Source organism: Aptenodytes patagonicus, chromosome 14 (assembly GCF_965638725.1).
Source record: "Aptenodytes patagonicus chromosome 14, bAptPat1.pri.cur, whole genome shotgun sequence".
Taxonomy (NCBI): Eukaryota; Metazoa; Chordata; class Aves; order Sphenisciformes; family Spheniscidae; genus Aptenodytes; species Aptenodytes patagonicus.
This window is the reverse complement of record NC_134962.1, coordinates 3,876,411-4,019,436: the sequence shown is the minus strand read 5'-3', so window position 1 is coordinate 4,019,436 and position 143,026 is coordinate 3,876,411. Positions and strand designations below refer to the sequence as shown.

Below are 143,026 nucleotides of genomic sequence, written 5' to 3'. Positions count from 1 at the left end.
AAGGCTTGCACAGAGGAGAGATTTTCTTCTGCTTAAGCAGGGGCCTGCAAAGAAAGCCCTAGACTGCAGTCCTGCTGTCCCCAGGAAGGCTGGCACCACCCCACCCACAGGACTGTGACAGCAGGGGAGACTTAAGGAGTTCCTTTGTAAGCTGCAGCTGACAGCAGCAGAGTACTATCATTGCTCCAAACTTGGGCTCACTCCTTGTGCTGGCTCCCTCCATCCCAGCTGTCCACCCAACCCTTAATTTTCCTTTTGCAATGCTCCTTTCACTGCCAGGACTGAGGATTTATAGGTCCCAGAGAGAACGACTCAGTGCCCCAATCCTCCCTACTTCTCACTCTTGCTCTTATTTCTAGGAGTATGATTAATTTCCCTGAGTGGGATCAGGGGCAGAGCGCCTGCAAGAGAGGAAGACTTGCAAGATCAAGAGTTCTCATCTATTTAAAACTTTTTGGAAATGCACAAAATAATTTCCTTTGACAAGATGATCTCAGAATTGAGATCCCCCTATTTCTGTCCAGCACACCAAGCTCCCAAGACTCCTGCTATAGATGTGAGAGAAGGCAATTGCAATATCAGAGACAGAGAAGGTTAGGGTGACAACATGCACTGTGATGTTTCCTCCTCAGTTACATGAAGGGGGATGCTAGTAGCTGTCCAAGCATTTGAGCTGAAAGACTGAGCACAGCTCAGCGAGCACTGCGTAGCTCCTAGAAGGTAACCACTGAGCTATATCTTATTGCGGCTACAAGATCACTTGGTTCTCCACACCTGCCTGTGGGCTTTCATCTCCAAGTGGGACATGAGCCATAACCATATCCTCTGCAGGGATTAGCCCCAGCCAGCTAAGGCCTTGCTTTCCTGCTGAAAACAAAAGGTCACAGAAGTTTTGGATCTCCTTCCTACAGTTCAAGGTGCACAAGAAAGGGCTGCTGCAAGTCTGCAGCTGTGGTTCCTGCAGACATACCTGGCTTAGCTCTGAAACAAGCAGCACCAGATTCGCTAACAGAACGGCTGCTGCAGGGCAGAGCTCCTTTCAGGCTGCAATATTTGCCTGATCGGCTGGCAAAAACTAGGATACCTGCACTGCATGGGGTACTCGAACCTCCTGGTGCCTGCCCTGGACTCTGATCAGCATAGCCTATTCCTGAAAAACGGCTTCTTTAAGAAGGAAAAAATACATATAGCAGCACAATCTCTCCTGGCACTAGGGACTCACGGTTTGGTTTTGTGCTGCACTAAGTTGCACACGAATGAGCTTTTAAGAGTCAATTTATAGGAGATACAGGAAAACATATTATTGCCCACTCTTAGCTATTCACCAGTACCAGCTGACTCACCCTCTAAAAGCACACTGCAGTCTGTGTGCGCTGTGGTAACAGCGATATTTATGCCTTTCATTAGTGTTTGTCCCTTGTGTGTGGCACAAGTGAGTTTTCACACCTGTGTCCGCCATAGATAAGAATTAACCATGGTTTGGGCTCCATATCAGGAAAAGGCTTTACATATTTCCATTGTCACAGCCATTAATCTGAAATCTAAATTACTTCCTATTTGGGAAAGCATCTACGTTTTTTCCATGCAGATTATTCCTACAGTAGCTTAATAGGAACAGCTAGCTATTTTGTGCTTAAAAATAATTCCCCCCAGTAGGAAGAGATAGCAAATAGGAAAATAGGTGCTTTCTCCAAAATAGAAGAGCTATGAGTGTGTTTCTAGCATCACAGAGAAAGATGGTGCCACAGCCAAGAACCTAGGCTACGGCTGAGGCTCAAATCCCTTCTCTACTAGATTCCTACATGACCTTGGACACATCACTTAACTTTCTCTTTGCCTCTCTTCATCAACTCAAAATGAAAAGTAGCAGCAGTCATGGGTTATGATGAGAATAAAAGCTGTGAGATGCTCAACCATCAAATGTAGGTGCATTTTTAAGTTTGTAAAAAATGGATATAACAGCTAAGCCCTGCTTGATTTTGTAGGTCCAATAAACTCCAGTGAAAATCCCACACATTCTGCACAGCCTCTCCAGTTCACCTTCCAGGAGATTAAACAGCAAGCACAAAAGCTGTCAGGTTTGTCAGGATTTACACAATTCAGAAACACCAACAGTCCCTAAACTCAGCTCCAAGGGCTGATGAATGGAAAAGCCATCACCAGCTCTCATACACAAGGCAGCCCGAGAGATTCTCCGAGGCTACGAGCTCAGGAAGTTCCGGCAGGATGCTACAGCAGCCTCTCTACAAACTGCCCTGCTAAGCTGGAGAATTTCTGTTCATCCCAGAGGACGAGCTGGTGTGCAGAATGGCTGCATCCCTGGAGGTCAGAAACCCTTGTTTAGATGCATGGGGAAGCACTTTGGGATCCCTCAGTGCAAAATTTTGAGTGCGGTTTTCCAGCCGTAACACTTCAAATAAGGTAGCTGGAAACGTAACAGAGAGTAGTCCTGGGTTCGTTCTTTGACTGCTGGTTTTCAGCATGAGATTTTCCTCCCTTGCAATAACCTCCAATTTCCTCAGCACTTTAAGGAAGGTTTGTATTGTGCATAACCTTTGTACAGTCATCCAGATAACCAAAGAAATCTTAAACTCAGAATGGCTGGTTTGCTGGGATAGATCCTGTTACTGCTTTTAAATACTTTGCATTAATATCAAGGATAATATTTTAAATAAAGAAAAAAGAAACCTCATAACCACAGCTGGGCTATTTGTGGGAGATTTCTCCTCAGTTTTCAAAGATCCTTGAAAAACTGGCAAGGAAACCAAAAGCTATTTTACTTTCTTTAGGAACACTAAAGGGAAAAAGGTACTTTGCAGATTAGGAGATTAAAATTACAAATACACTGTCTGGTAATTTTATGGTAATTGAAGTCATTAACTTGATTGTATACTGCCATTTCAGTTGGTTTGGGCTTTTAGAATTTTATTTAAAGGAGCCATATTATTAAAGAGCTTCAGATGTGGAATTACTGCTGAAAGGTATCCACTCTGGATTGATCCATAGCTCTGAACTTTTAAGGACTCCCAAGATGAAAGCCATTTGGAAACCCCTTATGTGATTTATGCATATAGTGCCTGACATCCTCATCTTCATGCTAGGGGATTTATTCCTTCCCTAATGAGGTGAAGGTCAGGCATGCCATGCTCGTTCTGGAAATGGAGAGGGTATGGGCGTGTGCCCATTGGCATTCTTGCCTTGAGCTCTGCACTTCAAGCATGAGGTATGAATAAAGGAATTTAATTAGTTCTTGCCTGCTTCTATTAAACCGCTCTAGAGGGAGGGATGCAGAGACAGTGTAATAAAGAGGGTATGTGATTTGCATGCTAATAAAGGCACATACACTTTCTCTGGACAAGCCTTGACTTGAAACCAAGATTAGAACTTGCACTAAACCCAACTTTGTTCCAAAGTGAGTCTGCCACACACAGCAGTACGAGTTTCACAGGGTTTTAAAGTTAATTACAATCTATTCTGCTTTTGCTGTTTAGTGTCCCTCTGGCTGTTCCCTGGCCTGCAGCTCACTGAAAAAGCAGATTAAGTGCTTTGGGGTGTTTATCAAATCCTTATTATTACAGGCACTCGCTGGCTTTGGGAGGGGAAGCATCAGATTCTCTTTTGCTATTTGTTGATCGTGTTTAGGGCTGGAGAGAATGGAGGAGACCTGCTACCCACACAGGAGGGACCGAGGCCGTGGTTTGACAACATGTTGTCTTTGGCAGCAGTGTTGACCTAATCTGTTTCAGCCCTCCTTCCCCTTCTGGTTGTGCCAACAGAACCGTTTGTGGAACTAGGCTGTGAACCAGAATAGGGAACTGACCCAGGTATAAAAAGGGGTGTAAACAATTTTTTTACAGGTTTTTTTTTTTTTTTTTTTAATGCTATCTTAAGCCATTTAAGAAATAGCCCTCCCTGTGAGACTGCACAAGTCAGACATCTGGAGGCACAACTATTTCTGTACGAGGCTGTTAACACAGGTAAGCACTAGAAGTTGTTGAAAGGGACATCCAGCTCTTGCTGATTTAAAACAGCAATTCCTAATATTAAGAGCAATGATGTATAGCGAAGTGGAGTGTCGCTAGGCCAGAACTGAAAGTGATCCATCCGTTTTGCAGGAGAGAAAGATAGGTCAATGCACTTATAGCAGAGTTTTTAATTCTTGGAGCATGCATAAATTGTGCTGTTTCAGCTAGCGTTACAGATCTTGTTAGGGCAAAATCCCAAATGTTTTGCTGAAGTAGTCTCCAGCCAAATCCAGATTTGCAATAGGGATAGCACAGTTAGTCAGGAAAGATAAATCAGCTGTAGTCATCAGCAGCAAAAGAGAAAAAACAAAAATATTTTAAATGCTTATCTGGGTGCTGAATTAAGTCCTTGATTTTCATGAGTTGCCTACATGGTCTTGGAAGAATTGCTTGTCTGCACCCCAGTTTCCCAGCTGTAAGTCAGATACAATAGCACTGCAGGCACAGCAGATGAGCTGCTAGACACTGAGGTAAAACACTCCCCTAGCATAACTGAAAAAAAAGACTCACATAACAGCACATGGCATCAGCAGAGGACAGGCAGCTTGTACCCACTGCAAGGACAAGATGGCAATGGGATCTCCTGACAGGAGTTTCGAAGCACAGCCATGTTCTCAGGGAGAGATCTGGGTGGTCTCCAATGCAGCTTGCACTGGTAATTTGCAATAAAACACCATCTTGGCAACATACCACAAACACCTTCCTACTAAATGAAAGCCCAACTTTGTCCCTGGAGCATACTGTTCAACCTGACACAGCTGCTCTGAACACGGTCCAAAGGCCCTGCAGAGGGTGGGAGGCACATGGGAAAACCCTGCAGAAGTGTAGGTGAAACAACCTCCTCATTTCCCCCAAATCCCTCAGCTTACAGCCCAGGCATGGCTTCTGCACTGGCGGTTTAACCACACCACAATTGCTTGACGGGTTCATTCGCAGCAGATCCTCCCTGCCCCGCTGAACCGCCTGCACCAGCTGGACTTGGGACCTTCACCCCCCCGCCCCATCCCATCCCTAAGGATGGGAACATCTCTCTTGTTGAACTGCATCCAAAGCCTCCCCAAAGTGGAGCTCTGTGAAATGACAAGCTTGGTGAACTGCTGCTGGCGATTCGCCCAGGACCCCCATCGAGCTCAGCGGTTTACACCCAGGGAACAGGAAGCAGGAGCCAGTCAGAGGTTTAGCTCTTCTGTTTTACCGCCTGCTGTGCATTAGCAATCAATCATTAACCTCCTCCAATCTATCATGAACCTCCGAATACACTATTACAGGTGGATCTCAAGACCAAAAATATCCTAACTCACAGGTGTGGGTAAAGACTAATTTGAATACATTTCCCCCTCCTCCAAATTACATTACTATCACCAATTAGCAGAAACTTATTTCAAATACAGTAAATCCCCCATATGTGCAATGGGCTGGATTTTTCAAAGGCTGCAGCTGTCATAACCTAGTTCCCAACTATTCAGTTTTTGGGAAGATCCACCTTCCCATTTTTTAACCCCAGAGTATTTCACAAGGTGTACTAAAGGAACAAGATTTTTTTGAGAGGTGTGACTTGCAATCCAAATTTGTACACTGTAAAATGGTTACGTTTTAAGGTAAACCATGAACTTCTGAAACTCAGACATGCTACAGCAGACACTCAAGATCAATAGCTGTGTTTAGCAGTGCTGCCCTGCATGCAGAAGATTAGAATAGGATCCCACATGAATACACTGAAATGTATAGAATGACAGAGGGTTGCTGTTCGGCCATATAACATTGACGCTTCACCATCAGACTCCTTCCCTGAAAACATCACAGCACTATCTGAGCCAGCAGTAAATCCCCAAATTCTTTGACAAGTACATACATCCTGTTACCCCGGTTTACAACTGCAGAAATTAAGGCAAACAACAGTCATGTCATTTACACAAGGTCACAGTGAGTCCATGCTAGGTTTCTTTAAAAATAGTTGAAAATCCTCCACGAACATCTCCACTGCCTCCAGACAGCAAGTTTGAAAGGAGATGAGCTGGGGAATAGCACAAGCTCCACCAAAGAAAAGGAATCCCTGCAGAATTCCTCAGGAATGCAGAAAAACCTTACTCTTCCCAATATTTTTTCTACTCTCTTGGTGATTGCTAATCTTTATGGAGTTTACATTCCATCTATCATTTTTATAACCAGAGATCAGAAAGGGATTACGACCGGGGGCTGCAAGCTATTCACACAGGGACCCTGTTTATCTAAGCAAAGAGAGCCGCTCTTCTACTTTAACCATTTATATGGTGGCAGAAACATTACTGTCTGGGACACGTGCAAAGCTAATTTGCTGTCCTACACCAATAATTTAGGCGGTGCCATTTATATCAGCAGAAGCATCTCTAAATACACAGCAGTCACAAATAACAAGCACGCACCCCAAGCAGATTGTCATTTTTTCACCCAGTTTACATCCAGCTTTTTTTGAAATCAGTATCAATAACTACATCCCTTCTCCCACACAGCCGGGAGCGCGCTGGGAGCTGGAAGTGCTCTGACGATAGAGCGCTGTGACCCGAAGACCTCTGGCAGGCATAATTTAGAAAAGTCACAGCGCCGATCTAAATTCATACTAAAGGTCAAATCATCCCCTGGGGGCTCGCTGGGGCCAAAGCCTACAAGAACTGGGCTGCCCAAACTGACCAGAAAGTAACTGAAGTCCAGCCCATGCTGCTGGATTTAGTGCATCTCAATCACCAATGCCTACTCCCTTGGATGAAAAGGATGGTTTTTTAAGACGCGGCTGCCACCTTTTAATGGTAACAAACAATGATGTTTGAAAGGGTTCCTTTGATCCTCAGCAAACATTACAGCCCTGATATCAGAAATACTGTAGCTTTTGTTTTGAAGCACACCCGCCTTCCACTTCCCTTTGAGCCGGATGGTTAAAAGAAAAAAGTTAAAACCAAAAACCAAAAAAACCAGGAGCAAGACCTTAAAAAAAAAGGCAATAAAATAGCTGTAAATATTCAGTGGCTAAGAAATGAAATTGATTCCTTGATGCACGACAGCATCTTCTTAAATATCAGGAAGAACAGCATCTGCTCTAATCTAGAAACTTATATGTAATAAGAACAAAGCAACCGATGAAGGGAAGGAAAAGGGACCTCAAGAGACTTTTTGGAGTAGGAAGGTGTTCCAGGTTACGGCAAAAAGGGAGAGTCAGGGATTTAATGCTTGTAAGGTCATATTGCAGACTTTCTGGGGAGTGGATTCTCCCCTAGTATTTGCTTGTAGAGTGCCCCGATACCTTTGAAGTACTATATAAATTATACAATAACCAAGAAGAGTGGGACTTACTGGCCTGATAGGCCTTTACCCTGGTTTAAAGACCACTCCCTCTATACAGATACTCGCATGTTACTTCAAAAAAAGCTGGCATCCACTCATTTTTCCTACCAGGTGTGTTTTTCATCTCCTGCCTAGCTATTGTCTCTGCTAGCATATTGCAGCTCATATCCTCAGCTAACACAAAGCCTGTACAGCCCACCGTCACTCTGATGGGCTGGATAGCAGCTGTCCTGCCTGTGCACAGCCGGGGAATGGGCACGGGACTCTTGTGCTTTGCTGTAAGATAAGTCACACAGACTAAGCTGCTATAACATCTGGAAACTAGCATTAAAAAGAAAATCTGAACATGCACGCTCAGGTCTTTAGTTGATGGGGAGAGGAAGAGTTACTTCAAAACAAAACCCGACAGCCCCAACCTTTAGACAGGAGCTGTCTGCTTGCAGTAAGTCAGGTCTGGGAGGTGCTCTGCATCCCAGAAAGGTGACCAGCAATCTTCTGAAGCAGCTCTCAACCACCCTCAGCATAAGCAAATCCAGCGCTAGGGATCCCTTCCCAAAAATGAATCTTCTGTGGGTTTGGGTTCAGCTAATGCCAGGACTCCCCGGGGCAGAGATGGGCTGTGCTGCTGCTCACTGTAACGGGAGAGTGCCCCTTTGGCTACAACACACCCCTCCAACAGAGGAGCCGAGGCTTTCCAGGGCACTCTCCTGACGCTCCCTGCTCCCACCCCTGCAGGTATGAGCGCCCACTGAAATCCACAGCCCCTCCCCACCTCCCCCGCAGCCTATTGTTGCATTTGCAGTCAAAAGCAAGCCTTGGGGACAACCGCAGACAGCTCTGGGAGGCAAAGGTTACAGGTGTGCCCGCGCTCCCTCCTGGGTGAACCAATGTCGGCAAAATGATCTCCAGGCCCTGCGGTGACAGCTTGACGAATGACATGCCACATCAAGGCTGGCAGCTTCTTTGCCTGGGAGGAGCAGAGAGGTTCATGAGCATATTTCTCCTCTGAAATCATTCCCCTGCCTGACTGCCATTTCTAGCCCCTGTAGCTGACTTTTTCCCTAATAAACTGTTTTAAAGATAAAAGGTACCAGGAGAAGATCCCCTCCTTGAGCTGAAGACAGTCAGCACTCCAGGGATCTCCATGCTTCATGGCTGGTGGTTTTCCCAGTCACCTCCTGGCACAACAAGGCGGCTGTGGCAAAGGGGATGACTGCCACAGGGGACCTGGCACCATCTTCTCACCCCTTTCACAGCTGTGCAACATGGAGAGATAGGACAGATCCTCATCCCACAGGTCACTCCTGGTTCTTCAGAGCACTGTAGTTAGTGGGTATCTGCTTTATCTTCTTCCCAGCTTGGACACTGGCTCTTTTTAGCTCTGAAAAGAAGCCTCAGGAGCTGTTCTGGAGGCTGGTGACTATCCTTCATTTCCAGAACCGACAGGAGCAGAAATCACTGAAGCACAAGCCATTAACTCCAGTCATTCTCTTACTTCAGGCAAAGCAGAAAGATGCTGCATTATTAAAATGTAACCTTTCAGAGTCCCTTTCTGCTATAGACGGAGGCCCTCTAATGTTAGCAGAAGACTCCCCAGCCACACCAGCAGCTATGGATCAAACCCAGAGATCTGTTCTTCAGCCCATACTGCAGCTCTATCAGTGTCGGATCCTGCCCCGAGTGTAGTGCAATGCCAGCACAACACAAGTACCGCACAGCACCACCATGCAGCCTAACACTTCCTCACCTCAGCTCCCCTGCTCAGTAAAAAAATTGCAGAAAAAGCCAAGTCCATGTAGAAAAATACCTTTTTTTTTTAAAACTGAAGATGTAAAATAAGCGAGACTGCAGAATTCTTTTTACTAATGGGAAGTAGACAGGGCAAGAAACACCAAGAAAGAGCGTACACACCTGAAGCTACAGGCGTCACTCAGTCGGCTGCACTGTAGCATGGACACCAAACGGATGGGAAAGTACAGCCTGCAGCTCTCCGCCACATCCAGGAAGGGCCAAGGCCCATCCCCCTCTGTTTTGGCAGTTTCAAGTGACATATCCGACCATGGCTCATAAATCTCAGCTAACCAGGGCATTTCCTTAGGCCCCAGTATCTTTGTTTAATCACTTTCTCTAGACCATGCTAACTTTCCAGATCTTGCATGCAATAGCTCAGCAGTTCCAGCAAGTGACATGAACGAACGCGCTGGGCCAATATACCACCCCCACGGCTCGGGCTGCTGCTGCCTTCGCTCACGCGCAGGAACAGGCATCTGCAACCACCCTGAGAGCTTTGGTAGGGCTGTTTCACAGCAGTGCCCCACACCAAGAGCTGGCCTGGACAAAGGTTTACTGTTAGATATGTCCGTTTGTGCGATTTAACATGCACCATCTACCACGCTGACAAAGATTAAATGAGTCATCCTTTAGCAAGTGTTCAGCTGGCCAAACTCAATCTCGTGGGGATCTTTGACTGTAACTCAAGCTACTTAAATCTGTTCTACATTAGACTCCCGTCAGCCAAAATGGCTTAATTTAAAACTTATGTTGGTGTATAATTGCACCTTTCAAAGCAGACTCTGTAAAACCCAAAGGTGCTTGAAAACCCAATGCGGTACAAATGACTTTTCATGAAAGCCTCCTAAATATGTAAGCCAAGCAGTCTGCTCTTCTGAGAAAGCAGGAATCTGACTCAAAATGCACCTTGGTTAGATCATGTCTCTGTCTGATACTGATCCATGGGAAAAAGTTGGTATTAATACAAGACACAGTAGCAAAGAGTTTAAATTGTCCATGTCTGGGGACTGTTCTTTGAGTTTTCAGTGAATGCCTGCTATTAAAATCCTTGTGCTGTAAATAGTCCAAAATCAACTATAATTTTAGCCTGTGACTCAAGCAGAATTTAAAAAATATTTTAAAAGCAAAACAAAAGATGCTTCACTTTCATTTCTGAGTTACAAACCAGCTGAGTTTGGACTGGGGGAGGGGACACTAGTTCACCCACAGAAATAACAAGTGAGACAGTGGGTTATATTTCACAGAGTTTTAAACATATTGGCCACGAAACTCCAGGGAATACAATGTCCCATGCATCCTGGCATTTTCCATCACTGGAAGACTCTAGCCTAACATTTAAAAATTAGAGTTTGGTATTTGCATGGGATAATAGTTTAATCTTTTTAAAAATGAAACTGCCTGGCTGGCAGTGGTGGTGAGGATTAGGTATTAAGATGCATTTTTATAAACGGGGACAATCAGTCAGAGCTGTCGGGATGGCTTTCGTTAGGATTACCAAAGTGATATCCAGAAGTGAAGGTGTTCATAGGAAACCAGATGCCAAATGCAGCAGTGTTTTGCATCGCAGCAATTAGCAAACAGGTGAAGACTCATTACAGAAGTGACTCACCATGTACATACATGGACACGCACATATTCGCAAACAGAAAAAAAACCTCACAAAATATACTGTCCTGATGACACTTTCAGAAAGCATCTAATATAGATCTCACACTTGTCCTAATCCCACTGGCAACCCAACCCGTGCTGAATATTTACACCAGCATAAACCCATTAAAAATGATGCCCTGTGTGTTAATGAACACCACGCTATGAAGTGATGAGCTACTTCTACATGCAAAGGACTTATATTTGGGAAATAAACTGCACAGGCAGTTGTACCACGTTTGCCTCTACACTTGCTCCTCCCTTGAGCAAATGTGCTTGGAAGGGGCTGTGCCGTGGGCAGCAATCTCAGCTAAGACACAGCCATACCAGGATGAAGTGGAGAAGCTTTTGGACTCTACTGAATGGTGTCTCCTAGACCAGTTCCTGAAGCTGGCATGAATTCCTACGGGCATCTCTCCATTCAGTTCAGACATCACACTTGTCCGAGCACAAGTTAATCTTTCAGAACACTTGGAAAAAAAACCCACCACAGCTGGTGCAAAAAGGATATTCCCACTTGCCTCCATACCAAACACTGCAGCAAAAACATAGAAACACATGAATGGGCTGAAGTCAGCGTACGCAGGCAGTCACTGTCTGTCATCAGCAGAGCAAATGGCCCCTACACTTAAGAGCACAGGGTCTGTCTGGTTTTGGCGTCATTCATTTCTAATGGCTGCTGCCGTGTAATATACAGATGCTGTAGGTGAAATTAAACCTGGAACACCATGACAATATATCATTTTTATCCCAATCACTGATGTGAAAGGTATGCTCATGCTGGAATGCGACAATTTAAGTGTTGCTCCTGTCAATCTTCAAAAGCATTTGCAGTCAAATTGAGCTGCCCAAACTACTTTATTCCATTTGAAAAATTATGAGTAATAAAAACAGTGTTAGATGATGAGCAGAGGAGACAGGTGGTGCTGAAACAAATTAGCATGTAAAGTCCTGGGGACTCATCTGTATCTCCTCATCCTGCAAGAAGCTGATCCTTGTAATATTTTGATATATGCGGCCTTGGTTCAGAACAGAGGCAAGTGGGAACAGTAGGAAAAAAGTGGTGTTTGAGCAAGTCTATGTCTAAACAATGGGAAACACTGAGGTGGTGGCAGGGAAGAGAACAGTTTTTGTACAGGAGAACCTGATCCCTGGGGGGCTTCCCCAATGGGTGACGTGCAGAGCCTCTCCTCCATGGCTGCGGTAGCTGAGCAATTCCCGTTACACAGGCAAGTGACTTTTCCTTCCCTCACCATTGCCCCAATTAGCCTGGGTGATGCAAGCAGCAGAGAGCACACTGTATTCACAGCCATATACGCTCCTATCCCCACACACCCTTTTTCCACATGGGAAGCCGGAGGGAGGCCAAACAAAGGGATTTTTCAAATTTCAAGAATGTACTGTTAGTACCACAGCTACAAACAGGATAAAAGCAGGAGCCAGCCTCTCTCTCCACTCAAAAAACACTACTGCAGAGGCACTGCCTGTGCCAGTACAGTTGCACATCCTTTATCTTTGCAAACAGTGTCCTCAGCTCCGCATTCAGCCTGTTACATCTAACACAGAATTTAGTTAATCATATACAGCAAGAACACAGCCCTCTTTGTCAGAGTCCTGCAAGCGTAAAAGACTATTCAGGCAATGGGTGGGCATCACTTGAAATTATGACACTAATGAGGGTCAAACACTCCTTGTTTCCCTTCCATTAGTCACATCGAGCCTGTGTAACACAGCGGAAAACCTGTATCTGCCCACCTCCACGCACTGAGCAGGCCAGTGCCCATAGAGGGGTCTCTACTAATGCCGGGGCTGGTCTCCAGACATGGGCAGGCTGGAAGCAGTGGCGTGTGGATGAGCACATGGTGGCTACAGCTCTCTTCCCCAGCAAGGGACACCTGCGCATGGTGCAGAGGAGGCTAGGAGAGGGCTACAGGCCCATCAGTCACTTCCAGTATATTTGTCTTGGAAGGTAACTTAACGCATCTGTCGCCAATGCTATGAGACCGGCTGTCACTGAAGCTTGTGCCTTGGGCATACAAAAGTCTGTATACGCCTGTGCTTGGCAGCATCCCTCCAGCACAGAGGAGATGGAGCAATTTGGATTCTTACCACAGGCTGTCATGCAAACTGCAGTAAGTTACCTCATCCCTCGCCTTCCCACTGTATATGTGGCCTCCCTGCTTTTGGGATGGGGCTTGAATGCTTCAGTAACATAAATTGGGGTTTGATGTAAACTCCACCAACCTCCTCTCAACCAACTACATCATGACATCTCAGCTCCTTAGCTCAATCTCTGAACTCTGTTCAGTTGGGACTGAACCTCAAAACAGCCAAAACTGCTCCACAGATGCACCTCACACCCACTTGTGTTCAACCACAAAGCGCATGGGGAAAGCCCAAGTCATGATTGCCTGAGGTAAGCCCAAAGTGGACATAGTGACCAAAAAGTTCTGTTCCCTACACTCCCATAATGGTGTTTTCAAAATCAAAAATTAGGAATGAGCTTATGTTGTCTTGGGCTGGTAAATGGCCACAGGCTGCCCTGTGTGGGCCGACCTACTGTCATCCCAGGACCTACAACAGCCAGAAGAAATGCGTGTGGGCAGAATTCCTGAGTCCACAACTGGCCTCAAAAATCAGATAATATCATGGGAAAACACAGGGACGACCCCTGGGGGAAGCAATCCTGTATTCCCAACAGCCTTCTTGAGAGCGACTCTAGAGTTGTCACTGCATGTAATGCCATTAGTTTCTGTAACTGCAGTAAATGCCTAGTTGTTTGAGAACTGACTACGAAACACACTGCCTAGATCTGAGCAATTAAAAAAACCCAAAAAAGTATATTCTACCAGCCAACTGTTTATCAAGGGTATTTAGCACAGCATGCAACTAATAGAAAAGCTTTAGCTTTTCAGAACAAGCCATTCTCTCTGCTCCGTTTATTGGAAAGAATCGGAGTACCTAACGGGACGTGAGCACGATTCATTCCCGTCGGTACCACCCATACCGTGGGCTGCGATGAAAATGCCACAGGTCTGGGTACGTGCTCTTTGGTGTGCTCCCAAGGGAAAAAGTGGACTGACCTCCTTTTAAGAATCGGGCAAGATTCCCATTATGGAGAGAATTCCCTTGGTAGGTTTGTACTACGCTGTTACCATAGTTGGCTTTATGTCATCTCTGACTCCCCTGATCTGCAGAGGAAAGTATTTGATGGTCTGGAAGAGGGCAGTGCTGAGCCCTACCATTTCTGGGGGATCTCACACTCCTCTGGCACTGGAAGCTCTCCAGGGAGATAATGCTGTCACTGAGCGATGAGCCCACTAGGACTGCTGACACAGCATTTCTTTTCAAATGTAAACAGTTGTTCATGGTCCAAGAAAGCATTTCACACTGCCCAGCCCAAACATTTAAAAATCCCCCCTCCTCTCCCTGAGTCCTGTTTAAGAATCTCAATTTAATTTTCATTAAGTTAATGAACTCTGGTGTTTTTCATCGGCCTTTTGGTTTCTGGACCATCTTTGGGGTGTCCTTCAAGTTTTTCTCTACAGACTTCACGAGTAGAAATGCAGTTTTTAAAAAAAATGCAAGCAGAAAAGGAAGCTGCAAGTAAAACATCTGATATTGCAAGACATGATAAAATCACAGGAGCTGGCGGAACTGGCAGACTGCCCTCTCCTCCTCCATCCATGGCCTGTGTCCCTTTGTGAATTGGCCTTTGTTTGCTACAGATTCACTCTAGTGTTTCTCACACCAGAAATTAAGCCTTATTTTATCCAAACCTGGCTCAGAGGGCCTTTGGCTCCTAGCCAGAACATACATAGCATTTCTTTTTATTTGCTCTTCCTTTCTCAGTCTCTCTCCCTTCAGGGTCCTGTTATTATTTAAAAAAAAAAATCCTGGATTTTACTGATTGAAGCGCTTACTTTCATGTTGACACATTTGTTTTGTACTGCCTTTGGGGTCATAAGGAAGTACAAATTGGATTTAAAGGGAGCTGGGAGAAAGCTGAGGAGAAAAAAGGGGTATTATCAAGCATTCCTTTGGTACTGACACACAGGCACTGATATTAGCCTGGTGATGATTCAGGACTGGGGAGGGAAATGGTATTTGGATAAAATGAGATGGCCTGTGATGTGCCTGCAATGGGCTGAGGGAACACACTGTTATCAGCAGGGCCATGCCAAAGGACGTGCTGTGAGTGTGGTGGGACATCAGGTTCTGTCACAGCTGCTGCTGGGCTGGACGCAGGCAGCACGCCTGGGAACAGGCATCCGAGATAGGGTACATCGCAGTCCAGTGACTCAGACGGGTCTGCGTTTCCTGAGCCCACCACAATACATGCTGCCATTTCCCTTAGTGCCACAGCTTTAAAATTACAGGGAAAATAGCACCCAACAAGCTGGTCTCAGCACAAGCCTTGCATTCCAGAAGGGAGACAGATGTCTGACACCAGGGACAGTTACTCCAGACCATGCCTCTGCCAGATGTAGTTGCCTGCATCTGGCACACATGTGCAGCCAGTCTGGGCCAGACTTCTTGTCCTACCTAGATGTGTCCATGCTGCAAGCTGCTTCCCACAGGGCTGCTCCTCTCCTGCTGCAGAACGTTGGTTTCTTGGCTTCGGTCCCAGCGAACTTCTAGGCTGCTGCTGCTGCTGCACACCACCACCTTCCCAGAGGCAGGCACAGAGTCCTTTGCTGTTTTGCTGCTGCACTAAGAGTTAAGAAAACATCAGGTGAGGAATCTCTAAATGGAGACTGTCTGAGCAAAGCTAAACCTGCCCTCTCAGCTGGGTATAAATTGTAAGTGGCTTCACAGTGGGATGGAAATTTGCATCTGAGAGCCAACGAGTGCTGCCCCTCTTCCAAGTGTGGAGGTCTGAGATCAGAGACCTTTCTGGTGCACAGCTCATAGATGCTGCCACCTTCCTAATTCCCAAGGTTTGGGGAACGCAGTGCCAGTGGAGTCATGAGCATCCCAGAAGTCACTTACTGTCCCCTGCACACTCACTCTGTGCAAGCATCTGTGCTCCTCAGGGATGCCAGCACCTTGCTCTGACTCTGGCCTGTCTTCCTAGCTCTGGGTGCTCTCAGAAACCCCAAGACACAGGGTGAAATCTCTGAGGGGGGAGAATAACCAGAATCAAATGGGGAAATATTAGAGGATTGTAGGACAAGAAAGGTTTTCTTGAAGACTTACAGGTCTTCCTTCCCATCCTCCTCTTATCTGCTCAGTTCCTTCTTCATATCTAGTTACCATTTCCACCTTCAAGTTCTCTTTCCTGATCCTAGAGATCTGACTGTGTGCAGCCTGCTTCCAACAGATAACTAGCTCCTACCTAACCCTAACTTAGCCCATTTCCTTCCTTCTCTCCTGCCTGTGAGATGAGACCTTGTGCAATTGTCTGGTTGCTCCCCCCCTAAGGGCTGGCTGTACCACCTTGCCTTTGTCTGATAAGACCTAGACCCTGTAAGCATTTGCTGAAAAGCATGGAAAAAATAGCTCCATCTACAAAGACCTCAACCAGACCAGAGAACGGTATCTTTATCCAAATCTGGAGTCACTTTTCTTTTTAAATCAATTTAAGCTGAAATAAGATCCATTCCTCCCTTGTTCCCTCTTCAAAAATCAGCTGTAATCACAGGGCACTCTCAGTCTCGCAAAGGCTGGAGACCAGAATGCACCTCTGACACGAGTACTGGGAAATTTATCACAGGAGATTACACCCAGGGAGGGTGCTCATGTGATTAGGATTTAACAGCCAATTAAATAACACTGACATTTCTAACAAAGAAGCTGGGATTAAGGAAGGACTCCAAAATGACTCCTTTTCCTTCCCGACTCTGATGCAAACCTTGGGAATCTCCCTGTTATTAACTCAGATGTTCAATTAAAGCCAACTTGAACAAATAAAATTGCTTCTGAAATTTCACTACAATGGGAATCAGACGGTCAGGTCTGCCCTTGAGGCAGGCAGGCAGTTAGGAAGGCGTGCATAGGAAACTGTCCTGTGTCTTGGACTTTATCAAAAGGATTCCAGCCATGTGTTTAGTGCAAGTGATTACGCTGTTGCTGCTCAGGTCATTTCTAATGAGCAGACAGGGAAGTACTACTTCTTTTCAAGATTAACCACTACCAGACAGTGCAGATGAATGCAGTGCTGCTTGTTAGAAAGTATACAATCAGCTGTGATTGCCCACGCATTTACAAAGAACATGTGGCAGTGCAGCGTTTACATTCAGTGCTCTGACTATCTGGGCCCCGCTATACATAGCGTATAAATACACAAAAACTCTCCCTTCCCAATCTCTTCCAGCAGGCAGCAGTACCTCCCTCCAGATCTCAGTGTGGCTTTCCTTGAGATTTCCCCCAAGTCATGACCACTGAGCACCTCTCAGTCTTGTCAGCTGCTCGCTCCTTCCTCACACACTCCTCCTGCCTGAATGTGCTCCTGCATTTATCCTGCTTTATCCCTCCTTACAAGCAGGGCAGGCCAGGCATGGGGAATCAACAGACCTACTCCACATGCTCAGCAGATCTCCCGTTCTGGTGGCATCAGCTCCGGTTTCATGGCTTCCCTGCTCTTTATCTAACTACCAAGCCACTCTGTCTCTCTTCACATCTCACCTCTTGTTTTCTGTTTTGGTCCATTTCCCCTCCCTTCTTGGCCATGAGAGAGGGTTGCATCCAGCTGTAAAACATCTCATTCACCTAGCGCAATGCATTTCAAAACAGTGCAGGAAGAAATGCATATCACTGTACTGTCTCTTCCGTACTGTGTGAGGCTGTATTGGGATGGTTTTTAAAGCAACGCCACAGGCTCAGCATTTAGGTAAGCAGCTCGTTTCAGGACAGTAACAAGAGCTTGCTGCCCAACCTGTATTCACCTTTCACTAAACACAAAACATTTCCATCTGCTCCTTTCTTTCAATGACTTTTTACAATAGTTGAAAAAAAAAGATGTTTGTGTCACTATTTTCTTATTTTATCAATTTCTTCCCCAAAACGCTGCTCCCCAGAGCTGTTCTTTGGGAATACTACTTTGCACTGTGTCACCCCTGGTGCCAGAGCTGTTACAGCTGGGTCTCAGTGTACAGCTACTATTCTACTTAGGTACCAACAGCCTATTTAGAAGTTACCTGGCTATATAGAAGGACACAGCTTTTGTGACCTGAGTTTCCTCACCACAGAAGTCAGGGAGGCGATATTACACACTTGTGAAGGTGGCCAAGATGCTGAACCTTTTTGTATGGCAGAAGAAACAACCTTCCCCTCTCCATACCCCCACTTACACTGCAGGCTGCCATAGAGATTTGATGCATCTGCTTGATTGACACCAAGTCCCACAGGTTCATACCTCTCTCTCCACTTTGTGGGTGAGTCCAGAGTCTTGTTTTATAGGTTCATCCAAAATGTCAGTTATTCCCAGCATCCTGTTCTGGACAATTCATCCCAGCAGTGTATGACATGGTGTTTTCCTAAAAGAGTATTTTATGAGGTCACTTCATCATCTAGTCCTTGTTCTGCAAGGTCATTCAAAAGTCATGATAGTGGAGGCAAAATCCCCTTATGCTCTTTTTGGCGTATTGGAAACTACAGAACTGTTTGCTGGAAGAGACAAAATGTGGCTGAAATAAATCCACAGATTTTCCCCTAATAGAGTTGCTAGAATAATAGCAAGGTCATGACTCCCTCTCGCTCCTAATAATTGTTGTGGCACATCCCTAAAAGGGATGGCTGACCACAATACAAATACTTTTTTTTTCATGTAACAGGAAGGAGGTGTTGAGAAATCACTTGGAGCATGGGAGTCAGCCTAACACTGTACTTGGGACCAACTACTTCGCAGGGATGCTCATCTTCTCACATCTACATCATTCTTTAACAGCAAATCCATAGTTTTCCATAACAAAGCTGTGGGGGTTTTTTCCAAACAGTAAATGTAAATTTTCTCCCAAAGGTCTGCCTCATTTTTATTAAGCCATAGTACCTCAAAACAAATGCTTGAGGCAAAACCAGAGTTAAGATACATAGATTACCATGGTGTGGTCTCATGTCTTTCTCCTCAAGTAATCTTCATCTGCCAAGATGCAGGGTAGCTCTGCAACTGCAGTGATGACACCAAAAGGGTGACAGTGACGCAGTGAAGGTGTTGCTATCAGTGTGTTCATGCTTCAAGAAGCATGGGGCCATTAGGTGTCTAATTACAAGTCCCAGGAGAGACACTGGCACTGCATCTTAATGAAGACTTTTCATATTCCAACAGACGCTTCGGATTAGAAAATCAGATTCCAAAGTCAACGTTTAAACAACCTCCATACTTCTGGCATGTTGTTTTTGCCAATATATGTTGTTTTACTCATTAGTGCATTTTCCAGCTACCCGAGTGACAGCCAAACAGTAATTTGGGGCTGTTTATTGGAACAGTAACATGTTCTGCTCCTTCTCCCTAAGGCCACACAGACACTCAGAACTAGCACCCCCACAGACATTTTCCAGGAAGTAGTGACTTTTGGGAACCTGAAAGATAGAATGGAAGTCATTGATCAGAACAAGCAGCTGTAGATCCCTTGAGGCGACACACAATGCAGAACGGGATGCTGCCTGACACTCTGTTTAAATCGGGTGGATTTATGAGCTTCTCTGATAACAACCGTTATCTGGAGCTAGAATCAGTTACCGCCCCCTTTGCTGGAATTTCTCTTGGTTTGTTCTGTTCCCAGCTCTGAGCACTTCTGGAGAGTGTTCCACGTAGCTTTGTCTTTTGCAAATTCATCAAGATGGGAATCTAAGTCTAATGGTATCCTGAGAATTTGCATCAAAGGCTCCATTGACCTCAGAGATCCAAGAAGTCTTTAAAGTGGGCCAGAGCAGTAGGAGCAAACACGGCAGCTACAACTGTGTGCCTTGGAGTAGCGGTGGATTGTACAATGATCAGTCCTTTGCGCCATTCCTGACTCCTGGGTCCCAGCTACCGATAAAAGAAATGGGTGACTGAGAACAGGCTCCCCATGAGCACTGCTTTTTGCATTTTGGAGTCTCCAAATACCAGAGGCATTATCTCAAGCTGCAGAGCGTTGTAAATCAGAGTCACTCTTTCCAGCAGTCAACTTTGATGTCACCCTCCCTCTCATTACCCACCCCCTAAAGGAAGAAAAAACGTTCAAACGGTCCTACCCCCATAAATGGTACTGGATTCAAAAAGAGAAAAAAGATACCTGGATTATTTTATTTGCATGTCCAGAAAATGGGTGGTGTAAAATTTCCCTGTTGAATAGAGGATAAAACCAGGGGTTAAAATAGTAAATTAGGACACCTGCCTCTGGCTCAACTCTACTGAGTTTACTGCAGATCTTCTTTAAAGTATATATTCCTTGTAAAACTGTTATTTAAAGAACTGTGCCACCTCACATTGCATTTTCTGAGCACTCCTCAAATTGATTCAAAGCTTCCTACTTTTTTCACCACATTCATTTTAGAGATGGGTAAATTCTAGTATAGGATGTAGCAGTCATCAGGTCTTGCTCAAAACAAACGTCACTGTCAGAAGCAGAAACTAGGTCTCCTGAGCCTTGGCCCCAGTGCTCTAGTTTTTCTGAATGCCTGTGATGCACACTTCATGGGAAGCATGCCAGGAGCAGCTCTCTGCTCAGCAGAAACAAACAGCACTTTTTTTTCTTTCTTTCTTTCTTTTTTTTTAAAGGCACTGAAATCAATGAGGGTTGAGTAACAGAACAGACATGAGCCACAAGAGATCTGATGAAGTGACATAGTTTGAGATTTTTACATAACTGCATGGAAAGCTGTTATACATATATGTGTATGAGACTTTCCTGAATATTTAAAGTTTTCACGGAATTAAGACTTACGGCAGTGAGTCAGCACTGGTTCCAACTGAGGCAAGGATTAACTCTGCTGTCAGGATAGTCTCAAACCAGCTTGAAAAAGAAAACCCACAGAGATAGGTGACAAACAATACATTTCGGAAAATAAAAAAATCTGCATCTAGGGCCTTAAGACCAAACCAGGTCTGATATCAACCATGCAGTAGCCAAGATCAGAAGTGAACACTGGCCGCAGTGTCGCTGGCAGGCAGGTACACTGCCACCTGTCCCACACCTGCAAAGCCTCCCGTTCCCTAGACAAGTGCAGCATTTGCGAGAAGGTCAGAAAAATCTTATAAAATTGCCTCCCTTTACCCTGAAAGGGTTTGTGCCTAACGTGGTCCCACTTGTATCACTCGGCAAGAAGGTGACTGCTGAGACATCAATTCCCTCCGTGATCAAAAGACCCAAAGCTTGGCGCCATTATCTTCCACTCGAGGATGCAGGCCCTCCAAAGGCAGTGCTGTGTCAAGATGTGCTGGGTTTTCAGAAATATGAGCTCTGTGCTACAATGATCAAGCTCCCTCTCAGGTAATATACTTTGCAGCCTGAAAGCTGCTTCCTTAATCTGCCTTTTGTAGTTCACGTTTTAATCAGCACCATCTGGGATTAGCTTCCTTTTATTTACTTATTTTTGGGTACAGGCAGTCTTAGATCCTCAGATTTCGGTCAGCCTGCCTGGAAACTCTTCCAAGTTTGAGATTACCAGCTGATGTACTGAACTCTTGGATGATGGTTCCAGGCACTTCAGAGCAGACACAAGACAGCAGCAAAAGTGACCCATCAGCAGACACTGAACTTAACTGCAGCATCAAATTTTTAAGGTTGTTATTTCCTCAGCACAGCCAGCTTGTGGGCTGTACAGTCACAGATCCAGCTTGTGCGCTTGGCTGAGTGATCCGGCACAAATGACCCCATTTTCCCAGGAATGCAGAGGGAGTTTGCTGTGAGCATGGCTCCATTGGCCAGAACAGAAATCAGGCGTGTAAATCCCTTTCTTTTAGCCTCAAACTAGTCAAAGGGAGAATTAAATCCCCAGCCTTTCTAGCCCTTGTAGAGGAAAGAACTGAATGAACCAGGGACAAGCTGCAAGCAATGATCTCTGCCACCTCCCCAGTGCACTACCCAATTTATTTTGAAGTGCTATTTTTATTCAGCCTCAGACATTTGAAACACTTTGCCTAGAGCATGAACTATCACATTTCCCGGCTCAATGAGCAACCCAAATAGAGTTGTGCTAAACACTTTATGAAAACGCTGTTTTGTGAAATAAAACACGCAGTATCTTCGCATTTTTGCTCAACCTTACTTACCTGACAGGCACTGCAACTCATGAGAGTGGGCAACAGTCTGAGTAACTTCACACCACGACGCCAGTGCATTGTCTTTTGGTATGCATCGATAGATGGATCAAGGTGCTTCTCAGGACTCTGGTGCCCTATGAAAGCAGTGAAAAGATTGTTGCATTTACAGCCAGATAAGCAACAGCTTAATTTTGATGTATGTGGCCTGTCCTAGCGCACAGCTTACAGTCGTCTCATCAAAATGCAAAGCTGACTTTTACTTCCATCCCTTTCAATCCCCAATCGACACCCAGCAAGCCTGGCCTCCCTGCACAAGGATCATCCTCCATCCTCTCAGAAGAACATCTGCTGTGGGTTAACAGGTAATATATGTACAGCTCTGGGACTCCCCAGATCTGTATTTTAATCCTGGCACTATCAGATGTCTGACAGATGGCCATACCTCACTTGCCGAGTGCCATCGCTTTCCCAGGTGCGCAACATGGATGAATATACATATGTCCCCACAAAACTGGTGGAGATCTGCCGCAGGAGAAGCGCAACACAAAAATGAGGCGTTGCTGAAGCCCATCACCAGTTGTGGCACCAAATGCTTTTATTTTAACTACCTTTTGATCGGGACGAGAGTTGTGGCGGGTGTGGGTGCCCATGCGTCGGCAGGAGGGCCTCTGTGAGGAGAAGCAGGGCTGCCTCATGCCGGATGCAGCCGGTTCCGGCCGGCTCCAGCCGCCCCACCACAGGGCACAGCTGAGCCCCTCAGCAATGCTGGGGGCATGGCTGGGAAAACGTGTGTAAGAACGGGCAAAATGGGTGAGGTAAAAAAAATAAATTGAGAGAGACAGCCCTGCGAGCACTGCGGCCGGGGAAGGACGGGGAGCTCCAGGCACCAGAGCGGGCGTTCCCCTGAAGCTGAGCCTAGGAAAAGGGCGCGGTAGGGGTTTCTCACCATCCAACTCCGTTTTAGTGGCAGCCGGCCATGGTCAACCCACCACAGGACTGCAAAAATCAGCTAACGTTCTGCTCCCAAACTGAGGGTCCCGAAGCCTCAGCGGAAGAGGCATGTATCTGCTTTTCTTCACAGTCACAGTCCAGTAGAAAGAAACCACGGAACAGGATTTATTAACAGACTAAAGCTCGGGTATGTACAATGCATTATAATATGCTTGGTTCAGCCTGGACACATTTGTTTTACTCGCTATCAGCTATCTAAGAATAGATGTTAAAATAATACCTTTTTCATCATAATACATTAAAAGAAATCCCACATTTACCTTATTAATTGTTCTTAATTCTTTAAATCTCAGTACCTGCAGTTCCTACTGAGGATTTAGTCAAGGAGAACTCCTGTCCGATGTTAAACAATAGTGTATTTCCCAGCAGGAAAAAAATGCCATATTAGTTTTCTACGTTTTTTCCCTGGCTGATTAGTCCAACGTACGTATGGGGAAGCTGCCTCCCCTGGGATGCCTCAACGCAAATGGTCATGAATGAATTAACTGAAATCAAAACCTCCCTTAACCTGTTCAAAGTAATATTTGCAGCAGAGGGGTTTTTATCTCTGTGTATCACTAAGAGTGACAGCAACTCAACAAAACAGGAGATGGGAATAGACAGCTCTCACTAACATCCAACTGAAAAACAAAACTGCTGCCAAGTCTAGTGTAACAGTTTAGCTCAGTCCTCTAGGTAGGCTTTCAGCAGCCTCCAGCATCCCTGCATGCTTTAGGAAAACAAACTATATCCCTCGCAAGCTGTCCCAGCTTCCTTTCTGTAGGGAGCACTAGTGGGACAGCCTCTGCTCCACACTCTCCTTGGGAGCTTGAGCCAGGAAGCAGAGAGCAGCAGTAAGGGATATACACGAAGGCGAAAGACACTCTTGGCCTTTTTTATTTCTCTTCTGAGTCACAGTGCTCCTTTCTGCAGTGAAGCACAAGCAATGCCAGGGAAGCACGTTGCCTCTTGTCTTCTCCCAGCCTTGGCAGCGTTTTGCCTGTTTGGCACCTTGCAAGCAAGGGTGATGTTAGCAAAGCTGCTAATTCTGTGCCCCCAGCAACAGAAGATGCAGTGGCCTCCTAACCCTGGACCTCTGATCACAACACGCTTACAGCTGAGGTTGACTAAAGCAGCTTTTCAACACCATGTAGTTCATTAAAAGGATGTCAAGGCTTAAAAGAAAAATCAGTATTATGAGACATCTACAAGCTCCTACCAAAAAAACAGGTGTTTTAAGGAGTAGATAGGCTCTTGTCTGAGCAGCAAAATTTTGGCTAAAGACACTAAAATAGCCCCAGTTAAATCAGATGTCTTTAGGATGCCACTGCCAAGTCCTTGTAAGTAACAGAAAAGAATTTCACCACTTGGTGCAATGTAACCATGTAAGGGCAACTCTGTCCATCTTGTACAGTACAAGTACAGTTCATTCCCTTTCATGGCTCTAGAAGATCTGAACTATTCCTGTCCCAGGAAAACAAAGAACATTTGACATCACAATACTAGAAAATGCAACTCAAAATTGACTTTTAAAGGGACACATGTCTTCCCTTGTTAGGATTCTGCATAAATTTTTGTAAGACCTCATGTCCTATGCAGTCTCGCTGGTGAAGATGGTGTGAACTTCAGGAAGCCTTTGGCACAGCACTAATCCATTTCCAATTGAACTAGGTTTTAGGATATGGCACCATAACATTTCATAAGCTTATTTTGACAAGAAATTAATGAAAAAGTAATTTGTTTCAATTTTTTAAAATTCTGAAAAATAAACAGCAACAATCAGCATTACAAAGCAAAGAAAGTTTTAAATTACAACATAATTCTTAAATACTTAATCAATACAGAAGTGTAAATTTGGTATAGCTGTATGCTAACGGAGTTTTATTGCTTAAAAAGACATCTGAGAGACCTCAAGTTCATCTTGAACTTTTAAGCTGCTGGTTCACTTTGCCTTATGGAGGAATTCCACTGAAATCCCCAGAGTCCCAAGGGATTAGAAGCAAGTCAACAATATTTAAACTCTTTGGTAAACTAGGCTTTTATCAGCAGTAAACAGTTACTGGTTTAATTTAAAGTTCTACCCTAATGCCAAGGCAGAAGCAGCTAATTTAAGATATGTCAGAAAGAAACATCAAGTCCAATTAAAACTTATCTCCTTTTACTGTGTACAAAGGAAAGTAATGAGGATTGGACATAAGCCAAGCCAAAATCTCTCCAGTTTGGAGACTGTATTTGTCTTTCCAGAAAGTGTTTTCAGAGATTTATCTGCTGGAAAAATGAATTATTTCCAGGAGAATCATGACTAACAGTCCTCGTCCCCGTCCCCCCCCCCTTTTTTTTTAATGCATCTTTCATGGTTGACTTAGATGTCAGAAGAAAATAGCTCAAAAATAAAAGTGTGGGTTCTTTTTTTTTTTTCCCCCTGCTTGTGGTATTTAAAAGGTATCTCTCTTGCATGCTTTCTGTATTATGAAGTTCAACATGAATTCAACATAAAGCCTTTTTTTGGTCTTTTTAGCTGAATTCCCCCTTACTTGAAATATCCAGAAGTTTATCTTCTAAAAGGTCTATCAGCTTGGAGGAGAACTAGTAAATTCAAGCATTATCAGTGGGAAGACTGATAGGGCTGTTAGCCCTTTTTAGCATAGCTATAAACTAAAACATCTTTGGTTGCACATTCTGTCTATCAGAATATAATATCATTATATCTATATATAATATCATTATAGCTATACAGTGGCTTACACTTGAAATCCTAATTCACTTTATGATTTGAAAAACAGCCGATTCAAATTAAAAAACCACATCACACTGCAACTACACATTAACATGGCCTGATTCGCTATGCTTAGATTCAATAGATATCCGTGGTGTCAAGACAGGATCTTCCAAAGAAATATGCTGCATTGTGACATGTCTGAGAAGTAAGAAAAATACAGATAAGGAGAAAGATACTACACTTGGGTAGTCCAGCCATCCTCCTTCTTAGTTCAGAGGCGATAGCATCCCTATTCCAGGCTCTCCTGAGAGAAGCCTGAGGCTTAAGTTTCCCACACCCACATGCATCCACAGTAACTTGCAAAGAAGTCAGAAATAAGCCACGTGGTAACCAGCTCTACATGGAGACAGCTTACAGCATAAACAGGAAAGCATCACCAAAACAGTTTCTATCACTTGAGAAAACTTTGAGAGGGGGCATATGCAGAGATTTGAGTAAAGACAACTGCAAAGATTGTCCTAGAGATGATCACACAGGAGCAAACACGGTGTGCTCTGGATATAACCTCTCTCAGTAATTCTTGAGAATGTGCTGATCAGAACGCGTGATTTGAAGGACAGTCTGCGTATAGTTGTAGATATTATGAAATTGGTAAAATGCGGCCGACAATGGAAGTTTTCAGTACTAGTCACATCACGCTGGCATATTTTAAAACTACCAAAAACATAGATGACGTTCTATTTAAGTGATAAGCACCAGCTGACAAATAAACCTGCTGTGTGCAAACAAAATCTACCAACACAAAAGCAGCACCTGGAAGAAAGGATATAGCCTTTTCTTGTACCCCTCCTGCAAAACAAAAATCTGAGGGACGTTATACCACTAGAAAGGACACCATGCTTTTAAGTCCTTGTGGAATTATAGCCAAAGTAAGTCAGAAATCTCTTTTTCCAATAGAGGTGCCAATAATTTTAACTGGGCACTTTAAGACACAAAAGTATGAAGCGTCTGCTCTTCTCCAAACACCTATTCTTTCCCCTTTCTCATACCCGTACCTTAGTGCCAGCAGTTGCTTCTAGCTTAGCACTTCCTGCAATTCCGTTTCTCAATTTCTGCCCAGTATAGGAAAATAAAGATTGTGGAAAGCTTTTGCAATTTAATACAGTGCTTAACGCTGTTATGACGTAACAAAGTCGTAATACTGCCGAAAGCACTGTGGCCTAGTAGAATGACACGCGAGATCCCAAAGGTTCATTAGTAGCATTCATAGCACCTTGAGCATAGCACTTTCCAAATGCAATACCAAAGCCGAATGTGAAGAGCTGATCAAAGAAAGAAGAAAAAAAAAAAGCCATAAAACAACAATTTCTGGCATGTTTTGGCATACAAGGTGGGAGCAAATTCAGAGGTGTCGGAACACAGTACTGCAAGGTCAGGACGATTGTAGATCCAGTATCTGAAGTTAATGCCTGACAGTAACTCAGCAAAGCTTGTGGTTTGAGTATCAGTGTGGTCTGAGCCAACAAATAGTATTTTTCTTTCACAATAACTGCTTCAGAAGCTTTACGTTATCAGAAAACCAACCGGTTCACATTAAAACTAAACACCTGAAGTACAACAGGTAAAACCTTGAAGCAACTCTTTGACTACATTATAAAAACTTGTGTGTGTTACGTCAGAAGCGTGAAGTGATGGCAATCAGCCAGAGACAGGGAACTGACAGATAAGAGAGGCAATGTCAGCAGATGTAGTATCATTCGAACTGCTTGCATCCTCCCTCGATTCCGCTAGTAAGATAGCTAAAAAAAACCACATCAGCAGGTAGAAAGTCTACCTAGCCCTTAAAGGGCTATTAAGTAATTTATTAAAATATTGCCAAATCTCCTTAATTTCCCTGCTTTTCAGCATCAAGGTCTTACATAAGAGTAAAAAGGTAAAACTTTTAAAAGTCTCTCTCACATGGCAATCAATCTGCTAGCATGCCAAGAAGTATTTCTGATAAGACAGTTTTCCATGAATTCCAGTTTTAATAATTCACTTAAAGAATGCGCGTCAATGGCACACTCAAGTATTGTGAGCCTCTATCAGCACAAAACCCACTAAACTTTGATATCATAACCAAAAGAATCCCCTTGGTTTTTCCAGTGAAAAAGCAGCAAGCTGAATTAAGTTGCTACATTGCAAAATGTTCCATTACAGATCAAAAAAGGAGTTGAGCTACAATCGCAAAACTTACTAAATCTGGAAAAGAAAGATGATAGTGAACCAAGAGTGAAGTGGAAATTCCTGATTTTCAACTCTGGCACTGCTTTACAAGCAGATTTGTTTTAAGAATTCACAATCAGAATCTGTATATCTTTTGAAGACACATATTTCTAAGTCTTTTAAGACTAGCTATAATAAATCCACCAATGTTTATGACTTGAACAAAAGACACAGCACAATATAGGTTCGAATTGTTTATTTTACATCAGATGTTCCATACCAGAGTTTCTTCAGTTAGAAGTTCCTAGAAGAAAATGAAACAAACATTGTTACAAACCAGTTTGCTTCAACAGTTCGAGTAAATATTTTTGACTAACTGTGTAATCATCCTATAAACACAGCGTATACATTTTCATCCTAAAAGTTGGATTTGGGTATAGAAGTTACCCCTGCAAGAGTTAGAGGATAAGATAAACATACGTACTTGGAAACAATTCCATCATTTTTTGCCAGACGCAGAATGGAGTCATCTGATTCACCCTTTAAAAGAATAAAAGATGATTCTGAAGTGACCAAATAACTGCTGATACACATTAAAAAGAGAGGCAGCTGCAGCATTTAATGCTGGTAATGAAATGCACACCATTTTCCAGATCACTACATTTTATATACACAGATTAGCGTTTTCAAAACAAGCTGTTAAATTATTTGTCATCCTTTAGAATAAGAAGTAGTTTTAGCTTGATAAAATATACACTTGCATTAACAAGATATATTTCTGGGTAAGCAGACTTCTGAGGAACTCTAGGAACCTTCACACCATGTTTAACAAATTTAAGTCATGGTAGTATCATATTTAATAATCATAAACAGATAAAAGCCAGGTATTAGTAGCTTGGCACATTCTTAAAAGAAAAAAAATCCACTTGCATCCTTCAGCGATTAAAAAAAAATTAACCCCCCGCCCCCCCATACGTAATTCTACAAACCAAAGGATTGAGGAAAAAAACAGAAGAAACTGATTCTTGCAAGTGAATTTGTTCATGTCTTCACTGTGTCTTCATTATCCCCACAAAAGCTCTCCCTCTAGAATGAGCTGAAGGCACATTGCGTTTTCAGGGCAAAACATAAATATATAACATTACTAATCAATATAAAAAGAAGCACAATCATTTTGTAGCTCAAGAAAATACTTACCATTCTACGAATTGCTCCACAAATGGCATACGTTTTGAACTGGCCATTTACTCTGCCTGTTACCTTGTCAACCTGTAATTACAAGTAAGTTACTCCATAGAGATTCTTACAAAACTTTATGCTCTTACATCACACTTGCCTAGCACTCAAAGATAAAAATTGCTTGTGAAATTTTGCAAATATTTTTCAGCAAACTACAAAAACCCAAGGCAAATACTGAAGTTAGAAAGACAACTATAGAATATCTTTTCACAGCAAATTTATAGTTAATTACATAATGCAGCTATAAAATTTAATGGATCACACAGCATAACAAGAACACAATACAAAATGGTAGCTAAAAGAAGAAAATGCTAGAGTTCTAAAAAAATGAAAAAGTTCAATGTAAAGTTTACTTGAGGATTTTACTGCCTTTGTTATTTTTTCATGTTTCTTTTAATTAAGGCCAGTATTATGGAAAATTGAAGTGAAGGGGGGAAGGGGACAGTCTTGTTGCACAGGTAGAAAAATGCCCAAGTTGAGACACACAAATTGTCTCACTTCCTCCAGTTGCTAAGAAATTTAACAGGAAAAAAGACTGAACAATATAAATCATGAAATTAAACAGCGTAGTGAACCCTGTAATACCATGTGAGTTTGTTTTTGAGTTCTGCTAATCTCTGATCCTTTGAAAGCAAGAAGTAGGGATCACTGAAGGAATGAAACGCAGAGAACAAGAAAAGTATTTGCCTTAACATTTACAGGAAATCGCAAACAGAGCATTTTTAAAAACGATTTCTTAAGTCAGACAGATAACACAAGAGACTCAGTTGTTTAAAAATATAGGAATGTAGTCTTGTGGTCTCCCATTCAAGAATAAATCAAGCTATATAGCTCATAAGCTATAGGAACATTGTGTCCACAGAATTCCTGCAAGGTGAGTACCAATAAACAAATGGGAAAAAACCCCACGCTAAAAGGAGTTTAAATTAACTGGAGCCCACGTGCATTAACTGGGTTCCTGCAGGAGTCAAGGTCTACTGTGGTTTTCTCAGCATATATGTTAAGCTTGGAGGGATTCGCAGTAACGCTACCTTGAGAAGACGAAATTAAACTTAGACAAGAACAAATTCCTTATGTTACAGAAAGAAAACTAAAGGTACAATACCAAGTCAATACAAATAACCAGCATGCCTCAGGAAAAATTCTAAGCATACAATACCCCCAACAGGAGCAATCTCATTTGTCACCTATCAAGAGCAGCAGTGTCAAGTATTAACAGAAATTATTCAAGCAGAACATGGAAGATGGCATTTTAGTTAAGCAAAGTAGAACAGAAAGAGAGTTCTGCTCTGGAAACTGTATCTTTCTTAAAGTTTGGACAAACTAGAAAAAGCACAGAGAAGATCAACAGGAATAAAAAGTTAAAAACCAGGGTGCACAAGGACAGACTGAAGAATGGTACTTTCTTACAGACAGGTGAAGGTAGAAGGGGTAAGAATCTCCCAGAAACAAGCATTTCTTCTCCTTCCTTCCTTCAGGACAAGGAATTCCCTAATTTATAACTCTAAATATCTAGAGTTAGGAAGTTGTGTTTAGTCAAACAGTTAAGCACTGGAACAGACTGTACAGAGCTTTGTGAAATCCCCTCTAATGAATATTTTCCAACAGGCTGAAAAATAACCAGGGGTGACATAGTAATATACTTGGATGTTTGAAAGCCCTCAAGCTCTGCCCTTATACGGTCTCTAGTGAATTATTTGGAGACGCATCACAAGCTGTTATATTCCTTAACTTCTATCAAAAGTGTAAAGGTGTAGCTCGTCACATACTTCTGTTATGAAACTTACCTCAGAAATATTTATCTGAATAGAAGCATGATCCTTAGCACCAATTATTCGGTTGCTAGCAGAGCTAAGGAATAAAATAACAAGATATATTTAAACAAAAGGAAACAGACAGTGACAATGAAAAAAAACTATTAAAGCCAAATCTACATGCAAATTAAAGCTGCACAAAAAGTTTAGACAATAACAGTTTCTCAGAAAATTAAAATGCAGTTTTAAGTACATTTAAAGGAGACTTTCACTTGGTAGCGTCATGCTAAGTTGCCAACTATCCCTTCACTTTGGTTTTTGTATGCCCAGTTCACCCCTATACAGTGCACGCAGCAGCACAGGCCTTCAAAACACACAGAGTATCAAGTTTTTCTTTTCTAAAGTGCAAAAAATACAGCAATCAAGGTAATTCATGAGAATGCAGCTTCTATGCCTTTTTCATTGGGAGCCATTACAGCTATCAAAAGGCATTTAGGTTGCCGACCCTCAGAAATCACAGGTTGTAAAAAACATTTGACTTAAACCTAGTAAAATGCATACAAATGGTTTATTTTTTAGTGATTTTTTTTTTTAATACACACATTTACAAAAAGCTTCTCACTGTCCATTTACGATAATCTCAAAATCGTACTTGAGATGTGCTACCCAGGCAACACGCGTTTACTTAACGGGTTCACTACGAGAGCTCGTAGCGCAGAAACACCGGCGCACTGCAAACACGCGTCTGCTTCCGAACTGAACCACACAAGGGCTGTCACTGCCGCTGAAGGCTGGCAGTCATGCAACAGCAGATGCACAGTATTCCCTTCAACTGTAGTCTTTGCTTCACATATTTTACATAAGATATTTAAAAATACAAAAACAGAGACAAAAAGGATTTTTTTTTTTTTTTTCCCTCCACAGATATTCGCTACTACAAAAGGCCCCTGCTTTTGCATAGACGGTACCGGCCTCTGGCCCGGTTCACTGCCAAGGGCCCAGCTCCTCGGGGCAACGCGCTGCAGACCCGCCATCCCCACCGGCACCCCCGCCGCCGAAGGGACCCGCTCACCATTTCCGAGGGACGTAGAGGTCCACAAACTCCCCGGCGTCGTTCTGCATCTCGTTCGGCTGGCGGCTGAGGCACGGGCACCAAGCGGTAATACCTAGAAGAGGCAAGGCCGGGCTGACGGGCCGTCCCCGCAAGGCCTGGCTGGCGCAGAGCGCTACGCCCGGTCCCTACAGCCGACCAGCCCCGCGGGGAGCGGGCCCGGCCCGGCCCGGCCCGGCCCGGAGCGCGCCGCCCCCTCCCCCGGCCTCGTGGCAGCCCAGAAACCGAGGAAAGAGCACCCCCCCGCCGCCCCGGGCGCTCCCTCCGCAGCAGCGGCGCGACCCCGCTCCTACCTCGCGTGCGCCGCGGCGGAAAGGAAGGGACGGGCGCGGAAGCGGAAAGACGCCAGAGAGCGAGCGGAGTGCTTCCGGCCTGGCGGCGCGACGTCACCAGCGCGGGCGCGCGGCCGTTAAACGTCAGTTAAACGGTCGCCATGAGGCGCCGCCTTCCCCGCCCCACGCCCCCACTCCGCCGAGGCGGCCCCGGGAGAAGGGCTCCAGCGCCGCCGCCGCTCGGCCTTCCTCCCGCCGGCTGGGGGGGGGGGAATCATGGGGCGGGGGGGCCCACCCCCCACCCCCCGGGGCCGCCCTTCGTTGAGTGAGGGTGATGGCGCCATGAGCCTGAGGGGCCCGACCGCCCCGGGAGCAACCCTGAGGGAAAGGGAAGGACCATTGCGAAACAAGACGAGCAGTTACAAAACACGTATCAAAACAGTTTTTATTTCACAGCATCTTGATTTCACAAGTTCATGGGGGGGGGAATGGAACAGGCTACAACTCAGACTTTTAAATAATGGAGTAAGACAAAAACATAACAGTACTGTTTACATAAAAATGTACAGCCTCTTATCAAAAGAGCTCTCTGCGCTGAATCAACCCAGCAGCATCTTTACGCGGTTCCCAGAGCCAGACCGCCCCTCCGCATAAACCAGCGCTTCTCCGCAAAGCGAGAGGAGCCGGGCTGCGAAAATGTAAAGCCGGCAGATCCATGTATTATTTTGGGGTCCCACTTTCAGTTTATTAATTGGTAACGTAGTAATAGTCCTTTGCCACATGGTGGCAGCTTTTAGGTGAAAAGATAAATATTCCCACACAGGACCGCAAGCTACGCTCTAGAAATAGAAAAATCAACGCATACACACACACACACACACGCAGTACCGTATCTCTGCAGAAGGACTGTTTCTGCACAGATACCGCAACAGAGGTACCAATGTACAAGCTGCAGACTACGCCTCTGGACGGCGTCGGCCCCGAAGCCACGCTCTACCAGAGACACGGGCGCAGCGTTTGCTCCACCGCGTCGTTTCTGGCCTGTGCTCCAAACAGCTTTTGAGCTCAAGAACACTGCATGTGCCCAAGCCAACATTTAGAGTAACCTTTAGACACCATTCTGTAATTTAATGCTCCTTTATCCTAATTTGTTCTTCTAAAAGAGAAAACAAAAGCTTGCCTCTTCATGACGTGAAACCATAACTTCTAGGAGTGTAACGCCAGCCCAAATGCCCACTGCAACTAGACAAACTTCCACTGAATAGAGACCCCAAAGTGCTGCGAACCAAAGTGCCTTTTCTTCCTTAGATGGTGAGAAAGGAAAGTGAAAGTGAATTTTGTTACAGAAAACTCTTTATACGCTAAACAGAAAGAAGTTCCCAGAGAAGGACATTTTCTGACTTCATTCATACTAACCGAAGCGTTCTGCTGTTTCTGGAGATACCGTGTGAGAAACTTTTCGCTCAGTTCTACCTCTTTCCCCTAATGACTTTAGGAAGTGGTGGACCACTTCAGTTGTCTTCACCACTGTTTGCTAATTTGAAGGCTCGTTATACACTAGATGTTCAGTACATCACTATTTCTTGCATGCAAGGACAGTTATAGTCAGTAGAAAGTTTAACTAGTAGGCAATTTTTTAAACCTTTTGGAAGGTAACTGGCAAGCTTATCGTCTAACATTAGCTACCATCTCACTTATGGAGACTGGAAAGTCCTGTGTTAGAGAGAAGTCACAAGCATATTAAATTTTACACAAATAACTTGAAGCTACATACAGTTGAACACAGTTACAAAAGATTTGATAGTCACTGTAATTATTATATATGAAAAATACATTTCAAGCCCTACTTAAAGAGGAAGGGGCTCCAGTAAAGTCTGCTGCAATTCTAATGAAGCCAAATTAGCTTCAGACGAAACACAGCTGAATAGCAAAGACTCAGCTTTGTTGTTGCCTACAACCAACACTTAATACAAGGAACAGGAATTTACATTACTTTACACATTAGATAGCAGGTCCCTTACCTCAGGACGAGGTCTAGTATTTCATTTAGGAGGCAAACTTAAATTACAAATTTCTCAGTCATAATAGCCAAGCATCAGTTTTGTTCCTTGCAAGTGGACACAGCTACTTGTATCATAATATTGCTTCAGAAAATAAACCCAAGAGCCAATATCACGGAAGGTTCCACATATAATCAGAGTTCATTCCCAACCTGGACATTTTAAAAATAAATGAAGGAATAGCCAATGGTCAGAGAAGTTATTTAACCTCTGCGTAAGCATCAGAGCGCTGCCGGCCACCAGCCGTTAAGCGGCTGTTCGGATGTGCAACAAATGCCAGTTTTATGAGGACCATCACAGTGATGCAACGCTTGGAAGAACGGAGTAAAAAAAGTAGCTTTTAAATATTGAGCATGCTTTGTTTCATTGGCTTGGTTTGGCAGCAGTAGCTCTACTGACTTAAGTACTTGCTCAGAACACGCAAGACCATATATAATACAGTCATACTAAAAAGGTGCTTATTTCAGGCTATGGAACACAAAAATCATAAGTGATACCTTTGACAGCAAATTGCTCTTAGTCAAGTGCTCATCTTCCACTGAAGAGTGAATTAGGATGGCAATCGCTTTGCTGCAGCTACTTTGTTCAACACATGATATTTCATGACAGATTTTTCAAACGATCTTTCCTTTTTAAATAAACTGTATATTTTTAAGGTATTAATAGTGAACTAAATTGGAATGGAGTAATTTCAATCTTGCTACTTATAGATCTATAGTATAGTAGAGAATAGATGCCCTGTGTATTATTAGTGCAGATATACTGGATTTGTTTTCCTTATATGCAAGGCCAATGCAGGTAAAGAATAAATGGCTATACAAATTCAGGATTCCCCACTAAATAACATAACTAACTTAAAAAGCACTGGTACCAGACCAGCCAGTTTTAGGCACATCTTTAAAAAAATAAAGTATGCATTTCATTAATGTAAAAATGCAAGAAGATTCTTAGAAACATCTGAACTTTATGGTGCACTGGAATGGAAGTGATGCTTCCTTTAGTTTCAAGGAATAAAATAAAGGCTAAAAAAAAAAAGAAACAATACCATAGTATTCTTCACAGGGAAGAACAGTTTTAGTAAAACCGAAAAGATAAATAAGGAATAATAAGCAGCCATGACAGCTGACTGGTGAATATTTGTGCTTTAAATGTCCAAAAGAAAATAAAGTTCAGTAACTCTTCTCGTACCATCCCCCAGGCTTGGCATACGTGTCCATAATGCACACCTCAACAGTTTAATAACGCACTGCAGACTTCAAAACTAGCTGCAGCCATGGCAGGATGCACACAGCGGCACAGAAAGACCAGTGGCAACTTCACCAGCAGCGTTCAGTGATGCGATCCCCAGCACCACGGGATGTCAGCTGGAACGTAGCTTTGGTTAAGACTGTTGTGTGAGCCGTCTGTAATGAGGTAAAACTTGGTTTTCGGGAAGATAGAGAGCCAGTTCCAAAGCTACAAGGACGGTGAATTCAAAACCAATGAGATCTCTTCTGTTGAATCTGAATCGCTCTTCTAGTTTCTATGACAATAATTGGGAAAAAAAAAAAAGAGAGGGGGAGAAAGAATCAGTTAATCCACAAGATACCAACGCACTGTTATATTAAGTCAGCATAAAACAGGAGTCAGTGATGCATTGGCCAGAGCTCTACCTACAGAATCAAAGAAGTGTTGCCAGGGATCAGACAAGTAAACCAGCTTATCAGCTCAGCTGTGACACCCACACAACAGTTACATATGTTTACCTGAGAAACAGTAAGTGCAAAAATAACCTCACTGTAGGATCAGTAGGACATTAGACTGCACCAGTCAGGTAGTTTTAAAGAATTAAACCCCCCCCCAAAACATCAAGGAAGAGCCCTAATGAGGCATAAGACTGACTGAAAGAGCTGGTCTTCAATGCAAGCATGCGCTGCTGAAAGTCTTGGCTTTAATCTGTGTCTTGTTCTATGAGCTAGAGAGAAGGTTTTGACAACACCTGAAACAAGTCTCATAGTACTTACGTCTATAAGGTGTTTAACTTCATGTTTCCTGAGATCACTGCTGATCTTGGCTGCAAGCAGAACACAAGCACCAGCACACAGTTTGCGGTTCTGTTTGTTGAGTTTGCCTTGGAGGACAAGCTTCTCAAAGTAAACATAAGCCATGGAGACAGTAACCGGCTCCAGACTGCACTCTTCACTCAGGTTCCGCATCTCTCTCTTTAAACTGGGAATAGGAAAAAAGGCACCCTCTCAAACACGGCAGCTTTTATGAAATGCTCTAGAAACACTGCAGCATGAGAACTCAGAAGAACATACGGGCAAGACTCCTATTTGGAAAACCATGGCGAGTATTATCCTAGACTGAAGAAGCCCAGCTGGCAGCAAGCTGGAGCTGATACACAAACTGATTTACCGTGGCTGACGACATCTACCATGGAAGATCAGTTCCACATCTGCCCATAAACACCAGGGGCTTAGCTGTCCCACTGACACACAGGCTATTGCTGTATGGGTCCCTCTGGACTCCCGAACTGGTTGGTGATTCATATCATAAGACTGAACCACCCTGACCTACAGAACACCACATCAAAGCCGTGTGGATCACAGCAGTTGCTGCGTAGGGACCTGCCTACTACACACCTCGCGGAAGAATCAAGTCTGTGGGGGAAGGCAGACTGGTTTACACACTTCCCACAATGGCTGGCCCTTCACTTCAGCATACAGGCAGACTTTACGGTGGATGCTGCCTCTCATGGCTGCCATCCATGCTACACCTGCAAGAAGATACCTGTGCAAGCACACTACTCAAAACAGCTACAAAGAGGAGTATGCAGGATGCTGGCAGAACACACTCTGACTGAGCAAGCCTTCCACTCAGTCGAGAGTTACACATAGCTCTGGTGATTCAGCAGAATCATGTTTAAGCCAGCTATTTCAGAAGGCCCCAACTGCATTAATTACCGTGTAATACCAGCAAGATTACAGCTCTCGGAGGGTGCAACAGTGCATCTCACCAACGAGCAGCCAGGTGCATTTCCTGGAAGATGAGGAATTCTGTGTGGCATAGTCCTGCCTTCATGAGATGCTCTTTAACGAGACTCCCCAGACCTAACACTCTTTATCCTAGAATCTTGTTGGAGTCCATGATCATCAGTGAGTCTGGTAATCGAAAGGCAAAAATAGCCAGAGGGTCCAGAAAGACAATCCAGTTAGAGTGGGATTGCACTACAGCCAAACAATCAGGTTACAGGTATTTGTTTCAAGGCTAATGCTGCTTCACTGTTAACTGGCTATGAGTGTTAGTACACCACAGTTGGTGAAACAAAACCCTTTTAGGCTGAACTATGACAAGTAACTGTTACCCTTTCCCAGCATCCTAAACATTCCTGTACAGGGCTGTCATCCTACAGTCAGCTCAACTGGCAACAAAAGATTAGTGTTCAATCATATATACTATTAATAGATCTAGTATTTGCTCCATACAAGTGGAAGATAAAAGCAGCCTTGTACAGCATAGAAGATGTTCTCATTATTCAACGCTTGTTTCTTACCTCCTAATTTTGCTCAGCGTCAACTTGATATGAGGAAACTTCTCCCTAAAGGTTTCATTCATATCCTTTTTAAGGTCCGAGGGTTTCACGTATTCTATGACTGTAGTCTGAAACACAGGAAGCAAAATTTATCATTTCTCTTGTGAACAGTACTGACAGCCAAACTCATCTTCCAAAGACACTAATGCAAAGACAAACTTGGGTTTTATTATTCACAATTTAACATTTCTATAGTGCCCTAAGCAATAGACCATGTTGAATCTCAACCACAGGCAAAATCTTAAAAAACTAGTAAGCAAATGGTTACAAGAAGCAAATGACAACATGGAGATACATGTCAGGTTGGTCCTCAACAAGCTGAGCGTACAAACCCAACTATTTGTATTTTTCCTAATCAATTCGCAGAAAGCCACAACTTTCTCCTCCTAGAGGAAGCTCTTTATAGGAGGATCTTCCAGGCACTCACTCACTTCTCTGTTCAGGTGTGCCAGTCACTCACCATGTAAGAGGCAAAGATGAGAACACGTTTATGTTTTCCACAGGGCCATTGAGGATCATCCAGAAGATTTGGATCATACTCTGCAGCTTCCCCAGCTTCACTGCCTGAGTGGAATGAGGAAAGCACAACACTGGGTCACAAGATACAGAGTTTTAAATTTCCTGTTTCCTCTTTAAAAAAGTTTTCTACCAGCAAACATTAAAATTGTTGGCAGACCCCATAGTACAGGCAAACTGCAGCTACAGTCACCTGTTTCCATTCCATGAATGTCAGTCAGATATTAGAATTATTAAAAAACCCACACAAGCTCTCTCTCCAGCATGTGCCTGACACACCATTTTAGACTTAGTGCAAACTAACAGTTTGTCATCCACAAATATGCACAGAAAACAACTGCACAAGACTGAACTCTTTTGCCTATACTCTTACCTAGCAGACAGCAGAGCTGTCAGGTTTGTTCTTTTACACAAGAGAAGGGATTCTTGTCACAAACTCTTTGGCTTATGCATTGTTACTGTGCTAGAAGGCAAGGAGGACCACCTGTACCCATGTACACCAGATGTGAAGTTTTATATTACTCAACAAGAAACATTTCCAAGGAAGCGGCTTTGCGCTCCTTGAATTGCATAAACAGAACTAGCCCAGATATACAGAGGACATAAGGAATGTGTGCAAGTCTCAGTCTTAAGGCTCATCGTTTATACTTCATTAACAAGCCTTCTTTGCTAGGCTGTGCTGAAAACAGTCTCCTTCCAGCTGCAGCACATCCTTCCTAATAATGCACTTCACCATTTGCAATTATTTCAGACAAATATATTCCTTTTATGTTCTTCTGCTGTGTGCACAAGGGGTGACAAAGCTGACAGCTGTCCTTACCGATGTCTGCTCCTGCTGGTATCATCTTTGCTGTCACAGGTTTATATCTTGATCCAGGAAGACTCCGTGAAGCACTAGCTCGACATGAGGGAACAGCACTATGGCTGTCGGCTTTGCGAACAACTAGGGCATTGGTCGGATACAAGAATTTTGCATAGGACACAACCTTAAAGAAGAGAAAGTTGTAGTAGTTATAGGGGAAAATTTATGGAAAAGCTTATTTCCAGACATCTAGGATTTTCCAGCTCAGAGAGTCCCCTGGAGTTTTACTTGGGAGTGGGGACCTTGAAACTGTGGGACAGGAGGAAAGGGAAAAGTTGGATGAGGAACGCCTTGCTTCCACGACTTCAGTATGGAAGCGCTGTAGAAGATTTGGTGGGGTGGCAAAGAAAAGGGGAGAATCACATCAGTAAAATTCTGGCAGCATATAAATTTAACTAGAGAGGTATAAATTTTGCCCATATTTCTATCAAAGCGTCACTCACATGTTGCCTGAGATACCAGAGCCAAATAAATTCTCCAGAAATGGAGGCAGAACCGATCACGGGCTTCAACAGCCTCCTCAGAAGCAGCTTTATCACAAGCCAAACATTTTAAACCTCAAGGATCAAAACAAACTTCCACTGCTCTCAATTTATGCAGTGCTTTGCCATCCATAAAGTGATTTGCCCCAGCATGAAATGGTCCCAGGGTGAAAGCAGCCAGCTTACCCACCCGCTGTCCCGGGCTCCAGTCAGTGGTTTGGTCATTGGCATTACAGATCAACAGATGAAAAAAAAAGAAAAAAATTCTTTACCTTGCCATCAGCACCCAGCTCTACTCCTTCCAGTCCAAGCACCATCTCAGTGGAGACTGAAACTCCCCCAGAAGGATGTCGTTGCTTCTGTCCTTCCATTTTTAGATCACTAAATGCAGATAAGAAAATGCACTACTGGAAAATGCAGCATAAGTCCAGCTTCCTCTATGGTAAACATGAGGTCCATCCACTAGCTACAGCCAACACCACCAGGTCAGAGTTCTATGAGAGCAGTGCAATCCCTCAATCCCATCTCCAAGAAAGCATTCATTTTTAAGTACTCTTTTCAAAATGTAGAGATGTTCATTAACTGAAGAATCAGATTTCATATCATTTTAACTCAAATCTGTAACAATATACCTAGCAAATGTAAACTTTTTTAAATATGGTCTTTCTGCATAAGACCCTACCATTCGTTAACACACTAATGCTCAAACACTTAACAGTAAACATGATTTATATTACTAGTTTTCCAGGATTAGAAACTTGCCTTTCAATTGCAATTTGCCAACCGCTGCGCACATAAACTCAAATTAAGAATTAAGGCTGCTAGCAGAACTCTGCTTCAGCAACGCAGCATGCAGCTTTGTCACCTATATTCCAATGCGAAAAAGCAGCTTTCAGTTAAAGAACTGCATTGCCAGCTTACAAACAAGCAGAACGACACAGTGCTCAGAACTGCTCTAAAATAGCTCCAGTGACCTTGCTTTTCTATGCAGTGGGAGAATATTTTCCCATCAACTATTTTTATGGCAAGTGTATTTGCATACAATACAATTCCCACCACTAAACATCCGTTTCCTTTGTCCATAAGTTATGTACAGGACACAAGTGACAACACAATTGTTTTGCCAGAAGTGGATTAGAATAAAATTAGTATTTTCTATGGTATACTTGTAGATGACAGACCTTCACAGAATCAACTTAGACTTCACAAGGGACTGAGCAAAGCTACAGGGAAATCCAGTTAGCAGGTCTGGCTTCTCATAAGTGATCATATTGACAGCTCTATACAAAAATGTAGTACAAACACTAAAAGCAGTTTCAATCAGTCTAAACTGTTCCTGTTTTTCTTAGACTGCAAATAGTGACATTCAGGGCTTAGAGCTGAAAAACAGAAGAGCATCTTAAACTTATTTAGACGTAACTTCACTATAAAACCTTGAAGGTTTCCAGTAAAGGTGGCAGCATCTTTCCCTGATGCTCTGTATGCTTTTTTGCCGACACAATTGTTTGTTGCACTACAGACAGTTGATTTCTGACCACTTTAGGAGCATAGGAAATCCTACACAGCAACAAATCACATCATCTCTTCAAAGTTGGTTTCAGGGATTTCACAGGACTGGAGTGCTTTAAAATGTGAATAAACACATGAAGAAAAGTCTACCTTTTCCACTATTTTTCTCTTGGAGTTTGAATGAACACTTTGACACTGTGGCAATGTCTGATTTTACTGCTCTGATAGCAAGGTCTAGTCCTTACACATAAACGGTAAGTTAAGTAAGTTCACCTGCTTCAAAACAGGAGACCTACACCAACCATACTCATTTAAAAAGATCTTTTGCAAACAATAGACCAGACATTTCACAAAGCAGTTAAAGATGACTCACCTGATCCGTAAACTCTCCCCATAAGGTAGGATAGAAAAAGCCACACACAGTGTTCGTTTAGCACAGATTAACACTATCCTGTAAGTGGATGGGAAGAGGTCAGGATAAGAATTAAGATTCGGAAGTTACAAAGCAGCTTTTTATGGAACATGAACACAGAACTCCTCTTAAATTGCTCTGTAAGTTACACAGATACTGCTATGGATTTTATATTTTCAGAAAGCAGCACAAAAGCAGAGGTTTCATTCTGACCCTGTAGGTCCTTAGAGCCAAGTTCTGTATCAAACCCCAGTGTTCAGTACCTGCCATCACCTTGGGAGCTCCTCAAAGCAGATACTTGTCTTTAAATATATATCTATATTTATGTAATTTTTACATAAACCGTGTGAAAAGATGTAGATAATATTTTACATTTAGATGAAGTCTCACACCTCTATTAATAACAAATATGAACGCAGCACCCCCTTTCTCTTCTGCCTGGCAACTATGAGCCAAGAATTCGGCTAAACCAAGCCATTCTCCTTACATCCTCCTCAGCTCCAATCTCTCTGTGTGCTGGAGATAAGGGTGTTAGAAGAGAATGATTTAACCTCCTCAAAGCAGGATGGCAGAACCATCAGAATATTGCTGCAGATGTAGCAGATATGAGCACCTACTGCCTTTAATAGAAGTGTGTATAAAATTAACAAGACCCCAAGGACATCACCTTATTCGCATTGACATTAAATGGCCAATTGCATTGAACTAGAGTCTACTGCTGAGCACATCCTATTTCACCTGGGAACAGGAGGCACCTTGATCTCCAGAAGTTACCTGCTGTTCTTGGTGTCATATTGCCTCATGTTCTTGATGAAGTGCATCTTCTTCAAACTTTTGTGTCTTGGAGACCCAGATATATGCCTGGTTCTGCAATTATAAAAAAAACAACACCACCTGTTAAGTGCTCTGAAAAAGAATCATGCCAGTTTTATGATCAGATGGCAGCACTAGCATGCAGGACCTCAGATATTGGCGTGGAAGAGGGTGGAGGGAGGAGAGGACTGCATGCAACGAGTTGAGATTAATGCTGCTTTTGAAAAAAGTACCTTCGTACACTGGCATATTCCACTATGTCTTCTAAAAAGTCTAGAGAGCAGCGCTGGGAGATAAAACGCCTTCTGTAAAATGTACAACACCACGAAGAGTGAACAATATTAGTTCATGGCCTCTGAGTTTATGAACTGCAACAGATCTATGAGCTCTTAGGACAAGTGGCAGGGTTTTTTGGATTTTTTTTTGTTGGAAGAGTGCTTAATTAAGAGTTTCAAGTTCCTAAAAAGGCCAAGAACTTGTCTCCCCCTCCAGGACCCTTGAAGTACATATTTATACCAGCTTCATTTACAAGAGCATTTGTATCTTCAATACATAAGAACACCTACCTGTAAGTTAAACACCGAAAAAGCTTCCAAATAATAATTTAAAATCTTACAAGAAATATTGCGAAAAGCCCCCCCCTCATCAAGGCAAGGGAGTAAGTAATTTTATATCAATCTATGGACAGATACAGGTATATCTGTATAATGACCAAATATCTGCATGTATTCTCGATTCAGAACACAGTCATCTCCAGCTGCAGGAGTTGGCAGACTGAGAGTCTATGATGGTAGCTCAATAAAATTGACAGATCTCTCCGGAAAACAATAGAGAGGGCTATTAGGGGAAGCAAAGAGTATTCGGTACCCATCTGAAATCCCAGAATGGAAGATGCAAGGACAATAATAGTAGGAATCATGTGAGTTAGTGGAACAGTAATAGGATATTACATTTAAGCAAAAAAATAGACCTCGCCAAAGTAAGATACATTACTGTTGTCAAAGTCAAGACATTCTTTGTTGGTAGAGATTTACAAATGAATTGTGAAGTTATGACTGCAATTGCCATAGGAACTATACACTCAGATACAACTGCCACCAGCAAACCACTGACACTACAACTATCAGATTCCATATTTTCTGCTTTTGTTTAAGCATACGTTGTGCTGCATTTTTAGCACACGCTACATGCATTCAAGTCCAAGGTTTTCTTCCAAAGTGACACAGTAACTCAACTAATGGACAACACCACCATGGAAGTTACCGTAGAAGCAGCACACCAGACAAAAGCGGCACGACTCCAGTTTGACAAGATCTACTTTTGGAAAAAATTCAAACTTTAAGCTGCATCAGAGCTCTGGCACCCATGAGCGGCCAAACTGCTCAGACAGACCAAGGCCAGGCTCTCATGCCTGGAAGTTAACATCCAACACCAAAGCAAAAAGCATGGCACCTTGGGGTGGGGGGGAAAGAGGTCAAGAAAAATGGGATTTATTATTGCTAAAAGCTACAGAAAATTTTTTACACAGCAAAGCCATTTACTGCTCCAGTTGATTCAAGTTAAAGATCAGAAAAAGCTACTTGGGATTTAAGTCTGGTCTTGAAGCCCAGCACTTCAGGATTTTCAAACAGCCTGACAAGCTGCTAGTCCCAGACTTTGCCTTTCGTCCTCTCCAGCCTGAGCCGGGTAAGAAACCAAACCACACTATTTTGTTGCTACAGAATAAATACATCAGAGTTCTGGACACAAACAAAATATGGCTGCTTTTTCTTAAGAACGGTGTCTAGAAATGCAAATTGTTTGAGTAACAAGACAGGTGCTTTCACCTCTTTTCCCCCTTCTTGCAAGTTATTTCTTCTCTTCTGAGCTACTTGGAGCTACTGCCAGAGCTGCCTGCCAAAAACCGTGCCAGCGAGACGTGGCAGTTTCACTCCACATGGTACATCGCTGTTACAGGCAGCGTCACCGACGCACAGGACTCGATATAAAATTACGGATTTCCACAACAAGCAGATTACCAGTGACTGGAGCATTTGCCCCTCTTGCTTCGATCTATACCAGGAACACGAAAAACAGCACTTTAGAAAACATGGTGTTCTGGTATTCTTCCTTATACACTGACATAAACGTTACTTAAAACTGCTGATTTGCAGGCAAGCCTCTGCAATAAGGTCTCTAAAGTTATTCCTGTAGTTGTACACACCAACAATTATCTAAAGGTTTTGCAAAATGACACTTCAGTCTGAGTATTCCTCATTCTTCACCACAAGTTCAAGAGAAACAATTTACCGTTTTCTTCTGTGTCTTCAAGTACATAAAGAGAATGAATGCCAAAGTCTGCTTACAGTCTCCTTAATGAAATATAATTAGTGCCCTTTTCCAGTGAATTTGTAATAATTTATACCCCCATATAAAGCTTTATTTTTTCCCCTAGAAGGAAATTGTTTTCAGATTCTCAGCAGCACTGCTCAGGCATTCTTAAAAGAAAAAAAAGACCACAACTCAAACAGGTAGGAGGATGAAAAATTAGCATCCCTTTCTGTAAACACAAGAGAGGTAAATCCTCCCACAGGACTAACACCTTCAGTATTGCTGGAGACTGCCTCCTACAAATCAACAGCTATTAAGGGTGCTACTGAAGAACATTCATGGTACAGCTTCAATGCTCTTCACCAGCACTTCATTTTTAAAATTTTTTTTTTTTTTTTTTTGCTTTTCAGTGAGCACTGCACAGGAAAGTTTAACGCATTCACATACACACGGTTCTCCAGTCTACTTTGGCATCTATCCTGCAATAAAAGAACCCTTCATGAAATGCAGAGACCAATCTCAAACCTCCTGGCATGAATGCAGTTGGTAACGTCCCCAGTCTTCCTCCCCTCCCGGGGTAGACCTGGCTGGATGCAGACAAAGACACCATGTGTGGTGAGCAAAGGGCAAACGCAGCTAACGCCAATGACAATAAGCACTAGTACAAAAAAAGCACGTGGTTCTGTAAAAGGATGCTGGTGTAAGTAACTGGACGGATTGGGAGAGCCACGGCTAGACCCTCACCGGTAACTCCACAGTGCTGTAGGTGCAGCTGCCGTCAGGGTCAACGAGGGTGTGCTCACCACCATGGCGGAGACCCAGCCGGAGCGTTACACCTTCTGAACACCGCCTCGTTTTCTCAGCAACAGGGATAAGAGTGACAAACACCTGAACCCGCTGCTCTGTAAGAGCATATCTGGAAGTAAAAACCTGCTGCAGTGAAGGGAAGATCCTGCCCCTTGACTCAAAACCACAATGACTCATCCCCACTCCGCCAACAGGAAACTTCATTTTTAGCTACGCTTGTAAATAATATTTTGTCCTCAAGTGAAGCTGTCACCTTGGAAGAATCCCAGATGCTAAGCAAGACACTCTCCCTCAAATCTCAAAACAGGGTGTACGTAAAGAGGTCTCACTAATCCAGTTAGAGTACCTGAAACAGTTTGTATGCTCAAGCCAACGTTTTACAGCAACACAGCTCCCTCACTGCGGTCCGAGAGAGACTTGCTAGACTCCTCAGTGCCACTGATGTGGTAATTAGGTAGTGCAGTACTTGGAGTATGCTGCAAAATTTAACACTTTGAGTAGTCTGCACTTATTTTTATACACACACACACACGTATTTCTTTTAGTTTGAGTGCTCTTCTCATGCAGCCAATCCACACTTCAACAATAGGCAGCACAGGATCACTTCAGCGGCTGCTAGCTTCGATGAAAAAAAAAACCATTGAGTCACATATCCTGTGCTAAGCAGCTTCACTAGGATAACACTTCTTGCTTGTGGTCTGATCCACTGGAACTCAAAGGATTTTAAGTAGCTTACACAGAATGTTGCCAAATGCAACCTGAATACTAAAACAGAATACCAACATCTACACATGCGTTGCAAGTTACCTTACGCACACCCTTACTGACATGCTACCTGACAATTAGAAATCGAAGTATCCAATATTAAAATGTTAATGAGTTCTGTGGAGCAGCCTGTAATTTCAAGAGTATCCTAAAGAAACTTCAAACATGCCTGTTTGCCAGTACCAGCTATTTCCTTGACAAGCCATAGAGGGTTTGCTTGTTTGTACGTCCTTGGCCAGGAGCTCACTTTTGGGTGCTTCACCCCTACTATTTCAGGAGCCAATAAAGCAGGACCCTCCCAGAACATTAAAAACAGCAACTGTGTTTACACAGCCAGTGCCTCCGAGGGGACCCACCAAGAGAAAACACACGCAGCACATGCTCAAAGATAAGGGGCTATCAAGCAGAGGAATTCTGGATTACGCCTTGGCTTCTTATCTCCATGTGCACACACAGATGCACACAATCCAACACCGCTGCCGAATCCCTGATGAGCTCAACATGCACTTAAAAAAAGCCCACAAAAAAAATCTTGTGTTCAGATAAAAAAAACAACAAATTATGTTGCATTTTGACTCCCACCCTGGGAAGCAATAGCCAGCCCACACATTTATCCTTTCTGATGGATTTCCCACTGAGGAAACCCAACTTCTGAGTGGTTCCAGCTTCCGAGTTGTCCTCTTCTGGTCCTGCCAGTGCCCCACCAAGTGCTGGCAGAGAAACTCCCCGCAGAGGGCGAGCAACAATGGACAAGCTGCATGCAGGATCCCCAGCCCCGAAGCTGACACAGCTCTTAAGTGTTCCCAGCAGAACAGGACAGCTAAGAACAATCTATGTATAGCACCGGTAATCCCTATGTGTCCCATCTTACAAATTGAAAGGAAAAAGCTGGTTAAGTCACAGCTCCAGATAAACGAACAGTGACCTTTCCGATGGCTTGCCAAGAGTATCTTCCCCTTCCCACTCACGGGCTGGGCTACCTGCAGACACCCAAGAGGACAAGGGTAAAGTTTCAGGATGTTGCTGTGGTTGGAAGTGTCCGAGTTGACCATTCTTTAGCAGATATTATAGTTGAATGCAAGAGATACTAACCCTGTGCTATCAGACGTGGCTTCAGGCACAGGCAAGCCTCTTCCACACCTGCTCCTGGGCCACTGTGTCCTCTAAGGGACAGTGGGGCAGCCCTTCGGGCCCCGTGTCCCTGCTCAGCACTCCCAGGCTCTGCGACAGCCCTCATGAACCTCATTTTAACTTCTAATATCGGTCTTTAAATTGCAGTGGCCAATGATCTTACTTAAGCCACTGCGTGCAGCTGCCATTTGGCCACTTTGAAGCTTTTCTCTGTTTTACGCTTCTGGTTCCTGCAGTTCTGCTACAGCAGGTGAATGGACTGGCTCGTCTCGCTCCTTCCTGAAGGGTTACGTCAGAAGTTTCTACAAATCTTACGGGGATTCTCCTCCCATCCCAATTAACCCCCACCTCTCACACGGACAGGTTTGCACTCTGAGCCAACCACACAGCCAGAGTTCAGTCGGCATTCAGCTATTTTCACCAACGCAGCCCCTTCAGTTCCGTCTTCTGCTGTGACTTCTTACCCTCATCACTTCCAGGATCGCCAAGCCCCGCGACACAAGCATTCAAAGATGCTGCAAAAGCCAGACAGTAACATGATTTGAGACCTCCTCCAGCCAAAGGGACCGGTGGGGCAGATCTGTTTCAGATGGAGTCACATCCATTACCCTTCTGCTGGGGGAAGGATGCCGCACTATGTGCCCATGCAGGCACACACCCCCCAGGCACTGGGCTAAAATTAGCAGCAAGGCTTATACTCTCTGTTGCTCTTTAGCCATACGTACTGCTAATAGATGGGTGGAATGGGGAAGGTCAAGGATTTTTAATTACTGTGTAAAATTAGGGCCTAACAGAATTTGGTTTCCTATTTCTCACTTGAAAAGGTTTTATTTTAATATGGATGTCCCTTTGTAAGGTCCTTTACAGGCCTTATAACCACAGCTGTCAAGGGACTGAGTTATTAATATAACAAGGACAAAAATCATTTATTGTTTTTTGGAAGCACTAGCTTAGTAACAACTGTCAAAGGTAATTTGCACAAGAATCCAGATCCCAAATCCTGTTTACAATAGGAAGACATACCTGTCAGATTTGTTTTGCCAAGATATATTCTAAAGATTAAGCTGTATCATTTTCCTTCCTTACGGGCGAGCCAACAACCTGATATGAACTGTGCTTCCGTTTGACTAGGTAAAATACTGGCATCAAGGGATTAAGACAGTTCCAGTTTTTAAGCGTAATTTTTCACAACTGCCATTACTTACGCAGCCCAGGAGACATTTACTGTTTTCAGGCTTGCATTTCAGAGTGTGCGGGTGTGAGCATCCCCATTCTCGTACCAGTGCTCCGTGCCTTACCACCCTCTGTGCTTACATTAAGCTGCTGTTTCCTGCTCAAAAGCAGATTGAGTACAGCTCACCAGTAGCAACAAGTTCTCAGTAATTAAAGCCAAAAGAAGTCAGAGACCACATTTATACTGAATCACTTTCAAAACCACATATTTGGCGAAATAAATTACTTTAATGAAGAATCTACACCATGAAGTGCCCAGCACGGAGCAAGCCATTTTTATGGACAGATGAACATCAGCTCTGATGTTCAATGAGAGGCAGCGGCAGAGAAGACACCCTGCGTAACCGACAGTAAGCATACAGCTAAGTGCTCCTCTTTACAAAGTCAGCTACTCACTGTTTTATGGCACCACAAACGTGCAGTTTGGGTTGCAGGCCACTGTCCCAGGACCTTGTTCTGACATTCATTTAAGTATCAGACTGCTAGAGAATAAACACAAGTCTCACAGCAGGGCTAGTTTAAGTTATTCCTCCTGTAATCTTCATTTTAAAGAGTAAACCCAAATTAGCCACGTGAGCATGGAAAGTACTTTTATGCTTCAGAGTGGGTCCCTCTGCGAGACCTCAGGATGAGGGGGGAGGCCCAATTCCTTCACCTTTGTGTTCTTATTCAAGGTTTGTTTGCAAAACTGAAGGGGCACCAGGGGCTTTCCTGCTGGTCCCAAACAGCCAAGAGAAAATCTTGCACTCCTCAAAACACCAGTAAAGCCACATGCAAGGCAAAGAATGTGTCATGCAGCCTATGGGACAGGCAAGAAGGAACAAAAATGAAGTATAATTTGAATGATGGTGGAGGCAGAGTAAGTGGGAAGCTCACTAAGCCTGGAGAGTTTTAAATACTAACAAGGAAAGAAATTAGATACTCTTCACAGCAGCTGCTACTTCACTGCTGATTCACAACCACATATGATTAAGACCTAATGCTTTGTATTCATTGTGTTTCATAAATCACATTGTTTTGGTGCTAAGAGTGTTTGGACAATCCAAGGATAAAATCATGCCTTCCAGTAAGTATTATGAAAGCCATCTGTTGCAACAGAACCACCAAGCCAGATGCAAGGTTTGCCGTGCCCAGAGCCCACTTCTAAAGCCCACTCCTGAAATCCCTGCTGCTTCTCACAACGCAAACTGCATGTGCTGGCCAGGACACAACCAGTAACTGTACTTCTCCAAATTTCCACCAGTCTCTGGAGGCGTTCCTAGCTCACCAACCTGCTTCCCTCTGTGCTTTGCGCTCTGCTCATTAAGCATTGAACCGCTGACCAAAACAGGCAAGTGAAATGCGAAGTGTGTCTTGGTAACACTGTGGGCATTATGTGAGAAATATTCATGCACTTCCCTGAGACATGATGCTGTCATTTCATCATGTGTCTTGTTAAAATAAAAGCCTTCAGCACAATAAAACTCCCAAGTTAAAAAAAAAAAGAAAAGAAAAAAAGAGGGAAGCTTTTAACTGGGAAGGAGAAGAAAATTCAAAACAGGTGACTGGAGGAAACCCAGTCAAAGAAAATTTAGAGAGGTCTCCCAGTGTTTTTATGGGCACTTGGTTCTTGTCACTGCAATGTCTGTCATTCCCTCCAACCCCCAATCAAGAGGTTGTAGCCTCACCAGGGCAAAATTTTATGCTTAAATTGCAGCAACCACAACAGAGCAAGTGCAAGTCTGTCCATGCTGTAGAGCAAGGAGCTTTGACTGGCAGCAGTTCAGCCTGTGCTGTGGCTGGCTAGCAAACGAAATGGCTACCCAGCTCTGAGGCAGGTCTGCAGGCTACGCTGAGCTCGGGTACCACCACGCTGAGCGAGAGCTGGCACAAGAGGAGTGCTCCCTGGAGAAGGTGGCTGCACAGAGTCAGGGTGCTCAGAGCTCCCAGGGGAAGGGCTGCCGGGATCACGGCCTCAGGCAGTGGGGTCAGCTGGCAGCAAGCTTTTAGTTTTAAAGACTCGATACAACTCACGAATCAGAGGGCTATCTCGTGAAACACTTTTGCTTCACTTGCACTTACAAGACCAGTTAAAGGTTCTTCATTTAACAACTTTTTCAGAGGTTAGACTATAATAATTTATAGTAAATTATATGTACAACAGCTATAAACCAAAGGTTAGAAGTTTAAAGCTCTGCATTTGAAGAGCTAGCGTGACAGAGTGGCTTTAGCTGAGCACCCTCCATCTGCAGTCACCTGCTTTATCAACAATACCTTGTGCTCACTAAACAATCCACATTTCATTATGCTTGTGTGCACATCAGATTATGCATTTTTAAACTCAAACCAGAACCAGAAGACTTCACAACAATCTTCAAAAGAAGGCTCAAAAGCATCTTCAAGTTCGCTCAGCCTGACAGCCTTGCAGCTTTAACTGGTTGACAGATGGAAAAAGGAAGAACACAGGACAGCTGAAGTTAAGTCTTCAAGATTTACTATAACACACATACTGTAGGAAATAAAAAATATTTAATAGAGAGTTTTGTGAGAGTTACTTCCCCTCCCTCCACCTTCCCCCCCCCAACCCAAACCAACCATACCCAAACGCAGAGCAGAAGAGCTCATCTGTAGCTCAGAACTGCTCTCTAAAACTGAAAGCAAATATCCTTCCTTCCCTGCCTCATCCCACAGCTCATAGTAAATTGCAAAAAACTGAGAACCACCACTAGTAACTCTTCTGAACTGGTTCGGTCATGGTGCCAAGAGCACACAACAGCCCCAATGAAGCAGCTTCACCCACAGCTAGGCGAGATAGCTGTCCGGTTGGTCGGCAAAGCAAATGCAAGTTTGGGCAGCCCACGTCTCTGCAATTATCAAGAAGGACTTTGGGGCTATGCAAAGTTATGGTAAGGAGCCCTGACAACCTAAACATGTCCTTCTCACCGACACCCAGAGCACTCAGCATACAGCTGCTGCTCAACACGAGCTTTGGAAGCTCGGAGTGCTCAGACTCAAAAGGAGGCACTTGTTCACCAGCTGAGATCTGGGGGGAGGAAAGCAAGGAGGAGAAAGGAGATAACTATTTTAGACTGTGAATCAAAGAAACAACATTTTAAGGCAGTACATCAAGATCCTGCAGACTTCAGAGTCAAGAGTTACATTTGAAAATAATGGTCCAATAAAGCTTGTATTATTTTTCCTGACTCGAAGGAAGCTTGTAAAGTAAATCTTGCAAGTAAAACATTAGAAAACAGCCACAAACGCTGTGCTGCTACATAAGGTTTTGGCAGTACATTCAAGTCCACAGCAGAGGAGCACCAGGGTAAGGAAGCTCTGGCCATAACACTCCTACAGGACTTGCTTACTGGAGGTCTGAAATGGGGCCCCACCAACTCCTCCCCAAAGTTAAGCTATTCAGCTTTTCCCATTTCCTTTGGCAGCGTTTTTCCTCTCGGCTGATGACTCATTGACTTGAAGAAGCAAGACAACATGATGCTGACCACCCTCACTGCCTCCTGCAGAGTGGAACCACGAGCTGGCAGCAAGGGAAAAGGAAAGGTGGAAATGTCGTTTCCCTTCCCTGCAGCATCCCGAAACCCGGCTACTGGGGCTCCTCCACAATTGCTTTGAAAAGCTACATAATCCGCCTGCAGGTGAAATCAACTGCAAGTACAGTTAATTCTGTACAGACTCCTTCTGTGGAGACCAAAGTTACTTTAAAAGCCCCTAGACTCTTTTAAACGAAGAGGCTGAATAACCTGGTGTTAAGTGTCTAGGATTGTTTGACCCAGACCCATTTGCAGAGGTACGCAGGATAGAAGGATGGGGATCTTCTGATCTCCAAGTTTCCTGCTAGGCATACAACTTAGTATTTCTGATTCTGGTTAATATACCTGGCAGGGAATGGCAGATAACAAATATCACAGGCAGCTATAAATTAAAAACATTTAATATTGGACACATGCAATTCACCTGCAGCTGCAAATATGGAAGTTGTTGAAGCAAACTGTGCTTGCCGAGGAGGAGACTGCAGCCTTAACATTTCAGCTGACTTTTAAATAAAGTTCAGGTTTAGAATATGTCCATTTTCAGCCCCGAGCAGCATGTCCCAGTCTACTGTTCATGCCTGAAAAGGTCAAAGCTCGCAGACTCTGACATATCTTGCTGCTTCCTGAAAAGCACCATGTGAGCTCAGGTTATTCCAAATAAGGCTTAGAAATTAAAACTAAGACTTTTAAACATTGTATTTCATCCATCTCAACAAAATCTATCAGCAGCGGGTTGGGTTATTTTTTTAGTATTTATATTTCTCGAAGTGAAAACAGCAGCTAAGCTGACAGTAGGATAGAACAACACATTAACCATCATAAGCATAAAAGCCTGACCAAGCATTTCTGCCATTCCACCCAAGGAACTAATTTGATCACACCTATGTCAGCAATCCAGCATCCAGTTAACACTTAAAAGCAGAGTTGGTCCAAAGTGCTGCTGTTATCAACTATTGTTTAAACTCCCGCCCTTAAAATGACCTAAATAAGTTCAGTCATTTCTGATTTATCAGCAACCATGAACATTCAGTTCAGCTCCCCGACCACTGAACACCAAGGACATGAAAGCATGAGTTGCAAATAATTTAGTTTCCATGTTTATTCTTAGGCCCAGCAAAATGCAGCGAATATATGGCAAAGCCAGCCGCTTTACATGTCACTATACTGAAACCTCAGAAGCACAACAAGCATTGATTCAGGGCTGTTGTTCATGCTTTCATAACCTGGCTATTTTCAGGGCCCTCTGTTATCTGTGTTTCCCCAGAAAGCTCTGCCAGTTTCAGACCCAGCTGCAGAAATTCATTAAAAATGTGTGAATGCCAATTTGTTCGCTGTTTGCTGCCTCCCTCCGCTGCTTTTTGTGAGGCTTGTTCTTTGAAAGAACAAAAGAACAGAGCAAGATGGAAAAGGAGAAGGGAGGAGGGATGGCAAGCAGATTAAGCAAGCTGGTAAATTACAATGCTGTGTTATAAGATCCTGTAAACAGAAGATTCCTTAGGAAAACACAAATGGAAAGTTAAAGTCATTAAGTTTCTAATGCTCAACCAGCAGCACAATGAAACCAAGCATCCAGACTGAACGGTGCCTCCGAGGGAGCGTGCTCCACTGAAGTTTCCATCCTAAAGGACCTGACAGTTACTGAGCAACTCGAAGAAACTCCATGTTACATCAGCTGAGCAGATCACTTATTCCTTGGGCTGTACTGAAGATCCTGCCTGTTGCTAATAAATAACCACCAGCTCTAGCAGAGGTGCCGTCACAACCTGCCCTGAGCTACACCAGCTGGTCTCATCAGCTTCTTGCAACTTCTCAATCAAGTCAAACAAGATCAAGTTTTGTAATAAAACTCTACGCAATGAAACTGCCAGTTGTAGATAAAGTGATCTCCACAGATCAGGGCAAGCCCCAGCACGATGAAATCCCCGGGAACGGCACAGGACTGCAGTGGCACCGGTCACCGAACATGGACAGAGTGAATCTGGAGACCCTTCAGCCTGTGCTCCTGGTGCATTTAAGGGAGGCTCCACTGAGGGCAATTCAAAGCAGCTCTTGACAGTGACTAAAAAAGGACTCTGAGGAGAGCAGCTGCCTTAAGTGGGCACCAAAGATTAGATGTCCAGAGTCACAGCGCAGATTCCACCTCTCCCTTCCCTCTGATGACTTCATATGCCTGTATATTTGCATGATGCACACAGTTAACCTATCTAGAGTAGCAACATTACTGCACAGCAAAACAATACCCAGATTCCCGAGTCCCAGTAAAAGGAAACCCATTTTGTGATTGTTTGTTGATTTCTGAATCTTATTTTGCAAACAGCATGCCACACACAGAAGGGGAAGCAGCATAACCACCACTGTCCTGCACGAAAGAAAGTCCCTGAATCACTCCTCGTGTATTTGCAACAAGAGAAGACGCTGCTGTTCTGCAGGGATGAAGGGATGCTCTGCCACAGAGCAAACCATGGAACCGTCCAGCGAAAAAATAGTGCTCCAAGTCCCTCACCCTGCAAGTCGCAGGTGAAATTATTATTACAGAGGGATGGTCCATTTCAACCCCTCCTGTGCCCAACATGACTGGGAGTAGATATGTTGGGTCTAACACATCGCCACAGGCAGCGTAAAACTGTCCTGTCAGCAGATGTGTGTATCTCCATGTAAAGATGTGGATCTTCGGCCTGATAGTTTCAGCGGATGTTCTCCACTCAACTCTTTTCTTCTTTAAAGACAAAAAAATAGATGAATTCTCACTCCAAATCACCCTCATAAGTAGTATACAAAATGATTAATGCAATACAATATACCCTTTCAGCCATCCCTTCCAAGCTGAAAAATCATGGCCTGTTTTGTCATTACTCACACAGAAGCCCTTTCATTCTTCCAAGTACCCTCCTCGCACATCTCTCTACCGTTTATTTCTGATTTATCATTGTTTTCAGGTGGATCGATTAGAATTACAACAGTGGAACATAACATCATCTAAAATCAGATGCCAAGGAAAGAGGCAGGAAGGACATCAAATGAGAAGATCCCAGGAATACGTATTAGAGTGTTTTCTTAGCGTCCTCTTGACTTGGCATGGGAAGGATTGAAGGATTGAACCATTTACATGAACTCCAGCGGTCCAGAACTCAGTACGCACAGGCACACCAAATGTCACACCCACTGAGGTAACTGTGCTTGTAAAGCTCCTGTTGCAAAACTTGCCCTCAAGAGCTTTACCTACAATATTAAAGCAACGAAAATGAATAGCACAGCACCTAGTGCGCCGGCTTTTGCGGACCAGGAGTGCTAGGAAGGAGCTATGCCACAGCAACACCCTTACTTCAGGCTTCCCTCCACAACAAACTGAATACAACACTGCAACCTGTGCATACAGGACATCCATCTAGCAGGCCCAGCTTCAATTTCTCCAAGAAGTGAGGAAAGAAGGGTCCCTTCCACTACAAGGAGGAAAGCAATGAGTGGTAAATGACAGGTCAAGAAGGGAAAAAATCAGGAGGGACAGCACACAAGAGGACCCCCACACCTCACAAACAGCTACGTTTCTTTACATTCACTCAAACCTCCAAGCAGCCGTTTCCTGGGGATCAAGAGGACACCTCCATTGTGAGATGTACACTGAAAGGGAACACCCATCAACTGCATTAGCAAAGCTCCCCGGCTTTAAAGCACAGACAACATCTCTATTTCAGCTCACTAACAAAGCTCTGGAAGCCACTATAAAGACCATGGAGACTTAAAGCCTTTGATACTGCTTTGCCTATCTGCGGGCTCAGAGGGCCAGCTCACTTTACAATGCTGTTTATGCAAGAAATGGCCTGAAAAAGAGTTCCTTCAGAACTTAAATCCCCAAGATCTGAGCAAGAGCCCTGACTAGAAAACCAACACTTTCAGGCTGATAGAAGTCCCTTAGAAATGCAATGGTAATCCTGCACCGAAGGCCAGAACATCCTCCCCTGAGGCTGACTCAAAGTTCCCAGCACACAAGCATTTATTAATATACAGAGTTACTGCATAGACAAGCAGCAGAGCTTAGGAGAAGGCACTACATCAGCAGTGTGGCCGTTGCACGGAGGAAGAGTCCTACCCAGCAATGACTCTGTCGGCTTCATCTGGCAACAGAAAAATGCAAAAACTGGGCTAGGGAAAAGCAGCAGGCAGGGTTCAGGATACCGCAGAACTGCAGCCAGAGACTCAGCGAGTGAAATACTCTGCAAATCCCCCTCACCAGACAATCCCGCAAGCTGGGGCATCCTCCGCACAGGCAGCCGTACATCCCCAGGGCTGAGCCGAACACCCAGCGCTTCCAGAGGCAGCGGCCAGGGCAGGGCAGAGCGGGCAGCGCTCTCCGGCTGCCTGCGAGGCTGAATGCCCTCCCCAGCCCCCGGGACACCTCCGGCGGGGCTGCCCCGGGGCAGGCGCTCCCTCCCGGGGCGAGGCGACAGCGGGGCCGGCGCCGCCTCCCACGGCCGCTCTCCCCGGAGGCGGCCGTTTCCCATGCTCCGCTCTCCCACCCCCCGGGGTCGCCGGCCGACCGAAGGCTCTGGGAAAGTCCGGCTCTTCCCAGGGCCCCGGGGGGTCCCGCCGCTTCCCACGCCCCGCGGGGTCAGGGCGGCCCCGCCGCCGGCGGGGGTGTGTGGTGTGCGGGCTGGCCCGGCGTCCCCCGTCCCCTCACTCACCTCTGCCGCTGCGCCTCCAGCGCGAAGCCGCCGCCCGCCGCGCTCTGCGTGGGGCTCAGCAGCCCCGGGGCGCCCGGCTTGGAGGGCGCCAGCATCCCCGGCAGGGCGGGCGGCGCCGGGGGCGGCGGGCAGAGCGGGCCGCCCAGCAGCAGCTGCGGCAGGAAGATGCCCCCGCGGGGGGGGTCCGCCTCCCCCTTGGCTCCGGCCGTAGCGGCGAGGGGGAGGGCGCCGGGCAGCAGCAGGGCGGGAGGCGGCGGGCCGGCGGGCGGCGAGGACAGCAGGCGCGGGGGGGCTCCGGCCGGCTCCGCCGCCGCCTCCTCCCCCTCGCCCGGGCCGGCGGGCGGCGGCGGCGGTTTCTCGGCGGGCGGGCAGGGCGGTCGGCCGTCCAGGGAGATGTTGTTGAGGAAGAAAAGGGCGGCCTGCCGCCGCCGGGAGTCGCCCCGCTTCCGCGGCGGCGGCTGCTCGCGGGGCGGGCGGGGAGGCGGGGAGCCGCACGCCGTAGCCGCGGCCATTCTCCGAATGAGCCGCGACCGCCTCGGCCGCCCGGGCGGGGCGGCTGGGAGAGCAGCGCGGCCGGCAGCTCGCACGCTCATTGGATGCGTCGCGCCGGAATGTAAATGAATCCGGCAGCGGCCCCGCGCTCATTGGCTCGGCTTCTCATCACGGGTAGCCCCGCCCTCCCCTCGCCGGCCGGTGGGGCTCTGCCGGGTCCTAGCGCCGGCGCGCAACGGCTCCGTCGGCCCAGGCAGCTCGGTGGTGCCGCCGCCGGGCGGGCAAGGGCTGCCTCGGCAGCCGGGCTGGCCGCGGCCCGGCACACCCCCTCCCTGGCCCTCACCCCGGGGCCGTCACGCAGGCAGCCCCTTCCTCCCTCAGGTACTCCCCTACCACAGCCACAAGCCCACCGTGTCCCCACCCAACCACCCACCACGTCCCCACGCAAACACCCACCGTGTCCCCGTGCAAACACCCACCGTCTCCCCATGCGAACACCTGCCGTGTCCCCTTTGTATGATTTTTTTAAAACTTCTCTTCCTCCCATCTCCCCACCCAAACCCCCAGTGACTCTGGTGGTTGCCCGTTCCCAAGGTCTCCTGGCCTTCCTGCAGGCAGGGAGGACACATCTGCCAACACCATCGGCAGGCGGCTGTGCGCATCAGACCGCTCCTACAAAAGCAGATGAAGGCGGTTGCTCCTCTTGCTCCAGCCCGGCAGCCTGGGACCCGGCCCTCCGGCTTGCGGGCCTGGGGTGGACCCCAACCTGCCGGCCCTGAGGGCGTGGATCCCTGTGCATGGCATGGATACCCGCGTAAGGCCCTGAGACTCACCGGCAGCCCCCAAAACCCTTGCAGAGGGATGAATCCCCAACGCCTCCTGGCCCCTGAAGCAAAGCTGAGGCAGTGCTGATCGTGGGCCGTATATGGGCAAGGCAGACCCAGATCTGGGAGAGCATAAGCTTAGTATTTATCTCTACAAAGTGACTCAAGGCATTTCTGCGCAGCACGCCGCTTCCTGGACTGGTGTGTTTATACTGCACGGAATAAACATACCCCTTAGGCACTTGAACCAATGTCTGCCACATCCCGGGATGTTGATGGCTTGCCAAGTAAGAAAGCTCTGCCCTTTCCACCGTTCTCAGAGAATGTTGATGTGCACTGGCGATGTCTGTGCCACTGGGCCTGGCAGAGGAGGTTTGGGAGCTTTGCTGGGCGTGATGAAGCCTCTGGTGCTGTGAACAGCAGGGTGTGGGTGCTGGTGGCCTCTGTGTTCCTCTGAAACCGAAATGGCCCTTGCAGACTCCCATGCTTCCCGCCTCACGTGCTCCGAAGCAGCTTGTGCACCCAAGCGGGATTTTGCCCATAGACATGGACATATCAGACCAAATTTGCCATTAGCGAGGGACTACTGAGATGTTTACAATTAAGCAGGTATTAATGTATTTGCAACACTGGACCCTTAGAATGGTAAATGCTTTTGCCAAATATGTTTAAAGAAGCTACAAGACAACTCTTAATATTGCTTGCAGTTTACACCAGCAATCAAACTGATGTCTGATGATATGGCCTGAAATATGGGCACTGAATAGAAGATAGATTTTGAAACTGTCCTATAAAACACATACAGGTTCTGCGTCTTTTCATATGGATGTTTCATAAGATCCTTTTTTGTATACTGTTGCAAGTGGGACATCAACACTTGTTTTATAGTATTAATAGCACTTAATAATAATAATAGGATTAGGATAGGAAACATAAGACAATGTTTTCTTGTAGGCTTCCATTAAAAAGCCTACAGTGAAATATAAACTCTCCCCTTAAAATCCCAAGAACATCCTCAGTATCTTATGCTATCCAACATAGGTCAGATTTTGAGCCTAAATTATTTGGCAGAATGATCTCATATCACAGCTGCGGAAAAAATTTGGGATAAAAAGGAATTAAAATCCTTCCTGCTGGCAAGCTCATCAACTAAGCCAAGGGATAAATGGGCATGGAATTCTAGCTAGGCTTGCTGCAAACAATTCTCTAGAACCCAAGATTGGATTTTAAAAAATAATTTTTTTTTTCATTCTTTCCTTGTAAAAACATCTGTAGGATGTAAATCGTCCCACTGAGTCAGCGGCAGGATGAAGCAGAAAAGAAGCCAGCCTCCATAGCTTAGTGGGTTGCTAACTTCAAAGCTGAATTTAGCGGTTTGAATGTTGCTGCTTTTAATGCTGGGGAGCTTTCATCTATGTCTGACAAGCGAACTAGCTCACAGTGTGTGAGTACAGCGGGCATGTTGCTGTGTTTCAAGGAGTCTGCCGCTAAAACAGATGGTTGGCACATCAGCATCATTTCCACAAATGGCAGCGACTGGGTACAACCCCGAGCAACCCTTTCTCCCTGTTATCCTGCAACGAGGGAATCCCTGCAGTGAGAGGACGGAGGGAGCCCGAGCTCCGTTTTGACTGGAGATGCTCCTAAGTCATACACAGGGATGCTGTTTTGGAGAAAGGCTGGACTCATCACGGTGCTGCTGCACAGCAGCTTCAAGTCCTGGGCTAAAGCACTCCCCAATCTTAACTGCTGCAACCCCCCCGGACAAACGGGAAGGCAGGTAGTTTGGCATTTACAACAAAGTTATTGCACAGATGTACAGCGTTACTCTGAATCTTCAGTACTCAACAACTCATGCTCATTTTGTTCCTGGAGCTCCTGCCCTACCTTAAAGGACGCCCTGGGCTGTGTGGATACATGTCAGAGCAGTCAGGGGTTGCTGGAATAAGTAGCTGGTCTGGAGTGGGCCAAGTCCGCAAGACCTCTTTCCAATATTATGTGGGGAATAGAGTCACCAGTCACCAGGATTTTTCTACATGCAAAACCTGCAGGATTTGGTCTAAGCATCTGATATGAGACAGCATTTTAAAGTACATATGTGGGCTGGGTGTTATATTTTTCCAAAATCATGGCCCAAAATCAAGCAAAGATAAACAGGTCATGAATATATTTAGGCTGGGAACCAGAAGAACAGCCTTCTAGTTGGAGGAACTGCTAGTATTAAGATAAGGCACCAGAAATTTCTGTACACATTTTTCCAGCTTAAGCGGGGTGTGGATGGGGATCCAAGAGACCTCACTGGGGACCAGGGTGGCCTCTGGAAGCCTGGGAGGATGGTGAGTAAGTACAACGTGCATCCAGAGCTTACTGTCCCCTCTCTCCTCCTGCATCCCAAACCCGCAAGCCGGGTTTGACTCAAACTGTTGGCCTCACCAGTACAAACCTGCAATGGTTGTAATCTGCCTCCAGTCGGTTCCAGTTGGGAGTCCTGGTTTCTCTTGGCCACTGCTGAAGCAGAGTGGCCGTGTCCCGTGGATTCCTGGATTCCCGAGTGCTCACCTGCGGCGGGGGACACAATCCTCTGCTCTCGCAGAGATTTCCAGTTACAGCAAAGTAACATGCTGAGCCCCAGGAGACGAACGCTGCCAACAGACCTCTGTGCTGATAACTGCGTTCCTTGGAAAATGACTCAGGCTCTCCTACGTGACAAGAAATATTTAAAAAACATGGAGCTGATTGATTTAATCATATAGCTCTGCACTCGGGAGGGCCGTGTGCTCGTGTAATGAAAAATGTATGTGGTATTTACATGAGGATTTGTGAATGAATGAATCAAACCCTCTCCCCTGAACCATGTGGCTCTGCACTACATGCCGTTATTAATAGATCAATAAATTTCATGGGAGTATCTTGTAAAATGTGTTTTCTGGAGAGGTCCCACTGGAGATCAGCACATCTAGCAGTGAGTTTGGTAAGAGCAGGGTGTGCAGCACAGCCCTGCCAGAGAAGGAAGAGCAGAAAGCCGTGATGCCCAAGGGATGCGGGAGGAACATGCCTTTTGGCTCAAAAATTCCTACAATAAACTTTGCTCGAGAGAAAGGAGCAAAGGAACTCCCCAGATCTCTCCCTTCCAAGAACCACCACTGCATGCTGGACTTGCTAAACCTATCCACGACTTCACAGCCTCCTTTCAAAAGTGTAAAGCCTTGTCCTTATGCTCCGTTCTGAACGCCTGAGTTGTCCCTGTCCCCTCCGAGGGGCTCTGCAGCGCATTGCTGCATGCAAGGCTGCCTGGGTGCGTGCTGCCTTTTTCACACGTGCAGGGGGCATCTGACCTTGGGAATGACCTACACAAAACGCCCAGCCCACTTAAATCCCCAAAATGGGACTTAAGCAAGACTTCAGTAATGCCTGGAATGAGTTTTCCTATGGTGAACTGAAGAGTGAAGCTGTTTCCAAAGCCAGCACTATAAATAGGCATTACTTACTGATCAGACCTCGGTTAAAAGGATTTCACTACAGAGAAGATGTTGTTCAGTCTCATGAAAAGGGCATGAATTAAGCCACCTTCAAAATATCTATTGCCGTAGAGGCAATACCACCACAGAAGATGGTGAGGGGGAAGAATCTGATGTGCATTTCTCTATTTTTCGTGCTTTTGGTTCCTGCATTGCAGCCAGCTGTGTCCCCAGCACAGTTCCCTTTTTCTTTGAGCTCGTTGAACTTCCTACTTTCCTGCACAGCACCGTCTCTGTTACACGTGCAAGAGAGGAACCTTTGTGTAGTGGCAATTTTTTTTTTTTCCGAGATGGAGATTTATACTCACGGCTAGACTTGCACAAACTTATTTCTTACGAAATTTTACAAATCAAGTGTAGAGAGTAGCTGGGTGTAGTGGGAGGCTGATGCACAGGGAGGACCGGGGGGGTCTGCAAGCTGAGAGCCGCGATCTGTGCTGTGAGAATGATTCAGCATGTACAGATGCTTAAGGATCAGGAAGCAAAAGAGTTGCGATGGTCTGTTATCGGAATTGTTTTGCATGACAGGCAATAAGGGAACCAGTCGTTGCTATTTTGGATGGACTAAAAGTGAACAGAAATGCTTACACCGTTGCTCTTTCAGATTTGTGTGCGATTTCAAATCCAGCCCCTGACCGGAGCAAACCCAAGCTGTGCTCTGAACCCGTTCCTCTGGGAAACCAGTTCACCGGCCCAGACGTCCTACTTACATCGCGTCACTGATGATATCTGAGCTATAATTTGAACAAAACAAACATGAGCTGCCAGTCTCCCAGAAGGACTGATCTCTTCATGGGACAGCTTCTCTTCTGCTTTATTGCTCTGTGGGTTGTAACTCTAAGGGTAATTTCAGTGGCTTTTTGGAGATCGTTGTGTAAAGCAGTCCTTGTGCTGAACAGAAATGTGGCAACAAAAATGGTTTAACTCTGCAAAAATCATAGATCGCTGGGTCTGGTACACATATGCCCCTGAGAGTCATTAGCCAAACTCCAGTGAAGTTATTAAATGGCTGCCGTGCTCTCAGGGAAGGCAGGATCAGCCCGTCGGGCTGAACGCTGCCCAGTGCGGTTCTGCAAACACGTTACCTTGAGCAGAACTGAACCTGCGTACGGAAAACCTCTGGGAAGCTCCGGGGGTCCTTGCAGGTCTCAGATTTCTTCCTTACAGCAGAATAGTTCAAGTCTGAGGCTGCCTGCATATCATCAAATCAATACATGCATTTATCTGTCAAGAATGACTCGAACAAGAGACTGACAGGCATAATTACAAGAATTAATGGACTTCAGCAATTATCCGTGTTTCTGCAATGTGGTGGTGGGGTAACAGCAAGCCAGGGGCTGGGTAGGAGCAGAGTTTCCAGGGCTGGATCAAGTACAGCGTATAAAGTTTATTCCACTTCAGCAACTTGCTCAGAGGAGCACTTCGCTCAGAGCTGACAAAACTATTTTTTGTTTTTCTAGTTATGGGATTGCCCTAACTATGAAATATGTGTCCCTGCCAGCCCCTCAAACACATCCTGCATGGAGATACGGGGCATCAGCTGAAAATGCTGTTGGAAAAAGGCAAGAAGCAACATAAAAGAAAATAAAAGTCCAATAAATGAAGGTGAAATCTGTTGTGGTCTTGTGCAATGAGAGAAAAAAAAATCTCTTTGTAGAAAAAAAGGAAATGGAGGAGTTCATTATTTTTGGCAGGACTTCTGCACATTTTGCTTATCAAGGGTTCGTCACAGGGAGGGGATTATTTTATAGTCTCATAGAAGTTCCCTCCCTTCTTCAGTTCTCCCGATCCCAGGCTGCCTCCCTGCAGTCTGAGGGGCCTCTTTACAGGATTACATTTCCACTTCTTTTTTTTTTCTGGATGGGGTATTTTTAAAAGACAGATTTATGCAGTTCACCATGCGTGTTCAGTGCTGCTCTGGGTATTGCTGCTCCTGCAGGTCAGTCCGAGCAAGGGACAGGCGCAGTGCTGGCTGGCTGGGACCGAAAGGGGAAGGCATCAGTCGTGGCCCTGATCCACTTTCCACGGCCATGACCCGATGAATGTTTTGAGCTGGGATGAATCAGCCCTGCAGCCCTGCACCCCCCTTGCCCGTCCCCTCCTTGTGCCAGCTCCTGTGCGCTGTGTCCACATCACAGCACTGACCGGACACGGGGCATCTCCAGCGCAGCTGGTGCTGGGGATGGAGGTGCCGCTTTCTCTGTTAGACCCGTTACCACCTGGATGTTTCAAGCATTTCTGAGCACAGACCTCCAGGACATTGATTCCCGGAATATCTATTGCCAGCGGGTAACTCACAAGCTGGGGCTTTGCTCCTCGGCGCAGAGCACGACTAAAGGGTTGAGCCCAAAGGAGCTTCTCCTGCTGAGCACAGCTTCTACTGCATGGTTTTTTTGGGGGGGAAGCGGTTGCCACAGCAGTGAGATACAAGTTCCTGCTGTGACTCCAACCTGTCAACCCTCGCTCTGTTTTTCGGGGTCTGGCCTGGTGTTAATCAGAAGCTGCTGAGAGATGTGATTGAATGTGAGGAGGAAAAACCCATCAGCAAGGAACATGATCTCTGGCAAAGGGCTACAGTCCACCTGGGACACGGTGAAGGTAGGAGCGCGTTAACCCACATGCTCTGCACAACATTTATCACCCCCGGTGCTCTGCCGAGGTTATTTGGAGACTTGTCCTTCCACAGCCAGCCCGCTGCTAATGAAGATACCCCGTGGCATCCAACGAGCGCTGCAAAACTGCGGAGATGGGAGGAAGATGGGAGCCGTCTAAATAATTTTTCAGCTTGGGAAGTTTAGCTGCTCTGAAATATTCTGGCAGCAACCGCCCCCGCGGGACCCCCCCGCCTTCCCTGCATGCCCCCGCGCCCTCCCTGCTCCTTCCCTGGGGCCGGAGCTGGCAGGGTCCCTCTGGTCCCCTTTCCCTGCCTCCACAGCCGTCAGCCGCCCAGCCCGGGGCAGACCCTGCGGTTCCCCCCCCCCCGGGGGCCGAACCGCATCCCCTCCCCTCCCCGTCCCCGGGAGCGGCCCCGGCCCGGCCCGGCGCTGCCCAGCAGGCGGCACTGCCCACCCGCGGCACCGGCCGGACCCGCCACCCGCAACCGCTCCCGCGTGGCTCAGCCCCTCTCCCTCGGAAAAAACATCCTCCTCCCCGGCCGGGTGCGGGGCTGAGCCCGGGGCTGAGCCCGGCTCCTCCGAGCCCTGCAGCTGCCCCGGGCAAGGCTGAGCCCGGCTCCCCGCCCCCCGCTCCCACGCAGCTGGGGCTTTTTGGGGTGTTTTTTTTTTGCTGCCCGCTTGCTCTGGGGAGGTGGGAACGCGCCGTGGGGTGTGCAGAAAGGATGCTCTTGACAGACTGGGCGCTTGGCTTGCTGCGCTTCGCCCTTCCTTCTTGTGAACGGGCAAACAAAACCACGTTTAAACAAAATAGAAGTTAATTTGGGGGGGGGGGGCAGCGGTTGCCACAGCAGTGCAAGTGAGATACAAGTTCCTGCTGCGACTCCAACCTGTCAACCCTCGCTCTGTTTTTCGGGGTCTGGCCTGGTGTTAATCAGAAGCTGCTGAGAGATGTGATTGAATGTGAGGAGGAAAAACCCATCAGCAAGGGACATGATGGTTTTTCCTTTACCTGCGGGTAAAGGAAATGGCGGTGCACCAGACGGGGCAGGTGCGGTCTCTGGCACTTCTCTGGTGTCCCTCCGTTTCGTCCCTGTTCTCCGCACGTGCACTAGGAACAACCCAGCCTGGTCTCTGGTGCAATGTTGTGGCTGCAGGGATGCTCACTGCAGCCCTTCTCATCCCGCCCCCGGCTAGAGTGCCCTGTCACTTTATGCTGAAGGAAAACTTGCCCATGCTTAACACATCAGAAAAAAATGTTTAAGAACAGTTTATCCATGTGAAAACAAGCTCCCAGCAATCCTGCCAAGATCAATGTGAACTGCTGAGCTGGTGCTCTGCTGTGAGCCACAGCTGGGTCTCACACACCTGCCTTTTCCAGGCATGCAGGACACCTTGGGGAGAGGGAGCAAACAAGCCCTCCCTTCCCATGCTCTTCTCCCTGCCCTCTCCAGGGACATGTCCCACCTGCCTGCCCACGTGCTTGCTCCTCACCTAACTAGAAAAGAAAACCACGGGCTTTCTCCAGGTCAAACAAGATCCACACATGTATGAAACCTGGGGAGGGATTTAATCAATGCAGGTTTGTGCATGGGGCCCTGCGATGTTCAGCTTGGTCACCACCCTTAGGCCAGCCACCGGGACATCGTACATGGGGAGCGGCGTATGGGTAGTCCGTTCTCCTTGCATGAAATCCCAGGGAGGAACATGGTCCTGATCCAGGGTGAGTGCTGCAAAGAGGGCGTCTCCTCTTCCTAGCGCCAGTCTGAGGGTCTGCTCTGGCGCAGGGCTGGGGGTCACTGAAAGCGCTGCTCCACCAGCAGTGACCTGGCTGCTCCAGGTATCACCTGCATGGCTCTTCCTTGCCTAGCCTCTCCTGGGGCACCGAGTGAGGTTTTTCAGGGTGCTCTACTCATTAATGAGTTCTTATGAATTCCCCACTGCCTGGCCCAGCATGGCAGGAGGAGTCACTCTCCCAGCGTGGGAGGGATGCTGAGGTCTCTGAGCTCTCTCCTTTGGTCTGCATCATCTGTGTCGCTTCTCATCCTGCCCTGCTGTTAGCTCTCCTCAGAGGTATTGTTGTGGGAAGTGGAGCAGTTCTCCGGTTCCTTCGTGATCCCCGCTGAGCACTGCTCCACTTTGACTTTCTTTCTTCCTCTCATTGACTTCTTAGCTCCTGTAAACAGCAAGATGACCGCAGGAGTTAACCACAGAGCAATGGATTTACACGTATGAGGTCAGCGTGGCCTCATCCCAAAATAGGGACAGCACAGGAGAAAGCAAAGCTCAGCAAAGGAAAGATGAAGAGAAACCCCTCTCACATGTAAGATGCACGGGTACCTGGGGGAGGCTGTTGTGACCCTGGAAACAGAAACGACATGTGAAGCAGAAATAGGCAGAGAACCGTCCTGGTGCAGGAGTGTACCTGAGAGGGTACCCAGACCAGCGGGATACATTTCTTGGATTTCTCCCCCTCCCAGTGTGGTACATGGCACACACCACATGCTGAGAGAAGGGTTATGCCTCTCCATCACCCCATTCCTGCCACAACTGCATCCAGCCCTCACTCAGGACATCCCCATCCAGTTCCGGAGGGTCGGATGGTGTCTGCCCTGGGGAGCGCAGGGCAGCTTCCTCCCCATTGCTCGGAGCAGCTGGTTTTGTAGAGCAAATCCTCTTCTCACTCAGCTGCAGCGGTGTCCTCTGAGTGAGCAGGCACCTCTGAAAGCCGGGCGCAGAGCAAGGGGCAGCGCTTGCTTGTTAAACAAGCTCCCTTCATGCTTAAGCAACAGCCCTCTCTACATTTGTAATTGGGTCAACATCTCCCTGTCTTTACCGACAGTACAAAGGGGGTTATAGTAGCGGGGTATTTCTGACAGAGCACTTTTTAAGACTTGACAGGCACACTGCCTTATCCTTGCCCTTATCAGGAACAGTTTTCTGCTTATTCACCTGTAGGAAACACGGGTACAACACATTCCTCTGTCAGCAGGGAAAACTTCCACAGCCGCTCTGGAAGATCAACAGAGTTGGCAGAAACCTTTCTCTGAATGTCAATAACTCACCCCTGGGAATTTGGCCTTCTCCAATCACCACCTCCCTGACCGGCTAAGCAAACATGAGGGACTCAGCCCTGTTAGCTTAGGTGCTTGGGAGTGCTCTCCTGGCCACCCTGCCCAGGCTCCCCTGGCTATCCATTAGCAGGGGCTCCTCTGGCTGGAGACACAACCGTTGCCAAAACACGGCGCAGCATTGTCTTATCGCAGGGAAACAAAAGACTCCACTGTATCACCTTGGGCAAACATTTGTTTGTAGCGTGGCATGCACTCGGCGGAGGAGCACCCTCCTCTCTGCTGCAGGGAAGGCAGCTGGTACCCTCCAGCGTTTCTCACAGGAGCCCCTCGCGCAGCAGCAGAAGTTGCAGCCCTGAGTTGATGCCATGAGGAAATCCTCCTCCCTACCTTTTGTCCAGGGATCCTGTCCTCTTTTTCTCTTCTTCTGCAGCGCATGAGCTTTGTCTTTGGTGCAAAAATATTTCCCATCAGCCTGGGCTTCTTGTAGGATATCATCTTCATATGGGGCAGCCACCTACACCAATGAGAAGAGCAGTCAGTCCACAAACTACCCTGGCTTTCCCAGGGAGCTGATGGCCCGGCTGCATTGCCGGGGACCTTTGTGACCATTGCTATGGAGTGGTGACAAATGTTGTTGTTCATAAACCCTCTTGACTAGCTGGAAAGAGTGATACCTCTATCCCTCAGCAACAAATTGGGTAACAGTGTGGGAATGGGGTCTTGCACCTCATGTAGGAAGAGCCATCACCTTCTGGAGTGAGCTCGGGCAGGGACAACCCATCTTAGACCTCTTGGACCCGACAGCCTAAGCTAATGGGCTGAGGAGAGCAAACCAACCTCACTGTCCGTCGTGTCTGGCTCATCGGATTCCTGCTTCCCAGACTCAGCATCATCGTCATCTAAGGAAACACAAAAGGAAGGGTTTTTTGGCTGGCAGGAGGCCCAACAAGCTCATGAGCAGATGCAGAGCCACCAGCCCAGGCTCTGAGAGCCATCGAGGCAGAAAACAGACTCAGCAATAAACTGTGTTGCAAAGCAGAGGCACTGCGAGCTACATGGCTTGAAATGAACGTTTATGGGAGATCCAACATGATTCTGTTGGGGAACCAGCTCCCAGTAAAGCTGTATCCATAGGACTTTGCTGCCCCAAGGTCGCAAGCGCTGCCCCGAAGTCTGTGACCACGTGGAGGTTGGGAAGCTGAGGCGTATTTAAAACCCCAGACTGCACCTTCCCGTTTGAGACCCAGGTGGGAAGAAGCGTGTCTGGGTAAAGAGGCCAAAATGGACAATCCTCAAGTTTGCTGCTGGTGCCGGTCGGTGGCTCTCGGCAGGGAACGTGTGCCGAGGAGCAGAGGAAAGAAAGACAGGGGAGCTGCTTCCCTGCCCAGCAAAAGGATTTTGCTGCACACAGGCCCCGAGGCTACACAACCCCAGACACGTACCTGCACGCACCAGACACGCACCTGACCTTTGCACAGAGTGAAGCTGCCCGGGCCAGGGACTGAGCCTTGCTGGCGGTGGCATCATCACCCTGTCTGCACCCACAGCAGCACACCCGTGCTGGCTGTGGAGGGGCAGAAAGGGCTGGGGACAGAGCTGTGCCCCTTCCAAGGGGCAGGGGCATTCCAGGACCTCAATACCTTGCTCCTGACACCCAGGTCTAGCCGGGGTGGGACTGTCGGCAGGGCAGCCTCCCTTGCTGACCTGGCCCAGGTGGGAGAGCAGACAGTGCTGCTTTCAGGCACTCCTAGAGCCCCTGTAGTCTGTTCCCATCCTCACTTTATCCTTCTGCGGGTTAAGGTTCACCAGAAAGTGCAGAAGTATTCGTGTATTGTTTCCTGAGCTTTGTGTCAACCTTAAGGTGAGAACTGAAGAAAGTCCTGTATTCCCACACCCAGAAGGTAATCAGCTGAAATTCTTCTGCTATGATGGTATCTCCTTAGCATGTAAATCACAGAGGACTCCCTCTTTTTTTTTTTTTCCACCGTGCAAAATCCTGCTCCGGAGAGTGTTCCCAAACCGCTCTGACACGCCCAGACCAACTAATCCAGGCGAGCTCAACTTTCTGGCCAAGCCAGTAAGGCTGGTACCGAGCAGCACTCGGCAGACGTGCTTTCCGCTCCGCTCCCCATGGCTGCTGCCTCCCACCCGCCGGGCAAACCTGGTGCCCACATCCTGTGGCAGTCGGGCAGGGAAAAAGCACCGCGTGTCCCCAGACTAAGGGCACTGCTGGTTTTGGGGATGGAAAGGGCTCTTACGGGGGGTGGAGCAGGGAAAGGGAGGAGAGCATCCTGTCCTACCTGCTGTAGGTACCAGCATCCCTCGCTCCGCACTCAGCCCTACGTGCTGTGCCAGCATAGGGCACGCTTTGGAGCAGGGGGGCACGGACAGGGATGGTTTTTCCAGTGCTAGTCCTGCAAACCTCTTGTATTTTTCCCCATCTCTGCTGGGGTGACTTCTGAGCTTCTGCTTCCCTGAGAGGGCTGGGTAATGCTGGAGCAGCAACATTGTCTTGTCATGGCTCACTGTGGAGCAGGTTTTGCCAATGGGTCGGTGCTAAACTGACCTCTTTAGCTCCTGGAGAACTCCGTGCCCCACAGCAGCTGAGTGCAGGGTGCAGGGTGCTCTGCAGTGTGTGCAAGGGCACCCCACGGGTCTGTGCTGGGCAGAGATACTGGGCTTTTCTCCAGAACAGCCAGGGTTATTTTCTCCCTATAGATACTGAGCCTGAATTTTGGGCATCCCTAGGGTTGAAAATTGAGCCCTCAAGGACAGAAATGTGAAACCCAAAGTTCCCCCCATAGCCCAAAAGAGCTGGGAGCCAGGAGCACCTGGGTCCCTGGAAGGGCGTCCTGTGCTGATTAGCTACTGCTTTGGTCAGGGGGGATTGCATGTGCACGTGGAGCCCAGCACAGAGAGCTCCTGGCTATAAGACACCTTCACCAAAATGTACTTTTTACTCTTGCTTTCTCAAATGTCACATTTGCCTGGGGCTTTTTACCTGCTTCTTCCTTCTGTGCACTGACAGCCAGTCTCACCCCAGTCTCCGGAAGGGCCTCTGGGTCGCTCGGCGTGGAGTTGTTTGTCAGATGTGCCCGTGAGAGTGCGAGCTGTAGGATACAGGGAGCTCAAATGCTGCCTTCGCCAGGCAGGAGGAAAGGGCCGTCCTCAACCCCTACGCGATGACTGTGACACCCGTGGGGACGAGCATCGCAGAGGTGTTTCTATGCACTGGTGGTGTGTTGCAGGGGAGCCCAGCACGCCTCCTGCACCAACCTGCAGGACGGGGCACAGGCACTGCCTGTCCTTGGACCTGGATGGAAACCTCGCGGGCACCGGAGGGGAGGGGAGGTGGGGAACGATAGCCAGGGCTGAGCGGCTGTGGCTTTGCCATGTGCAAATATGTCTCCGTTGGCTTCACACACAGCAAAGCCATCCTCCCACAGGACATTAATGGTGGTTGTAATGGTGCCAGCACTAGTGCTGGACACCCTGGGGAGGGGAAGGGGCCACGGTTGATGCCAACATGAGCTGTACTCACCACAGCTGCATCCTCCTCCTCCTCCCCCTCGACAGCACCAGGCAGTGCCCGGGTGGCATTGGGCCAGCGGTAGGGGAAGTGCGAGTCGTCCTGCTCTGCCCCGTGTCTCCCGCAGGGGCCACGGGCTGTCAGCACAGCCGGGCTTTCCCCGGGGCTCAGCCGTGGGCTGCTGGCCCCCCGTGGCTCCCGCCGGTTGTGCCAGCCTGTTTCCCTGCCACGGCTGGAGTCTGACAGATCCAGCGGCGTGTCTACACCATCGTCCCTTGCCGCCTTCGCCTTTTCTTGGAGCTCGGAGCTGTCCCGGCTCAGCCAAAGCTCTTTCTCTTCCTTCCCATCTGCGGCATCCTCCAGGAAGGACCTTTCTTCCTTGTATCCTGGTGTGATGCTTGGCCATGGGGAGAGGGGCCGCTCCTCGGGCGCGAGCTTTGGGTCTCCATCTGCCTGATGGCCTGGCTGGCACTGCTGCATGAGGAAATGCTGCAGTCGCTCCCTGTGCTTGAGGAGGTGCAGCTTCTCCTCCAGGTGCTGATCCCTCACGTACACCATGGTGGCAGGGAGCTTTAGTAAGGCTGCGCGATCTTCCCAGCCATCACGCGACCGCATCCTGCCATCGGTGTCTTTGGCCCTGAGCAAATGGCTGGAGAAGCTGCCGCCGTCCTGGTCGGCCGAGGCACAGTTGCTCGCCAGCCCCAGCTGGTGTAGGGAAAGGTGCTTGTGGAGGAGGCAGAGCTGCTCTCTCCGGGCGGTCAGTTTTAGGTTTTCGTAGGACGGAGCAACCTTGGGGGAGTCTGGTTTGCTTGCTGTTAAATAACTAAAAGAAGCAGGAAAAAAATAATCATGTTAATTAGAGAATTTTCATGTGATTTCCCAACTCCTGCAGGTGATGTGCGTGGTCTCTTCCTGCTCTTTCTGTGCCCTGTTGCCTGCTGCAGCTCTTGGCCCGTGCATCACGCTTGCCTTCGGGTGCTGTGCTGGGGAGGAGGATCCCGGTGGCTGTGGGGGTCAGGCAGCCAGCAGCGGGTCTCTGCACTGCGCACACCGCAGGAAGCCATCACCATCCCACCATCCAACAGCGCTCTCCTGTCCCTGGGCCACGGCAGCTCCAGGCAGGGGGTTGAGCGAGTGGAGGGGATGCAGTGACCGCTCACGTCAGCACTGCTGCTGAGAAGTTGCTTGTCAAACCATGCCTTACAGCCAGAAGCATCCTAACTCCCCCCGTTGGGCTTTCTTAGTGCCTTGGTGGGCCTGAAGACCTCCAGGACAGAGGAACAGCCCACCCTCCCCTAATCTCACTCAATGGGAGATTTTTACAGCCATGCTAAGAAGGTCGGTATGGTGCATGAACCTGCCCTGCAAACCGAGTCCCTGCTATCGCTGGTTATTTGGCAGCTTCTGTGTGTGCGAGCTTTTCCCGGGAATGCTCAGCAGGTCTGCTCCCACTCTGGGAAACTCGCTGTCTCTACAGCTGAACTCACTGGCTTTCCTCAGCCCTTTGTGCTTCTGAAATCAATGGGGAGGATAAGCCCGGGAAGTGCTGAGCCCTGCAGGAAAGCCCATTAGAACAGATAAGGAGGAGCAGGGATTGCTGCCTCCAGTGAAGCAAGTCCTTCTCCTGGCTGGAGGTGGGGGCACCCGGTTCACTTTATGGGTCTGTCTGACGAAGCTGGAGTAAGGAGAGGCTGATCTCGTCAGTCTGGATTCCAGTCATTTTTTGCTGGTGTAAACTGGGAGACCCCCCCCTCCCCAAGGCTGTGGGAGAAGTCTGGAGAAGAAGGTGGGAGGGTACAACGAATACTGGCCATCTCATCGCAGTCTGCCCGGTGGGACACCTGCAATGGGCCATGGATCAGGCCCACACCGCGACCCACGAGCAGGTAACTCACGCCTCAAGGCTGGGGCTGTGCTCGCGCTCTGGTGGGAGAGGGGTCTTCCTTGCCGGTGGGGACACTGCTGCCCCCGAAAGACTTTTTTCCAGGAGGCAGGGTCTGGAGCCGTGTCTCACCAGGGCAATGGTTCCGTGCAGCTGGTTGGCGATCCTCTGGGATGCCTGCGGCAGAGGGGAGAAAGTCCAGGTGAGCCGTTCTGCTGTGCACCCCGGGCAGTGAGCGGCTAAGGGCAGCCCTGCCGAGCAGAGATGCAGCTCTTCACCAGCGTGAACAAGACAGACAACTCCTAAGTGCTCTGTTTGACACAATTCTGGTCAACAGCTCAAGCATATTTTTATTGGTTTTCCCAGGAAATTTCCCCTTCGTGTTTTCTAGCGGGATCTACAGTACTCTTTATTTTCTGGCTGCACTGATTTGTAGCCCAGGAGGTCTTGTGCCTCCTCTCAAGTCAAGCCAAGCCATAATTCAGTGGCTTAACCAAGATAAGACCCTGCAAATTCCCTGACCCCTAGTCAGGCCGCTAGACTTCATTCATGCAAGCTCCTGGCACGCACTGATTTGATGGGTGTATTTCCAGTGGAGTACCTGGCTGTGAGGCCAGGACATCATCATCTCCACCTGCTGTCATGAAAAGCTCACCACATGTTCTGACTTGACTTTCCCCTGCCCACCCGGAGATGTCACCAACCCTTCCTGTGATCCCTATTAATTATACTCACAGCCTGCCCGCAGCCTTACCAAAACCCCTTTTCACCTGCTCTTTCAAGTTTTCTGTGGAGTTCAGGTAAGCGAAGCCTGTGCCAAAACAGAAGCATCTATGTGGGTGTGTACGTGGGCTTGAGTTCCCACTACCAGGAGCAGGGCTCCAGGTCCTGCCGTGTCATGTCCCAGTGCCCAGTATCACCATATCACTCAGCATCCCTTGGCTGACACATACTCTCTATGTTTTAAAGGCATGGCAGGCTTGCATCAATGCACAAAATGGCAACCACTGAATGCCAGGCCCTCTGAAAATACCAATATTCATTATGCTGCAGATGGAGAGACATCTGCAATGCTCTTGGGCAGGGCTGCTGTGGTGTATTTGTTCTCAGTACCCACAAATCCCACAGTTTACATGTTCTCCAGGCTTTTCCAACACTCACAATGCTCCAGCTTCTTGCTCGCCCAGATAATGGAGAGCTGACCCTATAACTCAGGAGAAGCTACACTGACATGTGGCTCAGCACAATCTCCCCAGGTCCTTCACTCCTCAGAGCTTTCCCCAGCAAGACATCTGAGAGAGGAACCAGAGAGATGGGCAGAGGACTCAAGGATGCTAGGCGTGTTGTCATGGAGGTTAAGCACAGGAGCAAAGAAAGATGTGCACGCTCACAGCGGGGACGGGAGCCTGTGCCAAACTCTGAATGCTTTGCTTGCAGTGAGTGGCAATTTCTGCAGAGAGGATGCATCTGGCATTTGGTAGGTGCCCTCCTTGGCTCTGGCAATAGCAAATTGCCCAAGTCCGGCTAATTATTTTACCCCCTAAGTGCCTCCTACTCATTCTCTATCCTAGTCCACCCCCCTTGATCCAGTTCAGATGACCACAGTGGTGGGGAGAAGGCCTGAGGGCATCAGGCTACCTCTGGCAACTCACAATTTCTGCGAGGCTGACTTCCTGGAGGACAGTGCCCGGGGAAGTCCTTCTGCTTGGAGAGCTTCTCTGTCCTGCAGGCTTTTCTGCAAAAAAAGACACAACCAGCCACCGTGACGGTCCTGCAGAGCTGTTGCAGGCTGCCTTGCCCTGCCCTGCCCTGCCACATGCCGGAGTCTTGCAGCCTCCCGAGGACGCCGCTGGCTGGCACCAACCACCTCCTGTTGAGGATTTTGAGCCAAAATTTCCGTCTGGCTCAAGCCACCACCTGAAACGTACCCTCCATTGCATGTGTGGGTGGCAGCATGGCAACAACATGGTCTCTGCATGAAATGGGTGTCGGGTCCACACCTGCACAGCACTCATCTTACAGTAAGGGCACCCAAGCACTCTTTTGCTCTAATGCGTACCAGCTTGTTTCTCCCTTGACATGCAGTTCCCCCCCCCAGCAGCTATTCTGGCCATGGCAATGTCCATTTGAGCTGCCAACAGCTTGGTCTTTGCTCTTGAGACCCTTTCCCAGAGCAGCTTTGCACCACGGCTCAGTCACTCTTCCTGTCCCCAGGTCCCTCGAGGGCGGTGGGAGCCAGCAGCACCCACCTTCTCCCAGCTCAAGGCCTGGCACATCATGGTGGGCTTCTTCGGCTCCCCTGTGAGCTGCTTGCTCGCTGCCGGCGTTCCTGCTTGCTGGGGACAGTAAAGCCAAGGGGGAGCTGGGGGTGGAGCCGCTTTCTCTGGAGGCGACTCCTGGGGGCTTTGTCTTCTCCCTGTTGAAAACAGAAGGACACAAATGAATGAGAAGGGGCAGGAGAAGGAAATCACCAGTTTGAGAGCCACTGTGCTGGGAGTTCTAAGTTATAGAGCCCGATATATAAATATACATATTTATACATATATATGATTCTATGTTTGTGGATATACCGGCTCCTCAGACTCACCTCCTTCCATTGCAGCTTATTGCTAGCTCAGCTGCAGTCTGGAGCATGGGACAGAGCCAGCACAACAGCTCAAGGTCTGATTTCCCCACTTGCCTGTGGGTAATGTCGCAGGAAGCCACGACGTTGGGTAAGCCAAAACCCAACTGTGGCTATTGCAAAAGCTCTGTGAGAACCTGTACGTCCCTGGCTGGGCTTTCAGCCTGATGCAGGGGTGGATTCAGCACGGGGATGTGGCAGCTGTCCCCCTTCACCATATCGAGCTGGTGGGGCTGATGCTCTCGGTCACTACGAGGGAGTCACTGAGTCTCGGAGACCCATGCTTATGTCATGAACAAAGTGCTGGCTGGCCCCTGATGCCGAGACATGGGTGTTTGACTGGAAATCTTCCTATCCAGCAGCCCAGGGAAGAACAGAGCAGAGCAGGAGTGCTTGGTGCTCAGCAAACCCAGCCCGACCTACAGCTCTGTAACTCCTCAGGCCTTGGGAAGCGTTGGGGAGTAAAAGCGAGTTTCTCTTTAAGTGGATGGAGCTTCTGTGCTCCAAAGAAAACACATTTCTAAACTAATCCCTCAGTGCTAATTCCTCTGGACTTTAAACCCTTGAGGAATGAGCTGACTTGTATATATTGGCCAGCCTGGCAGGTTACTTGGCTTTCAGCACAGCGCTCTGCTGGGATATGAACCTGTTGGTGCAGATCGCTTCTCCCTCTCAACCCTGTCTCAGTCCTTTGTGTGTCACTCTCCTTCCCCAAAACACAACCTGCTTCCTGCAGACCCTCTCTGGCTGCTGCAGGAGGGGAGCTGGTGCCATGGAAAAGCCATGGAAGCCCAGGCTGAGGTCCGTGGCCAAGGTGAGCAGCCCAGGGCTTTGCTTCCCATGAGCAGTCCCCCATGGGGAGTTGTTGAATACCCTTGTTACCCAAAAACTGAATCCTTGGATGCTGGTGAACAGGGGAGTGAGAAGAGGTCAACAAGGACTTAGAGACTGTTACGGGTGTTTCAGTGTCTAACATCTACAGGAATCTGTAGGAGTTAGATGCTAAAATACCCCTGAGGATACTGCGGTCTGGACGTAGCCCTGCTCAGCTGCGCGGATACCTCTGTCCTTACCAACACCCCCCATAATGAATGAAATCCAGGAAAGCACTTACTCCAGGCTCCGGAGCCTCTTCAGTTCTTCCTTGAGAGCTTTGTTTTCTTCCCTCAGGCGGTTCGTCTCGTTAGCTGCAGGGACACAAGTTGTGCCGTGGATTCAGGCATCGCAAGGAGAGAGCTTGATGCTCCTCGCAGCTTGCTGGGGTGCATGGGGGAGGAGGAGGGAATGGCACCAAGTTTCGGAGAGATGCCGAATTTCCTTCCTTCTCTGAAAACACGCTGGGGGCTAAGGGATAAAAGGGAGCAACTCTCCGACTCAGGTTTGGTCAGGATTGGAGTCTGCTTGCAGCCCATCCAGCTCGGGGGGAGAGCGTGAGCCAGACGGGATGGTGGCTGCAGCACGGTGGGATGGACCCAGCTGGCACCCTGCCTGCGAGCACCACGGCTGCCTCCGAAGAGCGGGTGCTGTGCTAGGGGAAGGGCTGGGGGCCTCGAGTGGGATCGGATGAAGGCCGGAGGGAGCCGTGAGTACCCAGCAGCCAGGCTGCGAGTACCCTGCCGCAGTGAGGAGGCAGCGAGCGTGAGCAGGCAGGCTCCCAGGCAGGGTGGGCTGCCGCCTCGGCTTGTTCCTGCTCAAAAGCAGCACTCAGGGAGCAATGGCGTAACAGGGGAGATAAACCAAGGGCTGCCGGCACCTCTCCATCCCTCCTAATGCCTCATCTCCTTTACCGCCACGACCCTCCCTGGGCCAGCCAGATCCCCAGGGAAAAACACCCCATGCCTGAGCGGTGCTGGGAGCTCTGCCAAAGGCTCGGGAGAAGATCCATCACACGTGTTGCTTGATTACCATTTACCCGTGCTGAGCTGCTGCTGTGACTTTCCTGTCTTTGCCAGAGTGTTGCTTCTGCAGTGCCAAATGCATCTTTTTTCCAGGCAGCTGACATGGCCTGGCCAGCTCGGGGCTGCTCTCGGCGTGAGCATCTCTCATTTTTCTGGAGGTGTGGAGGGCTGCAACCCCCCAGCTCTGCCACTTTGTGTGAGTGGTTATCTCTGCTTGCAGGGGGACGTGGGCTGCCATCCGCAGTCCTGGTCAGATCTGATTTTTCAAGGCCCCCACACTTGCATTGCCTCCCTCCCTTCTCCCCATCCCCAAACCCCTCCTGGGTGCCCGGTCACCGGGGGGCAGCTGACGTGCAAATATCTGTGAGAGGCATTAACTGAGCAAAGACGCAGCCAGCCGAAGCCAAGCTTACAGCAGGCGGTGGTACGTACTGAGGATGAAGATGTGCTGCAGGCTCTGGAAATGGGAGGTCTCATATTCATTCTGCTTCTTTTTCGCCAGCTCTTGGGTGACCATGCATCTGTCGCAGAGACCCGCTCGCAGCCTGGAGGAAAACCCACGGCCGGCAGCTTGTTACCACACGGTTCCCATGGGGGAAATAAGCTCCTGCCCTCCCCATGGAGAAGAGTAAGCACCCAGTCCATCACCCAGAATTGGTGAGAGGGGTTATCACCCATGCACCCCAGCCCTGGCCCTTCCACCGCCCCAGATCCAGTCCCACCACCATCAGCTTAGGAAAGCTCCTCTGCGTGTGTCCAGGCTCCCACAGCTCTCCCAGCAGCCCAGTAGGAGCAAAAAAGAGGTTCATGTGCTACACCCCACTTCTGGGAAGACAGCAAACCCCAAACTCTCCCCCTAGGAGGGTGCACTCGCTGCCACCGAACAGCACCCTATTGAAAAATAAATCTTACCTGTTTTCTAACACCTTCACATTTTCTTTAAGTGCCTTCTGTTGTTCCCTTAACTGGTGATTTTTAGCAAACAACTCTTCAATTCTCTGAGCATCACTAATTGAAGAAACAGAACAAAGAAAAGAGGTTTATTAGATTTCTCCCCAAAATCTGTGCCTTTATCTGCAGCACCCTGTCAAGGGGAAGGATTTCTGCCCTGAGCCCGCCGTGCTGCTCACACTGGTATGGCTGAATTGCTTTTGCTTGTGTGGCAGGAAGGGAAACAAATGTGTTAGAGCCCAGACGCTGCCCTGTGACACCCGCCCTTGGAGTTAGCAGATTGCTTCCTGCCATTTTATTGCTTCCCAAGAAAGCAAGTGCCTGCCGGCATGAGCATCACTTGCCAGGGGGAAGGTAAACTGGAGGTGGGCTGGGATCACCCCAAGCCCTGCCTGTGCTGGGGACTTGCACGGTGAAAGTCACCAAAAGGTTTAAATTTGGCAGAGCAAGAAAGGCAGACTGGGCTCTCTAAATCAGGCAGCCTCGGAGGAGTGCCTGGGAGGTCTGAAAATGAAGTGGTGTAACCTCCCCTCCGCCCCCTGTCCCGCCGCGACGTGGGTAGAGCAGACGTGGTGTTGCTCACCGGCACTTCTCCGTTGTCAGCTCCGTCAGCTTGTTTTGCAGACCTGGAATAATTAACAGAGACGGAGAGGTGGGTATTTATTGCCAATTCCCTGGCACTTCGGAAACAAAACGCAATGGTGGAACTTCAGGAGGGTGCCTGGCTTTGCAGAAACCTCATCAATTTACAAACCTTATTTCCAAGAAGGAATAACACATTGCCTGCGGTAAACAATATCACAGTTTAATATAGCTGGAAAAGTTGTACAGAACGTGAGCACATTTTGTGTATTTCCACTCTTTAATGAGTTTGCATTTCCCCCCCACCCCCAAAAAGTCTGTTTCAGTTTTGTTTCTACTTATTTCTCATTACAGCACGCATTTCCCAGGTGGGCAGTATTTTATACCTCTCAGGGCTGCAAAGCATCTTGGAGGATATTTACAGCTCAACAAGAATGGCTTTCATTGACGGATCTGCAGACGTTACATCTTGTCAAACCCATTTCATGCAAATTAGATGTAAACATGTGGTTTAAATTGCTCAACAGTTTCCTCTAACTCTCACACATCTTGGAATTACACAAGAGCAGAATGAATTCATAAGCCAGAATCCTCCAAAAGCGCTGTCGTTTTGTTCATCATATCGATACTGGGAATTATTCTAATAGGAAAACAATTGGATTTGGCATTTGGTTGCTTAACCTAATGGTTCTTATTTTAATAATGTATGACCCCAGGAATAATTTATTCCCTAGAGGAACAGACTATCTAACCTGCGTCTAAGGTTTTCTTAAACAGAGCCTCACAATCCTGCTGCTTCAGTCTTATAGATTATTGCATCTTTCCACTTTCCCTTTGATCCCTCAGTATCCAAATATACTCCAATCCATGTCGCTCGGAGAAGATGCCCAGTGGGTGTGCGTGTCACTTCTGCAAACCTCCCAATTCACCTTTATCACAGACCACGGCAGCAGGAGCAGGAAAGGAGCCAAATCCCCCGTGATTAATGTTTGAAGCAAGTGGGATTCCTGCAGGTGGGATGTCTCCAGGGATATCGGATGCAGGAACACCCTCTCTTCTGCTCCTCCTCATCGTCCAAAAAGTTACTGATTTTCTCAGTAAACCTTGTTCTCCACTGGGGTAAGATGGATAAACCATACCAAGGTGCTATCAGATGGTGTGGTCCCCTGAGGGCCAGGCTGTGACCCTGCGTCCCCATCCATCCCCGTGGGTGATGCTTGCTGAGCCCTAATTCCCAAAGCTCCCTAATCCACACCCGCTCTTCCTCCCTTCAGGTTATTTCAAACCAAACAGATCAAGGTAGCATCACAAGGAAACGGACCTCTGTTAGTTTTTAATAAGACTTCTCATGTCTCCTTACCTTGGACCTCTTTCTCATGGATTTCCTTGAGCTTATTCAGGAACTCTGCAAAACTCTCCGTGGTCATGTTCAGGGCTGTGCCACACACCGGGCTGCTTCCAGCGCAAGGATGTCCTTTCGTTTCAAATTATTCAGGTTTCAGCCTAAAAGAGAAACAAAAAGTCCAATAAAAGAGAAGTGTCTTGTGTGTGTGGTGTTCTGGAAAGTCTTGAAAACAGGACAAAGCCCAAATCTAGAAAGTGAAATAATTTGCTAAACCACAGACATGCACAAAGCAGCAGGCTCATCTGGGGAGGCATTTTCAGACCTGTTCACCCTGCCTCAGCCCCAGGCTGGGGGCACAGGCAAAGCAGAGAATGATGGCTTGGAAAATGGGAGAACTGAAAGCCCAGCTGAAAAATCAGATTTTTCCTCTATTTTTTGAGCTGTTTAAATCACTTTTCTCTGGGGTGAGATGGGGCAGGGTATCTTCTTGAGGAAGGGATTGCAGGGCTCGTGTCGGGACCGCACTGCTGGGGACTGATAATGGGAAAACTCGTGGCAGCTTTGGTGCTCGAGCCTGATGGACCCATCTCCCGCTGGGACCTGAGATGCTCCCGTGCATCCCTTCTCCCTCTGGCACCACGCACAGCTTCTACGGAGGCAACACGTACCACTCGGCCGCCCTGCTGTCATCGCCAGGCTCCCCACATGCCCTTGCTGGCTGCAGCCTCTTCAAACCCTTGGGAGACACCAAACTGAGTGTTACTCACCCCATTTTACAGAGAAACCTGGAGAGGTGATGCACAGAGCCAAGCCCCGCAGGAAGCCTGGTGTGTGCAGAGCACCCGTGGGGCTGAATGTGAGCTGGGGCACCCCTGGGTGCGCTGGCTGTCCCCAGCCCCTCTGTACCAGGAGCAGTGTCCCAGCTCCTGCCCCAGGCTCAGGTCTCCGCTCAGCCTGCCCCTGCCTCAGTTTCCCCATTGATGTTATGGGGTTATTAATGCTTCATCATGCTGAGTGCTATCACTTAGTGTTGGCAGTAGCATTCAGTAATCCCCAAGAACAGATGAAGTGCTCTGCTTTCTAAAAAAACCTTGCTTTTTCCTTTTTTGGTTGAAAGCTCCCCCAAAAAAACGGGGAGGTGGAGAGCAGCCCACACCACCCCCAGCTCAGTAAGCTGGGAAAGGCAGGAGGTAAACAAACAGCCTGAAAGTAAAGTGGGTGTTTTTAAAGAATTTTTCCCTAATTTTAAGAATTTTGCACTAATCCCAGTGACTATAAATTTTGAAATTATTAGCAGGGATGGAAAGCAGAAACTTTGGAGATGAGAAGGTCATTACATCAATGATGACCTCATTCCTCCCTGGGATGCTGATGTTGGGATAAACTCTTTCCTTTCCATCAGCCAAAGCCTCGGGGAGTCTTCGATCCCCCGGAATAGCTGTGGGCCCAGGTCCCTCCTGGACCATGGTGGTACCAGGGAAGGGCGTGTGTCTGAGCATCCCTGCAGAGCATCGTGGAAGGTCCCCCGGGGTTTGGGCAGGAGGGGTGTGCAACCTCCCTGCCTCCCTGAGCAGGTCAGCAAAGCCTTGCCCACCCTGGGGTGTCCTCCAGGACCACCAGAACCACGCTGGGAGAAGAGGGACTTCCACATGAGGGCATTCAGCATTGCCACATGGGAGCTTCTCCCCTAAAAGTCACGCCGGGTTACTGAGTCACGGACGGTAATCCCATTCCCGACGAAGCACCTGGGCACTCAGCCTTCAACCATGCAGAGATGACCAGGGAGAAAACCTCCTCTCTGTTGTTCGAAGGTGAAAGGCTGGGCTGGGACCTGGGTTTTGCAGCCCCATGGTGGCATGGGGAGGTTTCCGCCAGGCTCCGGCACGCTCCCAGCCCGGCTCCCTGCCGGCAGCCCGCCTGTGCCTTTATCTGCATGCAGAGCAGAGGCGTGCCGGATCGCCTGCATATGCAAGATGTGGGCACGCAGAGCTGGAAGAAGAAACTTTCCCCTAAAGCATCTGATTTTCAAAAGAAATGAGGCACGCGCCAGCGAGCACAAGCAGGGAGCTTGGCTTGTGTGCTCTCAGCACGCTTGGATCAGTGAAACAGCTTCCTTGCCTTTTGTGCAAACAAGCAGAGATCTCGCTGTCTGGAGAAACAATTAAAAAAAATATTCATTGCTCCCACTTCCCTGGGCAGAACCCACCCTTTCCCAGGGCTGGGTGATCTCTCCCAGCAAGTAAAAGCCACCCGAGGCACGGTGCGGCTTGTCGCGGCTCGTGCAGCTCGGGATCGGCTGCCATGAAATGGGATTGAGAACTGATGTCTGCTGCTCAGCCCCAAGAGCCATAGCTGAATAATGAGCTAGGGGAAGTAATACCCGGCTCTACTCCAAAAAAGAAAAAAAACCCAACCCCCTGATGTTAATGGGAAGCACTTCCCGGGATCGCCAAGTCCTAAATTCGGCTCTGCCCCGGGCAAAGCACCTCCCCGGGGCTGAAGGGAGGTTGTGAGACCCACCGCTGCTGTTGCGGGGCTGAAACCCTGAGTGCCGGCTGGGAAGGCTTTGAAGTGCTCAGGCACTAATTCCCGTTGCATTCCCCAGTGCTGCAAACTGGGAGCAGAGCTGGCGGCGGCCGCGTGGGCTTCCTATGGTGCTCGCTGGTGCCAGATCAGCCCCTGCCCACCCTGGCGCTGCCCTCTCGCCAAGGCTGGTGTCTTGCAGGGCTAAACACTACGGGGCTCCAGCTGGGTCATCCCGGGAAGGCGACATCCAGGCTGGGGCTCGTGCCAGCCCGCGGTTTGGGGAGACAGGGCTGGGCTTGGATGTGGTGGGAGGCGGAGGGTGCGGGGGCAGCCCAGGTGCTCAGCGTCGGATCCGGATCCCTGCTGCTGTGACTCAGTGCTGCGGGCACAGCCCGGCAGATCAGGATTTGGGGCTGGGGTGTGGGCAGCAGCTTCGGCTTCCGTGCACAGCTGCAGTGCCACCAGGGCTGACTTTCTTTTCCTCAGAGCCCCCAGGTCAGCAGGGATCTGTGACCTGCTGGGGATTCGATCAGTGGGGAAAAGCTATTGCCATTTTTGATGCTCTTTGAGATGCCAGCATCCATCCCTGCCTGCAGATGGGACTGCCACTCTGCGGCAAACCTGGTGAGGACTTTGGGTCTCTGGTCTGTGCACACACACGGTTACACAGATGTTGCACGAATGTTGCCCCCTGTGTATCTGTATCCAGGATTCGGCCTTTTGCTGCAGCAGAGCAACCCCGCAGACAGCCCAGGCTCTCCGAGGGGTTTGGCTTTGCTACCTTCTCCCCTGGTGTGGACTGGCCAAAGCACGAAGCTGCAGCCCCCGCTCCTCCGCCGAGAGGATTTATTGAGGGAGATTTATTGATGAAGACCAGACCACAGAGTCCTGCAGCCTAGAGCTCGCTCCCTGAGACAGGGATTTCATTTACAGCCCTGAGCCCTTTCCAGAGCTGTCACTGTAATATACACCCGGAGGTGCTGGATGCGGCCCCACAGCAGGGCTAGGAGCAGCCCTTTGACGTGCCGGTGGGCCCAGGCGTATTTCAAAGTGATGGGTGCCCTCTGCAAACAGAGCCCCAGTGTTGGGGACCAAAGGCAAACTCCTCATCCAGCCCCTAAATCTGGTCGGTTTGGAAAGTCCAAGCCCCCAGGGCAGGGCTGTTGCTGATGGCTGTAGCTTTGCTCACCTGCTCTCCGCGTCCCTCGATGCTCAGCTCAGGGCGGGACACGGGGTCCAGGTCGGGGCACAGGGTCCCTGGCACGTCAGCTCTCACACATGGGGCTAGGGCAGCCCCCGGCATCGCCTGGGTACCGATGGCATCGCTCCTCGGGGCGGGATGCTCCTGGCTGTGGCTGGGGAAAGGAAAAGTGGCAGGGAGGTTATTTCCTAGCCCATGCCAGGGGGCTTGGGAAGGGATGGACTCGGACAGTTGGCTCTGACAGCACAGCCGTCCCCCATTCCCTGGTCCCTGGGGGGTTTCTGGCCTCTCATTACCACCCCTGGTGCTGCCGGCCACGCTTGCATAGAGCCACAGCACATCCTCACCCTCAGCACTGTTTCCTTTTAGAAGCATAAAGCAGCTCATTAGCTAAATGAGCTTAAGATGTTAAAAAAAAAATGGCAGGATTCTGAAGTTTTGACACTGTCAGATCAGTGAAGCTTAATGGATTTACAACCAGATATTTCCCCATCAGCAACGCTGGAGTTGTTCAGCTTCAGGCTGGATTTATGTAATATACCTTTTGCTGGGTGATTGCCGGGCAGGGCTGCTTTCACCAGCCAAACTTTCTTTTCTTGGCTACCCTACTATGTTCCTCATCTAATTTTAGAATGGTAAATTGAATTTATACCCAGAAAAGCTGCCTGAACACTCATGGAAAATCTGCATTGCCAGGAGTATTTTGCAGGCCAGCGTGAAGCTGATCCTCTTTGCTGATGTACTGTGCATTTGGCAGATTGGAGAGTTTTTGTGTGTGTGTTGGGTTTTTTTTTTTTTCCTGGGCATTTATTTATTTGTATGACTTAACGTGGCACAGGCTGTCCTAAAATGGAGCCCAGCACTTGCTCTCCACCACGCTGGTTTTGCGCACAGGTGTTGGATAGGGGCTGGCAAATTGCAAAATTACCTTCCGATGGGTGAGACAGGAGGAGCAGCTTTGGCTCTCACCTCACCAGGGAGAAGGATAAGGTGTCTTCCCCCGCCTCGCACAACCTGAAAATCCTCCCCGAAGCAGGGCAGCCGCTCTGTGCTGCTCCGCCAGCCCAGAGGCCGGTTTTCAGTGAGCCCTTGCTGCAGACACCCTGCCCCAGGGTCGCCTCCGCTGACTTAAGATGGGGATCCCACCCAAGAGGTGCGGAGCTGCAGCAGGGCTACGAGCTGTCTTGATGGCCCTTTGGGTTTGCTGGGGACCGGCACTGGTTGCAGCCCCCTGAACAAGCTAAACAGGACTGGCAGCACTAGGGAGATGCTGTCCCTGCTCACGTGTGTGCAGACGTGCCCCATTTCAGGGAGAGGAGAACAAGAGCGAATCCTCCAAGACAAAGCTCCAGCCTCAAGTCCCAACCTGCACACCCGTTTACTTCAACCCTATAAAGTCTGTGTTGCCATAATACAGCGCAGCCCTGGCTATCACAAAACCAGCAGCTCAGTTTCTACCCCGGTACCCCAGCCCTTTGGAGGCAACTTCTCTTTCTCTAACCACGATGGCAATCACCAAAGCAATGGGGATTTTATTCCATTACCTTATTTCTGCTTGAGGGCCCCTAGCTGTGAGGTGTTCTCTAGGCACAGGGACATCCCTCCTCCCAGCACAGAGTCTTTGCTGGCCTGGGCTTGCAGGATCACTAAAGCAGAAGCTGGTCCTCTGCAATACCTGAATACACCCAGGAACCAGAGTTTGGCTTTTTATAAAATTGGGGTGAGCAGTTAAGGGTCTGCTCTTGCACTGTCCCCAGCTGGGAGGGAGGCTTTGTCCTCCTGCTCCCCAGTCCCTGTGATGAGCAGCTCCCTGCTGCTTTGCTGAGGTTTAGCAGTAAATATTTGTCCTGCTCCCCGCTCCAGAGAGTGACCTGTACTCAGACCCGCCAGCCATGCCACGATGCTCCCCGGAGCGTGGTGGGCTTTGGCTGGATCCGCAGGCAGGTCTGTGTGCCCGCACGAGGATTTGGAAGATGATTAAAAGTAGCCACTTATCTGCCTGTGCATCTCAGGGTAACCACAGCTTCTATAAACCTTACTTAATTAACACCTCAGAATGCTCTGGGAAGTGGGTAATGAACCATTATCGCATTTTTCAGGCGATTTAATTGAGAAGCGGTGAGGCTCAGGGAATAGCTCAAGGCCCCATCTGGAGTGGAGGCGCACGGCCGCCACCTCCTCCCAGCCCAGCCAACACTCTCCCTCTGCCTCCCCCATCCCCAGAGCCCTTGTCTGGGGAAAGAGGGTGGTAAATACCCTGGGAAGCTCTGACAGACGGCAGTGTCACCCCATGCTTCGCTTGTGACCCTGTTACGCTGCACATGGCGCCTGGAGAGCATCTCGGTCTCGCTGTCTCCTCCTCCATGGCAGAAGACCTCGACAGCAGCATGCCTCGGAGCCCACGCTGCTCCTGACAGATGGAGAATCCATCATTCCTGGTCCTGCATGGGCAAGCAGGTCTTGCATGGGGTAAGGGGCATGAAGATCCGTCGTAACCATGCTCATATAAACCGGCACCTCTGCTCCTGCTGTGTTAGGGTGTGCGTGGGCATCCTGAGTCAAGCTAATGGCCATGCAAATGAAAAGAATAAATGTCTCTTCCCTGGATACAGTGCAGGTAATGAAGTCTTTAACTGAATCAGCTTTTCTCTTCAGCACTATTTAAAGAAGGGGTTATGTGCTAGGAAGATTCAGTCCTGCGAAACCATCCTAGGTACTTTGGCCCCACTGGTTGAACCAGGTCAGCCGGATGGGGGTGGGACAGCCTGGGGCACTTCTCCTCCATGGGAGCTCGCAGGGCCTCAGGGTGCTGGATCTGGCCCTATCCCCATGGCCAGGGCAGTTTAAAGCTGCTGGTGGTGCAGGTCCAAAAGCTGAACCAGGTGGCTGCGACCCCCTGCTGATGGGGATGCCCCAATGGGGGATGCCTGGGGACCCCTGCTGATGGGGATGCCCCAGCTTCAGGGGGCTGGGAGACCACATCAGGCTTTTATCCACTGACGTAAGGCTGAAGTCTCGGTGATCAGTAAATATTTCTCTTTTACAATAGCAGGAGCTGCAGGAAAGGCTCTGCTTGTTTTGAAGACGCAGGGCAACATTGCTGTGTTTACTACTATTCTGTCAAACAAGCTCCCCACCCACCCACAGGACACCTGCATGGGACACGGTTCCCTTGGCCATTGGTTGCTACGAGCTGCTGGGACCACAGTGGTGCCTGGTTTGGGGCGAGGGGAGGTCGGGGGGGCTGCGAGGAGCCCTTTCATTCACCATGCTCACTGCTCCAGTCTTGGGCAAGACCCTGCGCCTCGGGTTTCCCTGCACATCCCACGTAGCTCTTCTAAGGCAGTGACGGAGCAAATCTCTGGATGCTGCTTCTTTGCTTTCAAGGCTCCTTTTGGGCAATTTGAGCAATGACAGGGTTTCAGGTGTCATTCAGCTGAGGCATCCCCAGGTTGAGCGCAAGCGGAGTAGGAAAGGTGGATGCTTTCTCTTCCCGGCCTCGGCATCTGCTCCTGGTGAGGTTTGGGAGCCAGGTTCCCATCGCTGAGGTGGTACAGGAATGTGCTTGTGGTGTTGGGCAGCTGGAACAAGTGAGCTGCTCTGAAAGCCCTGGAGAAGCTTTGATGAAAGATGCCGGGAACTAATTCCACCAAATCTCCATCCTTTGGGAATTCCTGAAGCTCATGTCGAAACAAGGTGGGAGGTCCTGCTTACCTCCCCACTTCTGGGGAGGAAAAGTGCCCAACACCTCTAATTTGGAAGAAAAACCCACCCAGCGTGGCTTTGCCTTCCTCACAGCCATACATCAGTCCACCAGCTGCAGGCGCGTTTGCCAGGCAGAGCTAGTCCGCTCCTGAGCACAGCCCCTAACACACCACATATTTGCAGACTAGCCAGGACATGTGCACCCTCTCACCGCTCCCGAGCGGATCAAGGGCAAAGCTCAGTGGGAGATGTTGTATTTGGGAAATATCTGCTTCTTTGACAGGCTTGCATGGGACCTCGCTTCCCCACCTTGCTGGGCAGATCTCTGCCAGCTTCATCCTGCACCTGATCCAGATCAAGTGGTGACTTGATCCCCTCCAGGGCAGCTCTGCTCCACCTGGGCTTTAGCCCCACTGTGGCATCATGGATGGGTCCTCTCTTACCAGCTCAGCCCCACACTGTGCCATCCAACAAACAGGACAGCCACAGCCAGGCATTTTTATGGGCTGAGGCATCTCTGCTTGTCCCAAATGCTTGGTGACACATTGGTGTTGGGGACACTTTGCTGCCCAGGCTGGGTTTTGAATCAACACCACACATCAGTGTCCTGTGTCCTCTGCTGAAGCTATGGGACGGTCTGTGCTCATCTCCCCTGTAAGTGCTTTCAGGGCATTCCCCATCATGGGACCATCCCATGCAGAGGGGACAAGGAGCAGGCGATGGGGACAGTCCAACCCCCAGCGGCAAAATCCCTGTGCAGGGAGGCAGCACGTGTGGACAGAGCCTCCTGCAGCAACCCCACCATCGCTTCCTTCGACCTGGATTTAAGGTAGGGGAGAGCAGGGAGGGGGACGGCAGCCCCCCATCAGCATCACACCTTGTGCCTGGGGCTGCCCCTGCTCGGGCAAGCTCCAGCGTTGCTGAATATTTGCACTGCCTGCAGGAGTGTATCTGCCTGCCCTGGATGTCCCATGGGGAATGCAATGGGGACAGAGGGTCTGAAGGTGGAGGGGACAGAGGGCCACCTCATCCAGCTAGCGGAGGTCACCGCAGCCTGGGTCCCAGCTGCCACGGAGGAAAAAGGTGTTCTTAGCCCTGGCAATAGAGATGCGGTTGATTTAGGGTGGGAAAGGAGCCCCACGAGCCCATTGAAAGTTATTTACTGCTGAGCACGCGTGTGGTTTGGCACAGGCCAACGCTGTGCGAGATGCTGCATGGGAGGTGGATCAGGCATGAAAGGAGGTGATGCCCTCCCGGTGCCAGGCACTAATGCCCGGGTGAGCGGTGCTGCCTGCCCAGGATGGGCACCGCTGCCAGCCCACATGCTCCCGTGGTATATCCCGACGTGGCTGCAGACCCGGCTCTGCTTGCACCATGGCTGTCACGCACCCTGGATGTTTGCTCAGAGAAAGCTTTGATGTTTGCTGCCTCTGGTCCCTGCTCTCTAGATGCAAACATGACCAGACTCCCTTGTACTCACATAAGCCCTGACACCCACAAACTGCTCTGACCCTTGCACAGCTATTTTACTTCGCCCGAACTAGAGCTGGATGCCGTTTCTTTGCATTTCAGATTCCAGTGATATCTCATTACCTTTCATGCTCAAGTGGAAAACGCCAGAGGAGAAGTTTTTGTTAGAGGAGAGAAGAGCCCTGGGGTCCCGGCTGGGTAGTGGCTGCGTAGCCCAGGCTGGCTCAGCTCTGCTCCCTGCCAGCCCGCGCACCCACAGAGGCAGAGCTGCCGCTTTGCAACAAGCCATCAACTCCTCAGCTGCTAGAAAAATCCAAATTTCCTCCGCAAACTCCAAGAGGAGACAGAAAAGCAAGCAAACCCATGACACGACAGCCTCTGCCCATCAGATGGGAGCTGGAGCAGGCTCTGGCTGCCAGCACCGAGTGACAGCTCTCCCCAGCACGCTGCTGCGTGGTTTTTGGACAATTCTCCATGCACAGCTCAAGCCAGCTCCCTTCCCAGCTATGTAACACTGCCGAGGATGCCGGGGACAGATAAAAATCAGTGCAGGCACAATACTCACATTGGGGGGCTGCCTCTGTGTGTCTCTCCCTCGACTCCTCTGGCTCAGTTAAGTTGTGATCAAGAGACGGTCATCTGGGACACGGGAGACAGGACTGAGCAGTGTGGGTGAACTTGCACAGACAATAAGCCATAATTTTTTTTTTGCAGTCTGACTGGCTCTACTGGTTTGTGTTTCTTTGCCCCAGCAGCAGAAAGGAGGCTCAGCTTAACTAAAGCTGCCCAACAGGTTCTGCTATAATACAAAAAAAGTGGCAAGACCAGTATGGTTTGAACCCAGATAGAGATTTGATTGTTTTCCCGTAATTACAGTTCAACCTGTGCTGTTGGTTGAAGTCAATCACATTAGCAAACAGACCCATTTAAATAATTCATCCACCATTAAGATGGGAACTTTTTCATTTTACATAACCTGGCTCTTTCAGAGGGGAAGAGAAAAAAAGAAAAATCAAATGTGACAACAGCATCCTCCTACCAAACCCTTATGCACTTGTTTGCCTTGCTCGGAGGGATGTTGCCTCCATGGAGTGCTCTGCTGTGGCCTTCCTAGGAGGGTCATTTCCCAGTGGCACAGCTTGGACAAGAGGCTGCATTTGGGTTTGGGACCCTGCTGTAGAGTGGCATGGCCCAGGGCATGTAATAGGGCTGTGCAGCAGAGAGCCCCCAGCCCAAACAGGGCGGAAGAGGGGAAGGAACGTGCCCAAATTGACACAAATGGATACTTGCAAGTGCAGGATGAAAGCCCGTGGTCCTGGACTGTCTCTTGGGGGAACTTTGCAGCGGCTGGGGATGCTTTGGGGACCAGTGGGGAAAGGCTGGATGACTTGGGTGCCGATCCTGGCCGGCAGCCCCAGCTCAGCCTGGGTTACCTTCCAGCTCCAGCTGCTGACACAAGCAGCTTTCACTCCGAGCTGTGGGCCGTCAGAGCCGAAGGCAACGTGGACACATCCTGAGTCTTTGAAGTGCAGCTATTTCAGCATCCCCTGGGAAAAAGCTGGCACTGACTCCCCTGCCTGTCTCTGCTAAAGCTGGGCAAGGACAGCCTTCCTCCGCATCGCTGCAGACAGCAGTACCACACAGGGACTGTGAAAGCAAGAGCTACATTTGCTCCCCATCAGCATGGCACAAATAAAAAGCAACAAAAAGTTGTTTCCTACATATCCGAGACCCAGACGGCACATCCTGCTCGGCCGAGAGCTGCCCGGTGAGTGCAGGGCCCTGCTGTGCTGGCACAGCCACCTCCGACCGTGGCTCCATGCTCGGGAGGGACACGGCTGTGTTGCTTAACAGGACACGTAAGCTGGGGAGGGTGGTTTCCCTGTGATATTTCCAGGGCTGGTGGATAGGGAGAGCTCCTGCGGAAGGGGCTTTGGAGCACCGAGGCTGAGCTCCTCCTCCGAGTCGTCCTGTGTGAGGAAGGCAGCTCTGCCGAGCTGCACATCCCCAGAGCTCGGTCCCCAGCCAACAGCTCAGACTCTCAGCCGGCGTAAAGTTGCATCCATCCACCGGCAGCAGTATCACCACACTGATTTACACCCCAGCTGCTGAGCTGGCTCCTTAAGTAAGCCTAGCACTGCGCTGAGCATCCTTGGCAACATTTCCCTGCAGCAATTGCATCGCCCATCTGCAGCTCTGCTGCCAAACAGTGGCTTTGAGCTTTGTTACCTGCGCACGGACAGGTCGGGCAGGCGGGGAGCAGCCGGGGCTCCCAGGAATGCAGCTGCACACCCACGCTATGGAAATGGGCGGCAGGTAAACAAGCAGCCGCTTGATGAGCAGTGGTCCTCGGCAGACCTGTAGGGACTGTTTGGTGGTTGCTCTACATGCATGAAATTCCTGGCTCATTCCTCTGCAAGAGGGACATAGCACAGGGCTAAGGGGGGTTATTTTCCATCCGAGGCTTCTCATGAGCCATCTGCAATGGGCAGAGGGAAGCTCTTGGCCTCTTTATTCCCTTTCTCTTTCCTTGTGGGCTTTTTGTTTTACTGAGGGATATGGCAATTAGAGATTGATTGCTCGGTATGGTCCGGTACCTCAGGCTGATGTTTACGGTGGTGGAATTAATGGCAACCACATGGAAGAGAGATCCTTGCTCAGACCAGCCCAGTGATATCATGGGAGTGGCAGTGGGGTAACAGGGAGGCACGGAGCTTGGGGAGATAACCTGCAGCAGCCAGACCTCCAAGCAGTGGCGGTGGGACATGCGGCAGAAGCCATGGGGGCACCGCCACCGTCTCGCGCCTGCCTCCAACAGTTCAGTGACTGCTCTATCTGCAGCATCTCCCACAGGGGCATTGGGAAGGGAAACACTAAAAGGAGGGCTTAATGGTAGCAGCTGCTTGTGGGGAGTGAGGAGACTCAAGGCGGGAGCAGCTGCCTGGAAGGGTTGTGCTGGTGCACAAGAAGGCAGAACGGACATTTCTGGGAAGCAGAAAAGTGATGCACTTTGAAATAAACTCCACCTTGTGTTGCAGGTGTCTATTGGAGATCATGCAGACTGCTCACAGGAACCATGATTACACCAAAGATTGCTCTACTTCCAGGCTGAAAAGACAGAAGATCTGGACAGGACATCAGTTTCTTTACAACTGGGAACTTAAATAAAAAAAAAAAATTCCAAACCCTTTTCTAGAAGAAAAAAAAGAATCTGCTGAGCAAAGAAACAAATCCACTAACACAACATGGAGGTATCTGATCAAGACTGAGACAGATGGCTGCAACTGGAAAACCAGCGAGACAGGAGAGTGTCTCTGCACGGGCGGGCAGGCAGGGAGGCTCTGCAGCACCGGGGCTGCGATGGGCAGCATGGAAGAAGTGGCTATCAGGTAATTGCATCTGGGAAAAAGCAATCTGGTTCAGAGCCAGAGCTGTCAGACACTGCTGCCAAAACATATCAGCTGTTGAAGAGGATGATCACTAGCCAAACTCAGGGTAGAAATCCCTCCATAGTCACCATGTGCATGTGCTGCCGGGAAAGTGCCATGAACCTGTAAGAAATCTGTAGGAAGGTATTTGCCAGGGTGGGTGTCCAGAGCAGACACCAGGCGTTAGACTGAATGCATATTTAAAAAAAAATAATATAGGTCCTCCCCTGAATTGATTCTTTTTGTAAGTCCAGGCACATTTTTCCCTTTGTAAGCACACTTCTCACCCTGCCAAATTCCAGCTGTTACCTTTACTGCGCAAGACAAGAAGGACCTTCAATAGATTTCAACCTATTTGCTGGATGGAAAGGACGTGGCTGAAATCACAGAGGGAGCCTGTCCTCCCAGGACAGGCAGCCCAGTCTGAGGCCCATGCTGTGGGAGCCATCCCCATCCTCCGCCACGACCCACCTGAGCCAGGGCCCAAACAGCTGTTATTCCCAAAGCTGGTTGTTCTTTGCCCATAGCTTTAGAGACTATCTAAATAGGAGCCAAAGGGGGGACGCCCCCCCTCCTGCTACCAAAGAAAGCAACCCTCATAGTTTTCCCCACTGCCTTTTTGTACGAGAGCACTTGATAACACATTAAAGAAGAGCAAGGTAATTGGTCTGAGAGCATCAGCTCAATATATGTAACAGGGAAACTGCTTTAATGGTGAGAAAACCCATTCCCTGAGTTGATTCATACTGACCCCCACCCAAAATCAGAAGACAAATGTGAGTTAGGCTTTCAGAGAAAAATGGGTGCCACAAATAATATTTGTTATGGATGTAGGTTATCCTTCATTCCACAGATTTCAAAAGAATGGGAAAGTTCCTATTTCATGGAAGAACTCCATGAAAGCACATACTCGTTCCCACTGAAGGGGCCCACCACAGAGGGCTAAAGACACCCAGTGATTACAAGGTGGGGGGTCCTCCCCATGGGCTGGGCTGCAGTACCTGAGCGAGGAGCAGGGCAGAGCTGGAGATCACAAACAGGTTCATCCAAGAGTCCAGGTCACTGGGTGAGTTCATGGTGACATGGCCAGAGCTGGAGACCAGCATCCTGCAGCATCACTAGGACAGGGACTGACAGCCCCACGCTGGGCTGAAATGGGCTCCTGGGCCAGGGGTGTGGGTGGAGGCCCCAGGTGAGGCTGCTCAGGGCTGTTAAAGCCCATTAGTGCCCTCAGGGCCCTGACAAAAGCATCCCCACATCATTAGCGATCACTTATGGACACGAGGAATCAGGCAAACGGGGAGCAGAGCCCAATGCCTAATTTCAGGGTACATCCATAGTGCCAGCTGCAGCACATTGTCAGTGATACTGGAGGCAACTTCATCTGCAGCAGCCTGGGAGCCGGTGGCCCTGCAGTGTGCACCTCCCTGTCTGCTAATGTAACTTCACGGGACCCCATTACCATTCTGATGAGTATTTTGAGGCCAAATAAAATGAAATAGAAACCCAGGCTGAGGAGCCAGAAGTGTCTGCCAGCTCCAGGGCAGGATGAGCAGCAGGAGCACGCACTGCAGTTCTCGGTTGCACTGCCCTCACCTTCCCGCTCCATGGCATGGTCATCCAGCACAAAGCTTTCCTGCCCATCCTTACTTCTATTTGGACACTAGGCAAGGCCACAGACTCTGTCGTCCACCTGCCTGGCCAACGGCTGCCTTTTTGCAAGAAGCACGGTCCTTATCCCTGATACAGTGTAGGTAAATAATAAATTGGGATTAGGCTGAAATCAGGACCTACCGGTGCAGCTTCAGCGGGGCAGGCAGTGCAATTAAAGCCCAGAGCTCCAGATGTCTTTGGTGATCTCAGGTTGGAGATCCAGCACAAAAAAGTCCATGTAGGGTTCCTTGCCGCCTCCTCTGTTTCATTCTTGTTAACAGTCATCTCAGTGCAGATTTAAGAAACGTTTTTCCAGGTTTGCAATCCTTGTTGCCTTGTCAGCAGGGATCCGGCATTTTTGCAGCCACGCTGAGCACAGTTTCTCTGAAGAAACGTTAGCATGTGTCGTGTGAACAGGAAATTTTTGGAAATACATCCTCTCCCGCGTTCGAAGGCAAGTGATGTGGGCTCTGCACGCAGAAACCTTGTCGGGAAGCGACTGTTCCGTCAGCACGGGTTTCCTGGTAAGCAAAGTGAGTTGAACGCAGTTGTCCGTGCCACGTACAAATCCATACTAACAGGGGAATAAAATCTTCCCATGGACTATGCAGGACTTTTCAACTTGGTCCAACAGCGGACCCCCACCAGTGGGTCCCTGCTGATAAGCCGAGCGTGGAGGTGAGGTGTGAAATGTCCCCCTTGCTCGGGGCTTCAGTGGGGTTTGTGGTGATGAGGACGAGCCTGACCTACTGCGGCTGAGGTTGATGCCTCCTCATTTCTGGCCCTGACTGACTGATGTTGTTACCGGACATTTGATATAAGCCTGAGGGCACTTCAGAGCCTGATTCTCTTGGGCTTTTCATAAAGCCCCATAAAAGCAAACCCACCGGCTGATGCCCAGAGCTCTCCCCTGGCAGGAGCAAGCAGACAGGAGCAGCATCACTACGCTTATTTTGGGAAGACGCTGCTCTGCAGCAGGCATGCAGAAACAAAGGCAAAAAATATAAAGGGGAGCTATATAAATCCAACCAGGCAGATGTTGCAATGAGATAATGAAATTTTCCCTGGTTAGAACCACCCCAGCCGACAGCCCCGCCGTCCCCTCGGTGGGCAGCCTGCAGGCTATGGCAGGGCAGCACATATAGCAGGCAGCATCCACCAGAGGCTGCTCGCCGGCTTCGGAAAGGCCGCCGTCGCCTGTAGCTGCCTGCACGGGACGCGGCTCCGGGCCTTGCCTGGGGCAGGATCCGTGTGCCCGCAGCTCCGGAGGGGGGTCCCGGCAGACCCAGCAGCGCTGGATGCTGGACCCGAGGGACGGATGCATCATCCCCTGGAAGACCGGGGCGAAGAGCTTGCTGGTTGCTTTTCTTGCCTTGCAAAAGTGGAAAGGCCCTGCAAAAGTGGGATAAGGAGAGATCAAGCTATATCAGTTGTTTGCAGGTGCTATAAGCATTTAAATAATACTAGATAACAAAGGCATCCTGCTTTTGTACGCTGTGGTCGCACCGTTTCACCCTGGGTTTGCATGGAGTGGCACTGGGTGACACAGGGAGCGGGTGAGAGGGAGCTGCTTTAACCCTGGAGGACACCCACAGATCTCCTTGGAAATATGCTTGGAAAAACCTTGTTTTAAGGCATCACCTACCTTAAATTTCCATTACTAAAAGATATAAAAACAGATCAGCTGGGAGAAGGGTGGCCACTGCAAGTGTACTGAAGGCATGGACGGAATAAATTCAATTTTTACATGGGTTTTCCTCCTGCCATCTGCTCCTGGAGAGCGTAATTCAGCTTCTCTGAGTCTTCTCACTGACTTCAAAGCCAGGAGCTACCTGCTTGCAAGCCTCCTATCATAATTAACAAACTGGAGCAAAATGCGTATCAAGACAGAAGATGAACTTTGGGAAATCTCTAAACATTTAGACTCACAGCAAAGGGTATCACTTCCCAGACCTAAAAGCTTCACACTGACACAGCAGCACTGCAGGCAGGGAAAGGCTATTTCTGGAAGGGATGTTTGGTGTAAGGATATCAGTGCTTTTTGGGCAGGTCTTTCCTGAATCAAAGGACCCACCTGCATGAGACGTGGCCATGGAGACTCCAAGTAAATGGTGATGGCAGATAAGCGTGTGGTGCTTACGCAGCCCCGCTTACTGGCAGATCGCCCGGCTCTTTGCTCTGAAGTGGGTAAATATCATTATACCCCCTTGCAGATGCAGAAGCTGCCAGTTTAAGAGATCAGAGCGATTTGTTCAAAGTAATGGAGCTCGCTCGTGGCACTAGACGCTGTACCTGACGCCTCGCGGGAAGGTGGCTGTGGTGCCGCGGGGTCCTTCCTGCAGCAGGGAGGGATCCAGCCCGTGGCTGGTGTTGCTCCAGTGATGCCAGCGCTGGCAAACATGCTATACAAAACCAGCAGAACCACTTTGAGTCACTCAGAAATCAAGCAGAAGGCCAATTTTTATCCTTTTGCCCCTCAAAATGGCAATGTATTGTCCAGACTCATTCAGAAAGTGGGGATATTTTCTGCAAAAAACCCTCTTTTCCTTCTCTTTGGACCAGCGCTGCCAGCTCTGGCCCTGGACACACACCGGCGAGCTGCACCCACACCCCAGACCTCCTCCCACTGGTGCTGCTTTGCCCTTTAGCTGTAATTTTTCTCTCGATTGGAAGGAGAAGCAGATGAGTCCTTTCCACTCTGGCTCAGTTTTCCTTCACCTTCTTGAACCTGCACCATCTGGGTTGCAAACACCCTAGGCGAGCAGCTCTTGTCTTCCAAGGTGCTGCAAACGTGCAGGAGAGTACAAAGACATCAGCAAACTGGGTGGCAGCTGTTCTCAATGAAGCGCAAAAGGATGATGGAAACGTAGCTGTCGATGTCAGGCTTTGGCACAACTTGTCTAGTCAGGAAACATGTTGTAAGTTTTTGCGATCCCACCTAAATTCACCTGTTCCTATCGCTGTTGCTCAGATTTTCCCAATAGCTCAATGTATGAATATTTAATACCTGAAAAAAATATAGTCTGGCCCTATGGGTGGGGTGGTTTGCAGGGTGCACTGGTGCCTGATGCCAAGGACCGGGCTGTGCCAGATGTTATCCCCCTCCCTCCCAGCAAATCAGCCTGTTGAAATGAGCATTTCTTAAACTTTACAAAAATGCCCTCTTTTTGGCTCATCCATCTTCACGTGACCCCTCAGTTGGCAGCGGCTCGGCCCAGGCTGGGGAAACAAGAACGGGCTGCATGTGCTGGGGTTCACCTCCTCTCCACCTCTGCCTTTCCCTCCTTCTGCAAGGAGGAGATTAGTGCAATTAGGATTTTTTTTAACCATTTCCTCACTAACATGAAAACGTGCAGGCAGTGATCGCAGCTGGCTCCCGCCTCCCGGGGATGGAGGATGGCCGGGCAGCCCCTCTTCCAGCCTGCGCTCCCATCTGAGCTGGACCAGGATGCTGATCTTGCCCAAAATTAATCTTTTTTTCCATGGGGAGAGAGGAGCTGGGTCCGTTTTCAGCTGGCTCCCGCTCAGCTGAACTGGGGAGGACCCCGCTGTCCTCTGACACGTCTTGGCTGTCTTTTAAGCGGTCATGACCCATAGTTTGAGAAACTCTGCACTTAACAGTCCTTCCTATCTCTTACTCCTCCATCTCAGCTCTGTCTCCTACAATATCCATTTTCCCTTGCCCCTCCCTCCTACCCTGGCCAAAAAGAAATAAAAAATTAAGTGTGAATTTCAGAGCCAAAGATGCTTTTGGGTTTTTTTAACCAGACACCGAGAAGTGAAGGAAAAACCCTTCCCGTAAATTATAGTCCCATGAAAATGGCTCCAATTGCACAGAGAGTTTGTCAAATTACAGAAGATGCAAATGTCAATCAAAGAAACTCTGGCAGTAAATATTTTTCACAACTGCTTCATTAGCAAAGCTTTTCATTGGAAAGGCTCCTGCTCTCGAGACCTGGGAAAGGATGACAGCTCTTAATTTTTTGGTAGGCTTTAAATGGTTTACCCATAACACACAACTATGTCATTTATCCCTCTGTAATTAATTCATCAATAATATCTCAGTCTTAAAGACAAGAAAACTTGTTCTGAACTTCATTTCTGGCACAGATCCTTGGAAAGAAAGATGCTTCATTGCTTTCCTCTTCTCATCTCTCCTCGATGTGTTGTCTCCAGCGGGGCAGCACCTGAATATCCAACGTATGAACCCTCAAAGTGCCAAAGTTGGGTTTTTTCTCACTCTGTTTCCATCTCCTATTCCCCATGATGGAAAACCAGCAACAAAGTGGTCACACCACAATAAAAGGCAGGAAGAGATGATTTGCCTCAGTCCAGTTGGAGTGGAAAGAGTGAATGTCAAACCAGCTGTGGAGCATCCAGTGCCTCTAACCCATCACTGGTTTCTCACCAGTCTCCTGGTATCTAATGATTTTCGTTAGAAAAATCATAGAAAACCCAATTCTTCGGGTTGCGGTAGTGGCTGATCAACTCTTAGGCAAGAAAAAAAAGCTCTCCACCACGTTAGTCTGCAAAAACCCCTAGAAAATGTTTCCCATAGCCTCCAAACCCAGAAGGTGAATAAAAGGACTGAAATGAGCACTGCACTTACACGGACAAATTGCTAAGCTGGTGCTATGGACGTTATGTTCTCCTTCTGGGGCCAAAACCTTTGGAAATGTAAGACTTGCCCTCAGGCCTCATTGCTGATCGGCCTTTTGCATGGTGTAACACTCGCAGAGTGGCGTAGGTAGTTGTGCAATGCCACAGCTTGAGCTGTGCGAGCCCGTGATTTATGTCCCTTCCTCATCAGCACAAATAAAAGACAATGTCGTCCGATGTACTTGCAGGAATCTCTGCGAAATTTCCTTCTCCGAGTGTGAAAGCTCCTTTGGGGAACGTGGTTTATTCGCGCCAACTTCTCCCCGACCCACGCCAAGGGCTCTGTCCAAATCACGACTTTCCAACCATGGTCTTTGCAGGGTCCCCTCTCCCAGCTTGCTCCCTCGCCTTGGCATGGGAAGATGTTGAGCAAGCGTGCTCGGCACATGAGGGTGGCCGGGGGGACGGCTCCTGCAAACCCTCCCTCTCCCCTACATCTGCCTGCCCTGCCTGGAGGGGTGCAAGCACACCCATCCCAGCAAAACCACTGCAGCCACGCGCTGCCGGGTGCCCCCCGGGAGCCCGGTCCTTGGGCAACTCCTTTTGGGAAGTATTTTAGCAAGTTCCTCTCCATCGCCCGGTAAAAGCAACACCCGCTCTGTGCTCTTTGCAGAAATGAACGTGCAAATAAAACCTGAAGGTGAAGGGCTTCGCTGCCTGCCTCCACGCCTGGCCCGGCTGCTCCCAGCCCCATGATTTATGCTTTGATTTGTGAATGCCTCTTCCTGCCAGGTGATCACATGGGCCTTCGCCTGCACATTATTTTCGCATTTGCTTTTGCTTCCCTTCCCTCCCCGCCCCGCCTCCCCCCCCCCAAATGGTTTTCATTTTTATTAAAGCAATTTATTCTTGCGGTTGCCAAAGACTTATCAGGTTCGGCATACGTTCAGACAAGTCATGCCTGGTGATTTTGGGGGGGGGTACATTTGAGGGGAAGAAAATGAATGAAAGCAACTCCACAAGGGCGGCCGAGTGGGGCTGGAGTGAACATGGCCGGTCTCCAGCGCCGAAATTTCAGCTCCAGGCGAGGGTGGAGGTCAGGAGTGAGACAGCCTGTGCGGAGCTGGGGAGGACCAGAAAAGGGGATAGGGAGAGATATTTACACCCCCTCAAGCTATTTGCAATACCACTGCTGCCAATCTGGAGCTGTTGGTATTTAAAATGGCACATAGAGAGGCGTCTCTCCTCCCTCGAAGGTATGTTGATGAGTACCCCGTTAAGAAACTCCTTGGAAACTTCAAGGGAAGACAAATCCTCTTGGTTGATTAATTAATTTTCTCCCTTTGTTTGACCCATCAGCCTGTGCTGCCAGCAACATTCCCATTAGCTTCGGCAGAGTTTGCCAACATTTGCTGAGATCCAAGACCCATAGAAATCCACTGGACCCTTTCCATGGATCTCAGGGAGCTTTGGGTCAAGTCTTCTGCCTGCGGGATGAGGCTCGGGGTATGCACATTGGCTGCCTGCTCGGAGCCTGCCGGTGAGTGATGAGCTGTTGAACAATGTCTTCATCTCTGGGCAGGGCCGGGAGGAGGGACGGGGATGCTAACTGGAACCAGCCTGGAGTGAAGTCATTTGTTTTGCTGCGCTGTTTCCCTTCTCCTGAAGGCTCCCAGGGAGGGAAGCAGAGCTCGCACGCAGCAATGTCTGCAAAAACCCAGGGCTCTTGTTTCGTTGTGATAAAGCTTCACATTCACCCTCAGCCCTAGAAGAGCTGCTCAGTCCCCGAGGATGTTACCCACCTCCAAAGATCAAACCACCACATCAGTCCCACCACGGCAGACCTCCCACTGCTGCTTTCTTGCAAACACCGTGGCTCTGCTGGAAAAGGGCCGTGGCAAACGCCGGCAGCACGGGGCGAAGCGCGGCCCCCGTGGAGGCTGCTCCGTCCCTGGCCAAAGAGAGTGAAATATCTACGAATTGACAGTTTTTGAGTGCTCCTTGTGAGGCAGCTAAACACGGGTTTTATCAGCATATGAGAGCTTGCAGAGATAACACTTCAAAGAAAACGTGTTCTAAATACACTTTTAAAAGCCTTAAAATGTAATTCCATAAATGTTTGTGTTACTCGGGCAAGAGATAAAGCCAAGTGGTATTACTGAATTGTAGTGGGGCTGAATACCTGCAAACTTCCCTCGCGTCCCTATCAGATGAATGGTTCACTTATTAATCTATATCTGGATACAGTAGAGCCCTTTCCTTTCTCAATAATCTTTTTCCCCCCATCTCTGTGTGCCGGCTGCTTTGCTGCTCCAGCAGGACCTGGGTGTGGGTGCAAATCCCTGCAGGAGCGTGGCGGCTGCACGGGCTCCGTTTCGGTGCAGAGACCCCATCCCTGAAGCTTTGCCCCGCTCCTGAAGATTAACTGAAAAGCAAGGTTGCAGAGAAAAAAAGAAGGCCAATTCTTGTTTAATTGGTGAGGCTGGTCCCACTGGTTTGGAAGTGGTTGATCCCTTTTTCCTCTGCTTCTGGTGGATCAGGACCGTGATGTCTCCCTGTCCCAAAGAATGGACTGCAGTGGCCATATTTCAGCATGATAAAAATGCTAGGAGAGATTGGTGGCATCCAAGGATTGCAGAGCTGTGGGGAACAAATATCCCATTTCAGTTTTGTCTTTCGTGGGTATTAAAGAAATAGAGAAAATCAAAAAGGCAGGACTGAAGCAGTCTGTGCAAAATCCTGAATTTAAATCCTTCACAGCACTCTGGTCAAATGAAAACACCTCACGCTAACACATGTCCAGAGAGACTTCCCTCTGCCTGGAGCAGGAGTGAAGGAAATCCCTGAAATCTCTGCTTTTCTATGGGAGAGCTCTGCTCTGCTGTTGCTCCGGGCAGCCGGTGACCTTACGGCAGGTACATGTTTACGCAGCGTTGTGAGTCTGAGGGGAGACCGATGCAGTTTTCCAATTAATTTCCCTGCAGCCTGTTTAGTCCCTACGATGTTTATCGGGGAAGATGGCACGCTGTTTAAAGGGCCAACGTGGCACATTATAACAAAGCATCATGCTGACACCTTTGGAAATGTTAAACCTTGTGAGCACCAACCCCAAAAAGCTATTTTAGGAAGCAAGTCTGCCCACACTGGCATACATGCAGACCTCCAGCCGTCTGGGATGGGAGCAGGATTTAGCCATTAGTGGAAGATTTCGTGCCTGCTCACCAAGTCCATCCTTGACTTACACTCAGCAGCTTTCCTGAAGCTCAGTATGAGGGATCTGGACAGGGGTCCCAACGCTCATCACCGGCGAGAGATGACACATATGAGCCAGGCAGAGGGACTGGTCTCTGAGGGGGTGCACGGCCTCCGAGGTTTTTGCTACGTGAAGAGCAGAGATGAGGCCAGAAGTTTTCTGGCAGAGCTTGCAGCCCCCACCCACGGGCAGGTCCCCCTGGCAGCACTAATGGTCTGGGAGTGGAAATCGATGGCGGTGCAAAGGCAGAATAAATTGATCCAAACTCTCGTCTGACGGACAAAAAATTCCCAGCGTATTGTTGAGTGCACTTAGTCTTAAATAATTAACATCATTCTTAAGGTGCTTTCTTCTTTAAACCCCCACATGCACCTTTCTCTGTATTTAACCTGTGCAGACCACTTTTCAATCTCTAGCACTTTCCTTCTCCCAAAACAAAACCCTCTGGATTTCTTTGGATGCCAGAAAGCAAGAGTTTGAATATTTGGTTTAGATCCAGAAACGTTTCCCTCTCTAAGCCAAAGAAAAGGCATTTTTAATTTTTTTGTACCGCACAGTGCAGAAAGATGCTTAAAGAAAGGGGGGTGAGGGGTGGTCCAGGGTGTGCCACATTGCCAGGACCTTGTCCTATTGGAGCCACCACCGGCACCCAACAACCCCAGCAAAGACCACAGGGAACCAGTTTTCCCCCATAAAACCTGCACAGTCTATAGAAAACCTCTACGACGATACGGTTTGCAGGGAAGGCGACTCGACTCTGCAGAAAGTGGCTCTGCAAGCCCCACAGCCAGGGAAAGAAGCTGGGAGCCACCCGCCCGGTGGGCTGGGAGATCGAAATCAGGAGTCAACAAAGATGAAGAATGGCAGAGAGAGAAATCCTGTGTTTTCTCTCAAGGAGATGTTTTCTCTCCTTTATCTAGCGCACGAGCTATCTAGGCTGTGTGTACGTTTAGCTGTCAGTGCCTGGGACGCTTAACATATTCCCTTCTGCTCAGCATCCAAGGGCAAACCCAGCAAAGGCAACAGCTGCAGGAGCACCACGAGCAGCTCGAGAGCTTTAGAGAGCCAGGGTAGTAAGCCCCCCTCCTTCTCCAAAAGTCCCTTTTGAAGCCCAGTTCTGCACTTGCCCAAGGACTCCTCTGGCTGCCGGTGCTCAGGATGAGTCCCCAGTGTGTGGGGCTGACAGATCAACACTCCAGCTTGGCAAACCCAAGTTACTAATGGTAAATAAAGGCTTAATCGTTTGTGGAATCTTTCCTAATTACCAAAGAAAAGCAACTACCCTGAGCCCACCCAGAGGCTGCAGTGTCAAACACTTCTCCCCGTGGTGATTGATGCTGGTTCCCCAAAATTCAAACCAATAGGAGCGTGTTAACTGAATGCTGATGGGCAGGAGAAGGCACCCTGGAGGGTACACGTCAACCTGGGGCTTTATCTTCAGCCCAGAGCTCCTCGATCCATGGCTGTGAGTGGTTTCTACCAGGGCAGTCAATCACGCTTGCTGGGACTCTCCACTCATGAGAAGCAAACACGTTAAAATACCACCCCTGTTGTTTTTGCATGTAAAACAAGACTATCTGTGGCTGTGGGTGAACTGCTTTTGGGTGCAGCTTTGGGGGAAGAGGCTACGTGCACCCCTAAGGCACGCTGGCCTTTTCCCCAAGTCCGCCAGCACCCACGAGATGCTCTGGCTAGCTGGAGATCCCACTACAGCAGGGACACGGGGGTTCCCCCACGGGTTACATGACCATGTCAACAGCTGCTCTTACAATGCAGTATCAAGAATGCAAAGGACCACCACAAAGGGTTAACTAATTAGGAATGAATGACCCCTTTTGGCTGGGTTATGGGGCAGAGAGATGCCTAAGATGTACTCAAGGTATCTGGAAGGGCTGGATGTGGCTCCGCTTCTGCAAAACTCCTCCTAACACCACCCCAGCCCTGCTGCTGAACAGCCAAACCACCAGCAAACGTCCCCTGCCCGCACCAACCAGCAGGGCTTCGCTCCTCTCGTGGTGCTGGCAGCTCTTCTGGCAGAGCTCAGGCAAAGGTCCCCGTGTGTTTTGTCATTCAGGGCTCCTACCCCTTCTCTTACCACTGTATTTGACTCAGACCATTGAACTGGGGTGTCTGGTGGGATGGATGGAAACGATTAGACCAGAGAGTAAATGAACACGGCTTTCCTGAAACCCATGCTGATAAGGAAAACATGATACCTGCTGTTTGCAGAGGCAAACGGGCTGTTCTTGGAGGCAGACCCAAAGGGAAAAGCCAGCAGGGCTGGTCACAGACTGTCTGGAGCCATATTTACATTTTTCATGCTTCAAATGTAACATGGCTTGTGCAGGACTCGCTGCACCTCATCCCAAATGCAAACAGAAGAAAATGTTCTCCAAAATGCCAGTCCCAGGAGGAGATGCTCCTCTTCCTTCTGGCCAGGATACCCAGTTTTATTGCAAAGAAGCTACTTTTTCTTTCATTTTACCTGGCTGTTATATGCCTTTCTTCCTACAAGAGTCAAGTGCTATCCACTGGTGCTGCCCAGGTTTTCAGGTCCCTATGTCCATTCAGTCCTCAGGGGAAATGAGGGAGGTATTTCTTTAGCTGTGTGACATCTTTGCAGTGTGAATTGCCTCATGTTTTACAACGCTTACTTGCAGTCTGCTGTGCATGCATGCTAGCACAGATAATTTTTTGGCTAACAGTGGTATTAAATCATCAAATGAAAACTAATGAAGGAGAGAGCTAGAAGATGTGATGATGATGAGGGGGAGGAATTCATAGTAGCAGAGGGGGCCAGCCATCATCCAGGCAGGGCTACTGAATTTGTGTGTGTTAATTAACATTTTGGTTCATTAAGCATGGCTCATGGTGTGGCTTCATTGATGAGAAGGCGATTTTGGAGCTGGTTCCAAGCAGAAGAAAATTTTTGCGGGTTTCATCCTGCCCTTGTTTTGCTGGTGTAGGACAGAATTGGCTCTTAATCTTAAATGCAAATAAAAAGAGAGCCCAAATGGAACATCTCTGAGGGCCCAGGCAGCCCATCGAGTGGCCGGAGTGAATGCATGAACAAGGCTCCCTACCCACGTCAAGTTTTCTGGGGCATTGTAACGGTTAAGAGAGCTTGCTGAAATCCAGCATCCGGACCCCCCAGCCTTCATTTATATATTCAGAAAACGCCGTACATCTTCTCCTGGGTGGCATTACACGGCATAAAGACGTTACTTCTATAGAGGTGGGGATGGCCACATTACTCATATGCAGCCAAGTGCTGAATCATCTGGGTCACCTTATGAGATGTCATCTATACTTGTCATATATATTTTACAGAAGGAATATTTCCAGGATGTTTTAGAAAGCATTAATATCATTTATATGTATTGCTTCTTTTACCTCTTTGCATAAAAAGCCAGGTGTATTTTTTTGCTGTGAATCTGGCCACCTGGGACTTGTAAGGAGAGAAGAGTTATAGCTCAAACATTTCAGAAATCTCTAAAATGCACCTGCAATAGTTTCCTCATCCATCACCACGCTGTTATTTTAAGCTTCAACATCTTGGGACTTCCCAAGCTTCCAAATGAGCATTGCATGTCCTCTCTCCAGACTGTCCTAGAAATTAATAACTACAATTAAGAAGGTGGACCAGCTTCTCCATGGGTGGAAATCAGCCCAGCACCAGTCCAAGCCACCAAGCCTTGCTATCGTACACCAGCAGAAGACCTTGCCCTATGCAGCTCTAGACTAGAAAATGCTAATCCAAGACCAGAGGGACATAAATGATCCTTCTTGAGGCACTTCAATATCTTCTTCTCTGGCTCTTAGAGTAGGAATTACAGGGACTTATAAACATGGAAAATAACCTGATTAATTCTATCTGAACACCAAGAAACGAGGGGATCAAGATCAGAGATTGGTACTTATTGTGTCCAGTCTGTTTTGCCCAGTCCCTGGTGCCCAGCTTTTTTACTGATATTGCTTTTTCTTCAGAAAAAACCCAGCCAAGTTGCTCTGCTGGCTCACTGTACTTTTAAGAAGTGCATTTGGTCTCATGAGAATGCATCAAAATTTTGATGCTTAGCAGAAAATAAAAATATTTGCACTCAGTTCATTTCTAGAGCTGCACATAAAACGCTCCCCCTCAGGGCATATCCAAGGAAAAGAGTAGAAATAAAATATAAATTCTAAACAGCAGTAAAATGTTTATCGCTTTGGGGGTTATGAGTGTTCAGCTTTTATTACTACGAAAATCAATTTACTGAACTTGGGTTTACTGCAAAATCACAAAAGTGAAAACCTGAATTCATTCAGCATCCGCAGCTTCGCTGCTTCTCTCTTCCCGTGCCAGCCGTGTCCCGCACGGCCCCGCTCTCTGCCTCGCCCCACCATGGCTCCTCTCCCAGTGACAGCCAAGCCGCCCTCCATGGCTGACAGCCTACCTGGGCTCCCTCCTGCTGGACCTCTCCGAGAAGGAGACCAAGAGTCCAACCTGAAAAAACAAACCCTGAAAAAAAGAGGAAATAGCCCATTTTCTCCTCCAGGATTTTCGGTTGCATTTACGACCCCGCCATGAGCTGCGGTTTGGAATGGGGATGCAGGACACGGCTGAGAAAAGGGGCTGCTAAAAGCAGCCTGAGTGTGAAAACCCTCACGTGAAATTCGTCGTAGTGGAACTGGATTATTTGCTGGAAAGTGCAAATCTGCATGTTCAAAATAATATTAGGATATTGTAATAGTGATTCAAATGGTCAAAATAATAAAAAAATGGAAAAGCAGGTGCATAGAAGTACTTCACTGTGGCTGGGTATCACTCAGTGCAACCCAACCCACCAACGAATCCCACGTAGCCACTCCTCTACTTTCATTTCTGGAGTTTTTGAGGCTAAAATCAATGCATGTTTTAACAGAGATAGTGGAAAGCAGTGCAAAGAGTTTGGCCAAAGAGCTTCAGGCTTGCTGTGCCTTAGCAGCGGCTCAGAAGAAAGCCGTGGCCAGGCTGCCACAACGGTAACATTTTGCAAATCCTTCACGGTCCGGCACATTCCCCCCTGCAGAGTCCCATTTCTCCATAAATGCAAATATTTCATATAAAGAGAATTTCAGCCTTGCTGATAATTTCTGGGAAAATTGTAGCAGAAAATTTCTTTTTTTTCCCAAATTAAAAAGAAAAACAAAGAAAAATATTGAAAGAGGGTTAGGTCAGCTCTACAAATAGTCAAAGCAAATGTTTCGGGAGTGATGAGGAGGATGAAAGCCACTGAACCGAGCGAGTCAGCAAACAGCTAGGGATAACAGCAAATTCTGGGAAGGAGAGGCGCAGCTTGTGAGAGCATGTTTGGGGTGGGAGAGTGAAACTCCTACCTGATATTAATAGGTTTGGCCCACTTTCCATGCTGAAACATGGTCAGAAACACATGAAAACAAGGAGCATAAGAAGGAGGGGATGTGAAGCCCGGCGTGCTGGCCAGGCTGGGTACCGGGGTGCCGTGCCGGCTGGGCACCAGTGTGCCACACCAGCTGGGTACTGGGGTGCCACACCAGCTGGGTCCCTGCACCCCATGATAACGGGGTTCGGTGCTGGCACCGCCAGCCGCCCCGGGGTTTGCATGGGGGAGTTTCCCTTTGGGTACAGGAGACCTGGAAGCCAGTGCATACACATTTCCACTTTTGCCACCCAAAAGAGAGTGAGGTTCCCACATTTGGGTGGGGTGGGGAATGTCTGTCCAAGGTGGCCGGTCAGCGGCCCCGAGCATAGTCCCTGGCTCTGCATTTGGGGGGGCCTTGTATAAATGAGGTGCTTCTGGAGCAAGCCTCAGCATCTCCCCACAGACAGCCAGTGGCACTTGCCAGGACGGCAGATTGATGGGGGAGCCATGGGCAGGGCAATGTAAACAGCCGTGGCTCCGCGAGCAGCGTCTGGCCCTGCCGCCTCACTGCTGGCTGGCCAGAGGGCTGTCGGGCATCTCCAAAATAACAGCTAGGGCCAGGAACCAGCGGGTCCATCACCTCCTTGGGAGTGCATGGACTGGAAGGCACCTGGGGAGGTTTGGACACGCGGCGCCGGAGCGGCACTTTGAAAACACTGCTGATGACGGGCTAATTTTTTAAGCCCCATTTTGCCCCCACAGTGACACCCCCAATCCTGTGGCCAGCTGCATCCCTCAGCCTTTTAGGGCCACGCAGTGCGAACAGCCTTTGCGTTCCACTTTTTTAAGCTTAGCACAGTTTGCTTCCATCCTTGCTAAGGGCACGGTACACACAAGACGGCTCCCAGCACGCTCCGGTAGCACGAACACGATGCACTCCAGATGCAGATGGGACTTCTGCCCTTTTCCTTATGCCTTGACACCCCTCCAGCAGTCCCACCCCAGCTGAATTTTTCAGCTGTTGCACCAAAGCAGCCCCTCAAACTTTATCTATCTATCTTGCAAAAGATGGAAAGTGCTTTACAATTTTTCCAGAGGTCATCTGATAACCCTGTCAGGCTTAATTGTGCCATAATCAAATCCCCCCCCGGCACGGGGTGGGATGAATCAATCGCGAGCAAACACTACTGACAGACCCCACTGACATGAAAGGCGTGAGCTCACAAATAATTTATTAAAAATATGTGTGATGGAGAGCATTCGTTTTCAATTCCTAAAAAAAAAAAGGTTTTCTTGGCTTACAAGGGAGCAAACGAGGTGGAGGGAGAGGCATTAAACTGCAGTGAATCATGGAGGAAGGGCTGGTGGGGATGCCGGAGGACAGGCTGCGCTGTCTCCACCGTGGGCGCTCAGCCCTGAGCGTCATGTCGTGCTCAGGAACCCGGGGACCCTTCACCCCTCGTGGGGTGGTTGAGGGGGCACCTGCCAGGGGATGCACGGCCACGCTGCGGGCTGGGGCAATGCCTCCTCCCTGAGGCACGGTAATGGGGACATTGGCTTTTTTCAGCCGCCCCCCCCCCCCCCCCCCAGCTAATAACTCCTGATTTTGGGCCATGGTGTCCTGTCTGCTCTGCCCAGCACAGAGCTCTGCCTGTACTTTTCAGGATGGTTAGTTGCCTATCTTTAATACACAAAGTAGTTGGTTCTTGGCATGGAGTACATCACAAACCCGCTCAGTTGATTCCTTTTTTCCCAAGAAGAGGAGCTGCCCCCATCACCTCCAACGCACCAGATGACGAATCGGTGACGGAAACCTGTAACTACACCCAACGCCTTTCCCTTGGGTGCCCAGAACCGCGTACCCCAATGCAAGAGGCACAAACTGCCCATAAAGCCATTGCAAATCATCACCAAGGGGTGATTCCCCCTGGGGATCCGCTGACCGGCTGCGTGCGGGGCGGCACAGGCAGACACACAGGGCTGGGGGAACTGTGGGGTGGCTCCTTTCCAGGGATTGCATCCTGCTCTGAAGACACTGCTGTGGTGCTGTCTGCATGAGCAGGACCAAAAAGACTTGATTGGAAGTTAGCTGTTAGAGCACTATTGACCTTGCCTAGGAAAATCCAGAGCCCCTTGAATTTTCCTCTGCGCTGGATTTATTTTCCAACAAAGCAGACTCCCCCCCTCAAAAAAAATCCACTGCCACGGTGATGGGATGCACATAGACGTGCTCCTTTCGGCTCTGCAGGGCTCAGAGCACATATATTCCAGGTCCTACACAAACAACCCCTCTGCCGTAGGCTGAGGGAAGAAGGAGGACAGCTTTCCTTGCTGCTACCACCATGCCAATCCACTGCAGCACGAGCAATGTCCCAATTTCCAAACTCCTTTGACCATTAACATGTGAGTGTTAATTTATCAGCAAAGATTTCACACTAAATACCCCTATTAATCCAGCTTTCCAAGCCAACAAGGATTCCACAATAAATATCCCTATTAATCAAGCTTTCAAGCTACCAATTAAAAAAAAAAAAAATTCTAGATTATATATAGGTTATTTAATAGACCAATGCAGCACTTCCCCGGTGTGAACCGAAGCCACCAGCCCCTCACTGTTCCCACAAGCCATGGTGATAACTGTAATAACACCAAGCTGACTCTATTTTTCCCCATACAACTCTTGCAGAAGGACCATAGGACTGACCCCGTTTCCCGACGGGAGCTGGAGAGCCCCGCAGAAGCAGCTCGCATTAAATATGGGAAATGACTGCCACCTCCAGCCCTCCGCCTGCTACTGGAGCCGGCAGCTCCCGGCCCTCCTTGGGTGACTTGGGGAACCTGGAAACTTGTTTTACTGCTTGCTTGTACTGAAGATATAAACAGTGGGGCTCGGAGAGCAGAAACACGAGATGGCAATTAGCCCAGAGCTATTAGCTGTGCCTGAATATCATATACTCCAAGCTTCCTTGATCCACTGGAATTTATATGACCGTTAATGGGGACTGTAAATTGCTGTCAGCGGGGATAACTCGATCCATGGTTTTTTGCAGAGGTGGAGGGACGGGGGGAGTGGGGAGGAAGAGGGGAAGGTGCCCTGAGATGGACATGAGGAGCTGTACAACAGCTTTAAGGCACTGCTGTCTACTGGCATATAACAGATAATAAAAATATGGTTTAATTTAGAATGTAAGGATATGGCGTCAAAATAAAATGTCTCAAGGACAAGTAGGGAACATAAAAAAGTCATAGCCCATGCTGTGAGCATCAGCTGCACATCATAAAGATACATTAATGGTATATTTCTTTAAAAGAAATTTTTGTACTTGAGGGTTTTATGAGAAATAAGAGTTTAAAATATTAAAAGTGGAAATTTTGTGATTGGAGGGGAAAAAATGTTCAGATGAAGGTGACGGGAACGGGAAGACCGCAGAAGTAAAGCGCTGGTACCTTTGGTGGTGCCAGCAGTGATCGAGGGCAGCGACCCTGCCGTGCTGAGCCGGGGTCCCCACCAACTCGGCGTGTCAACATTTCCCTCTACCTGTTCGGCATCCACAGAAACCAGTGGGATTTGTTGTTAAATGGGAACAGAATCAGGCCCCAGAGGCCAGAGATACAGGCACAAAGTAATTTCTTATTGTAAAACAACAGGCAAGCAAAGCTACTTAAACCAGATCTACTTGCGTGCCAACGGACGAAAATAAAATCAATGAAAGAAACAATGCTTTGCTGTCAAATTCAAATGTTAGAGACAAAAGCAATTAATCTGGGTGTGGATCATTCCTTTTTGATTCTGGGCTTGGAGAAATGTCCAAGCGTCAGAGCATCTTTGCAGAACTGATGGCTTAAAGCCACAGAATAGAGACCTCTGAGCCTGTGACCGGTCTTCCTGGGTTCATCTGGGCTCAGGAACAATCAAGAGACCCACGAGTTCATTTTTATCAGGGGAAAAAAGCATTTTAACCCAATGACTAAAATATCCCTTCCTATTGTTCCACTTCTCTGTCAGCTGCTGGGAAGAACAACCCAGCATTTCCTTCCCCTGTCCGGCTGCTAAAGCCGCAGGTTTCAAGGGAAAGCTCACAAAAATGGGGAATTTCTAAAATTTGATCTCCCGTATGCAACCACCGATGGCAAGCAGCTGTTGACAGTCACCGCTTGTAGGGATGGTCCTACTATATATTTCACTGATACTAACATCCAGGGGTCCTGAACGGAGTCGGGGCGCTGGGACGCTCCTGAGCCAGCTTGCAATCATTTGCTGATTTAATACTTGTCTTCTAGATATTCACTCACACCTCTTCTGGTTTCTTAAAGGCGAAGAGATTTTGCTGCAGAGCAGTAGGGTCCGAAAAGGATGGGCATTTCTTGCACAGATTGCATTTGGTATCTCATGTTTGGAGGACGCTGCCTGCCCAGCCCCAGCCGAACACAAAGGACCACGTAAAGAGAGTTTGGCTGTGTGGTCAGCTGCCAGCACGCCCCTGGGCTGGAAATTACAGCTCTGGAGAAAGGACTAAAATTTAATCCAAACCTGTTAGAAAGACATCTTTTTCCCAAATATAAAGCCAAATTTGCAGTATCTTGAACACCATAAATATTAATGCAGAGTATATTATGCTTGTGTAGTGTAACTATTCATGATGCATGAATATTAATGCCCAGCATCTGAAATCTCTCTCAGGGCACTCAGTGCCCATCAGCAAACTTTCGTGGCTCACAAGAACAAATCCTTCCCTCCCTTGATTTAAAACCTGTGCTCAATCCAGTTGTGCAAAGGCTGCAATTGTGAGCATTGCTCTAGTAAACTTTTTAGGAGGAATGTCCTTAAAATAACCCAAAACCCTCTTCTCTTGGTCTCCCGATGCCATAACAGCATAGTCAGAAACCATTTTACACAACTGGACTCTCCACGGGGCTGAAGGTGGCATTGCTCTTCCCCACGGTCCATAAAATGTGCCTACTGTCATTAGGCTGCTCGGAGCCTTGTGTGGTCCATTATATTTTATGCCGGTTTCCTAAACATTCACAGTTAAATAAACTATGATAACACTTCATAAACATTTTTCTAACATACGGAATGTTTGACATGAATTTCAGCTATTTTAAAACTAATAAACAATTGTCAATCGGACGTCAGAGACTAAGCAGAAGCCACAACTGTTCTTATGAAACATCAAAGGCATAATAAATATCTGATTTTTTTTTTAAGCGTGGCTTTTGTACTTTTGCATACGAACCTCTGTCAGAGAGCAGAGGGACGAGCGCTGGGTCTGTGTGTTATTGTCTGCCGTACTTCGGGTTTTGACCGAGAAATATGAGGCGTTACACTTCATAGGATCAGACTGCACTTAAGAAATCTCCCGGTATTTGAAAAAAAAGCCGAGCAGACATCAGGCTCCTGCTCTGCCCACTGCAGATGCGCTTTTTTCTCCCAGGTGAAAGGCACCTTGCGGAGGCGTTTGCAGCCTCCCTCACTCCACCGTCCCTCCGGCATTGCTCCTGGGGTGAGCACGTCCCACAGCCCTGCCCGGTCCCCACGCCGGCACAAAATCAGGCAGCCTGGGGTTGAGCTGCCTTTAGGACGTGGGTCACTGGGGAGCCATGCAGTGAGTCTGGCCTGACTTAGAGGGAAGTGGTGGTGGCCCAAAGGGTGCAACCTCCTTCCCGCACTCATCTCCCAAGCCACTACACGTCTGCAAGCGGGAGCAGGGTAGGTGACCAATGGCTCCATGATGGGCACACAACTCCCTCCCCAAAGAGCATCTCCGGAAGATTTTGCATTGCTGCAATATCAGAGCATGGGGTCACACGTGGAGTCCCTTAGGGCTCAAGCCAGTGCCACCGGGCAGGGATGGGGGCACAGCACCAGGGCCTGGCGGCTGCCCCAAGCAGTCGCAGCTCCTCCCTAGTGCAGGACCAGCCCTTTGATCATGCCCCGATGGGTGGGGAGAGGAGACAGCTCAAAAAAATATTTGTCAAGAGAAATACAATGTCAGTGGAATATTTTTTTCTGAGGAGTGCCCTGGATTGGAAAAAAAAAAAAAAAGAAGCTAATTTAGAATAACAGCTCATTTAGCAAGAGATAGTCCGTCTCCTTTAATCTATTGTTCACGACATCCCAACTAGTTAAAGGTTTCCCGGCCTGACAACAAGAGCTTGTGAGCTTCAGAGAGGAAACTACCACCGCTTAATATTTATCTCTGGGCACATACATCAGGAAGGAGTCACCCGCGGGAGTGGAGCTATCAGGCCCATGCTCATCTCTCCCGTGCTGCGAAGGATGTGCGATTCCAGACGAGATGAAAGTTGTCCCCCTCTATTGGGTTGACAAATGGTGGCCGGTCTGGGAGGAGGACCACTGGGATAACCACGTTGGTTTATGAAACTAGAGAGTTTTGGAACCGAATCTAAGGGAAAGTTGTAGAGTCTCAGGGCCAGATGTACTAAAAGCTCCATTTTTTTGTCATGACACAAAACAGAAGCACTGCAGAAGTCCTTTAAAGCCACCCATGATGCTCACAGGGGTTTGGGATGCTCTTGCCAAGCTGCTACGGAGCTGGGGGTCCCCAGTATTGGGCTGCTCCCACACCCCAGACAGCTCCGCCTTCCTGGAGCACCTTCGCCCTTACAAACCTGCACTCAGTAAAACCCCAGAGGTCCATAAAATGAGAAACCAAGAGGGCACGAAGCTGTTGAGCAGATCTCCCACCCTTCCCTAACATTTTCTGTGGGCTCCCAGGTGTGATGCCTGGGGAAACCACGGCAGGGACCTGCTGCAACCTTCGCCGGCTGGATGCTGCTCCCCTCTGCCTGGCAAAACCCTCTCTAAATTCACGCCTCAGCCCGTGCGCCTGTGCAGATGCCCCGTTCCGCTGCTCGGGCTTTGCTTTAGCCCCTTCTGCCCTGGGATGTCACTTCTTGCTGGCACAGCCCTGCCTCTCACATCCACACTGCTGCCTTCTCCCTACGCCGGAGCTGAGGGAAGGTCTTTGGCTGCCCCGCTTCACCCCTCTGCCCTCTTTCCCTGCGGCACTGCCCCGGCTGGCTGGGACAGGGCCGGCACCCAGTTTTTCCCACCAGCAGGAAAAGGCTGGTGAGCCCCACCGGAGCCAGTCTGGCTGCTTTCAGCCGAGCTGGGCGCTGGGGCAGATAAGTAAACACTTGCAGCTCTGACATAAATTACTTTAGTCCTTGACAGCAGGACACTGACCAGGGTCGCCTGATAAGGGAGGGAAAGCCTTGCATGTCTCTCAGTCCCACTCAGATATTTCACAATAAATGTCACTGGGAAAGAATAGACACTTCTGTACCCATTAGGCAGCTGCATGTTCCTGTCACCTTGAGAAGAAGGGACGCATTGTCAGAGCTGTCGGAGCAGGCAGGAACCAGCTGTTAATCTGCTCTGACATCCTTTTTCACAGAGCAAGTGTGAACAGGGCGTTGCAAAAAGCCAGTGGAAAGGTGATTAAAAATAGGCCCTCAATGAACACCTACGGGGTCTGTCACTGTGCTGCCGATGGGGAGCGTTGGCCAGAGGACCAGGATGGAGGCACCACCTCCTCCTGGTTTCAGCTCCATCACTCTCTGCAGTCCTCTCCTGCCAGTGCCTCAGTTTCCCCTCAGCAGGGGTCACATCATCCAAGGGCAGGACATCTCCCTTTACTTCTGCTGGTGGCCAAAGTACATCTTGCTTTGAAAGGACTGTGGATCACCCAGATCACTTCAAGGCTGAGTGTTTTGGACTAGGGCTGGTTGCTCGAGCCCAAGTGGCACGGTTGCGAAGTTGATTGTCAAAAGATGAGCTGGATAGACCAACACTGCTTTATCTGTATGCGTCCTGGCAGATCATAGAATAGTTTGGGTTGGAAGGGACCTCTGAAGGTCATCTAGTTCAACCCCCCTGCCGTGGGCAGGGACATCTTCAACTAGATCAGGTTGCTCAGAGCCCCGTCCAACCTGACCTGGAACGTTTCCAGGGATGGGGCATCCACCACCTCTCTGGGCAACCTGTGCCAGTGTTTTACCACCCTCAGCATAAAAAATTTCTTCCTTAGATCTAGTCTAAATCTACCCCCCTTTAGTTTAAAGCCATTCCCCCTTGTCCTGTCACAACAGGCCCTGCTAAAAAGCCTGCCACCATCTTTTTTATAAGCCCCCTTTAAGTACTGATAGGCTGCAATAAGGTCTCCCCGAAGCCTTCTCTTCTCCAGGCTGAACAACCCCAACTCTCTCAGCCTTTCTTCATAGGAGAGGTGTTCCATCCCCCTGATCATTTTTGTGTCCCTCCTCTGGACCCGCTCCAACAGGTCCATGTCTTTCTTATGCTGAGGGCTCCAGAGCCGGACACAGTACTGCAGGTGGGGTCTCAGCAGAGCAGAGTAGAGGGGCAGAATCACCTTCCTCGACCTGCTGGCCACGCTGCTTTTGATGCAGCCCAGGATACACACAGTTATACATGAGGATGCCACCAGCTCCATCTGGACACCCTGCTCCTCTGCCAGACATCACCCATGGAAACCTACCTGTGCCTTCAGCATCAGTGCCCAGCTCCTTCCACCACCCTGGTTGAGGGGCTCCTGCTCCTTACGGACCCTCTTGCATGGCAACTGTCATTACAGGGGCTGCCCACGCTGATGCAAGTGATGTGGTACAGAGAGGCTGGTAACAGGTATCCAGGGAGTCAAATGTGCCTGATGGATGGCTCTGAACTGAAGCTCCTGGTGTGTCCACCTGGGAGAGGACCTGGGAATCACTGTGGCTTCATTGCAGGCAGGCGAGAGACCTGGAGCCAGGGCAGGGGAGCAGTGTGCCCGCTCTTCCCATAGATGTCCTGGAGAAAGTGGGATGTGGGGCTGAAGACGTATTACATGCTCGTTTTAGACTCTGGCTTCAAATTATTTCCCAAATGAAAGATGCCTGTCTCCACACCCTCTCCTTTTCTTAGCGACATTATTGACCAATGTACAGATTTCTGCAGTGGAAATGTGTCTGATTTTTGTCCCGATGGGTAAGATTGCTGCAGACCCGTTCCTGGTCTTGTAGCTTGTTGCTCACAATGAGACTTTGCTGGCCCAGCTTTTGCTCCATGTAAATCACCTGCACGCACTCTCTGCCAGATCCTTCATCTATTCTTGGATCCCTGTGTCCTGCAGATCTTCAGAGCTTTGCTACGCTGTCTTTTAGCTACAGGTCCTTTTTATTACTTCAGATATTAGGAAATCTTGGATGGAAGACGTCTGCTTAGTATCTATTGCATTTAGGATATTCATTAAAGTGATACTTCCCCCTGTTATCTCACGTCTGATCTCTGGAGGAGGATGCTGGTCTTGCCGCAGGCTGCCACGTCTCGCCAAGGCCCCACCATGGCACGGGCTGTGCCCCCCAAGCCCCATGCAGCCCTGGGGACCTGGCCTTGGCTCCTGCCTGGGTAGGACAAGTCTGGCCAACACTGCGAGCTGAAAGCTCCCTCACAACCCCATGTTCAATATTTAATTTTGCTCCACTGTTTAGCCTTTTAATGTGGTTCTGCTTATTTTTACAGGTTTCCCAATCTGCCCCCTCCCCAGATTGTTTATATTTTTGGAAAGCCTTCTGTTTAGTGCCTGTAATACCCCTGACGTCCTTTAGCTGCAGTGGTCTTCCCTTACCCGCTCCTCTGCTGAGACTTAACTGGGATTTGTTTCAATACTAATCTCTCAAACTGTTTATTAAACCACCTCCTGATTTATCTGCAAAAGATTTTTCTTTAAGTTATAAAATTTCAATCAAAATTCCTTCGGGCATTTCGCATTCCCCTCTTACGATCACTAAATCCTATTTGTTCTCAGCGTGACCCCCCTTGGCTCGCAGCCTGGGCTCAGCCCCGGCGTGGCTGGAGGAGGCGGCGGCAGAGAGCGCAGATGCACGCCACAAGTGAGCAGCTCCAATGGCCCCCCTGCCCCAGCAACCTCCCGCCTCCAGACAAGGAGACTTCTGGAGTTGCTCTGCTGAAACCATTTCTTTCCTTTTCACCTTCCGACTTAGCCTCCAGCAAGGCTTCCCTGTTAGCAAGGGTGAGCTTTCCTCGTTTTTTCATCCCCTCGCACCTAGTTCCAAGCCCATAACATGGTAAATAATTCCTCTTCCACCTTGGTGTTTACATTCTTCAGATACTTTCCACTGCTTTTCATGTCCCGACTCATTTGGCCCTTTGCTAGGTTATACCCGGCTCCTTTCATCTTTGCCTGGCAGAGCAGCCTCCCATCCCTCCTTCCCTCCAGCCCGCCTGGCTCAGCAGCGGCAGCACCGGCCAGGCTGATTTCTCCCCAAAAAAAGACTCGTCCACCCATCCCAGTCCTTCCAGGATGAGGTTGGCCCAAAGGACGAGCTTGTTCCCTGTGCCTGGATCCCTGTTATCCAGCAGCTTTCCCAGCCAGCTCGCTCCTCTTGGTGTAAACCAGGTGTAGGTTGGGCCAGGCAGCATTTTATACCCATTTCTCACTCCGCAGGGAATACAACTGTCTAAAATCCTGATTTGAGAGGCAGCCCGTGAATGCACATGGCAAAGCTTCATCCCTCCAGACGCGACTGCTCTACCCTATTTCCCACACCACCACCACAGCTTTTCCTACCGCCCAGGGCAGCTTTTGACCAGAGATGAGGACAGAAAATATTTCACCTATCTGGAAAAAAGTATTTGGCGTTCAGCCCAACAAACAGCTTTTGGGCTCTATTTACAGATGGAGGAAAACTCTTTAATGGCCTCCTGCATAGCCAATAATGTCACGTCAGGGGTTCAAATCCTTCTGAGGGTTTTACCCTTGGTGTCATTTGATTACGTATTTACTATAGCAAAAGAATGGCAAGTCAGTAATCGGAATAATACAGCTATGCAGAGAAGAAAAAAACACCTTATTAGTTTAATACACACTATTTCCCCCAAAACACAGCCCTGACTAAAGTTAGCCAAACAAAACAGTCCACCTACTATACGCAGGACACTTCAAAGGGAAAATTAAAAGGGACAAAACTGATGTGAGAGGATGAGGAATCCCAGAGGGTCCTTATCAGGATCCCTTTCAGTGGATGTTCCCATGTTTTAGTGGGGGGAAGAAAAAAAGCAACAACAACAAAAAAGAGCCTGGAGTGTAAGCCTCTGCGACTGATAGAGGATTTTCCTCTGGCTAGACACAGAGTCTTTAAAAAAGCTGCAGCAGAGTGTGGGATCATTAAACACCTTCAGATTCCTTCCCCGTTGCCAATCACAGCATCAGCAACCGCCCTCTCTGTGGCGTCTGCTGATCCCACTTTGAAAACCTCCCCATTTATCACCGCTGGGAGAGATCCTGCTGAGACCACTGGAGCCTGCTGCTTGTCAACAGGGCACCTTATCTTCTCCAAACATTTACTTAACCCTTTGTCTGGCAGACCGGGAACAATGGGAGCCCGGCCTCGGCCCAGCACCGGGGATCCCAGTTCAGCCCTGCCTCGGGCAGGCGTTGCCAGTCCCTGCCTGGTCACAGGCACCGGTGATGGGCTGAGTGAAAGGAGGATGCTGGAGACCACCATAGTACCAGCCTCCACCTCCATGGAAAAGGTCACTTGCAACACGGTAGAGCAGGGAATTTTTTTTTAAGTGCTTTCTACCAGGGACAGATGTACAAGGAGCTTTTCTAGCTCTAAGCAGGCAATGAAATACATCATCAATAATTCAGATAGTCCTCCCAAATCAGCTACATCAGCCCAGAGTTGGTGCAACTCTACTTGAAGAAATGACACCACCTTCAGAAGATGTAGCTCTTGTTGTGTACCGCTCTAAAGATAATTTTGAATTACTCTATACTCTTTGCCATTGTAAGTGGAAGACTCTGGATGTGTCTTCATTGAACAACTTACTATTTCAGAACAGGTTTTCTTATAAAAGCAGGCTTTTTTGGAGAACTTTCCTATGATGTAGCAAGTGAACCAGAGTTACAGGTTTCCGGTGGGGATGGGTCAGACACTTGCAACAAGAAAATGAGATCTCAACTCTCGACCGTCAATGCAACAGGAGAGAAACCCACAGGGCCAGATCCTGGTCCCAGCAGCACAAAGCCCCCGATGTGCACCCACTCCTGCTGTGCCAGCACTTAAAGAGTTGAACGGCAGCGATGAGGTACTTGCTGCCAGGAAGGATGCCCGTGGGGCCACAGCTGAGAAACGCAGCATCCCCACTGGGTGCCAGGTACTTTTGGGATTCAGGAAATGGGTGAAGAACCTCGAGGCTACACATCCTCACTTTGTAACAAGCCTTTAGCAGCCCCACAGCAGCTGATGGCATGTACAGAGGCACTGGCCCAGGAACGCAGAGGGATAAAAACCCGTAAGAAACCAGAGGACATAGAGATGAGCTCTCACAGCTCAGTTCTCCCAGTTGTGAACAACCTGCAGCAGCCTGGCTCAGCAGCTGCACTGAGGACAGTAACAAATGGCTGCGTATTTGAAGCCGAGTTTTAAGTCTTTGTATTGTCGTTGTAATGCTTTGTGCTGTTATCTGTGACAAGAGCCGGGAGTTCACATCTTTATCTAGGAATAAAGACTCACAGATCATGGCAGTGTTTGATGGTATGACAGCCTTGGGAAATCTGGAGTATAGTTAGCAACAAACAGCCCTTCCAGCACAGCAGTGGTGGCAGACCGATGCTCCTTTCTTAATCCCAGTCTGGATTATGAGATTCTCTGAAGTATTTTAATTAACTGTCCTTCATGTACTTGCTTAGCGGAGTTGGGAATGAGGTTGATATATGCTTATGTGCTTCCTGGTACTTCAGCAAGTAACGCTATCCAGGTGGTCTCCCTGAGCCATTTGGAAGGAATATGGGAAGGGATAAGTAAGAACTTTATGTTTCCGAGTTATATGTATGTTATATCTATACTGTCACTTAGTTACATAATTATACACATATTCACAGTCTTGGGGACAGGTTCTTGTGTTCGTAACTCACGTGCCACCTAACAAAGCTTAGGACCCTTTCTAAGGAGAGGGGTTATTTATTCTTCAGCAATGAGTATTTATATTGAGTGTTAGTGCTGGCAAGTGATTCACGCTGTATTTGTGTGATGTTTAGCAGGCCAGCGTGGCCTTGTGGACACCACACTATTGTTACTGAGGTGCAGGCATGGACCTTCAGTAAAGGAAGGGACTCCTTCAAATATAGCTCAGGATGCATCTATGAAAGCTGCATTCTCCCAGCCCGTGGGAACAAGAGTGACGTTACCGGCCACTCCAGAAGAGAATTGAGCTTGGGTATCTAAAGGCCATCCCTCTAGGACAGGGGACCATGACCAGTCAGTAAGAAATCAGCAACACGGGCATGGTGTGCAGAGGTCTTCAGGACTTGTGAGTGCCCAAGCAGAGAGCTCTGGTCACCTTTTCAAGGGCACCAGCATTTACTCCTCAAGCATTGCTTACAGCACAGCAGAGCCCTGGATGGAGTTAGACTGCATCCTGAATTTAAGCAAGCGCTTAAATAGTACCTAGACCAGTCTAAATTTCACTGAACCCAATGAAAAGACTGCAGTGAGAGTCAGATTGGACAATATGCACTGAACTTTTTCTAGTGAGAACTAAGTCCCTCTACATAAAGAGGAGCTCTATTCAGAGCTATGCAGCTACTCAGAGAGCTAACATTCTGGTCTTAGATCTATAGGAAAGTTTAGTGATGCTTTCATGTTACTTTCCACCTTTCTTTGGACAGCGGAAGCGCCAAAGTGCTCCAACTGTTAACTTATTTTTCTAAAGACCCATGATGAAGAGGTAGTGTTTCTTCAGTGCCTCTCCATTTCCACCCCCATATGCTTGTTCTGCAATTTTGGACAAGGAATGCACAAGCTTTCTACTGGTAAAACGGAGGCAAGATTCCCTTGTCCTATATCATGGTTTTTAAAGGATATTTTGATAGGGAGAGAAGCACACAGAAGTAGGTCAAATGAATGGTGTTATATTTTAAGTGACGTCTGAGAAACAAGCACTCACCTGTAGTCATTTGCTAAAAAAACAAAACAAAAGAAATCCAGGATGTAAGCGGCTCAGATAGCTTTGGATCTAGAAGGGGCTTTTGATGGGGAAGGAAAGCAGACTTTGGATGTATCTTGTACAACATTTATCCTAAGAAGAGCTATAGGAATGTGACATATATTTAACCAACATGGCTTGAACTATAGAGGACACTGCTGTGTAACTCATGACTCCCATTTCCTCATGTTTTTACTGAGAAAGGCTCCCTGAAATTGCCAGACATCTGATGTATTTCACTGCGAGTGAAGATAGTCCTTCTGGCACAGAGCACGCAACCTTTTGTTTTTACGGAGCGTTGCTGGACTGACTGGTGAAGTGGCTGTCATACTGCAGTGGCGTGCTTTCCCCAAGTTAAGTGACATTCCCGTACCCTTGGCAGCAGAAGACATGTTTCTCCTGCGGTGGAAGTGTTCGGAGGAAAGCCCCGCATGCTTTGGCAACGCCAGCTGGGTACCTGGCAAAGATCACTCAACACTGCCTGCCCTCGCTCCATCCCATGTTGCCTCCACTACGATAATGGGAGCCTGCAAGCATGCTTCTCCTAATCCCAACAAGGAAAAGTGGAATCACATCAATCTTAAGGAAAGAGAAAGACATCACTTTCCAGATGGATGAGTTACAGTATCTCCTGTCTGATTTAGGACAGAGGGGATAAACCACAGTTCTAGCTCACTGATGCAAGCAGGGTTGCACAACCGCGATGCACAAGTTTCAACATGAGCAGGGGGTATTAGACACACTGAAGACAACGGAGTTGCCATTACACATTGAGTTATGGCACAGTGGTCCCATCAGTGCAAACAAGAATTTAACAGCAGCAGTTAAAGATGTTTTTTTTCTCCACCCCACCAGCGACGGGCAGACATTTAGCATTGGCATTGGGCTGACAGCGCACCCAGACCTTTGCTGCTGTGCAGCAGATACTGCAGTGGCTTGTTTAGGTGACATGATTCAGCCACACACCTGAGCTCCAAGTAATAGTGTAAAGGTAAGGAAAACCCCTTTGGGATCATCAGAAGTACTCACAGGATTTTTGGAGCATGCATGTCGAAGCCGTAGGTCTATGCCGAGCTCTCCTGCCTTTCCCTGGAGCTGGCTCTGCTGGAGCAGCAACGTGCCTGCACGGAGACCAAAACGTTACTGGTTGTGTGATGGCTGACAGGTCTCTGATGCTATAGCATGGCATGCTTACACAGGTAAACTTTGATTCCTCTAGAGGAAATATTGTTTAGGAAGAGAGGACTAGTCTGAAAATGCCTCCTGTGTTCCTTTTCCAGGCATTGACCAGAATAAGTTTTTTCCCCACCTGAGCTATTTTTATTTAGCTTAACAAAGAAGGATGATTATCAGGAGGAGAAAGCCATAGTATTGGGTTTTTTTCTGCAGCTTGCATAAGTTAAATCTCATCTTTAGGCTTTCATTTCAGAATAGATGTATCTGCACCAAGCCCACCAAATCGAAAACTGTTTTTTGAGTCATCCTCTTCAGACCCCTTTTGCCCCAGCCTTGCCCAGAGCAGTAAGTTGTTCTCGTGGTACCAATGCCAGGTAACAAGCTGGCTGCTGTGTAAGCATCGCAAGTCTGACTCCAGCTTGTTGGGTCTGGGATGTGAACGGAGTTGAATAAGAGACATTAAGCCCATGAAACATCAGTTAGGACACCATGGGACTTTGCCAACCAGTAATTAACTAGCTGCTAGAGACCAGAAGACCAGACGCAGTAGGTTAGTACCCACGAATGCTGGCTTCCTCAATGTCTGCGAGCTGGCCATTAATATGGCTTTGAGAGGAGAACTGATGAGAGCCCTGTGATTATGTTTTACCCACCAAAAAAACCCCACATTATGAACTTAATTTAATGGAAGATGATTATGAAGCAAGAGGAAACAAAATAAGATACCCAAGACTGTCATCAGGAGCCATGGGAAGTGTTAGAATAGAAATAATCCCTTGAAAATGCTCAGCTGTTATCACAGCAAAGCTAGTTTTCAGCTAATAAAGCAGCCAGGACTGCCTGCATTACCCCAGTAATCCCATATACAGATAAATAGTTGCAGGTGAAGCTGAAGAGGTGGGCTCCTCTGGGCCATGTCCTGCCAAACTTGAGCACAGAAACCCTGCAAGTGGCATGTCCTCATCAACGGTTTGGGAATAGGAACAGAGAGGTCTCAGATCCAAGACCCACGAGGGAAGGGAGAAGATTTCAAGCTTGTCCACTGATGAATGAAGCACCTCTAGCAGAAGCCAAGATTACTTCAGACCCTGAAGCTGCATCCCTGAGACAACATACAATTTAACACAGATGGTTTCTGCAGAGGCCCCAGGCAGAAGCTGGTCCATTGGTCTCACTTGTCCTGGGCTTGCTTGGACTTTGAACCTCATTTGATGCGCACCAGGAGAGCAGCAAGTGCTCACATGGGGGTAAATGCTGCATCATCGAGGGTGGCTGCTACTTACCTGAGCCCACCTGGGACCAGCAGTGCCTTCACCTCCCCTCTCCACCAACATCTAAGCACCCAAATAACCTCCCTTATATAGCCCAGCCCCTCCAGCCGGGGCTGGGGGACATCCTGCTTGCTCTTAAAGAAGTGCTATCCGGATCCAGGTCATCCTCATTGAAACAGGCTTTGTTAGACGAAGCTGATTGCAAAGGAAAGCTTTGGGCAGTGGCTGATGGATGTGCTACAGCCGGGGGTGGATTTGGGCCACGCAGCATTGACGGAGCATCCTCTGCTCTGCGTAGGGAAGGGCGACATGAATATTTTATGCATAATTAGTCATTTTTCATTCGTTGTCACTTCTATGAAGTGGCTCCAATCTGCAGAGAATTTAGCTGGAGGAGCATAAAAAAATATTTCAAGTTCCTACACTTTCATTGATTTAACGTTTTTCCAGATACTCTTCCCAGTCCTTACTCACGTTGTTCCTCTACCTGTCACGGTTGTCTTTTAGGCATAATTCTGTTATCTATTACTTTAATCCCAAAATGGTCAGGGAGTGCTACATGGAAAAAAAAATAATGGGAAATAGGCCCGGCAAATGGCGTTAAGGAGAGATAGGAAGGAGCCAGGGTCTGTCAGCTCCCCAGGGCCCCGCAGGATGCCTGCAAATGACAGACAGCATTTCCCGAGTATCAGACGAGGCCAAACACATTTCTTGATAAACTAATTAAGTAAATGTGTTGAAACAATGTGAGTGTGACTGGGTGCTCGCTCCTCTGCGTGCGCTGGCTGGGGCTGCTCCCGGGGCAGGAGGCAGCCCTGCGGCTGCTGAGGAGGGTGCGGCGGGGGGTAAAGCATTCTTCCAGGGAGACGGGACCGAATAAAGTGCAATTTGGGAGTGGGTTATGACCAGGGTACCCATTGTCGCTGCTCAGTAGGGGATCTCCAGTGCCTGCTCGAGGGAAGCTCAGTGAGTGCCCATCTCTCAGGCCATCATCCCAGTGTGCTGAGTGAGTGAGGGTCACTTTATGGGGTTTGCCTGATATAAAGTGGGGGTACTGAGGTGGGCTGTGGCACGTCACAGTCCCTGTTAGCTGGGGTAGCACATGGGAGAAGCCGTGTGCTGGGGGCTCAGCCCCAGGGCGATGCTTCCAACCCACGAGGGAGACATGACATTTTGTGGGTGAGACTGGCAGGTGAATAACGGCCGCCAGCCTGGACCAGTTGAGCATTGGCACTGGGAGTACTGGGGGACGTGGTGCAGGGAGCTTTGGGCAATAGCTCTGGGTAAAACCAGCTGCATGTATTATTTAGTTACAGTACTGGTGCTGCTGAGGTTGCTGGTGAGAGCAAAGGGGACGATGGTGGTGGCACCCTGGAAAAGAAGGAAGCCCCGTGCATCCATCACCTGCTTTATGGGGTGAGCTGGGAGGCAGCTGCCCTGGGGTACCCTGAGCTCATGCCTGTGTCCATCAGTTCGATGCCATACATACAGCCTTCCTCCTCAGCTCGCACATCCACAATGGACCATGACAGTGGCACATTTGTGCTTTTAGATCCTCTATTTCTTCATCCACACAAGAAGCACCACTGAGTTCAGCACAATGTCCCCGACATTTTCTGCCTTTATATTTTTCCTGCAGCCAAAAATAGCGAGCAGATTCTCAGGAGAGCGGTGCCAGGGCTGTGGAGACAGCAGCTGCTCTCTGCCCGGGCTGGGGGCTCTCCTTCCACCCGCTCGGGGCCAGACCCCCAGCAGCAGCAAAAAGAAATATTCCCATCCCACATGCTTGCTCGCAGGGTGAAAGATTACATCCTATCCTTCCTTCTCCTCCCTCTCAGTCCTCCGCTGCCTTCCAAACACGACGTTAGGCTGCGCGTATCCTGAGCAGCATTCACTCAGACACGACAACCTGGACTTGACCCCTGAGGTTCTGGCTCCACTGAGTCTTCCTGGCCATTTCGGGCAGCAGGAACCTCTGTCAGCGCCAGTGATGGATGGGTTCAGTGGGAGAGAGGCCTACAGACAAAAAGTCTCGCGAACACAGCGACAGGCAAAAACAAAATAGACCCCGAGCAGCAGCAGCTTGCTATGAGCAGAGCTCATGGTTCGCAGCCACAAGCCGTCTCTCCTTGGGGCCACTTGATTGTCACCATCCTTTCTGCAGCCCATGCTGTAGATGGAAAGCTTCTTCTCTTGCCCAGGCGTATGTTGGCTTTCAGGATTTCCCACCCTTCAGCTTAACCATCAACAGCTGGAAACAAAGCAAATAACACCAAACGTTTCTCTAGTGTGTTAAGAAGCAGAGGTGTGGGCTTTCCAGGTGGAGGGAGTGCCATTGCAGACACAATAAATGCCTGAGGCCACATCCCTGTTTATTCACGACCAAGCTCCCAGGAAGCGTATGGTCCATGATGGTATCTCTAACTGAATGTTGTGATCAGCCTGGCTTGACCAGCAGATGACTTCATTATATTGTGCAGGGTCAGGACGACTTCTGGGCGGGATCCATCTCCTCAGGACCGTACTATGTGCAAGACATCACCGAACTAGAGGTGCTCTGGCATCCCTGCCCAGCACCCACCCCTCGCAGCTGCCAGTACACCCTGGGTTGGGGGTTCGTGCTGCAGGAATCCCTGGTGAAAGACATCCCGGGGACCGGTCTGTGAGACACCAGCCTCTTGACTCCTCTGCAGTGTCTGGGCAGCCAGCGCAGCCAGAAGAGGAAATGAGGGCAGAGGAGAGAGGATCTGACCTTGTGTTTCTGCCTCCTTTTCCAGATTAAGCCGTTTCCTTATAAGAGACACACGCCCTGCAGTCCAAATATTAGCTGAGTTTCCATTTCAGGCAATGCCATCATCAGCAAACTCAATCCCAGCATGCATTTGTACCCACTCTCCATTTCATGACATTTTAACATTGAAACTCTATTCATTTTTTAAGACTAGTCTTTCATTTGTGTATCCAGCACAGAAGGCAAGGTGATCCAAAGCACCAGTGACCTGTGAGCGCTGGATTGGGGGAACATCAAGCCAGAGGGACAAGTCACAGCAACCCTTTGCTGCTGCCCCAGCTCCACGTGGCAGGACACGAGCAGAGCAATGCTGCTTCTGAGGACAGCTGAATTTATGTCCCTCCTTATTCCACCACCAAAGCAGCAACAGGCGCTGCGTTGTGCAAACCGTTTCCTTCAACCAGGGGGATCAAGGCTGAAAACCAATCCTTTGGGAATACTGACTCAGACCAAGGAATAGGGGTTGCTGTAGGACAGTGACTGTGTGCGCACCAAACCCTTGCCCTTATTGCCTGTGCCCCCTTATTCACCTGGTGCTTTATGATGGGTTATGCTAGTATACATGAAATTTAATTTCCGGTTATTAACCCACAGAAAGGTATTGCTGTTTTCAGAGAAATTACATTGCTTCCAATTAGTGCTGCCCTTTGGTTTATGGTATGTTGTTTTTCTTGAAAACCTTTGAACCAAGTTCTACACCAGCTGAAGGGCATTCTGGGGCTGTTAATAAAGATTAACTCTTTTGAGCAAATACATGCTCTGATTCATTTGCGAGGATTGCGCCGTTGCAAAGGAAGGGGATCTCAGGAAATGCTAGACGGCTCTTTGCTTTCCCTTCAATTTTCTCCGTATATATTTTTATGCTTTCCTGTTCCTGTGGTCCCATTTTCCAGCCTTGCCAAAGGAGATGTCCTTCTTTCCATTGCCACAGCAGATGGTCATGACAAAGTAAGAGTTGTCTTCAGAAGCTGGACATTCAGCAGCTGCCCTGCTTCTGCTAGAGAAAGGCTTCGGGCTGGCTTTGTCCAACCCCTCTGTAAAACTTGCATAGAGAAGAGGAAACTGGAGACACCAAGAAGAGGGAAATGGGGGTTATCATCACTTAGGAACAGTGATATACAAATCTATTTGACTGTCTTGCTCAGTCTTGACTCTCACTGTCCATCTTTCCCCATGCTACCATGAAATTTTATGGCTCCAAGTCAGCTTTAGTCTTTCTGCTTGTCGGGTATCATTTACCCACATCCTTACCTTCAGACTACTGATGTACAGTACAAACACAAAGGCAAAAGTGTCCTCAGTGTATGTATTTTCACTCTGACTGGCTTTCAACTTACTTTTTTTATTACATTACACTTCTATCACGCTGCCAAAGGCTGTAGTCTCCCATGCTCATTTATTTTGTCCTTTCATTGGACCTTCCCCAGTCAAAATATTTAAAACCAAGGGAAAAAAAAAAATTACCTTAGGAAATCTAGCTTTCATTCCTGACTTTCAGCCAAACACTTCTCTAGACTTCTTGCAGCTCCCACAGGAGAAACGTGGTTTGCAGTGTGGGTACTTGTGCTATACCTCTGGAAGGCGAGGTGACGGGTTTTTGTCTAAGGATGACAATCCAAAATATTTCAATTTTCCTTTAATAAAGCTGTTTGCGTGACCAACACCTGAATTTTATGCTTCTCTCATTTAAATGAGGCACGCAGCCTGGCCTATTGGTCTGCACATAATAAGAGCATGTAGCTCTTATTTTCCAGTAAGACCACTTGAGGAGGAGATCATTGGTGTTTCTGATTAGTTGATGGCAACTTTTCTCTTAGGGCACTGTACCAGTCGAAGAGGCTGTCGAAGGTGATCCCACTACTAACAACTGCCACTGCTGCAACCTCTCAAAATGATTCCAGTTGTTTATTAGCTCTTTACTACCCAGGCTATGACTTGATGCTAAGCAATAAACAACAGCTGGGGGTTCTGAGCCACCCACCAGTATGTCTTTCATCTAAACTCAGGATTTCCCCTGGCTCCGTTTTTTTCCCCTCCTGTTGTGTCGGGGTGGCATGAGGCATAATTTTGCACTTATTGGGTGCTTCCCTCCTTGGTGCTGAGCTCCTGATGCCCATGTTACCCTATGGACGCACATGAGTCTCCAACCTGGAGTTCCAGGACAGAATATGGCAATCCCACCTTCATCCCCATGCTCCAGTGAGACACAGACATGTCCCATCTCTGAAAACCTACTGTTGAGTTCTTGGAGTGCCAATGTGTAGAGAAGCCCATTATCTTTCATTTTAAGCAAAAAAGTGTGAATTAGACTCATTTGTGAACAGGTTTGATGTTTAGGGAGGCAACGTCTACATGGATTTCATTGCAATTCAGGAGCATCTCACCCCTTTGCAGATGCAAACCCAAGACAAGATCTATGTGCCACACAGCCATGGGTCAATATATTCCTTGGCCATACTCATTCCTTATGGAAGTGGGTGCTTCGTTCTCTGCCTGTTTGAACAGGCTTGTTTAATCTACTGTCCTGGGCTAGCACTTCTCCTGAAAGCTGGTCCATAAAGCAACGAGCCTAAGGTCCTGAGTGGGAAATACATTGCACTTGCCTGTTTTCAGTATGGCCATATATCTGCAAGGATGTGCGGTGAGCAAAATGGCTGCAACCTTGGTGGGTCTGCAGACATTTATTGTGAAAAGCAGCTGGGGAACAAGCAAAGTAATTGCTCTGGGCCGATGTACGTGTTTCTAATGAGTCTCATTGCGGAGGGACTTCTTCAGTGTGTCTGCATTATTTACACAGGACACCACTATCAGTAAAAGGCCTTATTATCTTCCCTGTATTTGTTTCTATATCTTTCAGTTTAGCAACTCTCAAATTCAGTGTGTTTTTGTTTTATTTTTATAGCTTGTTTCCTTTTTAGTGATATTATCATGGAGCCAATAAAAGTGCTTTCCTTCTACATCTGGTCAAGGAAAGATTTTGCTGGGTACACGAGTCATATTTCTGAAAATGCCTCTGAATGAATATAAAAAGCTGTTGGAAGCAATTGAGTTTACTGTTGCCTTATGTACTGTCATTAATTAGGAAATAAAGCAAACTGCATTTTATATCACTTGTAATCAAAATGTTACAGTCTTAATGCAGCTTTCCAAGTGCGGAGCCTGAAAACAGACTCTGTTCTCGTACAGATGAGCAGAGAAGAAAAAGATGCGGAGCTTCTTTAAATCTTAAAATTCATTGCCCGGATTTTCAGAGTGACAGTGTAAGAAAGGCTGCCATGCAGCGAGGGCAGGATGAGGGCAGCTGCCCTGATGGAGCAGGCAGGCAGGATAACTGCACGTTGTAGCTACCCGGATAACCAGGTGGCCGCTGTGATTTATTCCACCACTGCAGCATCACAGTAACTCTGGTAACTGGCTGAGCTGCAGCTCATAGTCTGGCTCCCATTCTTGGGTACCACAAAACACCGATCTTCAGCAATCACTCTTTTCCTCTGCTTTAGATTAAATTGACGTTTTTGCCCGTTAATTCTGTTTTCATAGAGTTCAGAGTTTTCCTGATGCCCTTCCCTGCCTCCCAGTTCAAAACACTGAGCGGGATAAAATATAAATAATAAAAGAAATCCAAACAAAATAATACTTTAAAAGAAAAAAGAAAAAAAGCATTTCATCAGCAACCCCTTTTTTCACAACCTTTAACATTAGGTGCCTTTGTCAAGTCCATTAGGACCATATCTGCACTTTCCGGAGTTTGAATGCTTTCATATATTTGGCTCCATATGAACAAACTGGTGGAGCAAACATATTAGTAGATCATTTGCCATGTACATGATTCAGATATCCAGACATGTACAAAACCCAGGCAGGGATTAACCAAGTCTGACAGCACTGAAGTGACTCCAGTTCTGTGTATGTATAAGCGATAATGAACCAAAGGCCCTGTTTGTCTTCAAATAACACACAAAATGATTAATTAGACAGAGGGGCATGAGTAATAATCACAATATTATATGCTCTACCATAATGGAACGCTGCTCTCTTCTTGCTTTGTTCCTCTAATCTTTGAGAAGCAAATATCCACAGGGTGTTACCAACAGAGCTGGAGGCAGATTGCAGTTGCTCACAGTTTATAAGCAGCACTTCTTTCCCATTGTGATTTTACACCCCTGAGACATAGAGAAAACCTCTTTAGAAAATACATATGGTTGCTAAAGGATTAAAGGGATCTGCAGGGAAAAAAAGCAAAGAGCTCTAGTTGCAGATTACAGACTTGAACATGTTCCCATTAAATTCAATGGCAAAGTTTTCTTTGATTCAAGATTTGATCCCAACTGAACGTTTTATCATCAAGATAGTCTTTGGTAAAAATCATGTACTTTGTCACAGAAATACATAAAAAAGAGACACAGTTGCTCAACTCCCTACTTCCTGTTTATTCATCTACTTCTGACGTAAGGCAAAACTGCTCTTTTGAATACTTACCAAAGCAGCTCTTCTGATAATGGGGTTTCCACCCCGGGAGATGCTCGCGGTGGGGTCGGGCACAGGTACCAGCTGGGACTAACAGGAGCTCGCCCCGGGCTGAGCCTCTCGCTCTCAGCCAGAGTCAGCAGAGGGAGCAGCAGCCTTGACTTGCTCACATCTCCTTGTCCCTCTAAGGAGCAGTATGGATAGCAGGTTTCCAGCACAAACTGGAGAGCAAAAGGTGAATCAGGAGCCACCTTACGTGGTGCTCCATGGCCCAGAGAGCCAGGCAGCAGCTGCTGCATGATCCTGCTTCCAAACTGCGCCTGCAATCAGAGCCCCGTCCTCCACCCCTCTCCCCTATTCGGCTAAATAGCAAACAGGAGAAGGGGGTAAAATCCCCCCAGTGTCTTTATGATATGATCCGTTCTTGCCCCTCAGCTCCCCCGGGAAGCCCACATGCAGCCCCGGGGCTAAGTGCAGAAAGGTGCAGTGCCCAAAGAGGGTTATTGGTTTTGAAATTAAATCTACATCAAACCAGTTATCCAACTAAACAGCCACACCTTTTGTTTTCCTCATTTGAGCAACAAAACCCATTTTTCTGTATTGACTATATATAGCTTTGCCATCCTCCAAGTTTAAAAATATTATAGGCAAATTCCTGTCTTTGCCTATTTTTAGTTGCTATTGTCCACTTTGACATTTTGGTGTACAGTATTGACTCGGATGCGTATGGATCTGGCAGAGGTTTTGAAGGGGTTTTTCAGTAGGAAGTGACCAGGGAACACAAGCTGTGATGCATTTCTGCATTTTAATTAATTCATTAGAGCTCAGCCCAAGGGAAGCCAGTGGACTTCCTCAAGTACCACTTTATCATCTCCCCCAGGGACCCTGGGGTTTGGAGGGAGCAAGGCGGCAATTGCACCGCCTGCACGGGAACTAGCCCCAGACAATTGAGTTTCCCAATGCAAAGTTGCTTTTTGCCACTGTATTTTTCCTCCTTCAAATGACTCCCACCTCTCCTTCCTCAAAGATGACTTGGTTTGGGGGTGCACTTTGCAAGCAAGCCATGTTCAAGCGGAAGCAGCATTAAGTTTTTCAGTCCCCAGAGTATTTCTGTCTCAGCAACATCAGTTTCTGGTGGAAATTTTTGTCTAGGATAGCAAAAGGGCTCATTCGTTTAGCAAAGTAAGCTGGTTCCACCATGGTCCAACTCTGCCTTTGAAGCACTTCACATTGGCCACTGATGGACAGGGTAAATGGAGATGTGAGATACCCTCCCAGGCTGTGCCAAGCTCTTGCTCATGTCAGAAGGATCTGAGCAAGTAAGAGGAAAGGTGTTCTTTTAGCCTACTCTAGAAACACTAGTTGGATAAGCTTGGGAAAACTGGTAACTCCTCATGATTTAACTGCCCTTGCAACATTGCAGTAACCTCTGAAATGCAGAGCCAGGCAGCTCTGCCAGTGCAGCTCATGAGCACCAGCCTTTCCTTCACCACCTCTTGGCCCGCAGCACCCCATTCCCATCGGGGGCTGCCCACCCAGCACCTTCCCTTCCCCACAGCCTCTGAAGAACCCTGCACCCCATAACCGCACTCCTTGCCAGCCCTGACATTTGCAAACACGCTCCTGTAACCGACCTCGGCGAAGTTGGAGTCTGATGCAGAAGGGAAAATATTCCCTTCACTTGACATACCTACGTGTTAAAATGAAACAGGCTTGTACGGGGGAAAAACCTCGCCCTTATCAGTGTGACATTGTGGAGTCTCACGATCATAATCCAATATTAGCGTGCGATAGGGATCCTGCCGGTGGTGCAGCCTGTGCTGGGGGAGAGATTGGACCTTGCAAGTGACCTCTGCCTGGCTCGCAGGTCTGCCTTCACCTGCTGCATAACCCCCAGTACGTCCCCACTCAGACACAGGTATTTTTGACTTTGGGAGGGGAGAGGAAGGTCTGGGACCTTTCCTCCTCAGCCATTGTCCTTCTGCAAAGTACTCTGTAAGAGGGACCAGCCATCAGGAATAGCTGGGTCTCTCTGGGCCTCCATCACACCCCAAAAGCTTCCTGAGCTTATGGCAGAAAGGTCCGTGGGAAACAGATCTCTGTGCTGGGGAGATGCAGCGGGGCTGAAGGGGAGGTTGGATGCAAATCAATGCCTCTTCCCATCAGTCTGCCCTCCAGATCTGGCCCTCTCCTCTGCCCTGGAGGCCATAAGCTCATTTGGGTTCCTGCTCTATCTTACACTTGCTCAATTACTCCAGTTTTCAAGGACCTCACCTTTTTAATGCAGTAATCACAGGAGGTGTGGGAATGCTATTATCTGCACTTTATTCTGCTAATACCCACTTCCCCCACAGCACGGGGCAGTGGCTCTGGGGGACAGGTCAGCCTCACTGTTTCCCTTTTTGGGTGCAGAAGGCAGCGAGGGGAGCCAAGCAGCTTTGTCCCCAGCAGGCAAGTTCCTGAGCTCACCCTGCTCCAGGGTAGCTCTGAGCCACAGCTGGATTCATCCCTCCAAACCTAATGTCCTAAATCAGCAGTGCAGTCATCTGAGGTTCCACCTCAAGTCACTGGACCCACATGATCCAACTGCCCTCCTCACCCATGGAGATAACCCACTGCTTTTTAAAGCACAGGCTGAGACGTAATAGCATGAAACCAGAAGCTGAATCTTTAAGGAAAAAAAAAAATCAAATATTCCAAGGCTAATAAGAAATCGTAAGAACCCACTGAACTGAAACAACCAGAGTAGATTTGCACTGGCAGAAGCTTTTTGCCCCTGAATAATCCATTCAGGGGTAATACCTGCACTCCCTGCCCACCACCCGGGCTGCAGGGTGCAGGCGACAGCAGTCCTTGACTCAAAGCTTATTGTGTGAAGCACAGTTTGGCCCATGGTCCTGCTTCTGCACAGGGATGTTGGGCAGAAGCAGGCAGCTTTTCATGGTCACTCTCCCCTCCGAGCATGGCATGGCTTTGCTGAGGAGTATAGAGCTGAAGGCCAGCAAGCTTTCACACCCAGCTGGGACCCACGAGAGTAAACCTTGTTCCCTCATCCTGCAATCGAACCCCAGCCAACAGGACCCAAAGGGACTCTGAAACCTTTCCTCTTTTCATAAAGTGATATATGTCAAAGCGTTCTACTTGGATGTGAACCTGAGAAGCCCTGTGCCAAATGATGAGCTTAGGAGCATTAAAGCCACATGGTCTGTGGGGAGGACTACAGCCAAGTCCTTCTGGCACCCTGGCACACACTGAGCCTCCCGCAAAGCCCTGCCTGTGGCTGGCAGACCCAAACCGGCCACACGTGCCTTCTCATATTTATCATCCTATAATCTCTGTGGCTCAAGGAAGGACATTTAACATGTCAATCATATTCCCATTACTGTAGCAATTCATTAGTGCAGTAGAATGAGATCCTGGGAGAAACCATCTTAAGGGAAAGGGGAGGAGAAGCAGCCTGGGGAGTCTGCAAGGTTAATTCACTGGGGAATTGCTTTATTTTTTAATTCAAGGCAAACTCAATCATGCTTGCCAGCTATTTTTAAGAAAGAACAATTGCCTCAGGTGCTAAAACACTGCAGAGACAAGCATAACTAGGGCTGACCTGAGTTATACCCCTAAACCCAAACCAGATTTAAGTTTTTCCAAACCGGGGCAGGAGAAACAGGATAGCAAAAGGCACTGCTCACCCAAGCAGCCATGTACCGCTTCCCCCAGCTGTAAGATCTAAACCTAATATTAAAGTTTAGCATGACAGTGGTTAGATGATGCTAGAAATCCTCCTTTTGCTTTATACCCACTTGTAGCTCTGCCTGTACTACCAGATAACTACAAGAAAACAGCAGCACAGGCAGCAGCCTATTTATTTGCACCCCACACCAGATCGATGGGATGGCACATGAGCTCCTGGAAGCACATTTGTCCCTGCCCTACAAGCATCCCTGGCCCAGACTTCAGCAAGAGCCATGCGTGGCTGCTGAGAGCATCCACTTATAACTGAGACAGTGGAGATCCTACTCAGCACTACGGAAAGGCTCTTTACGTCATAAATTGTATTTAAAGGCTCTTTCAAGAAGACAAGCAAATTTAAGAGGGCAGTTAGCTTCTGGCACTTAGATGCATAACTTTATTTGAGTATTCAATTTCCTCCTTCATTCATAAAGTAAACATCTGAGTTATCTGAAAGTGACTGTATACTTATGCAGTGTTTTCTTAAAAGAGTCAATAGGAGCAAGGCGACATAAAATGCTTCAGAGAGCATGACACAGGAAAACACAAGCCTTTAAATTATACACATTCAGGAAACGGTTGAATTCAGCATTTTAGATGGAAAGGTTAAAATGTTTGTGCTGAATTGTATTAAATCTTTCACCAGTAAATCCTGTAGGAAGCAGAACATTTGAAGGAGCCTACTTATTCCCAGTGTCTAGGAAAGACTCCCAGAGTTTCAGAGGAAAACATCCATTAATCTCGTTGGACAAGTGCAATCTAATAAAAGCTGTTGTTAAATTAAGGCAACTTTGTTATTAAGTGTTTTCCAAATTTAGTCTATTTTTCCCCCCAACAAAATCCCCTTTTGTTCTGAAATGGAGGACCTTTGTTGCCTTTCAGCCTGAAATGGTCTTTTCTAGAAGACTAATGCACAGAGGATTGGAAGTCCACCTAGTAGAGAATAGTTTCACTTACTACACATCTGCCTTTACAGGATTTTTATGTAAATAGATGAGATTTTGGTTGGGGCATCACCTTAGTGGTGTAAATATCCTACTGACCTTTATGCCGTGAACGAAGCCCCTGTTGCTTTGGGAGCACAGAAGCCCGGGAGGAGCCGTGCTCCAGCCCCAGGGAGGGCAGCATGGTGCTGGCGGGGACAGCCAGGGCTGCTCAACAGCAGCTCAGCTCTGCTCCAGGATGGGTTTGCAGATTTGGGTCCATCAGCAGGACTATCCCATGCCCACTGGCTGTCCTCAGCAGTGGTTGCATGTCTCAAACACAATCCAAACTTTACTATATAGATTGTTTTTACTCCAGTCCCATGACAAAATCCACATACAAGAACCCAGGGCCATTCCTGCCACTGACCTCCTGTTGGACCTTCAGCAAGTCTCATTGCATCTCAGCTCCATCACCAATGAGGTGTGGATGCGACAGATGACCTCTTACATGAAGATGACACCAGAAAGTGCCCTCATCACCGCAAGGTTAAAGGTGGGGAGCCAAGCTTGAAAGTCTGATAGAAGTTAAACATTTTATCAATGTTTTACCAAAAATATCTCTGGGGAAGGGAAGGAAATCAGCTGACAACAGGACAGCATATTCACAGCCTCTTTCCAAATTAGAACTGAATTAATACTCAATTTCAGTGGAGGACTGAAAATGCATAGCTAGATTTATCTATTTATTTAAAAAGGAATTTAGCACTTCTGGAGTCTGGAGACCCTGAGGCTCTGAAGCATTGAAACTTGTGAGCTTCTCTGTGGTCAATTCAGACTTGGCTGGGAAGGGAAATTCTCAGCTTTCTTACAAAACAAACTAAAAGCAAAACAAACCACTTTTCCTGGTGAGACTTTCATTCAATTCTGCAGACTCAGGAAGCTCACGAGATAAGCCTCCACTCCGAGGATACACTCTGAGCTGGCTGAAGCCTTGACCCAAGCTGGCAATTAGCAGGAACGCAGCACGCTTAATGAATTAACACTTTTGGGCAGCCTGACTCAGTGTGGAAAATAACCTAAACATTTGTGGTGTTTTCTGCAGCCCAATTGTGCACCTCAAAAAAAGCATCAGTGATAAAAAAAGCACGTTGGTCTCCCAAGAAACCTCCCAAGGAAGTCCCCAAATTTCCTGGTTCTGAGTAGGACTGAGAAATCGCAGGGATTGCTCCCTTTTTTTTTACTCCTAGTTTTGGATCTCAGTGGGAAGTTCAGAAGCACTAAAATACCAAGTTAAAAAAGCTTATAAACCTCAAATCAGATTCTGGTTTTGTTTAGATTTGGTTTCTGATGAAAACATAAGTAGATTCCTATTCTATCCAAACCAATTTCCTACTAATTATGGACTGATCCCTAGCCTGTTTTTCTTTGAAAAATCAAAACTGAATGTAATTACAGGAGTAGAAGACAGCTATTTTAACTGGAAAACATAGATGCTATTGTGGTTTTATTTTTGGCTTTTGCCTCCTGCAAATGCAAGGGGGCTTGGTTGCCATTTATTCAGGCTGCCTTTAAAAAACAAAAGAAACTCCATCCCTGGTGACCTCGCTCAGCACACTCCAGATGTAACTGATTTTGTGGTTATGTTACAAGCCCCGTTGACACGGCTGTAACTAAAATGATTGGTGACGCACAAACCAAGCCAGAAAGGAAAAGCAAGCCAGAAAAGGAAAAGTCAAGAGGTATCTTCATTTCAGAACAACCACAGGCTTCAAAAAGTTTAAGAAAAACCACTCGGTGCAAGCAGAGAGACCTTCTGAAACCTGGAGCTCCCGAGGAGGAAAAGTGCCAACGTCTCAAACCAGCTAGTGGTGTCTCCAATCTGTCCTCGCTGTCATGCCCCAAAATTGTACAAGGCAGTGCTTTTCCTGTCTGCAACTTTGTTTTAGACATAGGTACAGATTTCCAGGGGTAGGAGACAAGGGCAGGCCAAGCGCTCCCTTCCCATGAGCACCCCAGGGTGCTGCTCGCGCTCTCCCAACCATGTGATGTCAAGGTGATGGGGCAGATGTGGCTCTTCTCTCCCCAGGTTTATTGCCATTAGTATGCAAAGGTAATGCTGGCTCTGAAATGAGGGTGCCCAGGGCACCCCACACAGTAGGGGAAAGGAAGCAACATGGGGGCCAATTCTGCATCTTTACCTGAAGATAAGGGCAAGCAGCAATGTCAAACTCAATAACCTCAGAGCAGAGCCCATCTGAGAAGGAGCACTGTTATTAAAACTTTCTGCTCAGAAATGAGTTATCCATTATTAATATTTTAAATTGCTAAATCCTTTCTAATCATGTTTTAATATGAGGCAAAGCTGCATGATTTAAAAGCGAAGCTCAAGCCACTGCCAATCACTCCTGGGCGTGTAGCAAAGCCTGCTGCAGGAATACTGATGAGACCAACTTTCCTGCAGGGAGAGATACTTCTGGAACAGCTTTGCTAGGTCCTCAGCCTCCTCCAAGAGAAGCTGTGTGGCCTTTCATGCTTTGGGACTTTCCTGGGAGCCACAGACACTGCAGGTGCATTTACCCTGAATGCAGAGCACAAGGCCAAGCTGGTGCACAAGACTCATGCTCATAGACCCTCTTACGTGGACGCAAGGCTGGATTTAGGAGCAAGCTGTGGACGTACCAAGAGAAACAGGTCCAGGAACAGTGCTCCTTTACTCTTATGGGAGTGAAGGAAATTCTACAGACTCTCATGGGACTGCAAGATCCTTCTGGCACCTCAACACACAGGAAGGACTTGCTCCTGGAGAAAGCCTGTTTTGGGGCATGACCTGGAGCACTGCTGCAGCCAGCAACCCAAGCTAAAGACAGTGAGGTCTGGGTTGCTGTTGACTGAGATGAACTTGGTTATGGAGGAATGACAGTCTGTATTTATCACTTGTTCCAGTCAAAGGAAGGTGATGGTGACATTTTCAGCTACATCCAAGTGCCAAGTCAATCCCAAATGGAATCCTGCCTTGTTATTATGTCTGTATTATTAAATATAGAAATAATATATTCATATTATATCCATGATAACATAATAGGTTTTAAATGCTGTAGGACAGCAGAAAAGCAAGCTTACACCCTTCCAAGGGAATTCCCATGGACTGAGGCTCAAACACCACCATTATTTCTGAACGCTCACCATTAGCCATCACATGCCATGGAAGTCCCCTGCTCCTGTTTGGTGTTGAGTCATTAATAATTAGGGAGGAAAGATGTTAAGGTCAGGCTCAGGAGTGACAATCACCCTGCAGTCCCCATCCGTGCTGTCCCATGGTGACGACCCTGCCAGTGACAGAGCACCACAGCACAGGAACGTGCTCCCAACAAAGCAAACAAAGGTGGATCTGAATAAACTGCCTCCCCAAAAGGCCACTTTATGGTGCCCTTTGAGCAGCGGCTTCCCCATTTAACATTTATGCTTGCAGATCCCTATACACACACAGAGTGTCTATTATAGCCTCCATCGCACTCAGGGTAAATGATTAACGCTGCCAATTCCACCTTGCCACTCACCTTAGTCCTTCTGCTCGCACACAGAGGGGTGGTGTCTCCAGCACTATTTTCCTACCCGGCTTGCTAAGGCCGTATCACTAAAAGCAGCTTAAGCGCCCCTCCAGTCAGATGTTATAGCGGGCTCCCGTGGCTAAATGCCCGTCATTTCCATTCATTTCACGAGCCGGAGCTATTCTTCTTTATTACAAGCAGAGTGAACAGATGGGAAGAATGATACCGACACCTGAAATAACAGCTACATCAGGGCCCCGCTCCGCATCCCGTCTGTGCCCACCTCTCCTTTCCTCCCATTCAATCTTTCGGGTGGTCCTGCAAGAGGGTCAGTCCCATGCCTTGCGGGAACAGGGGAAGTGTGAGCACAGGTGAGACTGCGACGAGGGCTGGAAGTTTCCACCAGTGTTTGCTTTAAGCCATTTGCTTGGTTTGGAGGAAAAAACAGTAAGAGGCACTCTTACTTTACTCTTCTCTATCCATCCTTTCCCCCATGTGTGCTCTTCTTTGGCACTCATCCCTGAGATGAGGGCTCCCAAAGCTTTCACAGGCATGAAGCAGCTAGTTTTGCACCCAGGGCAAGACAGACTCTTCCACTTGAATGATAACATTTTCCCACTTTCTCCTGTTTTCTTCTGGAAGATCAGGAAATGTAAATAGCATCCTCTTAATGTGGTTAAATGTTTATATGGGAGACCAGTTCAGCACTGTTACCTTGCACCAGCTGAGGAATTGGCCTTGGAGGCAGCTCAGACGCCAACATTTTCAAACACCACATAGTCAAGGTCTGCTCTTGGCCACATTTAACACTGCTGTGGAAATGCTGGTTGTAAAATCTTTCTTTGAATTCCAATACTAATGCATTTCCTAATGACAGCCTGAAAGAACAAGAAAAAAAGCTGGTAAATGCTAATGGTCCCAGTGGCATTAGAGCACTGTAGATAAAGCTGCTTCATGCCAAGCTTGACCATATAGACAGTCCACCACTGCTCCTCTTTCCTCTCAACACCTGCTGTATCCATGGCATGTTACCTGTGGTGGTACTGTTGGGTAGAAATTTTGCTGAAACATGGAATCTGGGGTTTTCAGAGAAGACAACAGGATGGGTTTAAACTCTGTTTAACAAGAGCCTTTTTGAAATGTGCTGCTTTTCACCAAGCTTCCCCTTAAGGAGGAGCTCCTTTGAAATAAAAACACTTTGCAAAAGGTGTTATTGCTCCTCATTAAGTGTCTTTTGGGTTATTCAATGTAAATTTGATGCTGAACAGGAGACATTCTTGGAGACACCACCTCCTGCCAACCACTGGTCACAAAGCTTTCTCCAAGAAGGATCACCTGATGTGATGAAAGGAGCAGTACTGTTTGTTTTCTTCTTCTATGCATACAATGGTGAGATTGAATATTCAGCTCCGGTTTAGCTGCTGCACAAGTAAATAGCCTGGACATTTAATTACTGCAGCACATTGACCTGGAAAGCAACATGAGTTGTTTTCCTGGCTGGTACACAACAAACTTAGCAATAAAAAGCACTGGAGAGGAGCAGGGAAGCAGCGGACAAGGACTGAGAAGTAACAGTGAATTTACCTCTCTGCACCACCAAGCACTTCCAGAGCAATCAAAAACCAGCAACAGAGCCCCTACACCCCTTCAGCCCCTAGAGCACTGCTGTACCTGGCACACAGCCTTGCTTCCACCTTCTTTCCAGGAAAAACCTCTTGGATACACACAATGCTTTGTAGACTTGCTAACCACTATGACCAAGAAAGGGAAACTTGATGCCCCCATCCTCTTATAACCATGATGGGCATGTTCCTCAGCTGGCATAAATCAGCCTAACCAGTGACTTTGGTGCACAGCTTCACCTGGGGGTCGTGTGTCCCCGAAGCTTGTGCAAGGGAAGAGTCAAACCTATCTGCCAGCTGGGTGGTGTTTGCAGTTCAGGCAGAGCCTGGTCGGCAGCTGAGCTGCCACACAAATTGTGCTGAAGACTTCTGTGTGCAACGCAGAAAAAATGATGGCTCTCTGTGCTCCAACACAAAAGTGACACCCCATTAGAGAGTCTGGGGCTTCAGGGCTCCCAGCAGAAATTAAACCACAACTTCCCATTTTCCATGCAGAAATCAAAAAGAAACAAACTTTTGGTTTTTTTAAAGCAACTGCTTGGGTGAGCAATGATTTTATTGTGCTATTAATATGATCATAAACAAGAACAACATGTGTTTATAGGCTCAAGTGCTTCATTACTCACCCGCTGACTTGGTAAAAATCACCGTGGCATCAGTATAAAGTGCAAAATGGAACAGATCATTGTAGTCGTGTTGTAAAATCATCTGGGCAGGTGACCTTTGAACAAAGGCAATTGATAGCTCCGAGGCAGCTGTACAACAGTAAAGATAATAGTTGTCCACAAGCCACCAGACCTGTAGGAGAGCAAATACACACCATGCCTGGGAAGAGGAGAGAGCACCAAGGGAACTGAGAAAGGTTTGGTAAATAGAAGTAAAAGCTGATCTCTGAAGTGCTTCTGCGAATCAGCCTTGTTTGAGGATGGGCCAGGGAGGGGTGAGCCTGGTCACAGAAGATGGCGGTGGTGCTGTTAGCACAGCATGGGCAGGGTCTGACCAAAGGCAGCTCCTGCCCGCTGGCTGGAGCCAGGTGGGGTGGGACAGCGAGTGCCCTGTGGGAAGCCCATAACCTCCAGGCCAGCCGGGGGTTCCGGTTCTCCTGGACTTCGGTTTTGAGTCCGAGCTTCTCCGTTGCTGCCACCCCAACCATTCAAACTCCTGCAAACATGTGGGCTGAGCTGGGCCGTGCAACCAGGCGTCCAGAGGCTGTAGGAGCAGGATTGGGGATGCAGCATGAGCTGGGAAGACCCAAACATTCCTGTGGTTTTTGTTCACACCTACTGGGGCAAATGCTCCTCTTTGCCATGTAATGAGGGGCACAAAGGGACGTGGACCCCCTAGGGAAGGTCTTCAAAATGGCAGGCTGGGAAGGTAATGGCTGGAGGGTACACGGGTCCCCCTAGATGTGGCTGCTGCAAGGCTGGGACGTGCACAGGGTGAGCTTCCCGGGGTACTGGCTCCTCTGGGGGTGCAAGGACCGGGATGCAAGGAAGCCTCCCCTCTCCCGTGGGGCTGTGCAGACGGTGCTGCCTCTCCTGTTAGGGTTGACCAGGAGACAGAAGTCTGCGGGGATGGCTAATGCCTTGGGGATGGGAGAAAAAGGTTGGAAGATACCCCCAAGAAGTGAAAAACCAGCTTTATGGATGATGCTGTCCAGTGAGTGCAGGGAGCGAGCAAGGAAGGAAAAATTACACACATCCCGGTTGTTTCACTTCTTGTCCTTCTGCCTCATTTCGTCAGTCGCCAGCCCTTGGAGCATCCCGACGCCCGGTCGATGGTTACCAACAGGCAATAAATAAAACCACTGGAGCCACTGGTGTCAACATCTTGGCATTGTTTGGGTCTTCTTGTTTGCCTTTAAAATAACTCTCCCCCTTGGGGTCACGCAGACGAAAAAGCAAGGACCCCCTGCCATCATCCATAGAAATCATCTTGCCACGACTTGTGTTGCTCTGCCTTTTTTTTTGCCTGGAAAACTTGGGGTTTGGGGAGCTGCC

At 48.2% G+C, this 143,026-nt stretch overlaps 3 protein-coding genes across 3 annotated transcripts; all 3 read right to left on the bottom strand.

Annotated features, from left to right (window-relative positions):
• Positions 1-28,121: 28,121 nt before the first annotated feature.
• On the bottom strand, positions 28,122-32,361 carry RPS21 (ribosomal protein S21). The gene is made up of 6 exons (XM_076352147.1): positions 32,278-32,361; positions 31,946-32,039; positions 30,907-30,970; positions 29,078-29,149; positions 28,365-28,420; positions 28,122-28,184 (listed from the first exon to the last, which is right to left on the bottom strand). The coding sequence occupies exons 2-6, from the start codon at positions 31,993-31,995 to the stop codon at positions 28,175-28,177; spliced, it is 252 nt and encodes an 83-aa protein (XP_076208262.1). The 5' UTR covers positions 31,996-32,039; positions 32,278-32,361; the 3' UTR covers positions 28,122-28,174.
• Positions 32,362-32,687: 326 nt separating this feature from the next.
• Positions 32,688-57,448, bottom strand: CABLES2 (Cdk5 and Abl enzyme substrate 2). Its single transcript, XM_076352005.1, has 9 exons — positions 56,937-57,448; positions 42,446-42,538; positions 41,633-41,710; positions 40,023-40,131; positions 39,227-39,392; positions 38,351-38,454; positions 37,852-37,958; positions 36,320-36,524; positions 32,688-35,838 (listed from the first exon to the last, which is right to left on the bottom strand). The coding sequence occupies exons 1-9, from the start codon at positions 57,446-57,448 to the stop codon at positions 35,698-35,700; spliced, it is 1,515 nt and encodes a 504-aa protein (XP_076208120.1). The 3' UTR covers positions 32,688-35,697.
• An 8,485-nt stretch (positions 57,449-65,933) lies between these two features.
• Positions 65,934-84,109, bottom strand: RBBP8NL (RBBP8 N-terminal like). Its single transcript, XM_076351811.1, has 14 exons — positions 83,982-84,109; positions 80,282-80,424; positions 78,923-78,965; positions 78,301-78,396; positions 77,821-77,933; positions 76,605-76,677; positions 75,117-75,283; positions 74,520-74,602; positions 72,881-73,044; positions 70,998-71,808; positions 70,458-70,566; positions 68,294-68,355; positions 67,844-67,970; positions 65,934-66,558 (listed from the first exon to the last, which is right to left on the bottom strand). The coding sequence occupies exons 2-14, from the start codon at positions 80,346-80,348 to the stop codon at positions 66,440-66,442; spliced, it is 2,034 nt and encodes a 677-aa protein (XP_076207926.1). The 5' UTR covers positions 80,349-80,424; positions 83,982-84,109; the 3' UTR covers positions 65,934-66,439.
• Positions 84,110-143,026: the final 58,917 nt, after the last annotated feature.

Excerpts from the sequence above, each read along its gene's own strand:
- RPS21 (XM_076352147.1), bottom strand. The coding sequence starts at position 31,995 with ATGCAGAACGACGCCGGGGAGTTTGTGGACCTCTACGTCCCTCGGAAA. Across the intron at positions 29,150-30,906 it reads TTCAGATAAATATTTCTGAG|GTTGACAAGGTAACAGGCAG; the intron begins GTAAGTTTCATA and ends TTGTAATTACAG. Across the intron at positions 28,421-29,077 it reads GTGGAGCAATTCGTAGAATG|GGTGAATCAGATGACTCCAT; the intron begins GTAAGTATTTTC and ends ATTCTTTTAAAG.
- CABLES2 (XM_076352005.1), bottom strand. The coding sequence starts at position 57,448 with ATGGCCGCGGCTACGGCGTGCGGCTCCCCGCCTCCCCGCCCGCCCCGC. Across the intron at positions 40,132-41,632 it reads GGGGAGAGTTTACGGATCAG|TGATCTAAAAATGGAAGGAC; the intron begins GTGAGTCATCTT and ends ATCTGCATTTAG. Across the intron at positions 36,525-37,851 it reads ACGCTGAGCAAAATTAGGAG|TTTAAAGAGAGAGATGCGGA; the intron begins GTAAGAAACAAG and ends TCCTATTCCCAG.
- RBBP8NL (XM_076351811.1), bottom strand. The coding sequence starts at position 80,348 with ATGACCACGGAGAGTTTTGCAGAGTTCCTGAATAAGCTCAAGGAAATC. Across the intron at positions 71,809-72,880 it reads CACAGCCCCAGCCTTGAGGC|TTATTTAACAGCAAGCAAAC; the intron begins GTGAGTTACCTG and ends TGCTTCTTTTAG. Across the intron at positions 67,971-68,293 it reads CAGACACGACGGACAGTGAG|GTGGCTGCCCCATATGAAGA; the intron begins GTTGGTTTGCTC and ends TCATTGGTGTAG.